General features: G+C 38.0%; 2 protein-coding genes and 1 long non-coding RNA gene across 3 annotated transcripts; 2 read left to right on the top strand and 1 right to left on the bottom strand.

Moving 5' to 3' along the window:
- Positions 1-44,681: 44,681 nt before the first annotated feature.
- On the bottom strand, positions 44,682-68,210 carry LOC149205971 (syntaxin-52-like). The gene is made up of 6 exons (XM_089395241.1): positions 67,724-68,210; positions 45,942-46,043; positions 45,562-45,665; positions 45,364-45,464; positions 45,138-45,182; positions 44,682-44,995 (listed from the first exon to the last, which is right to left on the bottom strand). The coding sequence occupies exons 1-6, from the start codon at positions 67,939-67,941 to the stop codon at positions 44,864-44,866; spliced, it is 702 nt and encodes a 233-aa protein (XP_089251367.1). The 5' UTR covers positions 67,942-68,210; the 3' UTR covers positions 44,682-44,863.
- A 10,289-nt stretch (positions 68,211-78,499) lies between these two features.
- On the top strand, positions 78,500-78,982 carry LOC149205972 (uncharacterized). The gene is made up of 2 exons (XR_016251902.1): positions 78,500-78,649; positions 78,864-78,982. It is a non-coding gene; the product is annotated as an uncharacterized LOC149205972 (long non-coding RNA).
- Positions 78,983-79,452: 470 nt separating this feature from the next.
- Positions 79,453-80,123, top strand: LOC149205973 (alcohol dehydrogenase-like). Its single transcript, XM_089397556.1, has 3 exons — positions 79,453-79,511; positions 79,658-79,819; positions 80,004-80,123. Exons 1-3 carry the CDS (start codon positions 79,482-79,484, stop codon positions 80,121-80,123), a joined length of 312 nt encoding a protein of 103 aa, XP_089253682.1. The 5' UTR covers positions 79,453-79,481.
- Positions 80,124-144,179: the final 64,056 nt, after the last annotated feature.

Raw genomic sequence — 144,179 nt, forward strand, 5'->3', positions numbered from 1 at the left:
GACGGGATGACATCAATCCGAAAACTCCCTAGTCAAAGATGATTCATTATTATCCATGAACAGAGCCTGGGACAAGTCACATACTGGGAGAAAGGGCCCAGTCACTGAGCATTGCATAGTTCCAATAGACAAGGAGACAGGTTGATCATTGAGATTGCGCAGAGCGTAGCTCAGGCATGACTAAGGAACTTTTCTGCACATTCCTCACTGAGGAGAAAAATTTTGCAGTGCCCACTGAGGGACAGAATTGTGCAGTTTAAGTAGGCAGTGACTGCTACAAGATGGAGCCTTGGGAGGTTAGACTGGGTAGAAAAGATGCCTGGAGAGAAGATTTGTGCAGTTTCTAAAGGCAGTGAGCTTTGGCTCGGGTAAGGGAACTAGAGGAAGTATCTACGCAGTTTTGGAGGCCAAGGGAGGTTGGGCTCTCTGCGCATTGCGCAGTTCCTACAGGAAAGGGAAAAGCTTGAGAGGTGAAGGTGCGAAGTGCGCAGTTCAAGGCAAACTGGGAGGCACAATTGCGCAATTATGGAGGTCAAGGGAGGTTGTTGGACTCTAGAATTGTGCAGAACAGTAGCCCTGGAGGATAGTGAATTTACATTGTGTAGTTTCAGGCAGCAAGGTCACATCCAAGAGGGATGAGGCTGCACATTGTGCAACTCAGTCAGGCCTCGATGAAGCTAAGTTTCCTAGTCGGGAAAAATTTCTGAAAATAGCTAAGTGCGGGAAGAGAGATGGACTCGTGATGAACTTGAACTGTGATCACACACTTAGCATACTTTTATGACACGAAAACATAGATCATCGGAACAAAAAAAAACAAGCATTCCCCTCTGTGTGACTGCCTCGTGACAAGATGCGACAAGTGCGAAACTTAATATATACTTTAGAATGACCATGAAGACACTTGTGCGACAGTGCTCAAGACTTTGTGTATGAGTGCGACGGATATTTACATGGTTGGGACAACTCATATACACAAAGACTGACCTTCAAAACCACCATAAAAATTCTCACAAACATTATACAACTGACAAACATGCCAAAAGATGACAGTTAATCCAACAAGTAAAAGGGGACAAAGAACTCCAATAAAGCTCATGGAATGAGCTTGAGTGTTTGCAACAATCAAGAAAAAGACCAAGGAAGGCTCTAAAATTTGAGTGTAAGCCAAAATTTTGGAGGGTGTTGCAGCAGCTACAACACTTGGCAACACATTGGTTGAACTCCAACTTCTCTGTCTTGGTTAGTTTCTTTTGTGCAGGGCCTTGGTTCCTCAGGGAGTATTGATTCATCATGCAGATCACTTTGGTCTTCCCACTTACCCCATGGGTAGACATGGTCCCCTCTATACCTTCTTAGTTGAACATCATAACATTCAGCATAGTCATAATGTTTTGAGTTGGGAAGGGTATTTTAGCTCGCATGCTTAAGATTTTCAGATTATAGTTTTTCATCTCTGGTGTTGCTCCACTACCATCAGACCTAGACAATACCTCGACGAAGTCACGCAGAAACACAAACATTGCTCTAGTGCCAATGAGCCTTGACAGTACCCCAGCAAAGTTGCTTACTCCACCTCTCTGCATAGGAAGCCTTTCTCTTCTTTCGCATTTATTTGTTTATTTAATTATAATTGTGCATAGGCACTTATTTATTTTGGGGTGGAAGAGGGATCTCGACTTATTGAGAGAAGAAGAGGTTGCTCGTTCAGAGAATCATAGAGAGACCTCTGATTTAGGTTTGCTCGTTTATATTTTACTCTTCTTCATTTCTATTGATTGGATAAGCTTGAGAACACCAACAAAAAAATTGAGTATAGGCATGAGGTTTCCGGACTAGCCATGGGCTCATGGTTGGAATAAAAAACTCCTAACGGATGTATCATATTTTCCGTCAAAACTTCATCAGCCAAAAGATGTAACCAACACAAGGAAGATGGACAAAAGGCTAGCCAATGTTGCAGTGTCATAAGACTCTTTAGACTTCAGCCACACACACACTTAGAAGTCGCAACACAATCAGGCACAACACTTATTCACATGACAAAACTAACACAAAATTCAAGAAAATAAAATAAAATCAAACAGCAAAAGACTATGTACATAGTGTGGGGCATAGCCTCTAGACCTTAATTGAAAATATTATTTTAAGTCTTAGCCATTGAAAGGGAGAGATTCAATCCTCCTATCAAATGATTGAATACGATGCATGTGTTGGCTTTTCATGTACCGTGTATGGTCCAATCCACAGGGACTGAAACTTAGAGTGTTTTCCTTTGTCCTCGTGGTATTTATCCCACTTTAAGACTAAGTCACCCACACTAAAGTTGTTTTTCCTTGCAGACTTCCTGTCAAACCACCTCTTGATACAACTCTGGTGAAGTAAAAATTTGCCTTTAGATTTCAACCTTTCTTCCTGTAGCTTGTGCAAAGTATCCATCCTATGCTAAACTAAAAGACAGGGCTTGCCTTGGGACTCTTGTGACAGTTGGAGTGCGGGCAAGTAGATGTTCAACAGGAGGATGGCTTCTTTTTCGTACATCAGGAAGTAAGGGTAGGTGTTCACAAAATGTTTAGGTGTGACTTGATCAGCCCATAAGGCATTCACCAAAGCAGAGTGCCAGTTTGGATGTTTACATAATATGGTCTTTTTCATGATGCGGATAAGGTTCTTATCTGTGGATTTAGCAAGACCATTCCCCTGCGGATAATAATTAGCTGAATATTTCAATATAATACGATTATCCAATACAAAATCATAAATTCTTAACTATGAAAAATATGTTGCATTGTCAAAAACAAGTGGCGTAGGAACACCAAACCTGGAAATGACGTTCTGCTATAGAAATTTGATGACTTCCTAATCATTCACTTGTTTTAGTGGAACAGCCTTTGTCCATCGTGTGAAATAGTCTGTAGCGGTTAGAATATAGTGGTGTTTCTTTGACGAGTGCGAGAAAATTTCCCCAATGATATGAAAGTCCCAATGTTGAAAAGGTTCTTCCACCGCAATGGGTTGTAGTGGGGTTGTTGACTTCTACCTTTTATCAACACACCTTTGACATATTAGACACTTGCAGGCATAGGCGTGAGCATCTTCGAATAATGTAGGCCAATAAAATTTGGCCCGTGTAACCTTATGTGTTGTAGTGTTTCCTGCAAAGTGTCCCCCGGATAGTCCGTTGTGGAGATCACGCAATACCTTTTCTAAATCGTGCACCTCCAAACACATGAGTAGTACTCCATTATGATGCTTTCTGAATAGCATTCCTTGCACCAACTGATATGATAATGCTTTAAGTCAGAGTGCCTTCTTCTTTCATGTGGAAAAGTGAGAGGGCATTGTGCCATGCTCGAGGTATTGGTGCACGCTTGTGTACCAAGAGTTTATGTCTGTAGTGGGGGAGGCTCTCTCAACATTATACATTTCAATATCTTGCTCCCATCCTACGAGCTCTTCTTCTTCCTCTTTCATGTTTACTGGTTTTGCTGCTAATTGGCAAAGGCCATGAGCCTTAATTATGTGAACAAGCTTGATGTCTAGATCATACTCTTGTAACTCAGTCATCTAGTTCACCCTCCTTTCACCCAGTTTTTGTTGAACAAGCAGTGACATGATTGTTGGGTGTGGAACAAAGATAACATAACAACTCTTTAACAGATAGGGTTTGAAGTGTTTTACCAACTTGTACACTTCGTAAGCATGTTTTTCCACGACTAAGTAATTGATCTCTAGCCCTTGCAGGCTTGCACTCATGAAGGAGATAGGTCGTTCATTGTTCAACACATCCTTTTGAGTAAGTACATCAGCAAGAGAGGTTTTGGAAGCAAAAGTGTAGGGAAATAAGTATTTACCGAAGTATGGGTTATACAACGTGAGTGCTTCTATTATAGCTTGTTTGATATGCGTAAATGCGTCATTTTCCCTTTTGTCCCATTTTTTAAATTGCATCCTTCTTCACCATCTACTGTATTGTTTTAACAATCTAAGCATAGTCGGAGATGAACGTAAACGAAGGAATTTGATCTTCCCCAAGAAAGAATGCATGGCTTTCTTATTCACTGGGAAGGGAATCTGCATGATAGTCCTGATCCTGTTGGGTCTACCTTGATCCCACTTTTAGCAATGATGTGCCCCAAGAGATTACCCTCGAACACTGCAAAGATACTCTTCTTGGGATTCAACGATATCCTGTAGTTGTGACATCGCTCAAAAATATTCTTCAAATTTTGCAAGTGATCTGACCTTTATTTGGAGAATATTATTACATCATTGAGGTAGACTACTACACACTAGCCAATGAGCCTACAAAAGGCGATGTCCATTGCACATTGGAATGTCACACCAGCGTTGACTAGCCCAAACGGAATTCATCGAAATGAGAACGTGCCCCACTTCGTCCTAAATGTAGTTTTTAGTCTCTCAAGCTTTGCCACCAAAACCTGGTTTTATCCTGAAAATACGTCAAGCACAGAAACCATTTCGGACCTCGATATTGTTTGTAATATTTACTCCATGGACGGCATGGGGTAGTTATCCTTGTCCAAGGCACAGTTAAGATTCCGAAATATACACACAAGTGGATCTCCCTAGACTTCTTCCTCACAGGAACCAAGTTTGATACCCACATTGACTGTTGCACCTTGTATATGATCCAAGCATCCATCAATTTTCTTAACTCCTTTTGTATGAGGGGCTCAAGCGTTGGATGTACTTTCTTCGGTTTATGTTGGAACAACTTGGCCCCTTCCTTGATGGATATTACATGTTGGATTATTCATGTGTCATATGTCTTGAGTTCATCGTACGTCCACGTGAAGACATCACAATACTGCTTGAATAAGCAGATGAAGGCTTGTCGCTCTTGTGGTGTGCAGCAAGTACCACGATTAACGTATTTTGGATCCTTTTCAGTTCCCTAATTGATTTGCTCATTCGGTAAGGTTAAACTGTGGGTCTTGGAAATGACAGGTCCTTGGAAGCAGTTCTTCATATCATACATCTTATTCAATGATACCACACCCTTGGGGATGAGATTCCCTTTACTTGCATTGGCTGCATCCTACAGTGCCTTTTCGTGCTCATCCTCGTTGATCATTGTGTCTTTGAACACGTTAGCGTTCGCCATAAAATACAATATATGTTGTTCGTCATAAAAAATGTGTAAATTAGTGATATTATCCAAGACGGAAGGTTTATATAGAATTTCAATAGAGAAGTCATCCCTTAAATGTGACATCATAGCAGCAGTGTTTTCCAAGGCATTCGTGGCTGCATTACACATTCTTAGAATGGAAATAATATTAAATATTGGAAACGTGAGACAATTCACCATACCCTTGTTTATAACTTTTAAGATGAGGTGACACACAATGTATGGTGTTACCTACCTGACGCACCACAATTTCTGAGTCACCTACCACTTTCAGAATGGCAACATTGAGGTTGATGGCCTTCTGTAAGCCCAAGATGAGTGCTTCATACTCTGTAGTGTTATTCATGAGCTTGAATTCCAAGCAGCTATAGATCAAATGTTTTCTCTGTAACGGGTCTATTATAACGCAACCATCTTCAGACCCCTCTTGCATTTTGGATCCATCGAAATACATAATCCACGTATCATGTGTACAAGGACTGCTAACTGCACTAGTACTGCTACTACTATTACTAACTATACAGATTTCATTATCACCAGTTGGATAAGGAAGGAGATCCAATTGTATGTCTAGTGGGACTAGGGATGGCTTTGTAAGATAACACCCCAACTGTGTTTCCAGAAATTAATTGCCAAATAATAGTTCTGTGAAATTCATTGGCTCGTTGTGTCTGTTCAAAGGAGTAACTGTTTGCTTCATGTATCTCTCTGATTCTACCCAGATATGATTGTTCCTGCCCCTGTACGAAATCCAGAGGTGTGACTAGTCTATGGAAAAGTACCCTTGAAGCTTGCTAGACCAGTCTCTGCTTAATAACACTCCATATGCTTCTGGAATGTCCACAATCACTATGTCAATACATTGGTGGACTCGTCTGTCATATGATAAATGGATGATGACATCCCTGAGTTCACCAATTGCCTGGACATGAGCTTTTTCTAGTTGAACAATATGTGCATCTGTCTTTTCTCATTTAGCATTGATTTTCTTGGCAACATATAGTAGCATGACATTCACTGATGCACCTGAATCAACCAAGCAATTGTGTACATTGAAATTGAATATTTCAAATGTTAACAAGAATGGCAGGAAGAGTTTGTTTGCATCCATCGTGAGTGAATTAGTACAGATGTGAGAATTTCAAGAGACTTACTAGATCCCTTATCCTAAGAGGTAGCATTGCCTGAAGAGGTTTTCCCAAATTCTCGTAGAAGGATGTCTCACTGGCTCGTGATCTTCGTGAGTTTGAACATGGATATGTTTGCACGAACCTTCTTCATATCTTCCATAATGTTATAATCTATAGTGGGAAGACTGACTGAGGTGTCCAAGGATGGAACTCGATTTGTGTTTTCTGGAGGAATGGTTCTGTCCTTACTTCTATCAGAAACACCTTTTCTTGGGACTGCTTTTTCAGACTTACGATGAGTATTTTGTGCTGAGTTATTTGGTGGATTGATTTTCCTTAACAGGTTTTCTTCGAATTTTTGCTTCAAAAACTCAATTACAGTGGTAGTTCCTTGGCTTATTAGGTTGTATCGATTGTTCTGCTTCTAAGTCGGACTGTCACTCGGAGGTTTCTTATTGGAGGTACTCTTTTGGGCTGTGAGGATGCAATGAAACATGTTCATTGCATGCCCACCACTTGGAGCTTCATCACCCGCAGTAGCTTCTTCCTTTTCTTCATCAGTCTTAGTTTGCTCCTCAGCCATAATTGAATCAACAAATTGTGCATCCATCCTTCTCATGAGTTGGTTCCACTGTGGGCACATCTTTTCTTAATGATTCTCATCAGGAAACATGCAATATGAATCTGTGCCAATTTTCTCAATATCCAGGACAACATTGGAACTCTGTGCAGATTTTGTCGGTTGGATGTTGCTACTGCTAGAAGTTGAATTCCTTCTGAACAGGTACTTGGGGGGTTTGATGCTCACAGTAGTCTCACTTTTCCTTTATTTGAGTTCTACCATTTCAGTGGTCAAGGACTTGACGAGACGAGTCAGAATTTCAATATCATTTGGTTCTTTCTCCTTTGCCTTGCTCACGAAGGCCTAGGACCTCTTCCCAATGTCTTTGGAGTTTTTTGTTGATTCTTCATCTGAGATGACTCCAATAGCACACAAGTCCTTCTCAACATCGATATCCTCTTCGTTGATTTCTGTCAATGTTTGTCTCATAGTTTGCTTTACAAACTACGCAATATTTGTTGGCAAGGCAGAAGTGTAGTAATATATAGTGATGGAGTCATGAGGTTTTGTATTGTCAGAAAATTTGTTCAAGATGCGATTGAACCTCTGATTGAAATCTTTAACTTTTTCCTTTTGCTCCATCTTAATATTACCCAACTCCTTTAATAACATGGCAGGGGTCTTATCTTCAGCAAATTTTTCAAGAAATATCTTTTTGAATCCCCTCCAATTCTAGATGGAGTTTGGAGGAAGGCTGTGATACCATACAATTGCTCTACCATCCAAGGTACATGGAAAAATTTGCATGCAACATCATCGTAATGTACCTCAAGTGTTTGCAGATGTTGGTATTTTTCCAAGTGATCTTCAGCGTTCATTGTCTTGTCAGGGACATACTTCAATAAGAGCTTCTCCGCATGCCTTGACATCTTATGCAGGACACCAAGAAGTGCCAGTGGGCTCTAAGTCATCCAATCCATATTTTGATCTACCATGTCTTCCTCTTCCTTGACCTCCTCTTCCTTTTCTGAATCTAATGGTTTTTCTTCCTCTTCTTCTTCCTCGCTGCCTATCCCACCAGGATTTGATCCCAAAAGTAAGGTGTTTCCTTCGTTACCTCCGTTAAAGAGTGGAGGCTCTTCTTCCCTTTCCATAGAGTCCATTAATTCTTCAAGAGTGGTGAGAAACACTTCTTCAACAAACGAGACTATATCCCCGTGGAGGTGGTCTTGTTCTTATTTGGAGAATATGGAAGACCGATTACTCCCGGAATCAATCCAACAGGTTTTGAAAACTAACAAGTGATGGGGTGGATGGATCGAATATGATTATATGGGATTTCAGGTTCAGGTCTGTGCTGGGAAGAGTTACCAACTTTAGAAGTACGATTAGGGGAGGTGGATTTCTCGTTGCTTCCTTGACCAGAATATGGATTAGTGGGGTTGGTGGGTCTATCAGCCATAAAATATTGGCTTCCCACCTTCTAGCGCTAGAAATGTTGATGGTGCTAGACCTACCAACATTCAGGGGATCTCTAAGTCCCAATCAAACCTCACACCATTTGGTGTAGGAGTCCCATTTGGTATAAATACCCGGTTGCCAAATCCTTAAATATTTTCCTTGGCTACAGTTGTCAGCACAAGAGAGTGATGTAATGGTCTCTTCGAAAAGCAGAGTGTGCCTGGTGAGTGTGCGGTGCAACTGTGTCGAGGTTCTTCTACTAAAAAGGGAAGAGAAAAATGAGCCTCTAAGTGAGAGGTAATAGTACCACCCAGGAAGAGAGACACATGAACTAGAAGGACCCGTCTATCATCCAATGGAATAGTCCACAGCGGATGCGACGGTTGTTTCAACCAACAAACAAGGAAAGATCCATCTAACATCCAGCGGAATAGTCCACAACGGATGCGACAATCATTACAACCAAGAAATAAGGAAATATATGTCTAGTATCCCTTGGAATTTTCCACAAGGATGAGACAACGATAACAACCATTACAGCACATTCTCAATCATATAAGAACTAAAATAACTGAAATAGTTCAATTATCTTAGTACATGTGAAAGCAAACATGAAATAAAAACATCCATTGAAAAGTTTTACAAACATTCATAGTCCATGCATGAAGAACGTGTTGGCCTTAAAATGCTTATGTTATTAAGAAAAAGTTCCAAGACACATGTTTACATTTTACATCACTAGCCCCAGTAGTGGGACATTGGAGCCACTTACTAGTTGATCTCTCTAATGCCTTGTGGGAGGAGCCAAGGTGAAAATTCCTTTTCTTGTACAATGAGGGGTATATATAACCAAGGGGTGATGCTTCCCCTTTGTGATTCTTTGACTACCCTAATGATTGTTCAACTTCCTATGACTTTTCAATTTACATGACTCTCCATATTCATGTGTGTCCTTTGGACTTCCACTTTACAATACATTTGATTACAATATACATGGTCCACAATAGTGATGTGGCATATGAAAACTCATGACACGACTTGACATGACACTGCTGACATGGATTGGCTTGATGATGTGGCAATGTCAAGTCATTATTGCTACTGAGTGCTAGATGTCTTCTTGGATATGCTTTCTCTTCTCCTCTGCATAGCTTGGTGATGCAGGGTCTTCAATGATCTTAAGTCTTGGACGGTAGTTGCAAACTTGTGTCCCTTTGCTTCCTCTTGATAGATACACTTGTAATTTCAGTTGCAAGAGAGTATTTAGGCATGCTTCCCTCCTCCTTCTCCTTCTTCATCATCTCTCCATGACTTGATAATGTACATGTTCTTGCAATTCACTCATGACGGGACGACATCAATCCAAAAACTCCCTAGTCTAAGATGATGCATTATTATCCATGAACTGAGCCCGGGACAAGTCATAGACTAGGAGAAAGGGCCTAGTGATTGTGCATTGCGCAGTTGTAGCAGACGTGGAGAGAGCTTGATCACTGAGATTGCGCAGAGTGTAGCTTAGGCTTGAATGAGGAACTTTTCTACACATTCCTCACTGAGGAGAAAAATTGTGTAGTGCCCACTAAGGGATAGAATTGTGTAGTTCAAGCAGGCAGTGCTTGCTGTGGGATGGAGCCTTGGGAGATCAGAATACATATTTTTCAATAGGAAAGGGAGACTGGGAAGTAGAGAGGCCTGGAGGTCAGATCTACGCAGTTTCTGAAAGCAGTGAGCTCCAGCTGAGGGAAGGGACTTGGAGGAAGAATTTGCATAGTTTTGGACACCAAGGGAGGTTGGACCCTCTACGCATTGCTCAGTTCCAACAGGAAAGGGAAAATATTAAGGGTTGAAGGTGTGAAGTGCGCAGTTCAAGGCAGACTAGGAGGAACAGCTACACAATTATGGAGGTTAAGGGAGGTTGCTGGACTCTGGAATTGCGCAAAATAGCAGCCCTGGAGGAAAGTGACTACGCACTACGTAGTTCTAGGAAGTAGGGTCACATCCAAGAGGGCTAAGACTACGCAGTGCGCAACTCATTCAGGGCCTGGTGAAGCTAAGTTGCCTGGTCAGGAATATTTTCTGAAAATGGCTAAGTGTGGGAAGAGAGATGGACTTGTGATGAACTTGAACTATGGTAACACACTTAGCATACTTCTATGACATGACAACATAGATCATCAGAACAAACAAACAAATAATTCCCCTTTGTGTGACTGCCTCATGACAAGATGCGATAAGTGTGACACTTAAGATAGACTTTAGGATGACCGTGATGACACTTGTGCAACAGCGCTCAAGGCTTTGTGTATGAGTGTGAAAGATGTTTACATGGTTGGGACAACTCATATACGCAAAGGTTGACCTTTGAAACCACCAAAAAATGGATCAAAAACATTATACAACCAAGAAACATGCCAAAATAAGATAGTTAATCCAATAAGCAAAAGGTGCCAAAGAACTCCAAGAAAGCTCATGGAATGAGCTTGAGCATTTGCAACAATCAAGGAAAATACCAAGGAAGGCTCTCAAATTTGAGTGTGAGCCAAAATTTTGGAGGGTGTTTCAACAGCTACAACACATGGTTAACAAAGTTGACCATGGTTGAAGAAGGTCGATCATTGTTGGAAAAGCAAACCATGGTTGACCATTATTGATAATGATTACCATGGTTGTCTAGGGATTATGAAAAAAGATTATGGTTGACCTTGGTTTACCATTGTCGACCATGGTTGACTATGATCAACCATAGTTGACGATGGTATCTTACGTAAATGTTAATAAAATGGTTACATTAATAGTTGAAGTGGGTTGATGGGGTTGGCCATGGTTGAACATGATTAACAATGATTACCATGATTGACCTCAATTAAACATAATTGGAAATGATTACCATCGTTGACCCCAGTTTACCATGATAAGTAATGATTAAAATGGTTGACCTTAATTAACCATGATTCATAATTATTACCATAGTTAACTTAGAATTAAAGGGGAATATTTTTTCAGATGGATGATTCTTTTGGTACCATAATTTAGGAGTTTAAGGAGGTACTTATTGATTATTTATTGGTTCTTTTTGTTTGAAAGTTGACTCTTTGTCTAATTTGTCTTGTTCTTTTATTCTTCCTTCTTATTCTAGTTCTTTTGTTTCTTATTCCCTTGAAGAAGAATCTCCTTACCTAGCCTTTTTTCCACAAACTTCATCAAATGTTACAATGATCCTTTAAAATATCTTGTTGAGTCTCAAATTATAGCATTTGTATGCCTTGATTTTGTGTGAGTACCCAAAAAATATGCCTTCATATATCCGAGAGTCAAATTTTCTGATATTCTTGTCTTCCCTCTTTATGTAGCATTTGATTCTGAATATTCTGAAGTGCTTGACACTTTCCAATCTCCCCTTCCAAAATTCATGTGCAGACTTGTCACTAATTCTTCTAAGCATTCCTTTTTTCTTAATGTGCACAGTTGTCTCCACTGCTTGAACCCACAAGACATCACTTAATTTGGAATCATTCAACATGTTCCTAGCCATTTATTCTATCGTTCTAATTTTTATTTCAACAACTCCATTCTATTGTGGTGTCTTAGCTGTTGATAATTGTCTTTTTATCCCTTGTTCTTCACAAAAGTGTTGGAATTATTTGGATGTAAATTCTCCTTCATTATCAGATCTTAAACACTTGATTCTCATATCAATTTCATTCTCAACCATCTCTTTATAGATTCTAAAACATTCAAATGCTTCTGACTTTTTCTTCAGAAAACTTACTATTTTCATTCTAGTGTAATTGTTGGTAAACAACATGAAGTATTGTTCACCTTCAAGTCCTTTTGTTCTCATGGGACCACATACATAGATATGTACCAAATTCCTTGGTCTTAAATTCAACTCGTGTATGTTTTCCATGCCTACAATCCTTGCAAATGGTACTTCAAGTTGGTTTTAGAATTTTTTTAATTTCTCTTACAGCTTCCTTTTTATTGACTTTGAAAAGGTTATCAAAATTTATGTCCCCCATCCTTCTTTGCCAGAGCCAACTTTCATCCTCCTTTTCCAATAAACATATTTCCTTTCCAATTCTGTCCAAGATATATATATTGTTTCGATCCCTTGTTGCAGTCGCCACTAATCTACCTGATTTTTCCCTTCTTCTTTCACATTTCTTTGAGTCAAAGAAAAGTGTGTGTCTTTGATAACACATTTGATCCACACTTAGAATTTTTTTGGTTCATATTTTCAATAATAAAAACATCTTCTTCCATGGCATTCTTGCTTCCAAGATTGATTTTACCCTTTTCTTCTGCTTGGTATTCCAAATGAGATTGTTCCATCATTTTCTTTCTGCAGAGATGCAATTTTTTTTATCCCCTATCATCTGTGTTGAACAACCATTGTCAACATACCATACACTTTTCTTGATTTGGGATTTTAGAGCAATCGCACATTGTTCATCCTTCTTTTTCCAAACTCTTGAAGGTTCTTTTGTTTATCCCTTGGAATAATATTCAACCTACAACCTTTAGCTACATGTTCAAAATTGCTGCATTTATAGCATTTTACTTCATTACTTATGGATTCAAACCTGTTAAAATTATGATTATATCTTCCCTGAGATTTTCTAGGATAATCATTCCTATAGTAACTTCCATTGTTGCTTCTATTCCTAGCATAAGATTTACAATCCAAAGCTTTGTGTCCAAAATTATTGCAAGAATGACACACACCAACGAAGATAGTGTGAGACCTGAGAGTGGGGGGATCTTTTATATGATATTGGCATAGGCCTTATATTCATCCTTTGTCATCATGGAGCTTGAAACTTTAACAAACATGGGCGTGTATCCTAATCATGTATTGTCATCACATGATCTTTGATTGTTGATAATATCATTCAATACTTTGGTGTTGTTCATAAAATTTTGTTTGATATTCATTTTCTATGCTTCCTTTCATAGAGATATTATTTCTACTTCCAAATCCTCCTTGTCTTAGTACTTTCTTCCATCTTCCCTCGAAGAGATTGTTCAAATTTTCTAGCGTATTTTAACTACACTTTAAGACTGATAATAATATTTTCTAACTATTCAAACTTCTTGTTCAGGCTTTTGGCATGTTCCTTTAGTTCACTCAACTCAGCTTCTAATTCCTTGACATTCCTTATTTCTACCTTTAGGTCCTTTAAGGCATTAATAATTTCTCTTTCAAGATCTACCTCACCTTCTTCTTCATTTTCTTCAAGAGATTCCTTTTAGTTATCCCTTGCCATGAACAACACTCTTCCTGTGTCATTTTCACTATCACTATCACTTTCTTCATCAGATGAAGAGCTATATTCTTTTGAATAGAAAATCCTTGAAGGCTTTCTTCTTACCTTATTTCTTATATTTTCTTTGATTCTTCTTTACTTTCTTAGGAGCTTCCTATTCATCATCATTGTCTGAGTTCTTTGGAGGAGCTTGCATTTTCTTAGGAGCTTCCTATTCATCATCACCACAACTGAAACACTTTAAGGGGAGCTTGCATTTGTACTTGTTTTCTCCTCATTTTTATTTCTTCATGAAGATGGTTATTTCTTCTTCTAAAATTTCTCTACAGTTGTAACTGGGGCTTGGCTTAGACTATTACTTTTTTTTCTCTGTCTTCTTAGATGCCATAAAATTTGCTTCTCTCTTAGATGTATTCTCCTACTCTATTCTCATTCGTAGGCTATAAGTATTCCAAGTACCTCATCTGTGTTGACAGTTTCTACGTCTGATCTTTCTTCTAGCACATGTCAAATCTCATCAAAAGTGATCTCAGTATTTTACGGACAATTACCTTGTTTTCCATTGGTTCTCCCAATCCTTATATGGGATGTATTGTTCATATACCTAGATAAAATAAGATGCAATATTTTCATCTTCATTCATTCTTAGCTAATCAAATTTTCCTCTGAAAATCTGAAGCTTGGCTTCCTTGAACTTTTTGTCCCCTTCATATATGTTTTGGAGCTTATCCCAAATTTCTTTTGTCTATGTGCAATGCATTACTTTAACATACGCTGACTCTTTTAGACCATCCAAAGTATCATTCTTGGCTTTAGCATTACTATCATAAAGCTTTGTATCTGCATCATCTGCTGGAGGAGTCAATGGTTCTTTGTATCCAGTTATTACATAGTGTCAAACATAATATCCTTATGCTTGCACATATGCTTTAATCCTTCCATTCCAAAGCGTATAATTTTTTCCATTAAATAATGGAGCTTCATTCTTTGTGCAATCCATGATCTCCCTTCTAGTAGTTAGACTACTTGTGAAGGAACCTACTCTAATTCCAATTGTTGGAAATACTAAGAAGGGGGTGAATCAGTGTTTCACTTATAATTAGTTAATTACTAATTTCATAGCATATCAAAACATAAATCATCAACACATCACAAGAAAAGTACACATTAAATTATAGGTGGAAACCCTTCTGAGAGAAAAACCACCGAACGTTTTTCTAATAATTTATAAGTACAAAAATTTCGGCTCCAACTGAAAGGGAAGATCCAACTCCCTAGTACTATATAAAATCATTAAATTTATCAGGAAGTTCCAACTCGTAAAAGGATTCTCCTACACATTGGTCTAACCATCTTCAACTAGAAGGACGCTCAAACACCCTACTTTTATTATCAACAACTGATAGGATGCTCCAACACCCTGCAAGCTTCAATTTTTCCTAGAACCACCCTCCCACCCTAAATTATTTTTAGGCTACAACCTGAAGGAGGCTTAACTCTCCTGTCTTGCCCCACCTTGAAAATAAAATAGGAAGATAAATTGTGGGCTCTTGTACCAGGGACAATGACCCACTTACAAAATATTCAATAAAACCTTTTATGAAAATGTGTACTTAAAATGTGCAATGAAGAACCAACCTTTAATAACCTTTAACGTTTATAGCAGCATCTTAATGGTTTAGGTACAAACTTTTGTAGAGAAAACAAATCATACCTTTGCTTTTAGTATTTGATGATGTCAACCCTTACGACATATGAGCCATTTGAGGAAATTTCAGCCTAAAAGTGCCCATGAAATTTTCATCTACATAATATGTAAACCAATCAAAATCCTTTAATTTTAAAAAGAGGTACATGTAAATATTTTGGAGGGAAAAAAAACTACTTTTTTAATTGTATATTTTGCTTATCTCTTCATAGGCTCAAATTTCAAGTGTAAACACTCGTTGGATGTGGAATTAAATACCACATTAACGAATACCCATTATGCATACTTTTGAGAAGACCCACATTGATAAAAATTTAAGATACATTAAAAAAGCATGTTCAACACGTGTTTTAATGTATCTTCATTTTTTATCAATGTGGGTATTCTTAGAAGTATTCATAATGGGTGCTCGTTGGATGTGGAATTTAATGTTGCATCCAACGAGTGTCTACACTTGAAATTTGAGTAAACCTATAAGAAGATATTATCCTGGTGGATATTGGTGGCCACCCACCTATTCCACTTGGACCCCCAACATTGTTTCCTTTCAATTTACTTAACTGTAGCACAACTTTCTAGTTTTGTTAGTTTTATAGGTCGTGAACTTCGGAAGCCGTTTTGAGACCCTAAACAACATTTTTTTGAAAAAATGCACTAAGCTTGTAGCCTGGGAAAAATTGTTTTCCTCATATAGATCTTTCTAATGAGGTATCGTGCATACCAAACAAAGATCATGTGGCCAAATTACGACTCTAGGAAGTTGGTGTTCTAACTAATCCCAACGGGACTCACAAACTTTTGTAACTTCATCTCCTAGGGTTAGGTTTTTGGATGTTTAGGATTTTTCATTGTCTCTCAATAATAAAAAGGCTTCTGAGCATCATTGTAACACAGTTTAGAAGGCATGTAATTGTCACATCTCTTCTCAAAGATAAGCTACCATCACCCGAGCTAGTTTGTTTCCATTCTGCATGTAAACAGTTTGAGTATTTATTATTAAGGAATTGAAGTTCAATTTTCACCGTAGATCTATGTTTTTATTTAAGTTTGTATTTCATTTCGTTCCTAAATCAATATAGATCAAGATAAGCCAAAAATACAATATAAAAAAAAACGTTTTGTTCATTTCCCTCCAAAAATCATAACTCTTATTTTATTATTTTCCTATTATTTTATTTTTTTCCTTAGGAGGCCACTTTTAGGCTGAAATTCTCTCTAATGCTTTGTCTTGTTGATGAAGAATGTGCCACATAAGGCCAATATTCTCTTGTTCTTCCAATTATGTTCAATACCTTCTTTAGGACTGAAGGAATACCCCAGGTTTAATATTTTTGATGTCAATTCCTTTTCTCTTTACGATAGGTCAAATATAATGCCCAAATTTAAACCTTTGTTTTATATAGTGAGGTTCAGGACTGCTTCGGTTCAATGGCTATTATATAGACTCTTATAGTATGTCACTTTCAAATCATATTTGAATATAGTGTAACATGCTTGACAAGAAGTGAAGGTGTATCACAGTGAGTAGACCATCAAAGTGTCTCAAAAAATATCCTTAGCCTTATATTAAAAAACAATGAAGACATTGATTTTCTTTTGTTCATACTAAAAATTCAATCACAAATAATGTACTAAAATGAACCAATACATGGATTGTCAATGAATACCCTCGAACCTAACCTCATAAGGATCTTAAAGTACCCCAAGACCGAGCCACAAATGATGTCCTTGACCACAAACTCCAGAATAAGTAAGTCAAACGATGTCTATGAAAATTGTCCAAGAGAGTTCGAACTTACTTCAGGAAGTATGAGACAATGACTTGAAACAAACCTCAAGAGTAGTCTGCAAAAGATCTTTTGAACACCACAAAAAGGTATATAAGAACAAAATAGGAGGATTCCTTCAAAATTTCTTTGGAAATGTCCATAGAAAGTTCGCATTGTTAAAAATAATAAGGGTACCAAGGAGGTGTTTCCTAGAGCATTACCCTTTTTTCCTAGGAAGACACTTTAATTACCTATTGCATGTGACTTTATGGGTAATATTAAAGTCATGGTGAAAAGTCAATTTATGTAGTACATGTAGGAGGTACTTTATATTAATGTCACTTTATGTCTCAAAGTGACTTTATGAGAAAAAGTACTAAAGTAGCCTTTAATATTAAAGTCACTTTCTAATTTTAAGTTGATTTTATATGGAGAAAAAGGTACAAGATACAAAACATTAAAGTGACTATGGATTTCATTAAATGAGGGGGACCACATGAGAAAGGGGGTCAAGTGAGGGAAATGATCTCCACCATTGGTCTCATGGGCTAAGATCTAATCTCAGCCCTTGATTAAAAGGGTTAGGTTTTCCTATCTTAATGAATCTAAAGAGGGAGAAAAGGGAGTATCTAACATTCATTCTTCAATGTGCATTTTGGAGAAGTGAAACTAAAGTGAAAAGAAGTAGAATAGTCCTATAGTGTTTCAAAATAATTTTCATTAAAAGTTTAAATAGCATCTAACGTGTGGGGATGTGGGCATTAAACCAAATGCAAAACCATTGAAACTGAGTTGGGGCTACATATCTCTAAATTTCTACATGGTATCGGAGCTAAGGAAACCTATAGCAGTCTATACCTTCAAATGATAATGAAAACTAGCAAACATTTCTTTTGCTAAAACTATGAACAACAAACACATAACTACCTTCAGATACCCAGAGTTTGGTTGTTGAGAGGGAGGCAAATTTGCTAATCTACAGATATCAGATTTTGTGTTGTTTGTGAGGGCCATGGCAACTGGTTTTAGGGTGGAGGGCATATTGAGTGGGGATGATAGTTTTGGCCCCTCGAAAGAGAGAATGATGCCACTTTTTGAGGAAGTTGAGGTGTGGGACATTATGGAGAATCTAGTGCAACCTACCACAGATCTGATTCAGTTGTTTGACTTCAACTAGTGAAATGTGAAGGCAAGGAGAATCATTCTCGATGTTCTTAGATACCAATTATTCCCTCATGTGACAGGTATTATATTTTCCTACAAGATGTGGGATTCCCTAGTCACACTACACCAAAGCTCCAATGAGAATAGGATGATGGTGTTGCGTCAGAAGTTAAGAAGCACTAAGATGACTAAGATTAACACGGTGACCTCATAGCTCACCAAGATAACACAGGTGAAAGATGATTTGCTTGCAGCGGGAGAGGTTATCCATGAGGACCAATTGATCAGGATTGCACTAGATGGTTTCGCCAAGCAATGGGATGGATTCGTATATGGAATTATGGCCAAAGAGCATTTTCCAAACTCAAGGAGGATGTGGGATGATTTCATCCAGTGCTAAGAGTAGCAATCAGAGTGGTGGGGTTTATGAGGAGGAGAGTGTTTCCCTTGTAACTAAGGGTAAGAAGAAGGCCAAGAAGGGGTCTTCTAGTGGATCCAAGAAGCAGAAGGGGAAGCAGAAGTCCAAGGAGAAGGGCATGAGAAAAGTGAAATGTTTTGCTTGTGGGAAGTTGGGTCACTATGTTGTTTAGTGTCCCAACAAGAAGGGCAATAAGAAGGGTGTTGTAGTTTTGTCAGAGGTGGACGAGTTTTCCTCTAGATTTGACACGAAAATTTCCTTAGTGGTGAGTCTTTCCACTAGTGTCACGTCTTTCAGCGTGTGGTTTGTAAAGAATGGAGCTTCCTGTCATATGACTAGAGTGAGAGAGCACTTCACAAGTCTCACAGAGGATGATATTGACTTGGAGGTTGTGCTTGGAGATAACTCCAAGGTCAGGGTAGTAGGAGTGGGTGTGGTATCCTTTCAGGGAGGGTCATTACCTCCTTTGAAAGTGACAAATGTTCTTTATGTTCTAGGGCTGAAGAAGAACTTGATTTCAGTCTCCAGTATTGAGGATAGGGGGTATGTAGTGGTGTTTTGAGTAGGACATGTCTTTATATATATGAAGGGGATCCAGTATAGAGTCTACTAGAGTGATTGAATTCCACAGTGGGATACTTTACAGGTTTATGTTTAAGTCTCCTAGAGCCTTAGTGGCGTAGACTAGCAGTAGTGAGTTATGCCAGATATGGCATAGGAGGATGGCCCACTTGCTCCATGGAGAATTTAGGATGTTGAGGGAGATGGTTACATCTTTACCTAAGTTCAGCACTGAGCATCATGATATGTGCATAGGGTGTGCTTTGGGAAAGTACACCGAGAAACCTTTCCCAAGCAGTGACAGTAGGGTAGCAGGTATCTTAGACTTGGTAAACTCTTATGTGTGTGGTCCTATATCTCATGTATCATTAAGAAGACACGAGTACTATGTGACTTTCATTGATGACTACTCTAGGAAGACCTGTATTTTCTTTCTGAAGACCAAGGATCATGTCTTCAAGAGGTTCCAAGAGTTTAAGGCTCTTGTGGAGAACAAAACGAGGAAGAAGATCAAGGTGTTGAGATTGGAAAATGGGGGAAAGTATACCTCCAAGGAGATGAAGGATTGTTGTATGATTATTGGCATCACGAGGAATTACATAGTGCCTTATAACCCCCAGCATAAAGAGGAATAATAGGGCCATAGTAGGTGAAGCTAGATCTATGTTGCATGATCAGAGGCTACCTTTCTTTGTATGGACCGAGACGTGTAACATTGTAGTGTATCTACAGAACAGGAGCCCACATAAAGTTTTAGGGATTAAGACTCCTAAGGAGAATTTTTCTAGGAAGAAGCCTGAGATTAGGCACATCGAGATATTTAGGTGCCTTAAATATTATCATGTCCTTGAGGAGAAGAGGACAAAGTTGGAACCCACTACAGATAAGGGTATATTTTTGGGTTACAATGAGACCAACAAGACCCACCGTATATACATTCATGCATTGCGGAAAGTTGTCTTGAGGCGGGATATGAGATTTGAGGAGGGGGCCTTGAGGAGGTCTCTGGAGGTTGATCGGGTAGAGAAGAAAACTTCTCGGTGAGGGGCCTCACCATATCGGGACATTCAGGTGGTACACCAAGATCAAGAGGATCACTGACTTCTGGGGTGACAGATACACAAAGTCCAAGATCACCGGGCACAAGATCTCAGAGTACAGGTTTACCACAGACCACAAGAGCAGCTTCCTCATCATGAGGAGAGACTCCAATGGAGGATTTTCCCATACCATTTAGGAGGATACTATAGGGAAGAGGAAGCCAAAATGGCTTTTGAGACCCTTAAGGAAGCATAGGACGTAGTGGGAAAACCCAAGTGGTCAGTGAGGGAGAGAAGACTATGAGAGAATTTGGGTGCCTATGTGGTAGATGTTTTCAATACTTAGTCAGGTAGCTACAAGGAAGTTGTTATTCAACAGATCTGGAGGGATGCCATAGTGGAGGAGTATGCCTTCATCATGAAGAATGATGTGTAGGAGATAGTGTCGAGACCAAAGGGGAATTCAGTGGTGACTTCCAGGTGGCTCTACAAGATCAAACATGTTGCGGATGGTAGCGTGGAGAAGTTAAAAGCTTGTTTTATGGTGCAGGGGTTCTCATAGTTATAGGGAGTTGATTATGAGGATATCTTTGCACTATTTTCTTGTTATACCTCTATTAGAGCAATGATATCTATAACAGTTAATATTTGTTGGAGGATTTACAGAATGGATGTGAAGACCACCTTTCTCAATGAGGTCATACAGGAGGAAGTGTACATTGAGCAGCCACAGGGATTTTGTAACACTCACCCTCATTATTATTATTTTAATATAATGTTGCATATTTCCTGCCTGTAAATACAAATAAGGGATTGTATAAATATGGTGATAGAATTTCAATTGCTCAACAAAATTCAATCTAAATCAAGAGACACAATTCTACTCTACTGCTCTGTGGAAATTAATTCACAATTTAGAACAACATTCACAAACATGCATTAATCACATACACAAGTACACAGATTTATCTAGGGGAAACTAACTAGTAAAAAACCCTTAAGTCGTCTTACATTAATCAAATGAGTAGAGAATGTATTACAATTGATTTCCCGCTCTAATCACAACCTGCAAGTGAATAACCGTTCTCTCTGCTAAATGAGAAGCTCTAACCCAAACTTCGTCAATTTATGCCTCTACTTGAGCCCCTATTTCATTGTGCAAATTATGAGGAATTTGGTCCCTTTTTTAGGAATTTTTCTCTAATTGATTGCGCAAATCCCAAGATTAATCTCTTACTACATGCAACACATGTACACTCAAGACTAGTCTACAACTGATGTTACATTTCTTTGGAATCTCCACCACAACTAAAGAACTTGAATTACTTGCATGAAGTTATTTTTGGTTGATTGATCAGTTAACTGAATGATCTCTGAGTTAGACTGTTGTCCCGCTACACAATTTATCTTCCACTAGTTCTTTAAATATTTAGAGCTAGTTTAATTGAATGCAACTAGAAATAACTGAAATGGATTGCTACAAATTAGCAATTGCACATTCATAACTAATCTCCAAGCCATCTAACTCAAATTTACTTAGCTAAATGAGTAACAAGAGCCATGTCACTTCAATTAACTACCTCCAAGTTGTCTGTTGATGTAGAAATTTTGAATTCTCTCAATTTGGCCAAGGCAAATTCAAATTGAGCCTTTCTTGCTACACTTCTCAACACTCCCTCCTAGCAAGAAAGGGATTATCAACCACCCCTATCCTGCACCTGTGGAATTTGAACTTCCTTCTTGACAAATCCTTTGTCAATATGTCATCATCTTGTTCATATATTGTAATGTATTGTAGAAGAATTATCCTCCTTTGCACACAATCCCGTAAATTTTGATACTGGATATCTATATGCTTGGATCAATCGTGAAATACCGGATTCTCAGAGAGCTTAATGCAACTCCAGTTACCACAATAGATCATAGTTGGATCCATTTCCTGACCAAATATTCCCACAAGTATCTTTCTCATCCAGATCGCCTCACATGTTGCTTGACTTGCAACCATGTATTCAACTTCTGCTGAGCTGAGTCCCACAGACCTCTACTTCCTGTTGTACCAAGAGATTGTTGCAAACCCAACACTGAAAATTCTCTGATGTACTCTTTCGGTCAGATGGACTCTCTGCCCAATTTGCATCTGTGAATCCACACAACTTCACTCCCTCTATCCGTATGTACCATAATTCATACTAGGTAGTGCCTCTAAGGTGCCGTAAAACATTCTCCACTGCCTTCCAATACAATTTGGTCCGCATAACCAAAGCTTAGCTCATTTAGTTTATTTCATAGCACATATCTAGTCATGTGTTCACAAGATACATTAGTGAACCCATGGTAGCATCAACCTCTTCACCTGAAGTAGCATTCTCCTTCCTCCAGTTGATTGCTAGAGGTGTCTCCATGGGTTTACAACTCTCCATGTGGAATCTATGAAGTATCTCGGTGGCATATTTTCCTTAAGACACAAACAATTATCCATCACCTTGCCATACTTCGAGCCCGAGGAAGTAGTGCATGAGACCCATGTCTTTCATCTCAAATTCCTTTGCAAGGTCCTCCTTGCAAGAGCTAATCAGCTGCTCATCACCTGTTAATATTAAATCATCAACATATGCAACAATGATAAGAAATTCACCTTCTACCAAAATATGATATAGGTTCGCATCCGCTTCACTTTTAGTGAAGCTCAATCCAATGAGATAACTATAGATCCGAGTGTACCACGCTCAGGGTGCCTGTTTGAGACCATGCAATGCTCGCATGAGTCTGCACACATGAAACTCCCGTTCAAATGTCTCAAAACCTTCTGGTTGATCAGTGTACACCTCCTCCTCAATAACACCATTGAGAAATACATCCATCTGGTGGATCTTCGACCCCATGTATGTATTTAGTGCAAGAATTGGTCTAATGGATGAATACCTTGCAACGGGAGAAAAGGTTTCATCATAGCCAATTCCCTCAACTTGAGAGAATCCTTTGGCCACAAATCTAACCTTATACTTCTCTATGCTTCCATCTACTACATACTTAACCTTGAAGATCCATCTTGAACCCACAACTGATTTATCTATCGGTCTTGGGACCACTTCCCAAACATTGTTCTTCATGATGGATTCATATTCTTCCACCATTGCATCAACCCAAACTAGTTTCTCAATTTCTTCCTCAAAGGAGGATGGTTCAGTCTCTATAAGCTCAGTCATTAGAGCCATGTAGCTAGTGTACCTCTCAGGTGACCTCCTTTTCCTACGCAAACTTGAAGGAGCTCCCACATTCTCCCTCACGTCCTGAACCAATCTATCAAATTCCCTGGTCCTTTTTATACCTTCTCTATATGGTTCTGCTTGAGTGGATATCTCCACTTTGTCTCCTCTATGCTCCTCTATTTGCACCTACTCCACAACTTCCTGAGGTTCCTCCTTTGGAGTTAAAACCTCCTCTTTTGGTGGGATTTGAAGCTCCCTCTCAAGGGAGCATCTCATTTCTTTCTCCTCATCAACCTTTATATCCCTTCGCACAACTGTCATTCTAATGGAAGTTAAGTACACCTGGTAATTGTGTGGAGTTTCGGTATAACCCACAAAAACTCCCAACTCTAATGTCGGCTCAAGTTTCTTCCTCGAACCTTTGGAGACATGGCATTAAACAGAGGCTCCAAAAATTCTGAAGTGATACATATCTAGCTTCCTCCCCGAGAAAGCCTCCTCTAGTGTAATCATACCAAGAATTCGATGAGGACTCTAGTTCTGCAAGTCAATTTTTGTGTTACATGACTCTGCCCATAAATCCACTAGTAGGCCTTAGTCATGTAGCATAGCTCTCGCATCTGCAACAATGCTTCGGTTCTTTCTCTCAGCTACCCCATTCTGTTGTGGGTTGTGGGGTGTTATCATCTCCCTTCAAAACCCTTCTTTCGCATAGAAATCCTTGAAGTTATTCAAAACATACTCACCTCCATTGTCGCTTTTGAGAGCCTTGACCTTCTTGTCGGTCTCTTTCTCAACTAGTGCCTTGAATTATACAAACTTCGAGAATATCTCATCCTTATTCTGCATCAAGAAGATCCAACACTTCCTTGAGAAAACATCAACAAAAATAACAACGTACTTATGTCTAGAAATGGAGGTTATCGAGAAGGGTCCACAAACATTAGAGTGGACTCTCTCCAAGGCTGCATGTGCTTTGTTGTCTTGGTCATGGAATATGGATTTTACATACTTCCCCAAGGTACAACCCTTGCAGACATCTTGTTGCTTAAGTGATCCTTTAGAGAGGTCAGTGGTTATTTGTTGCATAATTTTTACGACGCCATAATGAAAATGGCTCAATCTCATGTGCCAAAGTTCACCGACATTACGACTCTGCACTTTCTCTACCTTAATACTTAATGCAGCACAATCTTCCACATCAATTTTATACAGGTTCTTCACATGAACCTCGATTTGATTCACCTGCTCAGTAGTTGTGTGCCTCGGAAAGGTTTTCCCTTTACTAAAGATTACATCGTAACCACAGTCTTCTAAAACTGCTATAGAGATGAGGTTATTCTTCAGGCCTGGAACAAACATGACATATTTGAGGCAAAGAGGGGATCCAAACTACCTCTTAAAGTTTTTGTACCAATCCTGGTAATATTGTACCTTCCATCATCCCCAAGCTCAATATGCATCTGGATATCTTTCTCCTCCAGGTCACTGAAAAAATTCTCTACACCCTGTCATGTGGAATGAGGCACCTAAGTCCAAGTACCACACACTCCCCATCACAATGTTGGTCATGCATGCAAAAAGGGTGAATTCTGGCTCAAATTGTGAAGCCAATGGTTCTCCTCCTGAGTTCTTCTTACTAGAATTTTTGTGTGGACACTTTGTGGCATAGTGCCCAAATTCATGACAATTGAAGATTTTTATTTTAGACAAGTCTTTTTTCTTGCCCCCTTCGTTGGATTGTGGTTTTGTTTGAGACTTCTTCCCTTTGAACTTCTTTCCCTTTCCAACCAATTCAAAATTTTCTTCATCCTCTCCCTTGGATGAACTTCCATCTCTGATATTCCGCCTAATCTCCTCTTGTACCAAATTGTACCATAAGTGTTCCCAATTCAGTAATTTCTCCCTCCTGTTCACCAAGTCCTGGTAGTTATGCCAAATTTTGGGAAGGCCTATAAGAGCTAGGATCACCAAGTCATCTTCTGCAACATTCACACCAACCCCTCGACGCTCATCCCAAACTTGTGTAAACCTAGTGAGATACTATGGAATAGTATCATTCGTCTGCATCTTGATGTTTTGAAAATTTTCTTTGAGGGCCAGTTTTCTATGGTCACTGTTATTCTCAAATAGATAAGTCAATGCCTTCCACATTGTGAAAGGAGTTTCTTTCCCATGGATATTTGAGACAATATGGTCTCTCACTCCCTCCAAGATTATTCTCCTTGCCTTAGCTACATCTTTCTTCCATTGGGCTAGGTTTTGGGCATCAACTGATCCTGGTTTTGGAATGTTTGTCTTGACATATTCTAGCAATCCATTGTCATCAAGAACTACCTCCATGCGATCCTTCCAGGAAATGAAATTTGAGTTTCCTTCCAAGGCATACTCTAATCTCAGTCCATTGAAGGCAATTCTCCCAACTCTGAAGAGATCCTGCTACACTGAAGCTGAAAATTCAAACCTCCTAAGGAACAACTTTGAAATCCTTGTTCTAATGTGAATCTTGCTCTGATACCATGTATAAATATGGTGATATAATTGCAACTGCTCAAGAAATTTAATCTAAATCAACAAACACAATTATACTCTACTTCTCTGCGAAAATCAATTCACAATTTAGAACAACATTCAGAAACATGCATCAATCAGGGGAACCAACTATTAAAAACCCCTTAATCATGCTTACATTAATCATATGAATAGAGGATGTATTACAATTTCTTGCTCGCTCTGAGCACAACCTGCCAGTGGATAACCTTTATGTATGCTTAATGAGAAGCTCTGACCCAGACTTGGTCAATTTTTTCCTCTGCTTGAACCCATATTTCCTTGTGAAAATTCTAAGGAATTAGGCACCTAATTTTGAGGAATTTTCCTCCAATTGATTGTGCGATTCTCAAGGATTGACCTCTAACTGCATGCAACACATGTGCACTCAAGACTAGTCCACAAATGATGTTACACTACCTTGGATTCTTCACCACAGCTAAGGAACTTGAATTCCTTGCATGCACTATCTATTTTTGGTTGATTGATCATTTAACTAGATGATTTCTGAGTTAGATTGTTGTCCCACTGCACCACTTACCTTCCACTAGTTCTATCAATAGTTAGAACTATTTTAACTCGATACAAACATAAATAACTGAACTGATTGCTACAAATTAGCAACCGTGCATGCATAAATGAACTCCAATCCCTATAACTAGAATTCACTGAGCTAACAGAGTGAAAAGAGCCATGTCACCTTTGTTAACTACCTCCAAGTTTTCTGTTGATGTGGAAATTTCAAATTTTCTCAATTTGACCAAGGCAAAGTCAAATTGAGCCTTTCTTGCTACACTTCGCAACAATGAACAAATTTTATTCAGATACTCAGTAGTTTCCATCTACAATTTATTGACAACAACTGTCATAATAGATGTTGACCCAGTTGCAATTCATTGACGACATTATCAGAATACACCCTGACCCAGGATGCAATTCAAAGATTCCTATGATGGGGAATGCAACTATGAAGAATCCACACCAACAACATTGTCTTCATCTATTGTCAACCAATCACTTGACTCTCCATTGTCTGAATTTTTAATATGCTACTCAGTGGAGTCCTCTCCACTTCGTAATATATGGGCATTTTATTTGGTTTCATTAGTCTCTGGATGGTTTCCTCCCCCGTGAATTATAAATCATAGAACATTATCCTTCAATAGTGATAGAGTTCTCTTTTCCAACAAGAATGACTTGATTATTACCATTTGATGTGCAAGCCTCTTCCACCATTTTAATCGTATTTTCCAAATACTTTACACCCATAGAAAAGGACTTTGTTCTAGGATTTTAACGAAAATTATAGGGTGCACCAAAAAGGGATTTCTCATCAACATATCCAACATCCTCAAGAGATTTTACCGAGGATGACACATATGGAATTATATACTAAGGTTCAGTTAATCCATCAGTTTGGTTTCCAATTGGCAACAATTGATAGGGATGGTTCATTAAATGAGCAGTTTAGTGATGACCATTTCCTTGTTGTTGTAGCAAGGTATTCAATCAGTAATGCGACACATCTACATAGGTTGGTAACATTATCTTATACCTAGAATTAAGGTAACAATTTACATATGGTAACAATATCTTACACTTCCCCGAACAATCATGCCCAATGCACAATTTGTTCTACCCAATGTTTGGTTAAAACTATTGCTTGACATCGTGCCCACATATGAGTACACAGTAACAACATATCATCATAATGACCAACTATGATTACACAAGGATAGCCTATTGAATTTATCTATCATTTGTTTCGAAGATGTTGTAGTGATCCTAATGCTCTCTTATCTTTGTACTATTTATGGTCCCATTGGCTAATTTTTGGACATTGATAATTAAAGTAAAACATGCATCCTACTTCCTTCTTCATGGAATAATTCACTAATGGATAACACCATTGTTATTTACTACACCTTCCCAGATGTCATCAAATATTCAATAGACATCATAATTTGAACGTTACTTCACCTAAGACGTATTCAATTTCAGAATGACACAGAGATGTGTTGAATAGAGTTGTGGAGGTCTGTGAAGATTTTCAAATGTTAATTGTTGTTGGAAATTATTAGCACATTATGTGTTTCTATGTACTATAAGACTACATATTTTATGCCAAGAATAAGAAGAATTTAGGATGGCATGAGAAAAGGACTATATTCACAAGTTTAGAGCTTTGTTGTAAATCCTCGGTACTTATTTACATTATTAAGTTTTTGTATTCCTGCTAGAGATGTAGTATTCCAAGGAATTATGTGAAACCATCCTAAGCAACTTTACTATTGGAAAATCATATACATTTACTCACCATTTATCCTATCATGTCAAAGAAGATGACAAATTGTATTAGGATCAAATGAATGTGGTATATATATAATAGCCCAAGGATGAGGATGGTTAGGGACATCAAATCGGATAGAGGGACACCATGGTTGTGCAGATGGAAGGATTGTTGTTATAAATTTCTTAACCCTGAGAAATCGTCCAACATCCATGGTAAACATACACCTAGCAGCAATCCCCACACCATGAGCTTTGACATCGTCAAACAAAACATAGAATGCTAACATCAAGAGTGACATCAAATAGTGGTGTAGGCTAATAAGGGATGTTCTACCTTGACATTATAAGGTCTTTTGAAGTGCCAGATTGTGGTGTCTAGTGGCCCAATCTTAAGGAGATCTAAGACCCTCCCTCAAGTTTAGTACTACTTAAGAGAAATATATTCCCAGAGGTCATGTAGACCATCCAGCTTGGGGAAGCCATAGTACCTAAATGTATGGTAGTTTCCATGGTTACAACACCCTTTGATCCACCTCTCTTTCCAAAGGTCATGTAGACCATCCAGCTTGGGGAAGCCACAATACCTTAATGTATGGTAGTTTCCATGGTCTCAAGATCCTTTGATCCACCTCCTACCATGAAATTTAGGACGTACTTGTAATTATGTATCCTTGATATGTGGTAAACCACCTAAACTATTTTAGGAATCATAGTTAATAGGATACCTCAGAATGGGCATTGGGATAAGGTTCATGATTTTCCTCCCAACCATTTATAGGTTGCCAACAACGCAACTACCACGCCCTAGCTTATGCAACATGTCCCGATGTCCAAACCAGGGACTCCAGAGGTCTTGTCCCACCTCCACCCTGCGTATAGGAACCTGTCCCAATGTACTAACCAAGGGTTCCAAAGGTCTTGCTCCTCCTCCACCCTGCATACTGGAACTTGTCCCAATGTACTAACCAAGGGTTCCATAGGTATTTCCCCACCTCCACGTTGCATATTGGAAGTTGTCCTAATGTATTGATCATGGGTTCTAGAGGTCTTGTCCCACCTCCACCCTGCATATAGGAACATGTTCCAAGGTACTCATTAGGGGTTCTACCCCTCAACCATTAATGGGTTCCAGAGATGAAAATCCCCACCCTTGCTTATTTTAGGGATTCCATGGATTTTTCTCCACCTTAAGGTTGCTCGGAAACTCCACCCAATATTGGGAATCCAGAGTGTGGTAATTTTGAGCAAGAAATTAGCCTAGGGCAACTAAAATTTTTCCACCCTAAAATTATAGCTTTAGTACCTCCACCCCATGTTTGGAATCCAGAGGATACTAAATCTGATTATCTGGAAAAGGAAAAACCAATGAATGCCTTCACTTAGCCTCCACCCATTTTGTGTTAAGGGTCTCCAGAATGTAATCCCCCACCCTCAATTTAGACAAGAACCCCATAGAAGCAAGCTATGAAACCAGATTCATCCTAAACCCCTTGTCATGTCTCAAATCCCACAAATCGGACACGATTCGCTAGGACATGTGTCCTTTGAGCGTGTCCAACTTGTGGGATTCAATGGACACTCGAATCTCGTCAACGTCCCCAACGTTTCTTGATTTTGGGACACGTGTCCCCTGGAAATTCGTGTCGTGTGGCCCATAACGCCCGGTTTGGGCTCATTTCTCCCTCATTCTTTTGTGTCTCCCTTGTTGTGGGTGTGTGGGAGCGACCAACAAGGGGTTTGGGAGAATTTTGGAGGTGATTTAAGAAACAGGTAAGTGCATTTTTTCTTCTATTTTTTTCATTTTTATTATAGTTGTTTGCATGTGAATTTTGTTTACAAGTTTGTGCATTTTTTTTTATTTTTTTACAGCATTCATGGATGAATCAAGGGCAGCAGGGAAGGGGCAAAGTAAGGGGAAGAATGTCGCCATTGGTGATGCCCCTCCTATTCCAATTTCATCATGGTTTGTAAGTGTTATGTCTATTTGAAGTGGGGCTTCAACAGCAGCTTCAAATGTTGAGGGAAGAATGAATTTAGAAAGAAAGCAAGCTCAAGAAAACAAATATCCTTTATGGAAGTATCTCACAAGAGATCAAGGGCCAGGAAGCAAGTTGAAGGGAGGAGGCAATGTTGCTTGGAAATGAAACTATCACAACAATCATTTCAAGAGCACTTATTACCATGTGAAAGGTCATTTGTTGGTTTTACCAGGTTGTGGAATTGAAGCATGTACACAGGTGTCTTTAGCTAAGAGGAAAGACATGGAGAAAGAGGCCAATGTTGGTGTGGCAAGGGTGGTTGCATCATCTAAAAAAAACAAGAATGATGATCCCCTTCCATTCTTGAGGAAAATCAACAACAAATTTCCATTTGAGACTTCTGGTGGGGGTGTGGATCAAGCAGCAAAAAGAAAGGCAATGGAACTTGGTCCAATGGACAATATTTTTGAGAAAGAGAAATGGGATATGGGTTTGGATAGCATTGTTGAGTTGGCATTGGCCAACTTTGATTTTAATGATCCAATGCTAGAGCCTGTCACTTTTGATGATGGTGATATTGTTGAGGGGTCATCCTCCACACCAGCAGATGCAAAGATGACATTGGATACAAATCAGGGAAAATTTAAGGGCTAATATTTGCAGGTGGGCTAATTTTCCATGCTTTTTCCAAAAAAAACATTCGTCAATTTCCATTTTTTTCTAAAAATGATTCGCCCACATTTTATAATATAAAATTATTTTACCTTAAAAATCGCTAAACTTTTATATAGACTAATATAAAATCATTAGAAATACAAATATTTTTACAAAAATATTTCCAAACATTTTACAGTTTGCATATTAGGGACTAGTAAGATTCACCAAGGTTTATAAACTTTACTATAAACTTCCATCCTTAAAATTTTCCTTGATACAGAGGAGGAGGATGCAGCAAAGGAGAGCAGTGGTGACCATGACAGTGATGCTGATTTTGATGATGATTATTGATGATTCGTGACTTATGAGTCATGAGCTACCTACTACCTTGAGGCTTGTAGTTGTTTTGTATTTTCTATTTCTATTTTACATTAGCATAGCTACTACCTACGTAAGACATTTTGATTTTGATGACTTAATGAGAAATTTGTAGTTTCTTGTCTTTCTCCTATTGGATGTTGATGAATCTTTCACAATTGTATTTGTATGCATAATGTTACTTTGTAAAACTTACAAAATTTAAATTTACAATGTAGAATCTAGATCTATGTCTGAATTTGTATCATGAATGAGAATCTGTGTAAGAAATATCCAATTTTAAATATATATATATATATATACTACGTGTCCTGTTCCAGGGGGTCAACTTTCCCGTGTCAGTCACTCGAATTTTCATGTCCGGCGTGTCTCGTGTCCCCGTGTCAGGTGACTTAGGAACCAAGCAATGGTTATGCTTAACCGAAGGCAGAGGGTTTAAAAGTTATTTTACATTGTTATGAGACATGAAATCTATCCCAGTGATTCTCTAACAGAGGTGCCTGGCCAACAAAATGGTTGCAAGCATCCTACCCTAGGTAAATTAATGCCATCACATTGGGACATATATTAACCATTCATTAACAAAATTTAAAGGTCATTCCTCACACCGAGATTTTAAGAGTTTCATTCTCCATTGGCATTGTATAAGTAGCAAGGATAGTACGAAAAATGATAGATGTCGCAAGAACTATGCCAATAATAATGTAAGTAATAGAAATTACAGACATGGTTTCGTTTACAACCCATACACCTGTATTGTTCTTCACCTTGGGGTTTTCTTTTGATTTTAATGAACTGACAAATATCACGAAATAATTTCAATGGGTGTAACCCACCTTCGGCACTGTGACTTTCCAAGTCCCAAACGTCTATCATGTTGTCTTTCTGACCTGAGCACTGCCACTGGTACACTTATTTATGTTCCTCAATTGTCCCTAACTCCTCTGTGTTCCCACTACATTCTTTCTCCTCCCTCACTATGCTTCCCTTTCCCCCTTTGTTTTTGTGTTCGTCCTTATTTTATATTTTTGCATACAACTCCTAGATGGTACGGGCCTAGCCCCTCTGTACCAATCCTAGATGCCCCCTTGTCCCTCCTGTCCTTGTCATTGTTAATCAGTTTTCCTCAGCCAAACAATCCCCTGTCATTTGGCCCCTTCCTAGGGCTCGTTCCAAAATCGACAGGGGTGTGTGGAAAATATCTCTTCCACCATGTGTTTGCATTCCTATAATTATATGTGTGTGTCCCTCATTCACAACCTCCTTCACTCTCCATCCTCCAACTTCCCTTCAAATATTTGTGCACAGTCCTTCCCCAAAATGACCTCGTGGTAATACCTCAATTTCAAAAACAGATATTAATGTGATCCAAGGTTCAATGGTTCAAAAAATACCCACAAGGTCCATGCTTATACAAATCCTTTACTAACATCCCCTCCCACCAATAATTGAGGGATTTTTTTTATTTATAAATGCAGCCTAGTTTTAAAAGGTGGATTAGGGTTTATACCAAATTTCGTAGGCCTATCTACTATGCCTTGAAAACCTTATAAGTGGAACAACTTTAAAACGCATCATCTACATATTTTGAGCTATAAGAACACAAATGCTTTTAAATATATCAAAATTTGTTAGATCTGAATATAGAAGTAATACAATATCTAACATGTGTTCATTCATAACAAATCATAAACACTGATAAAAGAATTGTCTTATGTCACTTAGGTATTTTTATTATTTTCAACATGTATATAAGGATAACTAGGGAAATATTTACAATATCCATCCAAGTGCAAGGTGACTAAGAATACATTTACATTAGATACATGCAAGTGCCATGACCACTACCATCAGTACAATATCTACATGCTTTGAAAGGTGACTAGGGTCATTATAGATTTGAGGTGCATGAGAGAGAATCTCATGTGTGTAGGCTTAAGAAATCCTTATATGGACTGAAGCAAGCGTTGAGAGCATGGTACAAGAGAATTGATGCCTACTTGTAGTAGATGGGTTTCCAAAAGAGTCATGCAGATCGGAACCTATACTTCATCATGGTTGGTGATGATCCACTCATTCTGGATTTGTATGTGAATGAATTGTTTATTACAGGAGAGGAGAGACTCATCCAGTAGTGCAAGAGGGACCTTGCTTCAGAGTTAGACATGATTGATATGGGACTAATGCATTACTTTTTGGGGTTGGAGGTTTGGCAGAAGGATAGGCATATCTTCGTTGGCCAAGGAAGATATGCAGGAGACATACTAAGGAGACTTTGTATGGAGGATTGCATGCTTATGGCTACTTCGGTGATCACCAACTAGAAGTTGTGTGCTTCTAAACCCGAGTTGGTGAAGCCCACTTTGTACTGTCAGTGGATCAGTTCATTGATGTATCTGGTCAACACTCGACCGCGTATTTGTTTTGCAGTCAACACATTGAGTTTATGACGGAGCACGGGTTAGTGCATTTGGTGGCTGCAAAACATGTGTTGAGGTACCTACAGGGCACAGTGGACTATGGTCTAGACTATATCTGAGGAGGTGGAGTCAAGTTGATAAGTTGTATAGACTTAGATTGGGCAAGAAGTGTTGGTGACGGGAAGAGTATTTATGAATGTTGTTTCATGTTGGGTTCAACAATGGTGTTGTGGTTCAGTAGGAAGCAGAGATCAGTGGCATTGAGCTCAGCGGAAGTTGAGTATATTGTAGCCAGTTAGGCCAGTTGTGAGGTTGTTTGGCTTCGCAAGGTGATTTGTGGCTTATTTGGTTAGAGGTTGAGACCAACTACAATATATTGTGATAATCAAAGTTGTATTAAACTCATGGAGAATCCAGTATTTCATGACCAGTCAAAGCACATACAGATCAAGTACTACTTCATCAAGGATTGGGTTCAGAGAGGTGCAATGAGGCTTCCGTATATATCCATTGATGAACAGGTTGGTGATATTCTCACCAAATCATTGCCAAGGGGCAAGCATGTGCATTTCAAAGACAGGATGGAAGTGGTGAGAAACACCTTCCATGGTAAGAGGAAGTGTTATAAATGATAAGGGTACCAAGGAGGTGTTTCCTAGATCATTACCCTTTTCCCCTAAGAAGATACTCTAATTACCTTTTTGGCATGTGACTTTATGGGTAATATTAAAGTCTTGGTGAAAAGTCACTTTATGTAGTACATGTACTAGGTACTTCATAATAATATCATTTTATGCCTTAACGTGACTTTATGATAAAAAGTACTAAAGTAGCTTTTAATACTAAAGTCACTTTCCAATTTTAAGTTGACTTTATGTGGAGAAAAAGGTACAAGGTACAAAACATTATAGTGACTAGGAAGTTCATTAAATGGGGGGCCCACATGAGAAAGGGGGTCAAGTGAGGGAAATGAACTCCACCATTGATCTCGTGGGTTGAAATCTAATCTCAACCCTTGATCAAAAGGGTTATGGTTTCCTATCTTAATGAAGCTAAAGAGGAAGAAAAAGGGAGTAGCTAACATTCATTCTTCAACTTGCATTTTGGAGAAGTGAAAGGAAAGTGCAAAGAAAGAACTAGAGTAGTCTTGTAGTGTTCCAAAATAATTTGCATTAAAATCTTATTTATTAGCTAACATGTGGGGTTATGGGCATTAAGCCAAATGCAAAACCATTGAAACTGGTTTATAGATCTCTAAATTTCTAAACTAGTCCACAAAGAGACTACCATTTATTGTTGCAGGAGTCTCCAACAGAGGGCCCAAAAGACCGCCCAGAATTTGCTTCAATCCAGCCCCTTAGAATGTTGCCACAATGATCTAAAATAAGCCTTTAAACAAAGCCACAAAATGCCTTAAAAATTATAGTGATGATGTATATGCCTGCATTAGGGCTTAGATATTTGCAGTGGACATTGCCTCGAATGAAAAACTTGTTTAGCCACAAAAATCCCTTCAACAGTCCGCAAAAGACCTTAGGCACATTCTCATATTAGACTCGGAAAATTAGACTTCTTACATAAAAAATTTCACAATAAATGACTAAGAAAAACGCTCTAGTCCAAATTTGTCATCGAAGGTCAAAACAAGTCTTAACCATGTGCCAAATAAACAAAAAATATGCCATAGATTTGTGCCCTTAGAGGGTTGAAAAAACTCACACAAAAATTTTATGTTCATAAATCTTGGCCTCCCACAGAAGATTTACTTGACTCCACAAGGGCCTCAAACAACCACAAAGATATGTCAATTAAATGTGTGATCTTGTACATCAAAGTAGAGTGCAAACAAACCCTATTTATAGAGGTTGAGGGCACTTCCAGAGGGTCAAGCCGACTTAACCAAAGGAGGGAGCCAAATTGAAATTTTGAATTTCAAAATTAAGTTTTGGAGCCATAAACCTAACAATCATTAAGGCTAGACTTTAATTCAATTATTTGGTTATTTTTACCCTTGATAAAATCACCCCTTCTTAATGACTTCTGACTAGGACAAACCCATTTTAAGATAATACTAATAATGAATCAAAAAATTGCTTGTAACATTTCCTTTGGGGATTCTTGACCACAAAATGGGGTTCCAATCTTTAAAGGGGCATATCTCATCAATCGTGAGTAGTTATGAGGCGTATCACCTATTGTTGGAATCGGCATGACAAGAAGAATCAACCAAAGATGGTCTTGAACCCAAGAATCATGATATTTCTTGTCATTTTTGTCATTGAAGGCAACGCTTCTTCTAACTGTTGCTTGGGTTGACATCAATGACAACCAAATTTCAACACTCCAGACTCACACAACTTAGCAGACAAAAAAATACTAACATTATAATAACATTAGTTGGTATATATAACAATATTATTATATAATGATATTAATAGTGTATTTATGTTATACATAATGTATTACTATTAGTGTAATGGTGTTAATATTATTAATATTGTTATTACTAGTATTATTATTAATATTATAAATAAAAAAATCCTGCGAAAAAACCCATAATTTTATTCATCCAAGAGAAGAATAAAGTTACACTTTGCATATGTTGAAATGCATTCGAATTAGGCAAGAAACCATCAATCCAACCACGCAACAGCATAAACCAAAAGACTCCTACGCTGAGAAAACCCTATCGAATAACCATAGAAACCACGACAGTAACAAAGGAAAACACCAACAGCAGAACCTCAATGAGCAACCATGGCACAATCTCGAGCACAGATAAAAACCCAATAGTGAGAAACAGTCCTGGAAAGAGACACTAGAAGCCACCGAAAACGCGCAAAAAATCACCTGCAAAAGGAAAATGATACCACAACGAAGCTCGAACCAACAGAAAGGGTGCACGCAACGTGAAATAAGGGTGAAAACAGTGAGAGTAGCCACTAAGTCCCCACACCCTCAATGCATGAAGCCAACCCATAGCCAAAACAAACAATCGATAGGCCATGTTGAAGAGCACACCAAGAAAGTGTAGTTAGCACAAAACAAGGGTCAATGGCGGGGATAGAGTTAGCCACCAAGCCGCCCTCTCAATGCCCATTATTAATATTAATATTATTTCTTATTATTATTATTATTATTATTATTATTATTATTTACTTAATATTAATGTTAATGTGATTACATAAATTTTATTTAATAACAATAACATTAATCATAATATACTTTTAAAAATTTAACAAATTAAAATTCCAAAATAAGATTTTCTTTTTTATTAGTTTATTTTACAATTTTTTATTATAATTTTTTTTAATTAATTACAATAAACTTCTACTTGTTTAAAAACATAATCACCAATTATTTTTCAAATTTTTGGTGAATATCTAACTTGCCTAATAATATTATACGTATTAACAAATTAAATTTTAATTTCCTAATTCTTCATGATTACAAATATGTATATTGTGCAGGAGTTCCCCATTATATAGAAAACCTGAACTTGTTGGCACTACTTGCACAAGTTCTCCTGTAAATATTTGCAAACATATTTCATTGTTTGATTTAGCCCAGATGGTAAATTTTTCTTCCCTAGAAGTTAAATGGCCAGAGTGTCAGTATCCAGTTATTTTAAGCCAGCTTGCAGATTTGGTAATCCATGAGAATCATCATCCTAGGACTAGTGAAGCCCCACCTACAACTTCTGTCAATCCATGTCCAAATCCTAAGTGCTCAGAAATTCCATTTCTTCATAAGTCAGAGCATGTTTTGATGATGCTTGAGATTCCTATTTTGGAAAATGAAGGTCCGAGGTTAACCCCAATGTTTTCAATAATGAGACTAGCTAAACCAAGATATGGTCTTGGTTATCTTGAGCAAGCTAATGGCCTTATACCAGATTGCCGATTTGATTCTGTTCCGGATGACTGCAAAAAGCTAGCAATCATGAAGATGCACAAATTCTTCACTTTAATGGATGGATGTCTAAAAATAAAATCCCTGCCAAATGGATGAAAGCTAATGGCCTTATACCAGATTGCCAATTTGATTCTGTTCCGGATGACTGCAAAAAGCTAGCAATCATGAAAATGCACAAATTCTTCACTTTAATGGATGGATGTCTAAAAATAAAATCCCTGCCAAATGGATGAAAGCCATGTTAAATAAGAGTAAATCCATTCATCTTATAAGTTCATGAATTAACGAAAAAAGTGAAATACTTAATTTGTATACAATAATAATGTGGCAAAGATAACCTTGACCGGTATAAACGATGCCCATCATGATATATTAATATTATAACACAAGGTGTTTGTAAAACAATCCCAAGTTATAAAACAGAGCATGCATTGCACAAATAAAAACCTCAAAAGTTTAAAAGTAGGATTAAACATATTTATGCTCAGGTTTATTTTCAAGAGTTTATTTAATTTAAAATGGTTGGAATGAATTTGTTATTTCTTCATAATCAGAACAAATTCATGTAAAATGAATATAATTTAATGATAAAGATTATAAAAAAATTGAAAATTTTAATAATTAAAAATGATGGAAAAGATGAATTGATATTTAACTATTTATTTGTAGATGTGAAAAGGAAAATTACACCGATCAATTAGAATAACAATAATAATAACAAAAATGATAATAATCAATCTAGATTCATCTCAATTTTAGATTTACCAAATTTGTAAAAGGATCAAATTTTTCAAAGTTCTCAACATGTAAACTTATTTTTTAGTAGAAAGTTTGAGCACATATTGAGATTTGATCCCAAGTTAAAATGGATTTACTTTCTATTACATTTTTAATTGGGTTGACATTATGTTTCATTATTATTATTTTTTGATCAATTGCTTTATTTTAAGACCAATGATAATAATTTAAAGATAAAGAGATTGGTGAATAAATAAACTTAATTTAATTTAATTAAATTTATACTTTTCCCTATCAAACGTGCAGCCTAATTGGCCATCGTCATATTATAAAGTATTATGCTTAACTGGCAATCATCATATTATAAAGTATTATGCAAACCATAACATTCAAGGTTCAAATCCCTATAAGTCAATCTAATTATTAAAAAAAATCTATAATTTTAATAAATAAATTCTTAGTATTTATATAAACATATATATACAAAATGATTGTGGTTTTTGTTTATTTGAGGTAGCATCGGATGTGCTCTAGCCACGGAAATTGATGGAGATGCTAAAGCACATGAAATCTCCAATACCCAAAAATAGTTTGGGCAAATTCTAAATAATTTGGGAAATATTAAAATAATTAATATTTTTAATAGAATCCCTAAGTCTAAATTTAGGGAAAATAAAATATTAATGTAAATTAATATAAAACTGTGTTAGAAAGATCCAAAAGTCGTGGATCCAGCTAGAGTTAATCTTAGCAGTTGATTAGGGACTTAATCTTAACATTGAATTGTCAATGAGAAAAGTATAAGAAAAGGCTTGAGGGTCGCTTGGAGAACACACTGAGTTGATCAAGATTTCGATTTTCTGGGGCAAATTTTATTGAAGAAGTCGAAAGAGTGATCAGAATTGCAGCTGAAAGGCAGTGAATACAGAAAAAGAGAGACAGAGGTAGTACTAGGAGGATCCACACAGAATCTGGGAGAGAGGGACGCAGAGCCAGCTAGAGGTTCACGCAGAGCCAACCAAGGCTCATGCAGAGGCAGCGAGGAGCTACGCAGTGCCTCAGAGAGCCAGCGTGGGTGAAACAGAGGCTCTAAGGGCTTACATAGTGCCTCCAGAGGCTGACGCATGGCGAGCTAGGGTGACGTTGCGCAGACGAGTTGGAGCGAAGGCGCAGTGAATACAGAAGCAGAGATAGTAACAGGAGGATCAGCGCAGAAGTCGGGAGAGAGGGATGCAAAGCCAACCAGAGGTTCACGCAAAGCCAGCCAGGGCTCACGTAGAGGCAGCGATGCACAGTGCCTCAGAGAGCCAGCATGGGTGACGCAGAGGCTCTAAGGGCTGAGGCAGGGCGAGCTAGGGTGACGTTGGGCCAGAAATCGTTGACGCAGTCCCTAGAGGCTGACGCTAGGGTTTTTGTGGGGCAGATTGGAGCTGAGAGTTGTCAAAGTGTTTATCCGAGGTTTCAGCCAGAACATTTGTCTCCAACTAAAAGGTACTACTGCTAAGATTATTCTCTGTTGGGTGAGCTTATTTTGGCGCCTAGATTGTATTCTGCAACTGCTTAATAATTAAAACCCTCAGATAGTTGCACCGATTTTCCCGCATTGGATTTTTCTAAGGACATTGGTCCAAAAACAACGGTGTCACTTGTGTGTTTGTTTTGTTTCCTTCAGTTGATGATCTGTAATGTTATGAGCATGTACTTGTATTTATTTTTAGTATTTACATGGCGAATAACTTGTTAATTAATCAGAAAAGTACATGAAGAGTTTCTAATAGTTAGACTTAGAAATTTCAACATGGTATCGGAGCGTGGTTATAGATCACGGGGGAACTGAAGACATTAGCTGAGCAAAACAGCAACAGCAAAAAACAGTTGTCCCGAGTGACAGAAGTTGTTCCTAGCAGAGAAGCAGCAAGGAAGGGGTGACACAGTGCCTGCGTCATCAAGTTTGAGTCGAGAAGAGGATCAGCGTAGTGGCAGAGGGGAGCAGACTCGACCTACGCAATGCCTGATCATCTTTCTCAGTCAGGAAAGATTGACGCCCATGGCCAGGAGGTGCGGATTTTGCTAGTGTCGAGATTGCGCAGATCCTAGAAGCTCTAACTTTCAGTTTGTTGGAGCTTAGGAGGCTGTGGGTAAGTTGCAAAGTGAAGTTGGTGGGGCACTATAGTCATAGCAATACCTAACAGGGCAAGACCAAGGAAAAGGGAGTTGCTACTGAGGATTTCTAGCCAAGAAACCTAGATCAGTGGTGCAGTTGCACTAACGATCGAAGTGGGGGCATCTCGACATTGGCAGAAGGGTTTCCAGGAGGGAAATCAAGGCTCAGAGGGAGTCACACCAAGAACTTCCAAGAGGGAAGTAGAGGAGCAGCAAGATGGCAGTGAACGGGGTAAGAGACCAAGACAAAGTAGACAGAGCCTCAAACTTCGTAGTCTGGAAGGCCAGAATCTTATCCGTTCTAGACAGAGACCGTCTCAAGCAATTCGCCTTAAGGACAATAACGATCCCAGTTGACCCGACTAATAACGATAAGTACGAGGATGCAAGTGGACCATGTAGTACCACATATTGCCGAGAAAAATACGGCAAATGAGATGTGGGAGGCCCTAACAAATTTGTATCAGCATACTTCCGTGCAAAAAAAGATACTACTAGAAAATCAGTTGCGGTCATACCAGATGCAGAAGGGAGAACAGATCGACACCTTCCTCGGTCGATTGAAGGAGATCCAAGATCAGTTGACTTCCATAGGGGCCACGTCGGATCAAGAATTGATGGTGAAAACAACCCTAAACGCAGTCTCTGATGACTGGGACGTGTTTGTCTAGAGCATACTAGGCAGGGCAACCCTTTGAGATTGGGAGGAAATGCGGGTAGCTCTTCGCCAAGAAGAGGTCAGAACGCTAACCAAGGCAGGAAGCAACAGCAAGGGGGTCAAAATCAAGAAGGAGGAGGAGGTGGATGTTGCCTTAACATCTGAGGGAAAGCAGGAGAAACGGAAGAAGAAAGACCTCTCCAAAGTCAAATGCTTCCACTGTGGGGAACTGGGTCATTATGCAACCCAATGTCCAAGGAAGAAGAACAAAGGTGAGGTTTCCGAGACCAAGGCTATGCCAACAAGGGTGGAGAAGGAAGTGGAGACAGATGATGATTGTGCCATGAGTGCTCACACACCACTTGAGAGGAAGTGGAGACACATCGAGTTGTAGTCAAACGGACTACAGACGATGAGGGGCAAGATCCTCGAGGTACCCAACCTCTTAGATTATACCTTGCTATGGGAGCCCTGCAGAGGAGTAGCAGGACTGGCAGAGGTCGGTAGAGACGGATGCAGATGGAGCGACAGAGGGAGCTACAGTGCAGGAGTCCCAAGACAGCGTGAGGCAGCAGTGTGAGATGCACAAAATTATTGCAACAGCGCAGAGGTCAGAGAGGGAGCACTTGTCAGTGACAAAGGAGCTTCAACATTGGGAGTGTTTCTACCTTGACGGAGATGTGAGAATTGGGAGATCAGTTACTTACTTCTCAGTAACTGAGCTGCAGTGCAGCAGTTAGCAGTGGTAGTGCTATGGGTAGCACGATGTAGCATGATGAGAGGGGTTGCAGTGCAGATGTAGCAGTGGCAGTTGCAAGGCCATGGACAACAACACAAATGCAGAGGGAGTTGTCGTACAGATGCAGCGATGGCAGTGGCAGGGCCATAGGTAGTAGTACATGATGCAGAAATGCAAAATATGTTGGGCAACAAGCCTAGCATCAACACGAGGACCGATGTCGGATGATCAGGGTGATGCTCAGTGAAGAGTATTACTAGAGCACAATCCTCGCTAAAAAAGAGTGTTGATTTGGGGTAGCATCGGATGTGCTCTAACCACGAAAATTGGTGGAGATGCTAAAGCACATGAGATCTCTAATACCCAAAATGGTTTGGGTAGATTTTAAACAATTTGGGAGATATTAAAATAATTAATATTTTTAATGGAGTCCTTAAGTCTAAACTTAAGGAAAATAAAATATTAATGTGAAATAATATAAAATTGTGTTAGAATGGTCCAAAAGTCATGGATCAAGCTAAAGTTAATCTTAGTCGTTGATTAAGGACTTAATCTCGATCGTTGAATTGTCAATGAGAAAAATATAAGAGAAGGCTCGAGGGTCACTTGAAAAACACACCGAGTTGATCAAGATTCCGAGTTTTTGGGGCAGGGTTTGCTGAGGAAGTCAAAAGAGTGATCAGAGTTGCAATTGATGGGCAGTGAATACAGAAGCAGAGAGGTAGAGATAATACCAGGAGAGAGGGACACAGAGCCAGCGAGAGGTTTACGCAGAGCCAACCAAAGCTCACGCAAAGGCAGCTAGGAGCTGCGCAGTGCCTCAAAGAGCTAGTGTGGGTGACACAAAGGCTCTAAGCGCTCACGCAGTATCTCCATATGCTGACGCAGGGCAAGCTAGGGTGACGTTGCACAGACGCTGGGCCAGAAAGGGCTGACGCAGTTCCTAGAGGCTGGCATTGGGATTTTCATGGGGTTGGGATTTTCATGGGGCAGATTGGCGCTGGGAGTTGTCGGAGTGTTTATCCGAAGTTCCAGCCGGAACCTCTGTCTCCGACTAAGAGGTACTACTGCTGAGATTATTCTCTGTTGGGTGAACCGATTTTGGCACCCAGGTTGTATTCTAAAATTGCGTAATAATTAAAACCCTCTGCACCGGTTTTCCCGCATTGAGTTTTTCCGAAGACATTGGTCCAAAAACAACGGTGTCACTTGTGTGCTTGTTTTGTTTCCTTCAATTGATAATCTGTAATGTGTTGAGCATGTACTTGTATTTATTTTCAGTATTAACATAGTAAATAACTTGTTAATTAATCAAAACAAGTAGGCAGAAATAAATCAGAAAAGTGCATGAAGGGTTTCTAACAGTTAGACTTAGAAATTCCAACAGTTTAAAAAAAATAAAAACGAAGTACATAGTAGATAGAAGAAAAAACATTACACCTCGAAGGACTGGATATTGACTACCACTTTTATACATGAAAATCCAAATAATAGTTGCATTATTACTGGTTAAGAAAAGTGTCAATGAAAAAACTAACCTCTGTAAGCATTCTGTCCACTTTGTTAAGAAACCAAGAAGGCTTTGTGACAAAGCTTTCATCCATTAGCTTCCTAATTTCATAGAGCTTCCAAAAAAACCAATTTTGTCCACTATGTTATGAGACCAGGAAGCTTGTGTCCATTAAATTCACAGTATCTCAAGTTTCCGAAGATATCTAAAATAGATGCTATATTAATTTTACTACCTACTAAACTAATGCAAAGTCTAAAATGTAGAGGTTCTACTTCCATTATCTTAATAGCACATGTCGCCATATCAACGTATCGTCTGTGGTGCCATATCGACGGCTGTTATTTTGATATTTTGAAGAAATTCAAATCCAATATTATATTCGATGCCATCACATTTTACCTGATTAATAAGAACTAAGAATTTAGGCCCAGGAAAAAATCTGAAACTAAAATATAAGGAAGCCCGATGCTATATGAAACATGGTTTTGTAGAAATGAAGAGCCACATCATGCTTAAAATATTTCAACATCCCAACTAGTTTCACACAAGCAGTACAACCGATCGCATGTTATGCTAGAGCAGTCTCATATAAAAGTATAAAATGGTACTTGGAACGCTTATAAACTGCAAACACAAGATTCAGCTAAAACATAGAATCATTATTAATCATTTTGCCCATAACCATGCAAAATAGTAGCTGCAACATATTTCAAGTTAAATAAATCCCATTATTTGCACCTCATAATTGATCCAAGCAGCCAATAAATTGTTTCTTAAAGGATGCCAATTAACTGGTTATTAGATAGGCTGCTTAGTACACGAACAGAACAATTTATTGACCTCACTTTCATAATCTTTTTCAAACCTAATGTGATTTGCCATGAATGCAAACACAATGTTCATTTGCTTCTGATATGGAGTAGGCTCCTTTTAAAACGTAAAATAACCTTGGTGATATTCTAAGAGATTATTGGATAGCATTCTAAAACATCAAATAGAAGCTTGAGGTTCAGATTTTTCCGTTTTCCAAAGAATGGACGATTTACAATTTTCCAGACTGCAAGCTATAGTTTTCCATAGTAGAAATGGATCTTCAAGCATCACGATTGTAAATGTATCTAAATATTTTAACTCTCTGATCCATTGACGCAAGAACACTATGTAACGTTACACGTTGAACACGAACAATGAGTCAAAAGCCTTTGCAAGTATTAAAAGACAGACACTATTAGTGAGTCAAACTTCTTTGATTGACAAATAAATATTATTAAATTTTAATAGATTAGGAGTCAGAACAATAGGCCGACCATTCATAAACACACAATCAGGAGAAAGATCACACAATAAACTGTGCAGCAATTTAAAACATTACCAACTTCACCAAAATATAAGCACATCTGTAGCCATGCCCAAGTTACAAGTACTTAATAAGTGCCCAAATTACAACTGCCAAGATGACAAGCACAATAACCATCACCAGTAAGCACATGCAGGAGCAACTACTCTTTGCCTTTTTGCTCAGCACCGCCAATCTCCTTTGTGCGCGCTGCTCAGTAAATTAAAGGAATATTTGGACCAAACAATACAATGCAATATTAACACAAGTTTGAAGACCACCTGAAAAAGAAAAAAGAAAAAAAGAAAAAAAAATTGAGATGAGTCCAAAAATAGAAACAAATTAAACAAACCTGTAGCCGTGAGCCTGTTCCATCAACATCTTGGTCTAAGTTATCCTGTTAAGAATTACCAAACAACAACATCAGAAACTAAAAGCAGCAATTAACCCTTAAAAAGAATGTAGCACTTCCCAAAGAGTAAAAACGGGATGTTACATATTGAGTTAAGGCAAAAAAGAATTGACTCAAACAGCACAAAAGAAGAATTTATGAAATTAGATTGCATTCAAGATCATACAAGAAGCCGAGTCTGCAAATCCAATTCTTCATTGACAGCCAACGCAATGTGCTTGGTGCTTATTACAGTCTCCTCTAGTTTTCCAAGACCCTCATCTTGTTCTGCTCCAGATTTGCAGATCAGTGTTAGGAACATCACTAATATTAGAAAAGGTATCAAGAATGGCAAAATCATAAACATAACTTACTAATAATTAACCTTTCATAATTTGCCGCTGGAGTCCAACAAGACCATAATTATCCAAGCCAGCAGTTCTGTTTATTTCTGAAACGGGTTTGTTATCTTGACCAAGCAAGTCACCCCTGCAAAATACTAAACATAATAAGGACTATTTTTTTCACTTCTGTAATCATATCATTTTGATTGCAATTTATGTTCTATCCCTCAAAATTCAAGCCTTAATGCTCCCAAAATAGATATCTGTATATCCAAAAATAACCGTACCATCCAGTTTTCCTGATGTATGACATGGTCTAAAATTAGTCACATGTGAATGTAATTGTAATTGATTCCTAAAGAGTAATGCCATTATCTGAGATGATCTAACAAATAATTTCCATTTAAATGTTCATCGTCACCTGTTACCAAAACGTGACATGTTCAAAGCAGAAGCCATCTGGTTTGATTTTGACCGAAGATTGACAAGCATGTCTTGTCGTCGATGTAATTCCTTTTCCGTTCTGCATAAAGACAAGGCTTTGGTCAAATGTCGCATGTATACATTGTCAAAATGCTACACAAGTTCAAATAAAGCTCAAGAACATATCAGAGGAACTGTAGAACAACAATCAACTCCCCTACAGTTTTAACAGCCAACCTAAATACCTAAAATATGCAGCTATGTAAGTTCCTGATATTCTATAGCTAGTTGTACTTTAATCTCATTTTGTTTTAGTAATCAAGCAACTTCAAATCCATGCACCATGTGCTCCTAACAATAGCTTCATTTTTCTGGTATCTGAAACAAAACTTGTTTCTTACACTCAAAACATTTCTTGAATTGAACCTATTTTTTCAAGGAACTTTCAATTCTGAAAAATTTTGCTTATATCTACTTGGGCATTAATTTCCTGCTGATTCTTAACAAACTTAGCGTGTCTACATTGTTAAAATGCTATACAAGGTCAAATCAATCTTAGAACATATCAGAGGAACTTTGGAACAAACATCAAATCTCCTACGGTTAATGCCAACCTAAATACCTAGAGCAAGCAGCTATATAACTACTTGATATTCTACAGCTAATTGTAGTTCAATCACAGAGTTTAAGTAATCAAGCAACTACAAGAACAGGCACCCTGTGCTAATAATGGCTTCATTTTTCTGGTATCTGAAGCAGAACCTGTTTTTTACACTCCTCAAAACCTTTCTTGAGATGAACCTATCTTTCCAAGGGGCCTTCAATTCTCAACACGTTTGCTTTTATTTATTTGGGCATTAACTTCCTGCTGATTCTTAACAAATTTGTTGCGAGTAGTAAAGGTGCACCGTGAACCAAAACTAAAAGTGACCACAAAGCTGGGGTAAATCAAGGATGAAGAGAATTTCAAAGATGTGATTTTGCAGCCTTGTGAAAAAATTTGATATGCTAGACAGTGTTTGATCGTTTTAGCGGCTTGATCAGATTAAAGTATGACAGTGCACATGCATCTTTAGGTCACATCATTTAAAGGATTTTAATTTTATAGTGAAGAGCAAAGAGCCAGAAAATGTTCCCCTGTTTGCATCCAATATTTCAACAATATTACACACTGAAATTAGCTGGTTAGCAGGAACAGGAGATAGGGGAGAGATGTCGACTTAAAAACTGGCAAACAAACAAACATTAATAATACTGGAAGTACAAGAATAGGCCCGAAAGATACTAGAAAATACAGTATACATTTAAAACAAGGAATTATGGATTGTGTCCAAAAATGAAATACTAAGTTTGAAATTTCAATTGCTACCTATGAGGCCGAGAAATAAAAATGGAAATCTAATAAAAACATGAAATCTGATCAAAAGTTATAAGTAGCAGTATATGCCAAGAATAAGACATATTTGATTAAAGCTTCAAAGACATCTGAAGTTTACCTATTTTCACTACAAGAACTCAAGCAGACAAGCTCATGACAGATTGCATAAGCGGTGATCTAAAATTTGCAAGTGACCAGTGCAGACCTCCCAAGCCATGGTGAGAACATGAGTCAAATGAGCACAGAGTTTTGTTTGATCCCTGAGCTTCACAATCTCAAAATCAAATCAAAGAAAAAGAGAAGAGGAGGTCAAACTCAGTATTAAGTGCAATGCAAGGAATCATGCCAAACATATGCATTTATAAATGAGATTTTAAATTGGCATGCACATTTAATTTTGGAAAATTGTGCACCAGCTCTTAATTCATTTTTATTATCACTAAACGTAGCAATAAAAATATGTAACAACATATGCAAAATCCCTGGATTGGGTAATAGTAAGCACCATTATGGTTGCAGGTGAAGAGGATAGATCACCAGTGTTCTAGAGGTAAGGCGACAGGACAAGGCGAGGCCGGACTCATTTGTGCAGAGATAGTTCAGGAGGAAGCCTGTACCACTGCAATGGAAGACGGTGCACCTGGTATGCATGGAATCCTGAGAGTTACCATGGAAGAAAATGGCTTATAGCAATGGTAAAAGGAGATAGGTTTTACTTATAGCCGTGATGGAGGTGAGGGACTCTGTAGCTCTAAGGTAAGGGACTCTGTAGCTCTCCGCCTGCATTGTTGCGCAACTGAGAATCCACATTTTGTGAAAAAGAGAGATGAGGACCAGAACTCTGGTAGGGGATCCCAGAGAATTACCAGTTCAACAACTGCTGGCATGGATTATACTACACCTCTGCTAATTTCTGAGGTAACTGGTCTCAAGCAAGAATGTGAAGACACTGGGGCAGACGCTCCGAGAAGCAGAGGCAGAGGAAAACCACCAAAATGCCAAAGCCAAAAGGAAAAGGCGCTTTCCCAGCCTCACACTTGGATGGAGAAGTCTGAAGCCAAAGAATTTTAAAGGATTTTGCTGCCAGACACAAGGCCGCCACCAACCAGGTGTACAAATTGGAAAATATATTTCCTCAAAACATAAGAGACACCTGCAACCAAAAGATTGATAAGTAGCCAGAGAAGACTGTGCCAAACATGGGGATCTCTCAAAGCAGGGTCACCCATTATTTATTCACAACCACCCTATACTGACACAACAAGGAGATGATCACCTGTACTGTAGACAGCTAACCAGAACAGGATAATCCTATACTGGACCACATGTTGGACACTCTTCAACTTGTTGCAATTTGATTTCCGGATCCATCGCATTCATAAATGTTTAATCGACGTTTCAAACCCACTACTGTGGTTCATCATCAGGACGAAAAAGAGATGTGACAGACTGATCACGCAGGAGGTTTAGATAAATAGGTAAAGGATGGGGTAAACAGAGAAGAGCCAACAAGGAAACCCTAAAATGATAAAAAGGAAGGTATTAAAATTAAATTTAATATGATTTATGTATTATATTATGATGTTTAATATTATAAAATTTATTTTATATTATATAAGGTTAATTTTTAAATCAAGGTTATATGTTATATTAATATCTGTATTATTAATGTGTTGGAATTAATATGATCGAATTTATTTTATATCATATATGGTTAATTTTTTAAAATAAGGTTATATGTTGTATGATTATTAGATGACAAATACAACTCCCTTCTGGGAGCAATTTGTGGCTCAACTACATGACAAGGGAGTTCAGAACGAAGATATACTGTGGAGGGTGGAGGACTCAACAGCGGCAGAGGACTCCAAGTTTCAAGCCAGAAGCAACATAAAGTAGCCCATTTCTCTTGAGGAGGAGGTTTAATCTCAAGTTTTCCTTTGTCTCCCTATCAAGCTTTATGTTTATATCATCTGGTGTGTGTCATAGTATGTTTAGAACTGGTTATCTCCGCTTATAGTTTCATAGGGCAATTGGCCAGCCCACGCCACCTTCTCTTGGAAGATTGTTTATAGCATTTTAAGTTCAGACAAATGCAAACTGGCTACAGTTCTCAGCCTTTCTAATTTAAATCTAACAATGAAGATGCCAAGAACAATTGGACAGCTCAAGTCTTTATGTTTTTCACTAAGTTTCACATGGTTACCTCTGACCCTGAATGCAAGTTCCACCATATATATTAACAGACAGAATCACTTGTACTTTAAAAAAATGGCCAGGTAGAGATCAACCCTCTAAATGGTGTTTACAAGGGATGTGTGACGGGTAAGCACCAACAAGATTCATTTCCAAAGGACAACTCAAGGCAGGCCCTCTAGGCCCCTTGAGTTAATATATAGTGATATTTGTCATCCCATGGCCACTTCTCTTGTGGAAGCTAAATATTTCCTTACGTTTATTGATGATAATTCTCAATTTCTATGTGACTACACCATTAAACACATAAATGAGGTGTCTGGCAAATTTTAGGAATTCAAAACTCTTGTTGAAAGCACAATGTGCGCAAAAGATCAAGTGTCTATACTATGATGGGGGAGGTAATGCTTTCTGACAATTTCTCTGCTCTCATGGCATCTCTTGGTAGAAGATTGTCCCTATATTCAACAAAATGGTATGGCTGAGCACAAGAACATGGCTATCATGGAAATGGCCCACTATATGATTCATTCTCAGAACATGAAGCTTCATTTTTTGGAAATAAGTAGTTGTTTCAAGTTTCAATGACATTTACCATCAACCACACACCTACTGGTGCAATTTCTGATATGGCTTCTTATAAGGGCTTACGTGGGCAGAAGCCCTCTATTTCACATTTCATGTTTTTTGGATCCACCCACCTGATGGAAGGTTTAATATATCACCTGTCCAATATACTCCTCACCAAATTATAGTCACCTATAGTGACTCCTTTCAGCAGTATCATCTCTATGATTCCACTACACACTATGTCACAGCTATCTTTGATGATATTTTTGTTAATGGTCCACCAAGATCTCCTGTCACTTCTTTCTAGTGATGGTTCTAGTGATGATTATCGTCATGGCGTGCCTCTTCTTCTCTCATTGAGTTACTTGTTGATGTCTCACAGCTAGTAGTAGTGAGGCTTTCCATCTCTTCATCAAGTATCAGTCCACCATGGGTACTTCTCTAAAAGCTCCTCTTCCGCACTTACTACACAATCTGTGGGGACTTATAAAATGTTTACTAAAAATTACATAAAATGTTTCAAATTTGGTTATTTAATGAAAAAATAAATTTTGAAAGTCCAAGCCATTAAACAAAATATGCAAAGTCTGCTCGTGTATATAAGATATACCATGTAATGGTTGCCACAATCACACCCTGCTTCCGATTTCGGAGGAGATCATACATTTAAAACCAGTGTTCCACCAAGTTTCTGGGACATGGGGACGGGAGAGAAGGGAAACGCAAGAGCTGCCTATGCAAAATCTCCCCACCAATTTTTCGGAAATGTGGGGGGACGTTGGGGTCTTTAACAATGTTGCGAAAATCACGATTTTTTGACTCAGCCGATATTATCGCCCGATTTTTACAAAGTTTTTTTTCAAAAAAATCGCTGAAAAAATCGCAACCCTCCGGGACAGCTTGTTTTATAAGCAAATTGATGAGTTTTATTTCTCATTTTTAGCAGACAGCGGACTTGTTTGAGAACTGAGGAGGAGAGAAAGACGTCTACTAGGGTAGAGGAGGAGAAAAACGGGAGATTTTAGCATCCCAAGCAAGAAAACTTCATGTTTGGACCAAATTTCTTCGGCAAACCGTGGTTTCCAAGTATGGACACCAAATTTGGCCATTTTGTTTTGGTTTTTTCTTGTTTTTGCTTGGGTTTCTATAACCCATTGATTATCAATGATTTTTGGGTGGATTTGATGGTGTTTTTCTTTTCATTTTTGTTGTATAAAGCGGAGAGGGTTCATTTTGGTCAAAAATGCAAAAACTTGATTGTTAGATTTATTAGTTTAATTTTTTCTTGTGCTCTATTTTTTTGCATCATTTTTTATTGGGTTTGAATGTGCATTTTCTATTATTGTTGGATTGAGTTGAGGTTTTTTTGTCAAAAATTCAATGTGTTGTGTCATGTATATAATTTTATTTTTAATTTTTGTAACTTGCAATTCTTATTGTGCCATAAGTTCAACTTCAAACTTCATCTTACATTAAAACTCAAAAGTTCAACCAAGTTACAAACATGCCAAGGAAATTGGACCCTAAGAAATTTGGTGAGACTGATGGAGGATTTGATAGAATAAATTTGTCTTGCAAGTTGTGTGGGTAGCATATGTCAGGGGGGGTTTATAGATTGAAGTATCACTTTGCACAAATCCCTGGCCATGATATGGAGCCTTGCACCAATACAAATGTGGAAATCATCCGAAGAGCCATGAGATCATTGAAGAATTAGAGCAAACCAAAGTGACCAAAGCAGATTTGAAGAAGCAACTAGCAGGGAGTGTGTTAAGATGTGAATATGGAAGGGGCGCTGGTTCTACTTCAGCATCACTATCTACAACCAACCCTGTAGCTACCTCATCATTTTTTGTTCCTAGAACCACAGTTGGTTCACAACCATCTATCACTTCAATGCCTAAAAAATGAAAAAGAACAAGCTGACAAGTTGTTGGGCAAGTTTTTCCTTTGGAGTGATATTTCTTTCAGTGTTGCAAGGAATAATCCATTTTTTCAGCCTACTGTTGGTGCTATTGCAATTGTTGGCCCAAGATACAAAATCCCTTCTTATGATGACTTTAGAGGCTGCATTCTTCAAGATGAAAAAGTTGACTGCACCAAAAGATTGGAGGAGTTTAGAGCATCATGGGCACAAACAACATGCACTGTGATGTCAAATGGTTGGACTGACCAAAAGGGGAGAACCCTTATTAACTTCTTGATTAACTGTCCCAAGGGAGCAATGTTTATGAAATATGTTGATGCATCTTCAGATATCAAAGATGCAAAATTATTATATGATTAGTTGGATGTGTTTATTTTGGAGGTGGGTGCAGAACATGTTGTCCAAGTCATAACGGACAATGCTGCAAATTATGTTGTTGCTGGCAAGATGCTTATGGAGAGGCATCCTACTTTATTTTGGACACCTTGTGCTGCACATTGTATTGATTTGATGTTGGAGGACGAAGGAAAAATTTCCTTTATCAAAGATATTGTTGACTCATCAAAAAACATTACAAAATTTATATATAATCATGCATCTGTGCTTAGCTTGATGAGAAAATTCACCAACAACAAGGAGTTGGTGCACCACGCCATTACACGATTTGCCACCAGTTTCATATCTCTTCAATCCCTCTTGAATTCTATGTGGGATGTGAAGAGAATGTTTCTTTCAGATGAGTGTCATGCTTTGACATTTAGCGGCAAACCAAAGGGAGAGGCCATATGCAGATTAGTTTCATATCAGGAAAACTTCTGGGCGGGAGTGCAAGAGATGTGCAGCGTTACTGAACCTTTGGTAAAGATTCTTTGATTAGTTGATGGTGAGAAACCCGCAATGGGCTATTTGTATGAGGCCATGGACAGGGCCAAAAAATCCATTCAGGCCTACTATGATGATAAGGGAGATGAGGGGTTTCAGAAACAACTCCTCCTATGGGAAGTGATTGATGAACGATGGAACAACACACTCCATCATCCCATTCATGTTGCAGGGATCTACCTGAACCCCGCATTTTCTTACACATGTGGGTTCTTATTTCATACTGAGATCATGGATAGATTCTTAACCTGTGTTCAGAGGATAGTGCGATCTTCAGCAGAACGTGCAAAAATCTCCAAAGAAATGGAGATATACAGGATGGCAAGTGGCACATTTAGCTTTAAGATGGTTGTGGTTGATAGGAAGACTAAAATGCCAAGTTTTTTTTAGTTTGTTTCAAATTTCATTATCTCTTCAAGTTCATAACTTCATACTTTGCTTCAAATTTCAAATTTCATTTTTTTCTTATGTTTATCTTATTTGTAATTTTGTTGTAGATGCATGGTGGGCTCGCTATGGTGCCAGAGTACCCCATCTGCGAAAGTTTGCCATTCAAATCCTCAGCCAAACATGTAGCTCTTCAGGATGCGAGCGCAACTAGAGTGTATTTGAAAAAATACACAACAAGAAGCACAACAAGTTAAACTTAAAACTTAAAATATTCCAAATTTCCAATTAATTTTTTGAATTCATTAAATAATATTTTTTTATAATTATTATTGTATGATCTTTGTAGAGGTTGGAGTCCCAGCAACTTAATGACATGATCTACGTTTACTACAATCTTTGATTGTGGGTGAGGCAGCTTGAGAGGATACCTGATATGGAGAACATCTCATTGGATGGGATTGACACCACAGCAGCATGTAAGGTTGAGGCCGAGAGGCCTCTCATGGAGTCTATCAATGGTTTGTTAGAGCAGGAGATAGCGGAAGGCGAGGAGGAGGAGGAGGAGGAAGAGGAGGTGACACCACCTACCCAGGTTACCCTCACCTCCTACCCAGGTTACCCCTGCCACCAATAGAAGACATGGTCTACTTCCTGTAGCTTTTAGTTCTTCAACTTTTAGAGCACAGCAAAGCCCACTGCCAACTCCACCGACATCTACATCTAGAGGGAAGGGGAAAGTTATTGCATTATCTCGCAAGAGGGGCAGAGGAAATTAGTAGTATTAGTTATTTGGTTCATTTCATTGTATATGACATTGTGACTCATGATATGAGATACATTATTATATTTTTTGTTGATATTTTGAGGCTGAGTTGGGACTCAGGAGTCAGGACTTACCATTCAAGGCATGATTCACTATTATGTGTGATGTAGCACTAGAAATGATATTACACATCTTATATATTAGTTTTTTTATCATATTTATGTGTCAATGTATTTATTTTATGTTGTATATGCTTTAGATATTAACAAAAAAAAATTAAGATTTTTGTATTTTACGATTTTTACCAACTTTTTTCCGATTTTTCCCCCTCACCAATTTAATCCCAATCGCGATTTTTGCAACATTGGAAATAACATAAGGGACCCCGGCAAAAATAGTAAAATACTAAAAATTTACACGTATATCATTGAAATTTTATAATTTAATTGTCTTTATCATTATATAACACTTACATCATGAAGGATAAATCGATGAATCATATAATTGAAACAAATTTAAAACGAAAAGCATGATACAATTATACATGTAACTGTAACATTGTACAATGAAAATAAAAGTTTATACCATATTGAAGTTCCAACTGTGAATACTGAATATTGAAATAAGAGTAAAGTCTGATACATCAAGATTCAATTTTTTATAGAATCAAGTCTAATATATCATATATCAAAATTCAAAACAAACTAAAGTCTACAACTGAAGTCAAACAGAAAAGCAAACAACATAAGAACATATCAAATGACAAATGAGCATAACTGCTCAAGGTAATGCCCAAATATGAAATAACCAAAAAAACCCTTCCCCCCAATCGATTCATAGTATATTTATAATATTTTAAAAAAAAAATTAGGGATTTGAATTTTTTTAATGATTTGACCCTGAGTTTTTTTGGAAACGCGGGAAGCATTTCCTTTTTTGGGAGGAAACATCCCCCTTTCGAGTTTCCTCATGTTTCCGACGTCCCCAGAGTGCAAGGAAGCACGGGGACATGTCTCCCAGGTGGGGGGACGCGTCCCTGAGGAACAATGTTTAAAACAATCTTTTGATTCTATATCTTACTGCCATATTTACAGCGAAAGGAACATTGTGGCGGACATTTTGTCTAAGGCAGACACTCGACAGGATTTGAGTACTCAGAAGATTTCAGAGCATCTAGGAGGAGACTTGCAGGAATACTATCATCATCCTTTCATAGAAGGATAATTGCCTTCGATGGATATACATATGATCTTTTTTGTACTTGTATAGTGATATTTTCATGATCTGCTCTTGTATGGACTATCTTAGTGATAGCAGTCATGATATTTTGGTTTTTTCTCTGTCAGACATTCACATGACTCTAGACTATGACAGCACCTATTATTTATGTTGTGCTGCGATATTTTGTCAGGACTCGGCACTTATATGTGCATACTTTCACTTTGTGACCATATAGCCAGTTATTTATGGGTTTGTTTGGCTCTTGTCTGTTTTTTCCTGGACAGCCTTTGAGAATGCATGAAATGCATCTACAGCATGTAACTTTTTCATTTTAATGGAAAGCTACAATTCTTCCGAGGAAAAAAATATACCATGTAATGGTGATTATATCAAAATGGCACCTGATGCAATACACATCAAAAACAAAATATAGAATCCATGGGGCTCTAAACGGCCTTTAGAGCCAAAAACATGCTACAAGCTACTGGCCTACTAAAAATCACTGACCACACAATCAATCATCAAACCATCACCACTGCTAGATATGGGATCCTTAGCATAAGCCACTAAATCATTGTATGGTCACTCTAAATCACAACTCTTCAAGAATCAAAGCCGCTTCAAAACCCCAAATGCTCACAAATGCTCAATGAGAGAGGTGTGGGGCAAATAGAGGTGGGCAGGTCTCTTTATAGTGTGCCTTGTTTAGGGCTGCTAGGAATTAGGGTTTAGGTATTATATATTAAAAAAAAAAATTGACTTTCCTAAAAAAATGTGGAATGTTGGAGTCTTGGACCAAATAGGCCAAATACATGCAGAATCAGCCGAATTGGACCAGTTAAATAGTAAATACCAAACAGGTCCCTAAACCAAGCAGAAGGTCAAGTTGACTCAGTTGGGGTCAACTGGCTCAACTTGGCCAAGTTCCAGTCCAAGTTAGCTGAGTTTAAAAACTACGGAAGGAACACTGTTTTTGGGTAATGCAAAAATACAATTGGAAGATAAAAAGAAGATAGTGGGAATAATGAAGATGATGTCAAAAACTTATTGTTGTCCACTTCTCTGCAAAAACCCCAGTCCTCAGGAACTTCACTCTTTGAAAAATTCATAAACTCTCATTTAGAGGCCCCTCATAACCTATAGAGAAATAATTGGCACGAAGGAGGAAAAAGGGCAAACTTTGCAGGTACATACTCTTTAGAGCTGGGCTGGATTGAAAGTTGAAACCTATTTGTTGAAAGTGCTTGATTAACTGTTTCATGGCTTCCACTATCAGAAAATGTGGAAAGTAGAAATCAAGCTCGAGAAAGTTTTATCAAACAAGCAATCCTAGAGGTTTATCTCATCAAGTATGAAGAAGAATAAAAACAAAATAAAGGTAGGAGGAGCATCCATAAACAGGACAGGTAAGAGTAGCAATGTATATGGAGGATAAAGCAAATTCAAACTGTAGTGATGGTTAAGGAAAGCTTCAGATGCATGATTGAGATAGATGCCCTCAATCAAGATCTAGGAATCAGTTTGAAACTTTGAATAGTGGATTCCCTGATTTCCAGATCCAACAGAACTCCGTTCTGATTAGAATTTAAACAATGATAAACCAAAGAATATTCACTCTCAGACTAATTACCTGCAGCTGGCAGCCTCCCAATGTTGAACTTTGGTATCAAACATTCATAAAAGAGATGAAAGATGTAGAGATATTACACTTTATTTCATATTGCTAAGACTTTGGATTCCTAATATTTTATCTCGTGTCACTTATTCTAATACCCCCTTTTAACACAAAATACTAAAGAATTTATTTCCCCTTGAATACAAAATTCATAACTGAAGAATGATTACAAAACTTTAAAGGTTTTCCAACAGTGCAATGTTGCTCGAGTTCTAACTTCTAAGACTTCTGTAAGTACTCAATCTGATTCACATCTCCCTCTCTTTGAAGGTAGATATCTAATTAATAGCCCTAGACAGATTGCCATCACCCTCCTTTTGCAACAAAGGTAAGCTACAATTGAACTCTATGTCAAAAGGTTCAGCAAACTTCAACCTTGAGGTTCAAAATATTCACAATCTAAATCATCACCTAAATCTAAACCCATAGCCATCTTACAAGCTTCCTTCTTTTCTTCCTTGTGTTTAATTACATTTGCACATGTTTAATCTCCTTTACACTACTATTGACTCAGCCCATGTTATCTTGATTTGTTCTAAAGGGGAAATCTTCTCCTTAGCTAGTTTATGTTTCTTCTCCAGGAGCTTTAGCTTTCCATCATACTCCATAATTGTAAGAAGAATATGGTTATCAAGCCAATATTAAGCTTCTTGCTACATCTTTAAAAAGTGTTCCAGCTTTGACCTAGTAAATGTGTTCAACAAGAGATTGTCCTTCACTTGTAGTTACTACCTTCTTTGGTAGATGTTCATGGCGAGAAGGCCATCTTTGGCAAATTTACCCAGAGTGGAAGTCATATCTGATAGTTAAGTCACAGGGTTCGGCGAACCTGAAGCTTCAGGTTCGAAATTCGGCGAACCTGTAAAAAAATTTGAAGTTCGTTCAGGTTCGGCGAACCTGAAAGCCGAACCTCAAGCCGAATTCGAACCTAAACGAACTCTTCGAACCTCAACGAACTTAATCGAACTTGAACGAACCGAATCGTGGACTTAAACGAATTTTTGAGGTTCCATGGTTTTCTGGACGGTTTTCTGGGTTCGGCGAACCTGAAGCTTCAGGTTCGAAATTCGGCAAACCTGTAAAAAAATTTGAAGTTCGTTCAGGTTCGGCGAACCTGAAAGCTAAACCTCAAGCCAAATTCGAACCTAAACGAACTCCTCGAACCTCAACGAACTTAATCGAACTTGAACAAACCGAATCGCAGACTTAAACGAATTTTTGAGGTTCGATGGTTTTCTTGACAGTTTTCTTGACGGTTTTAGAGGAAAAAACAAGGGCCGCATACCGCTTTTTAGCACTTCTTCCTGCCAAATAATTCTTTATAAACAATCGTTGGCTACTGTTTTAGCATACACTGTCGGGTTGATTGAGGCTGAGTGTTTGTTTGTAGTGAGTTTGCAGACGTTTGGGCACGCAATGTGAGCTCAGCCCAGGCTTGCAGTTGCTGCTTGAGGCTTTGAGAAGTGGCACGACACTGCACGCAGACCACCGACGCACCGCGGCACCAGTGTGCAGTGTGCACACAGCACCCGAAGTATTCATTAGATTTTGTATGCTCTCGCTCAATGCATTTTCTGGTCACCAGTACCACATTACAAGTTACAACATTAGGGTTGTCATGCTGGAATATAGCTTAGAATTTTAGTAGTATTTCTTGTTACTGTATATTTCTTTTTTTTTTTCTCATCAGACATTTGCTTGCAGAGATATCAAGTTTCACGTCCAATTTCACTCTCGTGCAAGTTGCAACTAGTGTTGGCATTTCTTCTACATTGGGGTAATTATTCACAAAAATTCCCTTCCCCAAGACTTGTTATTCATGCTTATAATACTTCGAAGTTTATGCCAGGCTTTAGAGTTAAGCCCCTAAAACTTCAAGGCTAATTATCTTTTATTTTTTTCTCATCTTGCCACTGCAATTTATTTTCAGTTTATAAAATGTTTATCCATGGGTTTTTATTGCCTATTATAGTATCAGCCTATCAGGGAATGCTCTTCGGAAACTTGTATTACGTTAATGGGATTGTCCCATTAACTTCTCTTTTGCTTAGTTTTTCATTCATATATTCCTCCATTAAATTTAACACACTCAGGGTTATAGTCTTTAACCTTAATGGTTGGACTACTTTTTATCATCCCTATCACAATATCTAAGCCATTATTATTTTATGATTATGTTCTTCCCAGTATTTTATGATAACCCTGGTTAGAGCTTAAGGGAAGGAAGGAGATTTCATAGTCTCAGAAACTATTCCAGGACACCATAAGATAGGTGTATCACACTGTTATTATTAATATTATTAATTTACATTCACATGCACACAGCATATAGAGGGAGGGGAAAGCTGAGACAGCATACATATTTTGTTAGTATAGAGGCCACTATCTCCATGGACTCCCCAGTGGTCTTTCAAATTCTTCCAGGAATACTTTTTTGCAGCGTTTTAGCATTGCAAAAAAGTTGAGATTGTTAGCTTCAAGAATTTGATGTTCATCTTTGTGTCTGCATTGTCAAATTCAAGGCTAAGATAGATAGATGTATCCCATAGTTATTATACATGTTATTATTTACACATACATGCACATAGAGCCCTGGAGGGGAAGGCTGAGCCTTGAATACTTCCTGAGGCAGTGAGGCCTATCAAATTCCTTGAAGCAGCAATTTTTATGCTCCTTATCAACTTCTTCCGAAGACATATTTTTGCCGTTTTACCTTCAAGAATTTGATACCCATATGATATATCTGTGTCTTCGTTAACAGATTCAAGGTTAAGAATTAAGATAGATAAGCCTATTCATGTTATTATTTGCACTCACATGTATATAGAGGCCTGGAACTTAGGGAGGGCTGGAACATGGTTTCTTGCTTATCAAAGATGCCAAGCTGTTAGAGCCTAATGCATACTCTGTCTTCATTTTTGTTTTAGTAGCCTCGAGGAAGAGGATATAACTTATTATGTTCTTTAATTCTATTATCAGATTCATTCACCATGGTCTCCTTGAAGTTTTTATACTATACAGTGTACACATGCATCCAGCTTTTCTTTTAAATTTGTTTTTAATCATCTCAGAAAACAACCTAAAGTTATTTTCATGACGATACAAAGGTCTAAGACTCTTTTAGCTCCTCCTATCATATTTTCATCGAAGTGCAATCCGAAAGATATGCCTTTTACCATCCGAGAGCTTCATTATAAATTTCCACGCTTTCTGCCTGAGCCTGTTTTCATTTCTCAATCCGGTTTGAACAATTTTCATTCATTTAGTTTTTCAGTTTTTATTGAAGTGTTTAAAAGCGTGTTCTTCTTTATTGTTGGATTTTTTTTATAATGCATGAATAGGAGCAGCTCTATGCTTCATTGGCTATGTTTCTGATTTGTTTGTTGACAATAGAGATCAGACTAGTGGTTTTATAGTGCTGCAGCCTGCATTATTCAATCAGATGGTTTGACTTACAACTGTTGGGTGTGCACACAACGTAGCTTACCATAGTAGAAGTAAATAAAAGTAATAAAAGTGATTCAAAACCCAAAATGATATATCAGCTGCAAGGCTACAATATAGCAGAAACTAGAAGCACAACTAAATGTCATATATATTAAGTAACAAACACTGAATCGAATTTAACCTAACTTAGTTAGTAACTTAGTATAAAGAACGCTCATCTGAGATTCTGAGAAGAGGTGTTAATTTGAAAGCCAGATTTCCATGCTTATAGTTATCATTTCTTTTTTCTGTTTATTGACTGTTTGTAGTCATTGCTGAAAGTTTGAAACTAGGCACACATAAATGCCATATAAATAAGTAAAAAGCATTGGATCAATTTTAACTTATTTTAATTTAGTATAAAGGATAAGCATCTGAGAAGAGGCGTTAATTTGAAATCCAGAGGATTTCCATGTTTCTCATTTCCTTATTATGCTTATTGGCTGTTGGTAATCATTGCTGAAACTTGAAAGCAATGCCTTTAAATTTCCTATTTCCACATAACAGTAAAAAACAATAATACATTTTAAAGTTTATATAAAACTGTTGATAATCAAGTGCATGCATGATGCATTTGCAACCTGCTTAAATGTCTTCAATCCATCCACCATTGTACTCAAAAGTCAAAACTAGTGTTTTGTTCTCTTTAGACAGTGACATCCCAGATCAGTTTCAGTTTTGATAACTTCCATATGCATGTAATAAGATTTAAAAGTGATCCATATTAAAAGATAAGTCAAACACCCTATCAGGGTTCTAGGACCTAGTATGATTCAATAGATTTTTTTACTTTTTACTTTTTAATCAAAATATCTAAGTTTTATTTGTATTTGAAAATTGAATTTCACTATTTTATCATTTATTTAAATTCGAATTTTAATATGCCATTGCCAACAAAAATGCAGACATATTTGTCATGGCACCTCCAAAGTCAACGGCAGAAGGATGGAAATATGTGGAGAAATTGGACGGGCCTCATGGGAGGCATTTGAAATGCAAGTTATGTAATAATGAATTTTTTGGATCTTTAACTAGAGTCATGGACCACTTACTTTCTGTCACTAATGGCAAAAGAGGTGGCGTTGAAGGTTGCAAGAATGTGTCTGCACTGTGCAGAGCTCAAGGAGACACTTCAGAAAGATTATGACAATATACAAAAGGCTAAGAAAGTGAATGAAAACAAAAGAGAACATGTTCAAACAGAAATTGCAATGAATTACAATTCATTATCTGCACTTTCTTCAAGCACGGTTGGTGTTGGGAGTTCATCTCAGTCAAAGATCAGTAAATCAAGTGGGACAGCTACATTAAATACTCTTTGGAAGCCCATGCAGAAACAAGAAGTTGATGATGTTGTAGGTGATATGTTTTTTGAATGTGCAATTCCATTTAATGTGGCAAAAAGCCCTTACTTCATCAACGCATGTAAGATGATGGCAGGTTTTGGTAAAGGATATCTCCCTCCTAGTTCTGAGACCTTAAGGACCACTATTTTGAAGAGGTCAAAAGAAAGAGTTACAAACAATTTGCAGAAGATCAAAGACTCTTGGAAGGAAACAGGGTGGACAATTTTATCAGATGGCTGGTCAGATATGAATCATAGACCTCTTATTAATGTGTTGGTTTATTGCCCTAAAGGGGTACTTTTTTTGAAAGTAGTTGATGCATCAGGGAATAAGAAGACCTCTGAATTTATTTTCAAGATTTTAGAGGAAGCTATTCTTGAGGTTGGAGAAGAAAATGTGGTCCAGTTTATAACTGATAGTGCTTCAAATTGTGTTGGAGCAGGAAAAATGGTCATGGATAAATACAGAAAAATATATTGGACACCTTGTGCTGCCCATTGTCTTGACTTATTGTTACATGACTTGGCAAAGTTTCCATGGATTAACGAGACAGTTCGAAGGGGGAAACAAATTTCTCACTTCATATTTAACCATCAACTCACATTGAGCTTGTACAGGAATAATGCATCTAGAGAGTTGCTCAAGCATTGTGACACCAGGTTTGCCACATATTATATTACTATCAAAAGGCTAGTTGAAGAAAAAGGGAGTATAAGAGGTGTTTTTAGCAACAATGAGTGGGAAAAGTCTCATCTTTCAAAGGAAGCTAAAGGAAAGGAGTTGGAACAGGGGATTTTAGGGAATGCTTTTAGGGACAATGCTCAAAAGGCCTTAAAAGTATGTGAACCAATTGTTGATATGCTTCGCATGGTTGATAGTGATACCCCTTCCATGGGATTTGTTTATGAGGGCATGGATCATGCTAAAGAAGCCATTGCAAAATCTTTTAATAATGAGGAAAATGAGTACATTGCAATATGGGAGATGATTGATGAAAGATGGAAGATGTTGCATAGTCCTTTACATGCAGCAGCTTGTTATTTGGATCCTAGACTCTTTGGGATAGAAAGAACAAATGATGCAGAAGTCATGAATGGCCTTTATGATGCAGTTGAACGGTTGGTCCCTAATATAGAAGAATGCAGGAGAATTAGAGAGCAGCTCCAAGCATACAGGTTGGAAGAGGGAATATTTGCAAGGTCTAGTGCAGTACAAGATAGGCCCAATATTCCTCCAGGGAGATGGTGGCAGTTTTATGGATCAGAGACTCCTGAATTGCAACGTTTTGCAATTCGTATTTTGAGCTAGGGATCAAGTGCCTCTGCTTGTGAAAGGAACTGGAGTAGCTTTAATCATATCCAGTCCAAGAAAAAAAACAAATTATTGTCTACAAGGTTGGAAGACCTTGTTTATGTTCGCAGTAATTTGAAGTTGGCCTTGAGTAGTGTGGCCAAAGATGCATCTAGTTCCTCCGAGCCATGGTTTGATGATGATTTAGAGCCAGAAGAAGATGATATTAGCACTGATGGTGACTCACTAGATGATCCAAATGTTGGAATTCCATCTATTGATGACTTTGATGATCAGCATTCTAGTGCCTTTACTATGCCATATGCACATGATGATTGAGAGCTTTTTGATCATACTAGAGTCTAGTAGGCCATAATTTTATGGATTATAACTATTTGGCAATGGTCTTTATGACTTCCATATTATATTAGCATTGATGATGACTCACCAGATGAGCCAAATGATGGAATTCCATGTATTGATGACTTTGATGATATTTAAAATTTTGAAATTTGAAGATGTCCTACAATGATGTGTATGTTTAAATTTTGATCATGTTTTGATTATGTGATTTTTTAAAAGATTACTAGTATTTGACATTCATTTAAATTTTGAAGACTGAAAATTATGTCATTTCTTTTTGCAAACTACTATTGTGTATGTTTACATTTAACTAGATGTTAGAATGATTACATTATTCATGTATGTTTACTAATAAGAATTTGTGTTCATGTGTTTATGGATTGATTTTAAATTTTCTATTATTTTGTCATATATAGATATATATATATATATATATATATTGAAAAATATGTATAGTCGAACCTAATGTCGAACCTCATTCGAACCTGATCGGAAAATTCGAATTCGAATCGAACTTAATCGTTGTCGAACTCGAATTCGAACTCGAACCGTGTGACATAGTCTGATAGATGTGCCCAGCACAAGTTATTAGTATGCAAGCAACTGAGAAGGAACAGGCTCCACTTGGCTGATGAATGTGCTCAGCATGGAATTTCATTGACACGGGACAGAGGTTATCCAGACAACTTGTTATCATATCAGTGTATTCTTACACAAGGTGATTAGTGACTCTCTCCATGTAGCATATGGTGGGGTTATAGCTTATAAGATGTTCCTCAACAATCTGGCACAAAATAAGTGTTTGAGCAAGAGGCCTTTTTTATGGTCTTAATTGATTTTATGAAAATCTCCATTTGAATGTTCAGTTTTTATCATGTAACACCTAACTAAATGTGGTGAATTTGATAGATTAGAAGCAGATAGTACGAATTAAAATTTCTGTTTCCATTTTGAATTAGTTACTGGAGATTGCTTGATCATCCAAATAGTACGCAATGTCATGCCAATTATGGTTTGATAGATTAGAAGCAAACAGTACGCATTTAAATTTGTATTTCCATTTTGGATAATTAATTGGAGACGGATCATTTCTCGCAGAGCATCACATCAAGTAACACCAATGAGTTGGGAGTCCTAACAAGTGCAATCGGAGAAGATTTTGCCTTGGTTTCAGCATGTTCCAAAGGGCAGGCCCGGGATATTACACATTTAAAAATAGAGCAGAGTTTGGTTAATTGTTTGATAGCTATCCCCGTCATGAGAGGCAGCTCCAAGAGTTGTGTTATTACTGGCTAGAATAAGTTTAAACTGCATTCAAATTAAAACTATAACCATATACATGACAGGGACAGGTGCTTTTCTAATGCTTAGTTGTTTTCATTGATTCTGGGAACAAAGAAAAGGACAAGATCCAAAATGTGGACAAATTAAATGTTTTTCTGACATTCAACTGGACCTTGTGACTATTCCTAAAAAAGGATCAAGTATGCATTGCACTCGAAAAGAAGAGAGCCAAATATACTTGTGTTAAAATTGGCAACTAGGGCCAAACTCCATGTGGGTCATCTTATTTATGGCAATTGATATTTTTATTGGATCCCTCTCATCGAGAGGTGTAGGATTGATCAAAAGATCATCCGATTCCGATAAGTATTCATGGAGTTATGAATTTATTTGTGTTATAAGACAAATTGTCAAGTCGGCCAGCAACTTGTGTAGGCTGAGAAGCCCAATAGTCATGTCTATTCATCATCTACGTTCTAGTATAAATAGAAGAGGACTTGAAGTCATTTGTGACACACATATACTCTTCATGTGATCTCCTCCTCTCCACGTCTTTGGGTTTTGGTGAAGGAGAGACACTAAGAGTGTACGCTGGCCTAGTATGATGCCCTAGCTGCAGTATGATTATCCTAGCAGAAAAGATAGAAGCCCTTATACACAGTCAAACATGGAGGCCCTAATACACTTATACACAGTCAAAGATGGAGGCCCTAATACACTTATACGCAGTCAAAGATGGAGGCTCTATTATGCTGTCCAAGTGGCCCTTATACATTGTCAAGGAGGAGCCTTAATACACTGCCTATAGAACCCTAAACACAGTCCTATCACGCAGTCAATAGAGACTTGTTCATGCAGCAAAGGAGACGTGTTCACGAAGTCAAAGGAGACCTGTTCATGCAGGCAGACCAGATCTCGTATGGCATGATAAAGCCCACACATCTCTGTAGTCTCAGCATAACACTTGATAAATGAGGACACAGCATATAGATGCAAGGATCTCGGATAGAGGTATATTCTCGACATACCTGTAGGTGCTAGATCTCGGTTGATATAGCAGAGAGGATCTTGGATGAGGTGGCATGAAGTCTGGACAATCTCGGCATAACAAGGAGCAGTCTTGACATCAAGATCTCGATGGCACTCCTGTAGCAGACTAGTCATTGGACAACAATGATAGATCTACTCTCTCAGCTCGATGAAGATAATGTTATACACTGTCTCTTCCATATATATATTACAGTCTTGCCATGACCTGATAATGAAACAAGGGTCCGATGAAGAGATCCTCGGCATACATATAGAAGGAGACTATATCATCACCGCATGAGGCAGTGTAAGAGTGATAATGATCATAGTCTTGATCATGACTGTAATTATAAATCATGATCATACATAGATGTGATCTCATAGTCTCAGAGGAACTCAGTGCAGCAAGTGATCCTAGTGATACTACGGTAAAGGCCTCTATGTTGCAGCAGTGATGAAGATCTATGTTGCAGCAGTGATGAAGATCATGGTGTTGCCGCAGTGATGAAGATCATGGTATTGCAGCAGCGATAAAGATGCAGCATGATGGGCATGTTAGTAAAGACGCAGCATGATGGGCATGTTAGTAAGGAGCAGCATGATGATGGGGGCAGCAAAGTGACACTGTATGATGGGAACAACATAGTGATGGGAGCAACTCAGTGACCAGGTGTAGCACAATGATGGGTGCAACATGAGTACGAGCTGCAACACTATGAAAGGTGAAGCAGTCACCTTGAAGAATCAGTTGAAGCAATATGTCTTCCACTGATCTCATGCAGATATCAAAAGTCAAAGTGTTGACTTCTATTGTAAATGTAGTATCTCCCTCTCTTTCTCTGCTGAATTTTAAAGAACATAAAAGAAGATTCATCAAGGGTTTCCCCACATTGGGGTTTGTCCCTGGCTAGGGCCACATCTTGTGTCCTCTTGTCTTGGCTTGTCTTCTGCGATTTATGTTTATGTTCTATCTACAGTTTACTTTAATACTTTAATGCTGATGTGATTGCTAATCTGAAAAAGATATTGTGCTAACTGAGAAAATTGAAATAAATTGCTCTAGCATGTAACATACCTAAAATTAACAACTTGACTGTCCACATTTGGACACAAAGCAGTAAATGACCGACAAAAAGAAAATGAGCAGCTGATGTGAAAAAATTGAATTGAAAAACGATTCTCTTTAGGCCACTCAAATTTAATATAAAATAGCATCTGACCAAAATGATCTTCATCAAATGGGCCAGGGATTCTTCTTTGAATTCCCATGGAGTCATAACAGGACCTTGGTATAATGCATGGGTTTCACTAGCTGATAACTCTATGTTGAAGCCAACATCAGCTCTGACTTCTAACCTATGAAATCCATGGCAATTAAGAGCCATTGCAAATCAGAGATGACAGGGCACTAATTTGGGTAACCATAGTTAAAGACTAGACCAAATTTGAATTTTAAGCATATGGAGCGAGTCGGCGAAGGAGCACGGGGGCGTGGTCTAAAGGACAATTGGGCAATCTCTTCTTGGATTGAAAAACTGAATAATCAGCTAACCCTATCATCCTGTGGAGACGCTATCACGCTCATCTGGAATCCAATCAAAATAGGACATCGTCAATGGATCAATGTACATTTCATCTAACACTAGTCGGGTTGAGCCATCGTGGATCATCTTGATAACCTGAGAATATCACCTGAAAACCCATGAATCAAAGTCCAAAAGACCTACGGGTGATGCATTAGAAAATCAACATTATGCCCCTACAGGTGAGTTGAATCCCCGTCCCCAAAATAACTCCAGATGGCGGTACAAGATCATTATAACTGAACCAATTGTTACCCCCTCCAAACAAAATACCCAAAAACAAAATTCAGGTTGTGGGCAGATGGGATCACCACAGATCCTGAATTTTCAATCTCACGGGGCACAAAATCATGAAGAAAAAAGGTTGAAAAATGACAAATTCCCAAAAATTACTTACATGGGTTGTCTGGAAGGAAGCTTGGGGAGAAGATTCTCTAAGCTGTCGAGCCTGGTGCCGAGGATGGTAATCTTACGCCTGATCGCCGACAGATGACGCTGCGTTTCAGGTCCTGATGGGGGCAATGAACTGCGCTCCCCTAATCTCGCATTTATGTCATCTGCGAGTTTCGACGCCTCGTTGAATTCCTTCATCCATGAGTCCGATGAAGACGCCATTCCCTCCTCACTATTGAATACTCTTCAATTCTCTTCAATGCAAAAGAAATTTCCTCTCCTTCCTCCTCTTGATATCCTCTTGATATCTGTCGCAGGGATAGCTATCCCCTGTAGCTTTTCTGCACCTTGCAAGCACGTTTTATCGACCCTTGTCCCTCCAGATCGTCACAGCTAACCAACACTTAACTTTTAGGTTTCCCCCTTTCAATTTTTTCCCGGAATAATTCTTTGATTTGATCAAGATGTATCAAGAAAGAAGGAGGATGTATACCCATTTAATGTGGGAGAGCTACAAGTGGGACCAGCCATTGTTTAGCTTTCCCTCTAATTTCTTGCAGCCAAATTATTGCCATCCTCGTGGACTGCGCTCACTCTGCATCCATCCAGGGCATTTTCTTAAATGGTTTTATGCTTCTGAATTAAGGTTATCTGTTATTGTAGTCCACATTTTTATAAACGTAAGTTTGGTTGGGTTTCCCTTCGTACAATCATTTCCAATTAAACCTAGTCTTGTCCTAATGGACGCCATAACCAAACCTTGACCTTGGCTTATAATGTAAGTGTGGAAATTCTAAAGTCACGGTGGCTTATGGAAAGCCAAAGCCATGTCTTGAAATGACCCTTGCATTGAATGAAAAACAGAATGTTCTCATGTGGTTAAATCTAAAGTTTCATTTGCTTTTAGATTAATGTATAAAAAAAAAAAATATGATGTTCCATTTTGGCTAAATAATTAAAATATTCATGTTAGGTTTTTCATGTTTATTTAAAATATTCTCCTTAGGTTTAGTAAATATATTAGTATGTATTTTTCTTTTAACCAAGGTTATTTAGTAGTTATTTCTTGCCATTTAGTTTAAATGTAATTAAATCAAAGTAAAAATATTAAATTTGAGTTAGTATTAAGGTTTAGAATTGGGTCAAATTAAATTTGAGTATTTGGTTATTTGTAATTCAACATTTTTCATCTTGTTTGATCAAGTACTAGGTAGTTAGCCTATTATCAAATGCCTAATACCTGCATTGTTTTGTCATACGATCATAGGCTTAAAAGTCAAATCTGAAATATTTTCTAGAATGTGATTATGCAATTTACAAAAATAATGTACATTTTTCTAATGAAAGTTTATTTGCAATAGGGCTATAAACTTTAAAATCATATTAGAAATGTTTTCTAAAATATAATCATGCAATTTTGTTTTATATTATGTTGTATGACCTTTTCTCATTTGGAAAAAGTGGTGTTCCATTTTATTTTATTTTATTTAATGATATAAATTTTAATTTAATAAAATTTTAATATAATAAATAATAAATTAATTTATATAATTCAAAAATTAATAAATAATATAAAATATTTTTTATTAATAAAATTTAAATTAATTAAATAATCTAGAATAATATTGTTAATAAAATTAATCAATTAAAATAATCTTAATTACCATCTAAAACATTGGATGGATCAGAAATATTACACAGTTTTATTCTAGAAATATCCAACAACAATATGAATAATTGTGGAAGTGTCCAACCACTTATAATATAATGAAAGTTTATTGAAAAATTGAAAATATATGGAAGTTGATTTCCAATATGATGAGGACTTTAAAGGTAAATTGGAAATATTTTCTAGAATTTAACCATAAAATCTTACTCTTATAAGAAATATAAATTGTATTAGTATAAAAAAAAAATTAATATAATATATATTAAATTAATTTATATAATTTTAAAAAATAATAATTTAATAATTGAACCATATAAAATAATTTTTGTTAATGAATGTTAATTCAACTTAATCTTGTATTTATTGAAACGAATATTAAAAATATATATATTTAAATGTTTTGAAAAAATTATTAAATAGCAAAATCTATATTTAGTTTTTTTTAAATGATATCAAAATAAAATAATAATTAGTCAATCGTAAATAACTAACCAACACAGTTTACAAGGAAAAAATAATACAAATCAAAATTATTTTTAGAGTTGTCTTGATTGATTCTAATTATGAGATCGATAATTTTGGAGTTGCTTTTAGTGCGACTTTTTGGACTCTCTGGAGACGGAATCCGATCGAAAAATTTGAGGTGAAATCTTGATTTGTGTTATTTAAACTGGTTTTTTGATTGTATATATGGATTCAACACCCTCAAAAACCCCTAGGGCACTTAGATTGTGTAGGGATTACCCATCAATCTTGTTATTTCAATAAATTCCTGCCAGATTTTAGAGAAATTAGACCAGAAAAACCCGCCAGAAAAACTTCCAAAAAGTCACACTAAAGATAACTCGAATAATTTTTCATAACATTAAAAATTAAAAGGACTTATCTTGTTATTATAATTAAAATAGTTTACCGGCATATATTCTTTGGCGTAATGCACACCTTGCTCGTTTGAGAATGGCATTGTTTTAATGAAATCCTAACTTTCCTACCATTGTTTTTAATGAAATGAGATTTTGCAAATCGCATGAGTTTGTGCAGCGATCCATCAAAGAGAGAAAAAGTTGAGATGATTTGACGTGTATTAAATGTCAATTGTTATTATCATATCACAAATTACAAGGCGTGCTCCAATAAAATGTTTAAAATTACAACTAATAGTATTATAGATAAATGTTATTAATTTTTTGTAATAAATAAAAAATTAATCTCTAAAGTTTTACTTTGTAAAATTGAAAATTATTTACTCTATTTGACCAAAATAATAGATGGTCAACATATTACCAAATGCATAATACTTGGCAGGCATAATAATAAGTGTTATGTGGAGAAATGACGTGCCTTCGTATGCCCTTTTTTATAATAAGTGTTTTATGGGATGTGACATGTTTTGTTTCTTTTGATTGGTATTTTTTTAAGAAGTAATGAAATAAAATGTATATATAAATTGGAATGTTTATAGAGGTGGTGGTCATTTTACCATTATGATGAGCAATTGGTTACGAGGTGTTTATACTTGTTTCTTTAATTTTCTTCTTCTTATATGTATCTTGTATTAACATTTCTCTTCTTCTTAGATGTATCTTGTATGGATGCATATGTAAATGATAAAAAATAGAAATAAAAATAATAAATAATCAAATATGTCAATCATGTGGCATATTCACTTTGTTGCTACAATTATAAAATATGGTTTCATGTAAACCCCCTTGTATGTTGCAAATCCATATGAAACTACAAACCTATCTGTTTGAGTTGTAATCAAAATGCAACTACAAACACACATGTTTAGGTTACAAATTGTATAAAAATTTTGAAATTATTCACAATATTAGTTTGTGATGATGCCTTTATAAGATATGCATCACATAAAATTGTAGCTCACAAGAGTGAGAATATTGATATGTTGCCACAACCATGGGGTGGTGTTGTATCTTGTCATGCCCAGTGTTAAAAATTTGACAACAGGGAAAATTTTAATGTGTTGTTTGTCATGAAGCACAATTTAACCTCAAAAACATATTTTAACAATTTGAAAATCTAAAATATCATTAACAACATAAGGTCACTTTTCTCTCTCTTTCCTAGATTCATTTCTCATTCAATTACTTAAATATTTCAACTAAGTGGCCATTTATCGTTTATTATTGTCAATGATTGTATTTTGTGTTCTTATCCAGATGCTCTATGTTCTTCTCCATCACTAAACATTTCTTATAGTTTGTGTTGTAACATGTTATTATGTGCAAAAGCTATATTTGTGCATTTAACATGCATAAATTTATCTCTATCATTTTTTTATTGTTTTTATTTCTTTCATTTACTTACATGCATACACAACCCATAGCAACAAATATCCCTATATTGGTATGCTATAGATAGGTGGCATTGATGGTGATGCAAATGATTCTAAAACTTCGGTGGATTAAGTGATTGTTTTTGTGTTTATAACTTGAATCACTATTTTTTCTCTGGGATTGACTTCCACTATAATGAGAAAAAAGATAATTGAGTTCGATATCTTGAGATGTAAAAGAAAGTGTAATACCCTCACCCCATATTTACCCACTTTAACCTGCTCACTAGGGTAAACATGAAGATGAGAATTACTATGTGAGACCTGATTGCCAAGATGCACTTAAGGAAAATTGGGTCCATATGTCCAGAACTGGATGCAACCACCCAGTGACACATGAGAACACTTTTATCAGCCCAACCTAGCCCAACACTTTCTTTTCAGGTTCGTCTCCTTAAATTTAACAAAATTTTCTATTTTTGGCATTTTTCTCGGGTTCTAAACTTCTGAGGTCATTTTGAGAGCCTAAATGACATTTTCAAGGAAAATGGAGAGGTCGAAGAAGTGAGGCCAATTTATTTATTTAATTTGGCCTCCTCGTGGAAATCTCTGAAACGAGGTATTATGATAGTCAAACGGAGATTGTATGCCAAAGTTATGATCCCAAGAAGTTGGAGGTCTGAATTACTCATTTATACAAACACTCTGTGTACATAGTACTGGTAGGTTATAATTACATATATATTCATTGATTCAGTAAGCTCACTAGAGAATCATAATTGATACAATGGCAAAGCTAGACATTCAATCTTAACCGAGAACTTGGCCTAGTCTGACTAGAACATACTAGGCATTTCGTCAAACACATTGTGAACATGTAATCTACAAGTTATAAATGCATATTTGAACATAGGGGTTTGATACTTATCTGAGAATCATCAAGAAGGTCTAATGCCCTCTCACAATGGTTGCAATAACATCTATTAGGTCATGCATTCAATAACCATTCATTTACTAATTAAAACATGTTAAGAGTCATAACTAGAATCTATCATGAAACCATGCTTATAACCAACATATAACCAGATTAATAATAATGATAGAACAATCATCAAAGCCACATAATAATAAGTATAAATACTCATGAAATACAAGAGGAAAGGAGGTGTTATTAACATATGCAAAAGCCAGCCAAGTCAAGGACTTCCACGTACCACCTGACCATAGGTTGGGCTGAACCAAATCTCTCTTTTAGTCAATCACCTCCATGTCATATTCCAAGCATGAATGTGGGATATCATAGAATAAACTAAGCAAAACCAAACCAAGGCTTCCCGCGCACAAACCACCTCAACCCTTAACCAATGATTCCACCTCACGGTCGAACATCACTAACCATTACTAGATCAGTCGCTACCCAAGTTGTCCAGATCTTGAGAGCCTTTGTTCCAACCCGGCTCCAAGACTAGTAACTCAACCTGTAGCTATTGCAAGGCTTCGGAGCGTTTGTCCAGCCAAGGCTCCAGGACTAGTAACCCAACCCACCAAGGGTTCCAAAGCGTTTGTCCAACTAAGGCTCCCAGGACTAGTAACTCAACCCAAGTTGTTCCAAGGCTTCTAAAGTGTTTGACCAAGGCTAGCTCAACCCACAACCATAAGGAACATGAGCACCAATCAGAAAACAAATGGGAAAATCCACAACATCATGGTTATCCAAGAAATGGCAAGGCTAGGCAAAACCAATGACAATCTAGGCAATCCGCCATGCCAATGGCAGATCATAACCAAATAACCACATGCATAAACCATGCATGCCAAAGCTAGCAAGGAAATCATACATGCAACTTTGTACCTGCAAAGCAAACTTCTTGTAGTTATTGATCCTGCAATCCCCTTGCGCTTTCCTGCTTTTCCTTTGCCTTCTTTTTCCAAATCCAAAAGTATGCCAAAATCCTCCAAGAGTGCTCCAATAAAACTCTAAGTGTGTGCAAGTGTATGAGAGAGAAAATATAATAGAGCTCCAAGCTAAAACTAACAAAAGGTTGTGAAGGTCCTCAAAAGACTTTTTATCGTTAAGGCCTCTATTTTCTTCATTTTCCTCTATTTTTCCTTCAATTTTCCTCACATGCAATTATGTGACCTCTCACCTTCCTTTTCTCCTATTTTCCATTATTTCATAAATAAAATGTCAATTAATGCCTCTTTGTCTTCGCAAATTTCCATAGCCATTTATTAATCACAAGAGATCCCCATCACTATGTTTTTGCCCAACATTCAGCTTGGAATACATGTCCCATGGCCTTGGTCTTATTTTTCCTTTATTAACTTCATTACATGGATTTTTAACCAGGGTTATTATAAAAAACATGATATATTTTGTGTCAATGGATGAGATGATAACTTGACTTATAATAAAAATTTATATGTTTTGAAGCATTGTTAGGTAGCTTCAAAGACACCCATTTGCCATTATCTTAGGAAACAATTCCCTTTTGAGCATGATATAAGTAGGAATGATATAATGTTGAAACGAGGTAGAAAATCATAAAATACAATGAGTTCATCATAGAATTGTCTTTCCTTAATGGTGCTAATTAGAAGATAATATCGAGAAAAGGCGATTCCAAGATTTGGAAGTTTGAGGCCTATTAGAGAGACACCAACTCCTCTTATGGAAGGGCATGAGCTAAAGGACTTTGAGTGTAGATTTTTACTTGTAGATTCAACAACTTATGTGATATGCTAAAACATAAGACAAGAATCTACCATATTCACTAGTGGAAACAAAAATTGATCGATGAAAACACTAAGCAGAAAAGGAAGAATTTCAATCGCACATAACACAATATTTTTTGGGGAAAGCAACTGCTCAAAACCCCGATTATCTATATTGCATTAACCAAAATATTTGAGAAGAAAATACAATACTTGTTCAACCTGAACAATTGCTACACAAGTACAACCTATCTCTTTGCTTCACAAACTAGCTCAAGGCAACACATAACCAAATTTGCTTCTTGCCAAGCCCCTACTTCCTTGCGCAATTCCTAAGAGAATTAGCCCATATTTAATTGGGAAATGCAATCCATCCATATACCCTCAACTGATTGCATGCGCCATCTATACAACTCAGAAAATTATACAATTAATAGTATGTTGTGCTTGAACTCTAATCTCCACTAGGTCTTCCTCTAAACTGACATGCATGAGTTATTTATGAGTGAATCTTCAGTTAATTGGTGGAGCAGTGAAGTTGCACTGGTGCTTGTCCCCACTACTAGACCTCCTACTAGTTCCTCCAACTGTTTTAACTAGTTTAACTTACTTTAACTCAGTTAGACTGAGGTAATTAATTACAACTCAAAAGAACTCAACGTAGGCCCCTAAAATTTAGGGATCACTCTACATGACTCTAGATAGACTTCCAACTAGAATTCACTGAGCCAACTAATTCAAATTAACTTAGTTAACTATTACAAGTTGCTATGAGAATAGAATTTTGATTTAATTCAAGGGAAAATTAAATTAGAATTTCTAGATGTTATTTTCAACATTTCTTGTTGTTATTTTCAACACTCCTTCTCAATAAGAAACGAATTCAACTCTATCTCGATCTAGTACCTTTGGAATGTTCTGCATGCAACACTTCTCTCCAGTGTTGTTGCTACTACAACTTCTGGAACTGAAAAGCATCCAAACTGAATCAATATGATGTATATGTCACCAGAGTCTCTGACTGCTACTAGCTACTGCACTGTCTACCGAAAACTATGCATTGTTGCTGACTCTGCATTGTGCCATCTGCATTGCTATCAACTTTGCTCTACGCTTCCTAGTTGTTGATTGCTTCTAGTCTCTACCTTTGTCACTCTGACATCTGACTGCATCAACCACCACCAGTCCATCCTACTACTATGTATTGTGGTATCTCGTAGCAAGGTAATGATCCACGAGACATAAAATCTCAATGGACCCTGCCCAATTTATGCACTCTTGGGACTATTACTTCACATCACCCCACCTCTCTCCTAGAGGTATGGCTGCATGTGCTCCCTCTCCCCACTTGGCTCAAAATTTCCTCCTATTAGAGGTCTCTGCTTAAATGGATGTCTCCTCTCGACTTCTCCAATTGTGGTTGCTCCACAACTTTCTGAGGTTGCTTCTAAGGTTGCATGTTGAGAGGTAATTCATGCTCCCACTCAACCACCAAATCTCTAACCTTTGGCTTACTCGTCAAATCTTTGCATGCATCTTCGACCTCGAGAGCATACAAGTTCTTGACTCGTAAATTGATATGTTTCACTTGTCCCGTGGCGATGTGTCTAAGGAAAACCTTCCTTTTTATAAAATTCACATTGTGGTCACGATCTTCCAATACCGCGACGGAAACAAGATTCTTCTTTAGTCCTGGAACATACATCACATCTGTGATTTTGAGAGGGGAGCTACAATCCCTTTGAAAGGTAATTGTATCGTTGTTGGTCGCGCTATACCTCCCTTCATCTCCAAACTCTATGCCTTGCTTGAGGTCTTTCTCCTCAAAAGTCACTGAAGAGATCTCTATTCCCCGTCATATGGAACGAGGCACTATTATCGAGATACCACATGCTTCCCATTACAGTGTTGGCCATGCATGCAATGAGAGTGAAATCAAGTTTGAATTGTGAAGCTAATTGTGAATTTGTTGCTACTGCAGGCTCCTTCTTGCTTGCTTTCTTCTATGGGTAATTCTTGGCATAATGCCCGTACTTGTGTCAATGAAAACACTTGATGTTCGACATGTCCTTCTTCTTTCTGCCCTCCTTGCCTTGGGACTTCTTTCCCTTGGCTTTCTTTTCTTTATTGACTAATACAAAGTCATCTTCCACTTCTTTCGAAGAGGTCCCATCTTTGGTGTTTCGCCGAAACTCTTCTTGTACCAAGTCGAACCACATTCGCTCCCACTCTGGTAGCTTCTCCCTCCCATTAATTGAGTCCTGGTAATTGTTCCAGCTCTTGGAAAGTCCTAGAACTACAAGGCTCACCAGATCGTCTTCGGCAACAGTAATGCTGACACTTCCAAGCTCATCCCGACATTGGGTGAACTTGGTCAAGTACTTTGGAATAGATTCGCCCTTCTCCATCTTGATCTTTATGAGTTTTTCCTTCAGTGCCAATTTATATAATTCAAAAATTAATAAATAATATAAAATATTTTTTATTAATAAAATTTAAATTAATTAAATAATCTAGAATAATATTGTTAATAAAATTAATCAATTAAAATAATCTTAATTACTATCTAAAACATTGGATGGATCAGAAATATTACACAGTTTTATTCTAGAAATATCCAACAACAATATGAATAATTGTGGAAGTGTCCAACCACTTATAATATAGTGAAAGTTTATTGAAAATTTGAAAATATATTGAAATTGATTTCCAATATGATGAGGACTTTAAATGTAAATTGGAAATATTTTCTAGAATTTAACCATAAAATCTTACTCTTATAAGAAATATAAATTTTATTAGTATAAAAACAAATTAATATAATATATATTAAATTAATTTATATAATTTTAAAAAATAATAATTTAATAATTGAACCATATAAAATAATTTTTGTTAATTAATGTTAATTCAACTTAATCTTGTATTTATTGAAACGAAAATTAAAAATATATATATTTAAATGTTTTAAAAAAAATTATTAAATAGCAAAATCTATATTTAGTTTTTTTTTAAATGATATCAAAATAAAATAATAATTAGTCAATCGTAAATAACTGACCAACACAATTTACAAGGAAAAAATAATACAAATCAAAATTATTTTTAGAGTTGTCTTGATTGATTCTAATTATGAGATCAATCATTTTGGAGTTGCTTTTAGTGCGACTTTTTGGACTCTCTGGAGACGGAATCCGATCGAAAAATTTGAGGTGAAATCTTGATTTGTGTTATTTAAACTGGTTTTTTGATTGTATATATGGATTCAACACCCTCAAAAACCCTTAGGGCACTTAGATTGTGTAGGGATTACCAATCAATCTTGTTATTTCAATAAATTCCTGCCAGATTTTAGAGAAATTAGACCAGAAAAACACGCCGGAAAAACTTCCAAAAAGTCACACTAAAGATAACTCGAATAATTTTTCATAACATTAAAAAGTAGAAGGACTTATCTTATTATTATAATTAAAATAGTTTACCGGCATATATTTTTTGGCGTAATGCACGGCTTGCTCGTTCGAGAATGGCATTGTTTTAATGAAATCCTAACTTTCCTACCATTGTTTTTAATGAAATGAGATTTCGCAAATCGCATGAGTTTGTGCAGCGATCCATCAAAGAGAGAAAAAGTTGAGATGATTTGACGTGTATTAAATGTCAATTGTTAGGCCGATAGGCCTTCCCTTTGAAAGAGACTTTCGTCGTCCCTTTCATTCTGAGGATGACACCTAGCGTCGACATCTGGCGGGCATACAACAGGCAAATTGTTAATGTTGAGGCAATTTCTGTTTATTGTCAGTGATTGAAAACTTCCGGCAAACCGAATCTTCACCCACTACATGAACAGGCAGAAATATCCGCAAATTTGTTACAGCTCCCTGTAATCCGTGAATAAAACGCAAATTTGTTACAGCTCCCTGTAATCCGTGAATAAAACGTTACAAATCACTGAGAAGGCAGTGTAGAGTTAACAGCGATGGGGTTCCTTCTTTTATTTCGCAGGCAGAAATATCCGCAAATTTGTTACAGCTCCCTGTAATCCGTGAATAAAACGTTACAAATTACTGAGAAGGCAGTGTAGAGTTAGCCGCGATGGGGTTCCTTCTTTTAATTCTCACAATATGACAGAGTAGGTGAAATGCCTGGACTGGAGTGATTTTTGTTTAATACTTGGACGAGGAACAGGCACTTGGTATCATGGAAAGGCCAGAGGGGGGCAGCGTTGAGGAACTAACATCCGCTAATTTGTTCGTATTCTGCGCAGCTAGGGCTTTATCCTCCGACTTCCAGCGGTCTTTGACGCGGTTTTATATTTATTACTTAATATTTTTAATTTCTGGTTATGCAGTCAATAGGATTTGTTCGTATTCTGCGCAGCTAGGGCTTTATCCTCCGACTTCCAGCGGTCTTTGACGCGGTTTTATATTTATTACTTAATATTTTTAATTTCTGGTTATGCAGTCAATAGTCGAAGTCAGGGTTTGATTCATCCGCGTGATCCTTTTAACGGAGGCCAGGGATCTTCATAAATACCGCGCTTTTGAAAGAGAAAATGAGATTTGGTGCTGTTGTTTTCTTCATCGGTATCCTTGAAGGACAAGGAAGAAGCTTGCGGTGACGGGAGCGACCGTGGATAAGAATTGGGGGAGCAGGTGCTCGGCTTTCCTTGCACATATATGCTGCCTCGAATGTTGATATGTTGATATGTTGACTTGTAGAATTGCCTTTTTAACCCTTTCTTGTAATCTTTCCTTTCTCAGCAAAACAATTTGGAGTAACGGAATTTATAAACCCTAAAGAGTACGAAAAACCTATTCAACAGGTACGTTAAGCTGCCCAAAATGATCATCAAACTCTCTCCCAGATCAGAGTATTGGTTGCTTTTGACTAGTGTGGTACTTTAGTACTTAGGTGGGGGAGATTTTAAGTTTTCGCATGGAGTGCACTCATTCACCATCCATTCAAAGCAGTGTAGACTCTTAATTTCCAAACACTTATAAAAAATGTTTAAAGGTAATTGCGGAAAAAACTAATGGAGGGGTGGACTGCAGCGTCGAATGCACAGGGAGTATTGAGGCCATGGTTCAAGCTTTCGAATGCTGCCATGATGTACTAGCTCTTGGTTTCCTTTGATTTAAGATACATCAATCATTTCAATTCTAAGTTGTAGCTTTAAAGTTTAAACTGATTGCTTCGATTTAATTAAGAAAATGCAGGCAATGCATATGTTTGATATCAGAGTTCTGTTTTTGCAGGGTTGGGGTGTAGCCGTTTTAACAGGGGTCCCTCGTTCAGACGCAGTCTTTAAAACGAATCCTGTAAACTTTCTGAGCGAGAAAACGTTGAAAGGAACCTTCTTTGGAAATTATAAGCCTCGTACTGATTTGCCAGACCTTGTAGAGATGTATTTGAATGGGGTAAGACTTCATAACATAGTTGTAACAGCTTATTCAAACCATAATTGTAGATAATACTGTGTGGTCATATTTTCCAGTTGTTTTTTTTGTCCGTACCATGACGGGAGCAATCTATGCTTATCATATCTAATTAGAGTTATAATTACGGTTTTAATCTTTCCTTCCTTGATTGTTAAATTTGCAGGAGCTTGAACTGGATAATTTTGTTACAGACAAGGTTCCTTTTGCTGACATCAACAAGGCATTTGATCACATGCTTAAAGGAGAGGGTCTGAGAACTGTAATTAAAGTCATCCAGGATTAGTGACAAATATGAACATAGTTGGAATATCTCCAATGTTATGAAGGCATGCTGAACTATTTCAAACTATTATGTGATTAATGTCGTGGCTTTTATGTGTAACTATGGTATGCAATTAAAGTCCTGGAAAGCATGTAAACAGTTATAATAATTTTAGGGTAAGTATGATGTTTAAGTTTTGACACTGCTTCCAAAACAGCCATCCAAAAGGTCATTACTATAATAGCTTGATTAGAAATAGATTGAATGAGAAGGTCCAGATGGGGTATTCAATCATCTCCATCCATCTGTTCTGCATCCTCAGTGCTTACTTGAACAATATATCAGCCTTCATATTTATCCCTTGCAGACATGCTGAAAAGATAATGACATGGAATTTTTCCTTGCTTCTCTGATTCCGTCCAATGATGGGCCAGCTGCAAATTTTCCTGATTGAAATTTCCATTTGACCTCTCTGCAATGTGTTTGGAATCTCTTATCACCTGTAGACAATTTAAACCTTTCTCTATTGCTATTTTCAGAATCTACCAAAAAGCATAAAGTTCTGCTCTGTTGTTTGATCCATCTCCTACAGCTCTGCTTTGAAACTGATCTCGTAATTGTCTCTTAAAGTAATGCCTCATGATCCACAATAGCTGGACAGGGTTTCGTATCCAGATTTCATAGTAAGCGTTGCAAGGTTCGTGTTAATATATGGACCGCGAAGGATAATTTTCAAAACCCTATGTGCCAGTTTACAAGCAATATGGAACGCCATTAGTGCATTTGAATGCCAAATGACATGTATGCATCTTTCTAAAGGAGTCTAGATTTTACTGCAATGCCCAGGGTTTGTAAACAAATATCAAATGCCCAATTATTGTGACCTTTGCAGTGATATCTACAGAGATCGTCCCACAAATGTTCTCTCATATGAGATGGTTCTACATCAGGAAGAAATTGTGTCAGAAACGCACTCGATGTCATTTGAGTTAAGGGGCATTTATGACAGATGAAGAGATGAAGGAAAACGCCTAGTTTGCAAGTGTTCTTCCTACTTTGGTCACAAACTTCAGAATGCTTTTGAAGCGAAAAGCCCATGTGAAACCCCCTGTTGACATATGTTGTGTTTGCTATTGAGGATTGTTTGTTCCAAACCAGGAATATAGAGCTCTCTGAGGAGTTTAAATGCAGACATCATACAAGCATGCTCACAGGATGATATAATAGCCAAATAAAGTTGATTGGTGGGCGCATTGCACTTTTACTTTTACTAACAAGTTTTGAAGACAATTCATGGTGGTATTACAAATTCCTAGAGGTCTGGTTTGAATAACTATGGGGTCATAATCGCCATAAAGTTATAACATTCGAGGCAATGGTTCAATCCTTCCTCCAGTTTGTAGCAGAATCGAGTGTTGCAGTGAGACAATTATGCAAGTTTCTTGTTATCTTGTTATAAAAACAATGTGATAATAAAGGAATGGAGAAGTTCAAACTCGCTTTTGCAACCCTGTGAAGTTGACATTACTTAAAGGATTTCAAGAATTGGAATGTATCAATTGGAAGCTATTTTGAATCCGGCTTTCTATGAGGACTTTGAGAATTGTAGCTTCAAGAGGAAGGGTTTTGAATGCTTCTCGATCCTTTTGAGACTTGTTTTGTGAACTTTTCATTCTTCACTTCACTCAGATATAGGGTGAGATAAAGTTCCTAGCAAAGGAACCAATTTCTTTAGTGTTAGCTTCAATAGATTTTGTGACCAAAAGATAAGCCCAATCATGTGCATGTTGAATTAGACCAATATATGACCATAGTTTTGCAAGATTGACTTAGTGGAGTACAAAAATTTGCAATCGAATGTTAATCCAACAGGGAGGATATGGACAACAAAAATGGGGTCATTATATGCAACCAGTTTGTTCTGTTGCACACTTTGCAGTATGTATGTCTATGATTGAGGAGATTGTGACAGTAATTTTGTTGAAGATATCAGTTCCTCCAAATTTTTATGCTAATTCTTATTCCTTCGAACTAATATTGACTTTGGTAATTAGCTGGAAATAAGCAGAGGATTATTCTCTTGTTATATTTCGTTTTTAACTTTAAAGGGACTGTTTTGGCATGCACAATCGAGAGCACATTAAAATGGATAAAGATTGTCAGCAACAAATGGCAGGCTCAGGTGGCAGTACATCTAAAAAGAGATTATTTGAGCATTTCCAGGCATAAAATCAGACTTAAATTGTTTCTAGATTTTGAGGAACATAAAATAAGAACTTGCTGCAGATTCTAGGCCACAAAATGAGCATTCAAATCCATCGAAGACAAAGCATTCCAGGAGAAATTAGCAGGTCAAAATTTACTCCAAATTTTGTGGACTGATGATTGATTGGCACCAAATCAGCAATTCCAGATTTGCAGGACATAGTTGGCAGTCAAAACACAAGTGGCAATAAAAGTTCCAAATCTTCAGGCATAGGATAAATCCATCAGCAGCTACAGCAATTCGAATCCATTGCAACAACTTTTATTTTTAGCTTATTTGTTATGATTTTAATTGATTTTATTTCCAGTAAACCAGTAACATATGGTTATTATTTTGTTTATTGAAGGGATGATTTGTAATAGTCAGGGGTTGGGTCCTGAGGAATTTCATGGGCCAATTTTTGTAACAGTGTTTCTGAACTTTAATCAAATTCTCTGGATCAGAAGTACCAGAGCTTTGGCCATAGAGATTCATGTGAAAAGTGCTTTCTAGTCTGTGTTCTTTCATGTGATTGTTTTCCATTCATATTATCTTTCTTCAGTATCTGATTAAGGGAAAATATTTCAGATTTCGTCCAAGTTAGATGCTCTGAAATATAGTAATCAATACGTGCAAGCTTTTCCTTCTAAAGCTACTTCATTGGAATTCGCCCTCTGTTAGGTGCTCCTTTGTAGTGGATTGTGTTTCTCTTTTCATCTGTCAACTGATCTTAAATTTTATGTCTAAGAAAACATTTTTCTACCTTGCCTCTGTCAAGCCTTTGCTCATTCGACCAAACATCCAGCAAACCTTTGGTTATCTTCCAGAGCCTGTGACTCCATCGCCCAATGGATACCCTCTCCTGCCCAACCAAATTTCTTTTGAATATCTCACTTACCAAAGATCTGGCCATTGCTTAATTACATGAGCAGCTGCCTAAGTGACATTGGGTAGTTGATTCAGAGAGGGAGCCCCTCGGTTGGAAAGGTCAGTTTCCAACCCAAAGATTGGTTGAAAAGGTTATCTCAGAGATCTCCTTCCACAACCAGGACAATTTCTGAGCGATAACAACAGCATTAATATTCGTCATTGGACTTGTATTTTTCCGGAGGTATGTTCGTCACCAAGCAGATAGGCTGGAGAAAACAGAAAACTCAACATTGAAAATCACAAATTTTCATAACTTGAGCTTCAATGCAGAAGAGCTTTCTAGGGTTTTATTATTGAAAGACAAAGCAAATGTAATTGGAAGTGGGGCATCCAGCAAGGTTTATCGCGCTGACATACACAACAATGAAACAGTGGCAGTGAAGCACCTCTGGACGACCTCCAAAATGGATATAGATGATTTCAGTACGGACAAACATAAGAAGAAGAATAACGAAGTGGGAAGCATTTACTGTGAGAGTATGACCATCGATTGTCCAAGGAAGAAGTTGAAACATTGGGAACCATTCGCCACAGAAACATAGTGAAGCTCTATTGTTATATGTCCAACAGGCAGTCTAATGTGTTGGTCTATGAATACATGCCTAATGGGAACCTGTTTCAAGCTTTGCATAGCAATAATAATTCGGATTGGCCAACATGACATAAGATTGCATTAAGGACGGCTCATGGATTATCTTATCTTCACCATGATTGCTCCCCTGCAATTATTCATAGAGATGTCAAGTCTACCAATATCTTGGTGGATCAATTTTATGAGGCCAAGATTGCTGATTTTGGTGTTGCAAAAGTTCTTCAAGCTTGTAACAGAGGAGGGGATTCAACAATTTTTGTAGGCACTCACGGTTACATTGCTCCTAGTAAATTTACCATCCCTTTTGCCTAGCCTATGTGTTCCATTTTTTTCCTTGATGTTTCCCACACAAGGTTCTGCAAATGGATGAACCCTGAATTGCACCTTGTTTATCTATTTTTCTGGTAGAACATGCATACTCCTTGAAGGTCGCAAGAAAAAAACGATGTTTACGGTTTTGTTGTGGTTTTGCTGGAGCTCATAACTGGCAAATGAGCCATTGAACAAGAGTTTGGGAGAACAAGGATATTCTTTATTGGACTTCATAAAAAATATATGAGAAGGAAGATGCACTTGTGGTTCTTGACTCGAAGATTTCCAATTCATTTAAGGAAGAAATGCTTCAGACTTTGAGAATTGCAATATCCTGTACACACAAACTGCCAGCGTTGCGGCCTTCTATGAAAGAAGTTGTGCAATTGTTGCAAGATGCAGATCTACTACTCCCTGAATGAAAACCCTAATTGTAAACTACTACTACTTCCTGAACGAGAGTTTTTCCTGGCCCCTGGATGATGAATGAGGCTTGTATGATAATTCCTAAATGTTCAATTCTTAGGATAAGAAGGCCACAAATGGATTACATAATGTATCATAGAATCCATTATTGGTAATGAATGGATATGTTCAGTTGGTCCATAAAGGTCTGAAAGCAAGAACTGTATTCCACATCATGAGTTATTTCGATGGGCTGAAAAAATATCTCCACACTATTGTTATATATATATATATTCAATCAATTAGTTTTGAGTATTTGCTTTCTAGATTGTTACCGTGACAAATCTAGGGTAATCCCTGACAAATTATGCTTGGGGCTATAATTGTGGAGCCATTGAGTGCAGAATTGATGCGTAGATCCTGTAGCAAGAGAGATCTGAACTGTGCAGGGCGATTGAAGTAGGCAAAGTGTCCAGGTTACAGATGTAGCGGCGAAGAGTGGCCAACAATGGGGTGGCACTAAAACTACTTATGTGATAGATACGGAAGAAGAAACTCATCACAATTTCGAAAGTATTCATATTTTCCATTTAAAATGTAAATTCTTCTGATTCCTTTTTCAAGAAAACAGTGGGAATTTATAGATTGTATTTCTTTGTTTACATTAATGATAAAAGATCCAGACGAAATTCCCTGAAGGCTTGTTCTTTTTCAGGGTTTGAGTGAAAAATGTCGCTGCGTATGTATCTTACTTATGGAAAAGGGTATAAACAGTTTTGGGGCAGCAAAGATTGCTCCAGAGAAAATTCCAAGAAACTGAAATCATTTTAATTGAATTTGAAATTGTAGAAACCTTGAACCCCTTTCTTGGTTTGAAATCAAAGTTGAAGATGATTGGTCTGAGTAGAAGGAAAACGAGTGTATGGGAGTATGGGATTGTAGAAGGAAAAATATTTGGAGACACAGATTATGTGAGGAAGCAAAACACAAAGATGGTCTAAAACTATTGTTAGAATTGGATATCAAAGAAACCTGTTAACCTATTGCGAATGAGTGATGCATAAGCAGTGTTAAGTGGGGGCAATTGGTGTGTGACCAATGTTCTGTGTGAACTGGCGATCATTGGAGTTGTTATCTGGAGACACAGATTAAAGTATAACTGAAAATTTTGGTTGAGACTATTTCCATTTTTCGAAAGCCAAATTGTAAAATGCCCTTTAAAGGAAGGATGTGTAGGGATTGCAGAAATTTCCAGAATCAAATTCTTGATGTAAATTTTTAAAAATTCACCTTATATTAAAGGTTTCTAATTTTTTTGAGAGCGCTCTTTCTTCTTTTTAAACCCCTTAAAGGTGGGGTGGGGATGTAAGATATATATTTTATTTGTAGAAATTTAGACAAGTAAATAGAACATTTAAAATATTTGCACTGTTTTGCCTCTTAAAATGCTTGAAAATGAAAGTTTGAATTGTATCTTGGACAGAGCATAGATTAATAAGTGCTAAAAGCTTGCTTTGAGGGCCAGAGAAATACATATTGTTTTCAATGGTGGGTTTGCCAAAATGGAATCTAAAACCACTATATTTGAGGACTTAAGTATGTAAAACAAAATACTTTGAAAAATACAATACATGAATTTAAAATCGGTTTCAAAATTTTAATAATGTTAATGTTTTAGTTCTACTGTCAACCAGTAATGTAAGTGATTTGTTTTAACATTTGCAAATCACAAATTTCTCCACTTTTCATTTACCATGTACAACGTTGTAATTTACTTTTCATTTAGAAAAAAACCGTGCTGCCAATAATCTATTGAACCTATTGAGCTTTAAGTATGAACGCGTTCTACACTTACTATATTAATATGAATGGTTTGGTTTTGGTTTTGTTCTTCTAATATCAAAATGTACTGGTACAGGATGGTCAACGTGGTTATTGCCTTCGTCACTACTTACCTTTATATATGCTTGACTATCTATAGAACTTTCTTCCTTTCAGTAATCCTATCGGCCTCTCTTTGTACCTTTTGGGACAATTGCTAGTTATTATCATATCACAAATTACAAGGCGTGCTCCAATAAGATGTTTAAAATTACAACCAATAGTATTATAGATAAATGTTATTAATTTTTTTGTAATAAATAAAAAATTAATCTCTAAAGTTTTACTTTGTAAAATTTAAAATTATTTACTCTATTTGACCAAAATAATAGATGGTCAACATATTACCAAATGCATAATACTTGGCAGGCATAATAATAAGTGTTATGTGGAGAAATGACGTGCCTTCGTATGCCCTTTTTTATAATAAGTGTTTTATGGGATGTGACATGTTTTTGTTTCTTTTGATTGGTATTTTTTTAAGAAGTAATGAAATAAAATGTATATATAAATTGGAATGTTTATAGAGGTGGTGGTCATTTTACCATTATGATGGGCAATTGGTTACGAGGTGTTTATACTTGTTTCTTTAACTTTCTTCTTCTTATATGTATCTTGTATTAACATTTCTCTTCTTCTTAGATGTATCTTGTATGCATGCATATGTAAATGATAAAAAATAGAAATAGAAATAATAAATAATCAAATATGTCAATCATGTGGCATATTCACTTTGTTGCTACAATTATAAAATATGATTTCATGTAAACCCCCTTGTATGTTGCAAATCCATATGAAACTACAAACCTATCTGTTTGAGTTGTAATCAAAATGCAACTACAAACACACATGTTTAGGTTACAAATTGTATAAATTTTTTGAAATTATTCACAATATTAGTTTGTGATGATGCCTTTATAAGATATGCATCACATAAAATTGTAGCTCACAAGAGTGAGAATATTGATATGTTGCCACAACCATGGGGTGGTGTTGTATCTTGTCATGCCCAGTGTTAAAAATTTGACAACAGGGAAAATTTTAATGTGTTGTTTGTCATGAAGCACAATTTAACCTCAAAACATATTTTAACAATTTGAAAATCTAAAATATCATTAACAACATAAGGTTACTTTTCTCTCTCTTTCCTAGATTCATTTCTCATTCAATTACTTAAATATTTCAACTAAGTGGCCATTTATCCTTTATTATTGTCAATGATTGTATTTTGTGTTCTTATCAAGATGCCCTATGTTCTTCTCCATCACTAAACATTTCTTATAGTTTGTGTTGTAACATGTTATTATGTGCAAAAGCTATATTTGTGCATTTAACATGCATAAATTTATCTCTATCATTTTTTTATTGTTTTTATTTCTTTCATTTACTTACATGCATACACAACCCATAGCAACAAATATCCCTATATTGGTATGCTATAGATAGGTGGCATTGATGGTGATGCAAATGATTCTAAAACTTCGGTGGATTAAGTGATTGTTTTTGTGTTTATAACTTGAATCACTATTTTTTCTCTGGGATTGACTTCCACTATAATGAGAAAAAAGAAAATTGAGTTCGATATCTTGAGATGTAAAAGAAAGTGTAATACCCTCACCCCATATTTACCCACTTTAACCTGCTCACTAGGGTAAACATGAAGATGAGAGTTACTATGTGAGACCTGATTGCCAAGATGCACTTATGGAAAATTGGGTCCATATGTCCAGAACTGACTGCAACCACCCAGTGACACATGATAACACTGTTATCAGCCCAACCTGACCCAACACTTTCTTTTCAGGTTCGTCTCCTTAAATTTAACAAAATTTTCTATTTTTGGCATTTTTCTCGGGTTCTAAACTTCTGAGGTCGTTTTGAGAGCCTAAATGACATTTTCAAGGAAAATGGAGAGGCCAAAGAAGTGAGGCCAATTTATCTATTTAATTTGGCCTCCTCGTGGAAATCTCTGAAACGAGGTATTATGATAGTCAAACGGAGATTGTATACCAAAGTTATGATCCCAAGAAGTTGGAGGTCTGAATTACTCATTTATACAAACACTCTGTGTACATAGTACTGGTAGGTTATAATTACATATATATTCATTAATTCAGTAAGCTCACTAGAGAATCATAATTGATACAATGGCAAAGCTAGACATTCAATCTTAACTGAGAACTTGGCCTAGTCTGACTAGAACATACTAGGCATTTCGTCAAACACATTGTTATCATGTAATCTACAAGTTACAAATGCATATTTGAACATAGGGGTTTGATACTTATCTGAGAATCATCAAAAAGGTCTAATGCCCTCTCACAGTGGTTGCAATAACATCTATTAGGTCATGCATTCAATAACCATTCATTTACTAATTAAAACATGTTTAGAGTCATAACTAGAATCTATCATGAAACCATGCTTACAACCAACATATAACCAGATTAATAATAATGATAGAACATTCATCAAAGCCACATAATAATAAGTATAAATATTCATGAAATACAAGAGGAAAGGAGGTGTTATTAACATATGCAAAAGCCAACCAAGTCAAGGACTTCCACGTACCACTTGACCATAGGTTGGGCTGAACCAAATCTCTCTTTTAGTCAATCACCTCCATGTCATATTCCAAGCATGAATGTGGGATATCATAGAATAAACTAAGCAAAACCAAACCAAGGCTTCCCGTGCACAAACCACCTCAACCCTTAACCAATGATTCCACCTCACGGTCGAACATCACTAACCATTACTAGATCAGTCGCTACCCAAGTTGTCCAGATCTTGAGAGCCTTTGTTCCAACCTGACTCCAAGACTAGTAACTCAACCTGTAGCTATTGCAAGGCTTCAGAGCGTTTGTCTAGCCAAGGCTCCAGGACTAGTAACCCAACCCACCAAGGGTTCCAAAGCGTTTGTCCAACTAAGGCTCCCAGGACTAGTAACTCAACCCAAGTTGTTCCAAGGCTTCCAAAGTGTTTGACCAAGGCTAGCTCAACCCACAACCATAAGGAACATGAGCACCAATCAGAAAACAAATGGGAAAATCCACAACATCATGGTTATCCAGGAAATGGCAAGGCTAGGCAAAACCAATGACAATCTAGGCAATCCGCCATGCCAATGGCAGATCATAACCAAATAACCACATGCATATACCATGCATGCCAAAGCTAGCAAGGAAATCATACATGCAACTTTGTACCTGCAAAGCAAACTTCTTGTAGTTATTGATCCTGCAATCCCCTTGCGCTTTCCTGCTTTTCCTTTGCCTTCTTTTTCCAAATCCAAAAGTATGCCAAAATCCTCCAAGAGTGCTCCAATAAAACTCTAAGTGTGTGCAAGTGTATGAGAGAGAAAATATAATAGAGCTCCAAGCTAAAACTAACAAAAGGTTGTGAAGGTCCTCAAAAGACTTTTTATCGTTAAGGCCTCTATTTTCTTCATTTTCCTCTATTTTTCCTTCAATTTTCCTCACATGCAACTATGTGACCTCTCACCTTCCTTTTCTCCTATTTTCCATTATTTCATAAATAAAATGTCAATTAATGCCTCTTTTTCTTTGCAAATTTCCATAGCCATTTATTAATCACAAGAGATCCCCATCACTATGTTTTTGCCCAACATTCAGCTTGGAATACATTTCCCATGGCCTTGGTCTTATTTTTCCTTTATTAACTTCATTACATGGATTTTTAACCAGGGTTATTACAAAAAACATGATATATTTTGTGTCAATGGATGAGATGATAACTTTGTGGAGTACTAAAAAGGTATGTTTTTAATGATCATTTCAATGGCTTTTCAGTGGGATTTGTGAATCTTTTACATCATGAATGTGGAAAACAATAGAGAATTGTGATAAAATATGTGGAAATTAGTATGCAAGACTTAACCGCTGATAGTTGTCATTCTCCTGTGCAGGAAAGGGTAAAAACGAGGAGTTGTTGTTCCAAAGAAAAATACAAGAACAGGGTAACTGTTGTCCTTTTGACGAAGGATCGAGTGCAAACGAGGCAAAGCAGGTTGAAGCAAACCGGTCTGGAAAAGGAGGAGAAGGCACCAGCTCGGCGGAGGAGAAAAGAAGTGATTAAGGATTAACAGTTTGGCGAATCCCTCAGGATCTTCGATCTTGAGGGATCGCTGCTTTATTTATCTTATCGCTTAGACATCTCCGCCGTTACCCTTATATAAAGGGATGGCACTGTTAGTCTGGGGGACGATGCTTTTATGTAACTTCTTGTTAAAGATTGAACTTTGATCATCGAGTCTCGTTGAACTTGGCTCATTGTACTTTCTGTTTTATGCATTAATATAAACTTGGTGATTATCTTATCTCTGCGTCTGGATTAACTTAAAGCGGTGTACCCTTGAGGCTAAGGGCCCGGCCCCGGAGGACACTTGCTTCTGTATCACTACGATTTGATTTCTGCGTGGTTTGCTTATCGTCATTAGTTGGTAATCTGATATGCTTTATAAGTTACATCACATGCTCTGTTAAGATTCGTTCATTAAGGTTCTTTATATTGACTCTGCATTATATCATCAATACTTTCAGAGTGGATTCAATATTATTAGACTTAATTGAACATTGTTATCATTGTGTTACAGAGCTTTTATGCTGTGTATGTGTGTTAAGGAAATTATCTGAAAGGTGTGTTCTTTATGATTCAGGATTCATGCTGTTCCATTTTGAAACACAGTTGTAATTCCTGTTGATGATTGGTGTTAAATCAGATTACTTCTTCGGAGTGTTGTGTGTGTATGATTTCCACATGTTGTTCCATAATTAGTAATTAATGTTGTTCCATTAGTTGGTTGCGTGATTTGCTTGGAGAATGAAAGATTGGAGTTTTGATTACAATGAGTGTGTTTGAGTTGATAGGATAAAGTTTGATTATTGCTCGCGAGGTTTAGTTATAGTGATTGCTGTTCCATTTCAGAATTGTTGTTCCATTTTAAGCATTGCTGTTCCATTCTAGATTTGCTGTTCAATTTCCTATTTGTCGTTCCATTTTTATCTGCTGTTTCATTTACTCGCATTTGGTGTGAGAGACGATCTGCCGCTGTAGTGAGCCTCGGCATTTACTGCCTCGCTCCCAGACCCGTGGTCCATGCTCTAATTTCCTTTCCATCAGTTTCCAAAGGGATGGGCTACTGCTGTCGAACCCTTGACTGATAAAGTTGCCTAGCTTTAAGAGTGTGTGCTTTAGTCATTGGAAGTAACTTAGCCATAGACAAGCATCAGTTTACTCTTGTATTTTTGTAGGACACTGTACTACTAGCATTACTCTGACAAATAGCCTCAGATTGAGTCACTCTTTGAAATAACCAAACGCTCCCGGATTGACATATTAATGTGAGATAATTAGAGGTGAAAGAGACCCTTTTTATAGCTCTACATTTTGGTGCCATTGCCGGGGAAAGAGTGTAGCCATTTGTCTTTTTCAGAGTAGTGTACGAACCTGCTAGGGAAGAGTTGGATCTTAAAAACGAAAGGTAAGAACTTGCGTGCGGAGCATGTAAAAGCCCTGCTCCACTGTCCGCTTTCCTAACAGATTTGCTCTTGCTTTGTTTGAATATAATTTAGCAGTTCATTTGAGTGCATGACTAAGCAGAAAAAACCAGAAAATAATATCAAGCTTCCATCCAAACCCGAAAAAGCTAAGGGGCCGGTGACCCTTGGCCGAACAACTTTCATAGACGAAATCTATAAGAAAACAGAATCTCAGCCATCAGTAGGTCCCAGGAAAATCATTTCTAAACAGCCTACTAGTTCCCTTCAGGCCACAGGATCACCATCTGTAGCCTTTGCTGAGGTGCATAGTCAAACTGAAGAGCAGGACTTTCAGGAAATTGAAAATTCTACTCCAGAACTATTGCAGGAAGGGAATTTCAGCAACTTTTGTGAAGGAGAAGGAGAAACAGGGGAAACTGAGGAACCAAAATCTCCCATTGGAACAGATCAGCCATTAAACAGCCCAGATAAGGGGAGCGCTGCGAAAATCATTGTTGAGGGAATTCAATCTCCTCAGACATCAGGTATTCCTCTTATCCCAGATAAAGGAAGTGCCATTAAAACTATCCCTGCTAAAATCGTTCCCTCTCAACCTAGGAATACCCTCCTAGATATCCCAGAAGGTTATTGGCATATATTCGACCCTATGGCTCAGAACCAGCCAAATACTCAAACCTCTACATTACAATATCTTATAGTGGATTTTGCAGCAAATGCGCCCATGAAAGCTATCCTGCTTCAACATATCCCTACATTTCACGGTCTCACATCAGAAGATCCGGATGCATTTTTATTCGAATTTGATGTGTTGTATAGGGGATATGATTACACCACCGATCCCTAGAAATTGAAATTATTTCCCTCGACATTAAAGGAGGCTGCTCTAAGATGGTTTATGGGACTAGGTGGTGGGGTCATCAACAATTGGGATCAAATGAAGGAATCCTTCTTAAAAAAATATCAGGATTATTGTAGGTCTAGACAATTGAAAGACGAAATATTTCAAATGACAACCAAACCAAACGAAACATTAGAAGAATATGTGGAACGTTTTCAATACAATTTACAAAGATCTCCTTATGCATCACTACCTTTACCTGATAATGTGTTAAAAACTGCATTGATAAGGGGCATGAAGGAACAGTGGATCGAAACATTAAACATCATGGAAAAAGGGGATATTTATCAAGAGAATTTTGCTGACATTATTGATTTATGCATCAGGAGTTCGAGAGGCAGCACAAGAATAAAACCGGCAGAATATGATCAGTTTGCAAGAGACAATAAAATATCAACAGAAGGAGTAACGCGTGTGGAGATTGGAAATTTATTAGAAAATTTTAAAACTGATATTCTAGGGACACTAACTACACAACTTGATATTATGCAGGCCAAACAGAAGCAGATGGAGGCAGAACAGAATTTGGCAATATTCTGCCCCCGATGCAGAAAAAAACATAGTCACAAGGAGTGTCCACTGGATACAGTCCAAACATGTGCCATCTGTACAAACGATCATCTTACGGAAAGCTGCCCCTCACTTCCTGGATTAAAAGCAGTATACAAGGAAGCAGAGGAAGAACCAGAATCGGTGTACTTGATCAACCAACGCCGCCAGTGGCAGCAAAGACAATCTGGTATGTTTTCAGACCCAACCTCTTCTTTTCAGCCTCCACAATATAATGCTCAACAATATAATATGTGGCAAAATCAGCCCCCACCCCCATTCTCAAACTGGTCACCACCACCGTTTCCTTCTTCAAACCCATGGCTGAATCAGCCAAACCAATCTGGTTGGCCGAATTTCCCTTATACTTCACCATATTGGCAAAATAGCCCATATCCTCCGCAATGGACTCCCCCTACTTCACAAGGTTCACCCTGGTAGACAAACTGGCAAAGATCGATGCAACAGCCAGTAGGAACTATTCCGCTCCCTCAACCTACTCTGCCAGCTCTACAACAAAATCCCCAGTCTAATTTGAGACCGCAACTCCCAGCCCAACCCAACCCCAATCCAAATAACAGACCGGTCCAATCTCTTCAAATCATAGAATCACCAGAAATAGGACCCGACCTGCGGGAGTGTAATGATCTTCAATTACGATCTGGACGTATCATTGAAAATGAGGGAGATAAAACAGTTCATATTGAAGATCAGTTAGTAAGAGAACATCAGTTGCAACAAGAGGATGCAAATAAGCAGCAGTCTCATAATCAAGCAACCACATCCTCTCCCCCGTTCCCAGAACGATTAGTCATACCTCGACCTTTACAGTATCCTGACTTTGACATTCTGGGGGAATTACAAAATTTGTATATAAAAATCCCGTTCCTCCAAGCCATTCAAGATATTCCTATATATGCAAAAACTATTAAAGAATTGTGCATAAAGAAACCAAGGAGGAATATAACAACTAATCCAAGAGTCCAAGTAGTCGGTACTTTATCTGATCTCTTATCTGGGAAAGAAACACCCATTAAATATGAAGACCCAGGAAATCCAATTGTAACTGTTCAAATTTACGGTCAGACCTTGTCTAATGCCTTAGTTGATCTAGGAGCTGCAATCAATATTTTAACAACCACCACCTGTCAAAAACTCAGCATTACATCTGTAGAACCTACCTCTACTTTGTTAGAATTGGCCGACCGATCTGTGATTAGACCAGAAGGTACTCTACACGATGTCATGGTCTCTGTAGATTCCTGGGAATATCCGACCGATTTCCTGATAATTAATCCAAAAACCCGACTTGATGGACACCCGCTAATCCTAGGTAGGCCTTGGCTTGCCACCGCCGATGCTTACATTGGTTGCCGGCAAGGAAATATGACCATAACTAAAGGACCTGATATTAAGAATTTGGTTCTATACCCTCCAGCGCAGCCAAGTCTCACAATAATTAAAACTAACAAGTATCTTGTATCATACCTTACTGATAACATTAGATCTCCATTGACTATACAAGAGGCACTTGATTTTAAAGACCAAACAGAAGATGATGCCATTAACAATTTCATTAGTCAAACTGAAGCTGAATCCTACACACAATGTCACATGATAGAAGCAGCATTTGATAATGAATTAGAAGAAGATCCTCTGAAAGACACACATGATCAAACAATACCTGTTACTTCTGTCACAAATAGTAAAATTGTGGAAATTGAATCGGGAAAAACTTTAAATATCAACGCCAACCTCACATCTGAACAAGAAACTAAGCTCATCCATCTGTTAAGAAAATATCAACATGCATTTGCATGGGATTACCCTGATATGAAAGGAATCGACCCACATTTGTGTACACACCACATTTATATAGAAAAAGATGCTAGACCTGTCCGTCAACCGCAGAGAAGACTTAATCCTCATCTAAAGGATGTGGTGAAAGCGGAACTTCAGAAACTGTTAGATGTCAATTTTATTTATCCTATTTCTGACAGTAAATGGGTCTCTCCGCTTGTGGTAGTACCAAAAAAGAATGGGAAATGGAGAATTTGTGTGGATTACAGGGAACTCAACAAAGCAACACAAAAAGACCACTTTCCTCTCCCATTCATAGACCAAGTGCTAGATACTTTGGCAGGAAAAAAATTCTTTTCCTTCCTGGATGGCTTCAGTGGATACAATCAGATTCAGATTGCCCCTGAAGACCAGGACAAAACAACTTTCACTTGTCCTTGGGGGACATTTGCCTACCGAGTTCTACCTTTTGGCCTATGTAATGCTCCCGCCACATTCCAAAGGGCTATCCTTAGCATTTTTGCAGATTTAATAAATGATGGACTTGAAGTATATATGGATGACTTTACACCCTATGGAGATGATTTTGATCCAGCACTAAATACCCTAGAAAAAGTCCTACAACGTTGTATAGCTACCAGGCTTTGCTTAAGTCACGAAAAATGTTACATGATGATGACTGAAGGACTTATTCTAGGACATTATGTTTCAGCAGCCGGCATTTAGGTAGACCCGGCCAAAATCCAAATACTTTTGCTTATTCCTACTCCTACCACTCAAACAGAGGTACGCAGCTTTCTTGGATTTTCTGGATATTATAGACGATTTGTAGAACATTATTCACACATTGTTGCACCTTTATATGCACTAACTGGTAACGTTGATTTTCTTTGGACAGAAAAATGTGAACGTGCTTTCAAGGATTTAAAGAAGCTTGTATCCACAGCCCCAGTCCTGCAAGGACCAAACTGGGATCTGCCATTTCAGATATCAGCTGATGCCTCAGATACAGCCATTGGCGCAGTCCTTGGGCAGGAAGAGGATAAAAAACCATATGCTATCTATTACATCAGCAAAAATTTATCCCCTGCTGAATTAAATTACACTATTACTGAAAAACAATTCCTAGCTGTAATACATGTTGTCAACAAATTTAGACATTATATTACAGGCTATCCTGTTATTTTGTATACGGATCATTCCGCCATAAAATACTTAGCAAATAAGCCTGTCACAAATGCCAGAATAACTAGATGGTTGATTTTATTGCAGGAATTCGATATCACAATCAAGGACCGGCCTGGCAAAGAGAATCCTGTAGCCGATTTTCTCTCGAGAATGCCAAAGCCAATTGATGCAGCAGCAGTTGAAGATCAATTTCCGGACGAACATTTGTTTGTTGTTGCCATTCGAACACCCTGGTATGCCGATGTTGCCAATTACCTTGCAGTAGGTAAACTACCAAAACACTTAACCCCTAATGAGTGAAAACAGATTGTTCAGAAGAGTACTCGATTCTCCTGGATTGGGGGCTATTTGTTTCATACAGGGGCAGACATGCATATCAGGAGATGTGTTCGAGAAGATGAAATCTTTGACATCCTAAAAGCCTGTCACGACGGACCATGTGGGGGACACTTCGTTGAGCGTAGAACTGGACACAAAGTATTACAGACAGGATATTACTGGCCCACGATTTTCAGAGATGCAAAGAAATTTGTCCAAGCCTGTGACAGCTGCCAGCGAGCAGGACGTCCTGGTCAAGCTGACGAGATGCCTCTCAAACCACAGTTAGTCATCGAACCATTCGAGCGATGGGCTCTTGATTTCGTTGGACCCATCAACCCCTCATCAAATCAGAGAACATATATCTTGGTGGCAACATAATATGTCACCAAGTGGGTTGAAGCAGAAGCATTGCCAAGAGCCACAGAGGACTCTGTCATACAGTTCCTGTTCCATCTATTTGTACGTTATGGCCTTCCAAGGGAAATAATTACAGACGGAGGACCACAATTTGCTGGCAATAGATTAGCGGCAACACTTAATAATTATCATGTCCAGCACAAAATCACTACTCCATATCATCCACAGGCGAACGGACAAGTAGAAAGCAGCAATAAGGTAATAGAATCAATCCTAACGAAAACCATTGCGTCACATAGGCGTGATTGGGCTGCCTGACTACCTGAAGCACTCTGGGCCTATAGAACAACATGGAGAAGCACCACTGGTTACTCACCTTATCAATTAGTGTTTGGAAAACAACCCATTTTTCCTATAGAATTTGAAATCCAAACATTACGAACAACACAGGAAGTTGGCTTAGATCTAACTGAGGCACAGATTAATCGACTACAACAGATCAATGAATTGGACGAAATTAGGCTCTCTGCACTACAAAATACAACATTGATTCAACAGCAGCGAGCTAAATGGCATGATGCCCTCATCAAAAACAAAGTCTTCCACGAGGGAGACTGGGCCCTATTATATGACTCTCGGTTTCAGGACTTCCCTGGGAAACTCCAGACTCGTTGGTTGGGACCATACGAAATCCAGAAGGTACATGACAATGGCACCATCACTTTAATCACCATTGATGGTTCTGGATATACCTTCAAAGTGAATGGCCACCGAGTTCGTCTCTATCGTAAACCACTCACTCGGGAATCCTTCTGCCAACAGCTACGTAGAGACGCTGATATGGAGATTTTAGGAGAGGAAGAGAAGTCTTCCTCACCTGTAATTCATTAAGGAATTCATTTCTTTTCACAATTTGTACATAATTTCTTTTCTTCAAACTCGTTTGTGTACATATAGATTTCAATTTTTTGTCGTTCCTGAAACGAATGGCATTTGCGTGTTTCTGCTGTTCCTTTTCAAAAGGAACAACACTTTTGATTTTTTTCTGTTGTTCCTTTTCAAAAGGAACAACACTTTTATTTTTCTGCTGTTCTTTTTCAAAAGGAACAACACTTTTGATTTTTCTGCTGTTCCTTTTCAAAAGGAACAACACTTTTGATTTTTCTGCTGTTCCTTTTCAAAAGGAACAACACTTTTGATTTTTCTACTGTTCCTTTTCAAAAGGAACAACACTTTTGATTTTTCTGCTGTTCCTTTTCAAAAGGAACAACACTTTTGATTTTTCTGTTGTTCCTTTTCAAAAGGAACAACACTCTTGATTTTTGCTGTTCCTTTTTCAAAGGAACGACGTTCGCTTGTCTTGCTGTTCCTTTTCTAAAAGGAACAACATTTTGATTTTTGCTGTTCCTTTTTCAAAAGGAACGCCATTGGTGTGTTCTGTTGTTCCTTTTTCAAAAGGAATGGCATTGTTGTGTTCTGCTGTTCCTTTTTCAAAAGGAACGGCATTTGCACTTTTGAAACCTATGCTCCTTTATTGTTCTAGCATACTTTTTCTCTCTTTGTGAAACAGCTTATCCCTCTTGCTGGTCCAAGTTTGAGGATGCTTCTTGCCCCTATTCTTTCAAAGTCTTTTAGAGACAGCTATGCACTTATGCAATGAATACAAAATCACAACATACTGAAATCAGACAATTATAAATCGCTATCTTTATAAGGCTATGTATTGGTAAGAGGACAGAAGGAAGGACATACTTATCTTTTGTTGTCATTGTCTTACTAATTTTGCCCTGATTGGTTATCTTTATCATGCCATTCTTTTTTTTAATTCCCTTTGATTTTTGTTCAGGAATAAGAGCAAAGGATTTATATGCTCCTATTGAGATGATAAGACTTCTTCCACCATTCCTACTCTTAAGGAGTGTTGAACCACCCTTTGTGGATATATAAGGAAAAGTGCTTTATGAAAAAAAGAGAAAGAAAAAGCAAATGAATTATAAATTTTCAAATGCAGGATAGGGGGTCTCATCAAGAGCCTGCCTACCATGATCATGAGGATGGAAGCGAAGTGGCATTCCCACTATGGCCACCACACCAGGGATATGGTCCAAAAGGTATAGCAAATAAACAAACCTTGGAACAGGAGGTCTCATCACGAGCCGGCCTGCCCACTCTTCGCCCCCTCCTCGTGAATGGAATTATGGCTAACTGGTTACCAAGCCAGCATAATGGCCTACACTTTGACATCACATTCCTTAATATGCACATAAAGGATCATGGTTCCAGGGGTGAAATAAACAACTCTTCCAAGGTTATGGACACCTGTCGGCAGCAGAGCACTGTTAATGGTATCGAAGTCACATTAATTACACCAATAGGTAGGATACTAATACTCTTTTGTTTCTTATATCCTAGGCACTAATCATACATTATTTCCCGACTTATATATCGCATGAACATTTATTACACCAATCATGGCAAAGGAGGTGACAATGACCACTTGAGATTTGGCAAGTACGACAGACGTCCTATCCCCCGGCCTTGCATCATATCACAGCAGCCTCTTACGTAATACGCGATCCAACTTTACACCTCGATTTCGGCAATCCGTTGTTTTTCTAAACATGGCATATTTTCATACGCTGTTCCTTTATGACTTGGTTACAGATCGGGTGCCGCTCCTTTCTTTGACGGCTGGGGCAGCCTATCGCATTGTGGGGGGGAGGTTAACCTCATTATTCCTCGGGTTATGTGTCAGCTCACTATTCGGGAAAGATAGTGTACCAGGAAATGGCACGGTTTAACGGCATGACATTTCTATTTTTTTCTACACAAGTTGCTGTTCATAAGTCATTTCTGTTGCATACTCTGTGTTTTTTCTAAATCCGACGATTACTACCCTCTCTGTGTTTCAAACAACACAAGCAGTTGCTGTTCCATTGAGAATCCACAGTGAAACCATGGGAGGTAGGGCAATTCGAAGCGAACCACAGGAGTTGATAGTCTCCGCTGCTGCTCGAGAGATCCTGGAAAGAGCAGGATGGCTGACTTATCTCAGTCGCCTGCAGGAGTCCAATGAAACAGTGGCGATGGAATTTCTGCAGAACCTGCAGGAGGATCACTCCATGGTGCGGGGGAAGCGGATAGCGGTCACCGACGATATAATCGCAGAAGTCTCGGGACTACCAGCCACCGGACCTGTATGGACATTAAAGAAGGAAAGACTCCATAAGATCATGGAAATTTTCCAGGACGAAGGCTAGAGCTTAACGATTAAAGGGAAGGGAGTTCTGTCGGCAACGCTAGGAGAACCCTGGGCAGAATTAGCAAGAACAGTGCAAAGCTACATCACCTACGAGGGGAGAAAAGACGTGGTAAGGCCACGACATCTTAAACTCTTAGCTGTTTTAAAGCAGAAATGCTCTGTAAATCTTCCTGCACTTTTGAATTCTTTACTTCATGACATCGCACGAAGCCTGAAAAAGGCACAGCATGTAGAGTCAGTTGTCAGCCACCATGGATTAATCCGACTAATAGTTAGTCATAGCCTCACCCAGCAGCAAAGCAGCTGGGAAGAATTAATTGCAATAATTGAGGGGAGAGCGACAACACCTTCCCCAAAACGTAAACATACTACAAGCACACCAGAACGTCCGGAAAAACGCAGAGAATTAAGAAAACAAAAACATGTTGCGAGCACATCCGAACGACCAGAAACACGCCAGGAATCAGCAAAGCGTAAGCATGACACTGATACACCGGAACAACCAGAGAAACGCAGAAAATCAGTCTGGTTAGCCCGGATAAGAGGAAGGCTGGAAAAACTCCAGGAAAGCACCAGCCAGCCAGTGGTAATTGAGGACGAGCAACCCTCACGACCAGAAGTAGAAGAAGAACAAGTCGAAGGAGAAAAGGAAGGAGAGGCCGAGGAGGCTGAGCAATCCGAAGAGGAAAATGATGAAGTAGCTGAGCATTCGGAAACAGAAGCTGAGCCTCCTGAGACAGAAGCTGAGCATCCTGAAATGGAAGCTGAGCATCCTGAGGCAGAAGATGGACAATCCAGGCAGGAGGAGGAAATGGGACAGTAGGTAGGTAGCCCACCACAGGACCCAGTGGGAGAAGAGGAATTGGCCGCAATCTTGGCCAATATGGGTGAGTATGGCCAACCTTCCACTCCATCATACCTCCGCGACAAACCCCAGGAAGAAGATGCACCCGAAAAACCACATGCAGAAGAGGCAGAAGAAGGAAATCTGCCTGTTCATGATGAAAAGGAGATAGGAGACACTGAACGGGAACAATCTGTTCCCACGGCACCAGAGGAAATTCCAGAGGAAGTAAGGATAGAAAGCGAAGCCACAGAACCAGTTAGGGTTCTTACCCCAGAACAGCCAGCACAAAACAGTGAAGAAGCACCCCAGGAGAAAGATCCAGGGACTAGTCACGGCCCAGAACGCAGCAAAAAGCCTGTTGTTCCTTCTAATAAAACATTGGAAATTAGAGAATTACGAAAGGAACAGCGGAGGTTATTGAGCATAATAGCCCAGCTCCACCAGCAGATTAGGATCCTGAAAGCGAGGCAGAGGACAAGGAAGACCGCTGGGAAGAAAAAGATGACCACTGCAGTAAGAATCTGCAGGATAAAACGGCGGAGGACTAAAAATCACTCTGTTGATCAAAACCCTGCTGAAAATCCAACTGCTGTTTCGAATGAAGCTGAAGGTCCAACTGCTGTTTCGAATGAAGCTGAAGGTCCAACTGCTGTTCCAAATGAAGCTGAAGATCCAGTGGTTGTTCCAAAGGAAGCTGAAGGTCCAGCTGTTGTTCCAAATGATGCTGAGGGACAGACTGCTGTTCCATTCGAAAAGGAACAGCTGCAAGCTGGTATTCGTGTTAAAAAAGAAAAGGACAACAAGGAGATTCAAACAGAGGCACCACCCTCAAGGGTGATAAGGGTTCTGAACTCGAAACAACGCAATAAGAAAGTTCAGGTAAAACTCCCGGCCTCCACTGATGCATGGAAAAGAGATCCAAAGACGAGGACCTTGCACAAGGGATTGAAACAGGCTCAACAAGAAATGGAGAGGCTTAGAGAGCAAACAGTCCCTCGTGAGAAGTATGAAGAACTCCAACAGCAACTAAGGAACGTCAACCAATCCGAAAGCCAGGCCTTTGAAGGGTGGCAAAAGGAACAGGAGAAAGTTGCAAAGGTAACCCGTAGGCTAGATACTGTTATCAAACAGATGGATACCTTGTGTTCTTTATACAATGACGTTTTAGCATGTAGGGCCCCTGCCAAAAACTATGCTCTGTTTTTATTGGAATGATACTTACAATTAAAAATAAAGGCTGTTAAAGCAGGCACCCCGATACAAATTAACACTGTCAATGATTTTATAGATTGTTGTAAACATTATGGGGTGAAGGTCCAGAGATTGCTATGTGAATTTTATTTGCATAACCTCGTGCTAGATCAGGAGACTGAGTTGAACCCTGGCCCTTTTGTTGGGGACATTCAATTGCAAGCATTCATCTCATTCGGGGTTAATCAGATTAAATGGCTCAAAGCCTATAACACTTTCCAGAGACAGGAAAATGGCCTAGACTTGTGGGTAAGGGCTGAGCCTAGGGACCCAGTACGGTTATGGAAAGCACATAGAAGCCTTATGAGAACTCCGTGTGTCACCGAAACGTTAGGACCCATGCACGAGGCACTCATTCAACAAAGTTTAGAATATTTTCTTTCTATCAAAGACCTCACCATTGATGCAGCCAAATTCTAGTACCGAATCTCTAATCCAAACATCCAGCTCAGGGAGCCATTTAAGTATGAGAATTTTCAATTAGCTGCCAATCGTTTGAACCTCTATGGCGAAAGCATTTTGAGGGCAGGGCCATCCTGGTTAGGATATAGATTCCACATCCCAATTATCCGGCACCCTACACCCGGATATCAAGCCCTATATGAGATGCTTGAGGGTCAAACAGGCCAGTTCTTTGACTACCTAGTCACTCACCATGGCTGTAGGCCTCCGCATGAGATTCCTTCTCCAGCCTATTCTCTCACTGCTTTGCATGTCAACTACAACGTTTTCATGAGGGCATGAAACAAGGTAAGCAGGGGGGTGTGTGGAGTACTAAAAAGGTATGTTTTTAATGATCATTTCAATGGCTTTTCAGTGGGACTTGTGAATCTTTTACATCATGAATGTGGAAAACAATAGAGAATTGTGATAAAATATGTGGAATTAGTATGCAAGACTTAACCGCTGATAGTTGTCATTCTCCTGTGCAGGAAAGGGTAAAAACGAGGAGCTGCTGTTCCAAAGAAAAAGACAAGAACAGGGTAACTGTTGTCCCTTTGACGAAGGACCGAGTGCAAACGAGGCAAAGCAGGTTGAAGCAAACCGGTTCGGAAAAGGAGGAGAAGGCACCAGCTCGGTGGAGGAGAAAAGAAGTGATTAAGGATTAACAGTTTGGCGAATCCCTCAGGATCTTCTATCCCGAGGGGTCGCTGCTTTATTTATCTTATCGCTTAGACATCTCCGTTGTTACCCTTATATAAAGGGACGACACTGTTAGTCTGGGGGACGATGCTTTTATGTAACTTCTTGTTAAAGATTGAACTTTGATCATCGAGTCTCGTTGAACTTGGCTCATTGTACTTTCTGTTTTATGCATTAATATAAACTTGGTGATTATCTTATCTTTGCGTCTGGATTAACTTAAAGCGGTGTACCCTTGAGGCTAAGGGCCCGGCCCCGGAGGACACTTGCTTCTGTATCATTACGATTTGATTTCTGCGTGGTTTGCTTATCGTCATTATTTGGTAATCTGATATGCTTTATAAGTTACATCACATGCTCTGTTAAGATTCGTTCATTAAGGTTCTTTATATTGACTCTGCATTATATCATCAATACTTTCAGAGTGGATTCAATATTATTAGATTTAATTGAACATTGTTATCATTATGTTACGAAGCTTTTATGCTGTGTATGTGTGTTAAGGAAATTATCTGAAAGGTGTGTTCTTTATGATTCAGGATTCATGCTGTTCCATTTTGAAACACAGTTGTAATTCCTGTTGATTATTGGTGTTAAATCAGATTACTTCTTCGGAGTGTTGTGTGTGTATGATTTTCACATGTTGTTCCATAATTAGTAATTAACGCTGTTCCATTAGTTGGTTGTGTGATTTGCTTGGAGAATGAAAGATTGGAGTTTTGATTACAATGAGTGCGTTTGAGTTGATAGGATAAAGTTTGATTATTGCTCGCAAGGTTTAGTTATAGCGATTGCTGTTCCATTTCAGAATTGTTGTTCCATTTTAAGCATTGCTGTTCCATTCTAGATTTGCTGTTCAATTTCCTATTTGTCGTTCCATTTTTATCTGCTGTTTCATTTACTCGCATTTGGTGTGAGAGACGATCTGTGGCTGTAGTGAGCCTCGGCATTTACTGCCTCGCTCCCAGACCCGTGGTCCATGCTCTAATTTCCTTTCCATCAGTTTCCAAAGGGATGGGCTATTGCTGTCGAACCCTTGACTGATAAAGTTGCCTAGCTTTAAGAGTGTGTGCTTTAGTCATTTGAAGTAACTTAGCCATAGACAAGCATCCATTTACTCTTGTATTTTTGTAGGACGCTGTACTACTAGCATTACTCTGACAAATAGCCTCAGATTGAGTCACTCTTTGAAATAACCAAACGCTCCCGGATTGACATATTAATGTGAGGTAATTAGAGGTGAAAGAGACCCTTTTTATAGCTCTACAAACTTGACTTGTAATAAAAATTTATATGTTTTGAAGCATTGTTAGGTAGCTTCAAAGACACGCATTTGCCTTTATCTTAGGAAACAATTCCCTTTTGAGCATGATATAAGTAGGAATGATATAATGTTGAAACGAGGTAGAAAATCATAAAATACAATGAGTTCATCATAGAATTGTCTTTCCTTAATGGTGCTAATTAGAAGATAATATCAAGAAAAGGCGATTCCAAGATTTGGAAGTTTGAGGCCTATTAGAGAGACACCAACTCCTCTTATGGAAGGGCATGAGCTAAAGGACTTTGAGTGTAGATTTTTACTTGTAGATTCAACAACTTATGTGATATGCTAAAACATAAGACAAGAATCTACCATATTCACTAGTGGAAACAAAAATTGATCGATGAAAACACTAAGCAGAAAAGGAAGAATTTCAATCGCACATAACACAATATTTTTTGGGGAAAGCAACTGCTCAAAACCTCGACTATCTATATTGCATTAACCAAAATATTTGAGAAGAAAATACAATGCTTGTTCAACCTGAACAATTGCTACACAAGTACAACCTATCTCTTTGCTTCACAAACTAGCTCAAGGCAACACTTAGCTAAATTTGCTTCCTGCCAAGCCTCTACTTCCTTGCGCAATTCCTAAGATAATTAGCCCATATTTAATTGTGAAATGCAATCCATCCATATACCCTCAACTGATTGCATGCGCCATCTATACAACTCAGAAAATTATACAATTAATAGTATGTTGTGCTTGAACTCTAATCTCCACTAGGTCTTCCTCTAAACTGACATGCATGAGTTATTTATGAGTGAATCTTCAGTTAATTGGTGGAGCAGTGAAGTTGCACTGGTGCTTGTCCCCACTACTAGACCTCCTACTAGTTCCTCCAACTGTTTTAACTAGTTTAACTTACTTTAACTCAGTTAGACTGAGGTAATTAATTACAACTCAAAAGAACTCAACGTAGGCCCCTAAAATTTAGGGATCACTCTACATGACTCTAGATAGACTTCCAACTGGAATTCACTGAACCAACTAATTCAAATTAACTTAGTTAACTATTACAAGTTGCTATGAGAATAGAATTTTGATTTAATTCCTAATTTAATTCAAGGGAAAATTAAATTAGAATTTCTAGATGTTATTTTCAACATTTCTTGTTGTTATTTTCAACACTCCCTCTCAATAAGAAACGAATTCAACTCTATCTCGATCTGGTACCTTTGGAATGTTCTGCATGCAACACTTCTCTCCAGTGTTGTTGCTACTACAACTTCTGGAACTGAAAAGCATCCAAACTGATTCAATATGATGTATATGTCACCAGAGTCTCTGACTGCTACTAGCTACTGCATTGTCTACCGAAAACTATGCATTGTTGCTGACTCTGCATTGTGCCATCTGCATTGCTATCAACTCTGCTCTGCGATTCCTAGTTGTTGATTGCTTCTAGTCTCTACCTTTGTCACTCTGACATCTGACTGCACAACCACCACTAGTCCATCCTACTACTATGTATTGTGGTATCTCGTAGCAAGGTAATGATCCATGAGACATAAAATCTCAATGGACCCTGCCCAATTTATGCACTCTTGGGACTATTACTTCACATCGCCCCACCTCTCTCCTAGAGGTATGGCTGCATGTGCTCCCTCTCCCCACTTGGCTCAAAATTTCCTCCTATTAGAGCTCTCTGCTTAAGTGGATGTCTCCTCTCGGCTTCTCCATTTGTGGTTGCTCCAAAACTTTCTGAGGTTGCTTCTAAGGCTGCATGTTGAGAGGTAATTCATTCTCCCACTCAACCACCAAATCTCTAACCTTCGGCTTACTCGTCAAATCTTTGCATGCATCTTCGACCTCGAGAGCATACAAGTTCTCGACTCATAAATTGATATGTTTCACTTGGCCCGTGGCGATGTGTCTAAGGAAAACCTTCCCTTTTATAAAATTCACATTGTGGTCACGATCTTCCAATACTGTGACGGAAACAAGATTCTTCTTTAGTCCTGGAACATACATCACATCCGTGATTTTGAGAGGGGAGCTACAATCCCTTTGAAAGGTAACTGTATCGATGTTGGTCGCGCTATACCTCCCTTCATCTCCAAACTCTATGCCTTGCTTGAGGTCTTTCTCCTCAAAAGTCACTGAAGAGATCTCTATTCCCCGTCATATGGAACGAGGCACTGCTATCGAGATACCACATGCTTCCCATTACAGTGTTGGCCATGCATGCAATGAGAGTGAAATCAAGTTTGAATTGTGAAGCTAATTGTGAATTTGTTGCTACTGCAGGCTCCTTCTTGCTTGCTTTCTTCTATGGGTAATTCGTGGCATAATGCCCATACTTGTGTCAATGAAAACACTTGATGTTCGACAAGTCCTTCTTCTTTCTGCCCTCCTTGCCTTGGGACTTCTTTCCCTTGGCTTTCTTTTCTTTATTGACTAATACAAAGTCATCTTCCACTTCTTTCGAAGAGGTCCCATCTCTGGTGTTTCGCCGAAACTCTTCTTGTACCAAGTCAAACCACATTCGCTCCCACTCTGGTAGCTTCTCCCTCCCATTAATTGAGTCCTGGTAATTGTTCTAGCTCTTGGAAAGTCCTAGAACTACAAGGCTCACCAGATTGTCTTCGGCAACAGTAATGCTGACACTTCCAAGCTCATCCTGACATTGGGTGAACTTGGTCAAGTACTTTGGAATAGATTCGCCCTTCTCCATCTTGATCTTTATGAGTTTTTCCTGCAGTGCCAATTTCATGTGGTTGCTGCTATTTTGAAACGGGTCCGTCAATGCCTTCCACATTGCAAATGGAGTTTCCTTTCCATGGAGATTCAAGACAATATGATCTCAATCTCCTTCTAGGACAATCCTTCTCGCTTTTTCCACACACTTTCTCCATTCAACCATATCTTTAGCATTAGATGTTGGAGGCTTCAGAATATCATGATCTATGAATTCCTTCAGCCCATTGTCTTCCAACATTGCCTCCATCATGTCCTTCCAAGCTATGTAATTCAAGCTTCCCTCCAAGGCATACTCAAGTCTCAACCCGTACAATGACATACTGCTGACTCTGAAGTATGAACCTGTGAATTCAATTTCACTTGCACAACAAACTCGAATTATCCTCTTCTATAACATCTTTAGCTCTGATACCATGTAGATTTTTACTTATAAATTCAACAACTTATGTGATATGCTAAAACATAAGATAAGAATCTACTCTACTCATCAACAGAAACAAAAATTGACCAAGGAAAACACTAAGCAGAAAAAGAAGAATTTCAATCGCACATAACACAATATTTTTCTGGGGAAAGAAACTACTCAAAAGCCCGGATATCTATATTGCATTAACGAGAAGATCTGAGAAGAAAATACAATGCTTGTTCAACTTGAACAATTCCTGCACAAGTACAATCTATCTCTATGCTTCACAAACTGGCTCAAGCCAACACTTAGCCAAATCTGCTTCCTGCCAAGCCCTACTTCCTTGTGCAATTCCTGAGAGAATTATACCATATTTAATTTGGAAATTATCTCTCCATAACTGCACAATCCATCCATAGGCCCTCAATTGATTGCATGCACCATTTGTACAACTCGGAAAATTATACAACTGATAGTACATTGTCCTTGAACTCTAATCTCAATTGGGTCTTCCTCTGAACTAACATGCATGAGTTATTTATGAGTGAATCTTCAGTTAACTAGTAGAGCAGTGAAGTTGCACTGGTGCTTGTCCCCACTACTAGACCTCCTACTAGTTTCTCTAATTGTTTGAACTAGTTTAATTGACTTTAACTCAGTTAGACTGAGTTAATTAATTAAAACTCAAAAGAACTCAACCTGAGCCCCTAAAATTTAGGGATAACTCTACATGACTCTAGATAGACTTCCAACTCGAATTTACTGAGTCAACTAAGCCAAATTAACTTGGTTAACTATTACAAGTTGCTATGAGAATACAATTTCGATTTAATTCCTAATTTAATTCAAGAACAAATTAAATTAGATTTTCTAGATGTTATTTTTAACATTTCTTCTTGTTATTTTCAACACTCCCTCTCAACAAGAAAGGAATTCAACTCTATCCCGATCTTGTACATTTGGGATGTTCTACATGCAACACTTCTCTCTAGTGTTGTTGCTACTGCAACTTCTAAAACTGAAAAAGCATCCACACTGAATTAATATGATGCATCTGTCACCAGAGTCTCTGACTGCTACCAACTACTACACTATCTACTGAAAAATCTGCAATGTTGCTGACTCTGCACTGTTGTCAACTCTGCTCTGTGCTCCCCAGTATCTGATTGCTGCTAGTCTTTGCCTCTGTCACTCTAACATCTGACTGCATTAATCGCCACTGATCCATCCTACTACTATGTATTGTGGGCTCTCGTAGCAAGGTAATGATCCATGAGACAAAACATCTCAATGGACCTTGCCCAATTTTTGCACTCTTGGGGCTATTACTTCACATTGCCCCACCTCTCTCCTATAGGTATGGCTACATGTGCTCTCTCTGCCCACTTGGCTCAAAATTTCCTCTGATTGGAGGTATATGCTTGAGTGGATGCCTCCACTCAATCTCCTCTCTCTCTGCTTCTCCAATTGTGGTTGCTCCACAAATTTCTGAGGTTGCTTCTGAGGCTGCATGTTGAGAGGTAATTCATGATCCCTCTCAACCACCAAGTCTCTAACCTTTGCCTTGCTCCTCAAAGTTTTGCATGCATCTTCAACCTCGAGAGCATACAGGTTCTTGACTCGCACACCAATCTGTTTCACTTGTCCCGTGGCAATGTGTCTAAGGAAAACCTTCCCTTTGCTAAAATTCACATTGTAGCCACAGTCTTCCAATACCGCGACGAAAACAAGATTCTTCTTTAGTCCTGGAACATACATCACATATGTGATTCTGAGAGGGGAGCCAGAATCCCTCTGAAAGGTAACTATACCGATGTTGGTTGCGCTATACCTCCCATCATCTCCAAACTCTATGCTCTGCTTGAGGTATTTCTCCTCAAAATCACTAAATAGATCTCTATTCTGTGTCATATGGAACGAGGCACCATTGTCAAGATACCACATGCTTCCCATTACAGTGTTTCCCATGCATGAAATGAGAGTGAAATCAAGTTTGAATTATGAAGCTAATTTTCTTATGTGGGTAACTCGTGGCATAGTGCTCGTACTCATGACAGTGAAAACACTTGATATTCGACAAGTCCTTCTTCTTGCCGCCCTCCTTGCCTCAGGACTTATTTCCCTTGGTTTTCTCTTCTTTGTTTACTAATGTAAAGTCCTCTTCCAATTCTTTGGAAGAGATCCCATCTTTGGTGTTCCACTGAAACTCTTCTTGTACTAAGTCGAACCACAATCGCTCCCACTCTGGTACTTCTCCCTCCCATTAACTGAGTCCTGGTAATTGTGCCAGCTCTTGAAAAGCCCTAGAAGTGCAAGGCTCACTAGATCATCTTCGACAATAGTAATCCTGACACTTCCAAGCTCATCCCAACATTGGGTGAACTTGGACAAGTACTTCGGAATAAAGTCACCCATCTCCACCTTGATCTTTCTAAGTTTTTCCTTCAGTCCCAACTTCCAACAATCCATCCATATGCCCTTAACTGATTGCATGCACCATCTATACAACTCAGAAAATTATACAATTGATAGTACATTGTCCCTGAACTCTAATCTCAACTGGGTCTTCCTCTAAACTGACATGCATGAGTTATTTATGAGTGAATCTTCAGTTAACTGGTGGAGCAGTGAAGTTGCACTGGTGCTTATCCCCACTATTAGACCTCCTACTAGTTCCTCCAATTGTTTGAACTAGTTTAACTGAATTTAACTCAGTTAGACTGAGTTAATTAATTACAACTCAAAAGAACTCAACCTGGGCCCCTAAAATTTAGGGATCACTCTACATGACTCTAGATAGACTTCCAACTCGAATCTACTGAGCCAACTAAGTCAAAATAACTTAGTTAACTATTACAAGTTGCTATGAGAATAGAATTCCGATTTAATTCATAATTTAATTCAAGGAAAAATTAAATTAGAATTCTGAGATGTTATTTTTAACATTTCTTGTTGCAATTTTCAACATTGAGAATTCAAATAAAAAGGAAGAGTGATGTGGTTTGCATCATTAAATGAATTAATGAAAGAGAAGATTGCAAAGGCTCTTTTAGTATCAACCTGCAAGAATTATGATCTTTATCTTTTATTGGGAATCTTGGGCACTTCCCTTGCACTTCTTATAGCTACAAAAGATCTTTTTCCATGTCTTAGCAATAGGGGCATTGAATCCTCCTCTTAACACCCATTCACTTCCATATATATTTTTCATTATTTTTCAATCATTGTATTTCTTGCATGCAAGTTAATGAAATGGATGTATATTATTGATTCCAGTAATTGGATGTATTTTTTTTAGCCATTTGTAGCTATAAAGTGGTTCTACATGAATGCAAACCATATTAGTTTAGTTTACCTTTTAAATTTTTAAGTCAATTATTAGGTCTAGATTGTCAATTCTTAAGTGGGTCTCGTATGTGGATGCAATTTATAGTTCTTGTGGGCCTTTAAGGTCTTCTCCATTCATGTGTAAACAAGGTTGGAGGGTTTTAAACCTTTGGTTAATTACAAGGAGAGATATCATGTACATATGTATTTGTTAATTAGTAGGAATCAAATTGAGTTTGCAATATTAATGGGGTTATCTTGGATACTTAAAGCGATACATTGTCATCCTCCCCTCCACAAGGAATCATATCATGTGGAACAAAATCGTGAAGAAATATGTTGAAAAGGGAGAAATTCCCAAGAATTACTTACATGGGTTGTCTCGAAGGAAGCTTGGGGAGGAGATTCTCTAAGTTGTCGAGCCTGGCGCCGAGGATGGTAATCTTACGCTTGATCACTGACAGATGACGTTGTGTTTTAGGCCCTGATTGGGGCAATGAACGATGCTCCCCTAATCTTGCATTTATGTCATCTGCGAGTTTCGAAGCCTCGTTGAATTCCTTCATCCATGAGTCCGACGAAGACGCCATTCCCTCCTCACAATTGAATACTCTTCAATTCACTTCAATGCAAAATTTATTTCCTCTCCTTCCTACTCTTGATATCTGTCGCAGGGATAGCTATCTCATGTAGCTTTTTTGCGCCTTGCAATCACGGTTTATCGACTACGGTTTCCCTCCATATCGTCACAGTTAACCAACACTTAACTTTTAGGTTTCCCCTTTTCAATTTTTTTCGGAAATAATTCTCTGATTTGATCAAGAGATCAAACTAGGGTAGAGATATCAAGAAAGAAGAAAAAGGATGCATACCCATTTAATGTGGGAGAGTTACAAGTGGGACCAACCATTATCTAGCTTTCTCTCTAATTTCTTGCAGTGAAATTATTGCCATCCTCGTGGACTGTACTCACTCTACATCCATCGAGGCCATTTTCTTAAATAGTTTTATGCTTCTGAATTAAGGTTATTTGTTATTGTAGTCCACATTTTTATAAGCGTAAGTTTGGTTCAGTTTCCCTTGGTACAATCATTTCCAATTAAACCTAGTCTTGTCCTAATGGACGCAATAACCTAATCTTGAGCTTGGCTTATAATTTAAGTGTGGAAATTCTAAAGTCACGGTGGCTTGTGGAAAGCCAAAGCCATGTCTTGAAATGACCCTTGCATTGAATGAAAAACATAATGTTTTCATGTGATTAAATCTAAAGTTTCATTCGCTGAAGTTTCATTGAATGAAAAACAAATTACTATTTTTAACGATAAAAAAATGTGATGTTCCCTTTTGGGTAAATCTATAAGGTAAGTCAAAGTTTATGTGGCTTTTAAAATAATGTACTTAATGCCCATATCCTCACCGACCTTTTTAATTAAAACATTTTTGTTAGGTTTTTATGTGGGTTTAAATTCATTTTTAGCAAATACATTAGCATATATCTTTTCTTTAATAATAAGTGTTATGTGGAGAAATGATGTTTTTGTGTATGTCTTTTTTTAATAATAAGTGTTATCTCGAAAAATGATGTGTCTTTGTATGTCTTTTTTCTTTTTCTTGGTTCTTCTTCTTCTTTTTGTTTTTTAATAATAAGTGTTTTATGGGATGTGGCGTATTCTTGTTTCTTTTGGTTAGTGTTTTTTTAAGAAATAATGAAATAATAGGTATATATAGCCCAGGCGAGGCATCCCAGTTGGTGTTACTCGAGTTAGTGAGGACGTTGATCCCCCGAGGTCTTGAGTTCAAGTCTTCCCTTGGTGGAAAAATGTACTCCAAAGTGAACAAAAGGTGAACAAATGTAATAAAAAAGTGAACAATGGAAATATACAAAAAGAAGAAGAAGATAAAATGTATATATAAATTGGAATGTTTATTAAGGTGGTGGCCATTTTACCAATATGATGGTTAATTAGTTATGAGTTGTTTATATTTGCTTGTTTAACCTTCCTCGTGTTCTTATATGTATCTTGTATTAACCTCCTTGTTCTTCTTATGTGTATCTTGTATGAATGCATATGTAAATGATAAAAAGTAGAAATAAAAATAAATAAATAATCGGATATGTCAATCTCGTGGCATCTTCGCCTTGTTGTTACAATTATAAAATATGATTTCATGTAAACCCCCTTGTATGTTGCAAATCCATATGAAACTACAAACCTATTTGCTTGAGTTGTAAATCAACATGCAACAACAAACACACATGTTTAGGTTACAAATTGTATAAATTTTTCGGAATTATACACAATATTAGTTTGTGATGGTGCCTTTATAAGACATGCATCACGTAACATTGTATCTCACAGGAGTGAGAATATTGATATGTTGCCACAACCATGGGGTGGTGCAGTCTGTTGCCATGCCCAATGTTAAAAATTTGACAATAGGGAAAAATATTAATGTGTTGCTTGTCATGAAGCACAATTTAACCTCAAAAACATATTTTAACAATGTGAAAATCTAAAACATCATTACCGACATAAGATTATCTTTCTCTCTCTTTCCTAAATTCATTTCTCATCCAATTACTTAAAGATTTCAATTAATTGGACATTTATTCTTTAGTATTGTAAATGATGGTATCTTGTGTTCCTATCGAGATGTCTTATGTTCTTCTCAATCACAAAACATTTCTTATAGTTTGTGCCATAACATGTTGTTATATGCAAAAGCTATACATGTGCATTTAACATGTATAAATTTCTCTCTATCATTTTTTTATTGTCTTTACTTCTTTCATTTACTTACATGCATACACTACCCATAGCAACAAATATCCCTATCTTGGTGTGTTATAGATAGATGGCATTGATGGTGATGCAAGTGATTCTAAAACTTCAGTGGATTAAGTGATTGTTTTTGTGTTTATAGCTTGAATCACTATTTTTTCTCTAGGATTGACTTCCACTACAATGAGAAAAAACATAATTGAGTTTGATATCTTGAGATGTAGAAGAAAGCATGGTATATTTTGTGTCAATGGATGAGATGATAGCTTGACTTGTAATAAAAAATTATATGTTTCGAAGCATTGTTGGGTAGCTTCAATGACACACATTTGTCTATATCCTAAGAAACAATTCCCTTTCGAGCATGATATAATTATGAATGGTATAATGTTGAAACAAGGTAGAAAATCATAAAATACAATGAGTTCATCATAGAATTGTCTTTCCTTGATGGTGCTAATTAGAACATAATATCGAGAAAAGGTGATTCCAAGATCTGGAAGTTTGAGGCCTATTAGATAGACACCAACTACTCTTATGGAAGGGTGTGAGCTAAAGGACTTTGAAGGAAGAGTGGTGTGGTTTGCATCATTGGATGAATTGATGAAAGGGAAGATTGCAAAGGCTCTTTTAGTATCAAGCTATGAACATTATGATATTTATCTTTTGTTGGGAACCTTGGGCACTTCCCTTGCACTTATTACCACTGCCAAAGATTTTTTTCCTCAGCTTAGCATTAGGGACATTGAATCCTCCTCTTAACATCCATTCACTTCCATATATATATTTTCATTGTTTTTCAACCATTGTATTTCTTGCATGCAAGTTAACGAAATGGATGTATATTATTGATTCTACTAATTGGATGCATTTGTTTTATCCATTTGTAGCTATAAAGTGGTTCTACATGAACACAAACCATATTAATTTAGTTTACCTCTTATATTCATAAGTTAATTATTAGGTTTAGATTGTGAATTCTTAACTGGATCTCATATGTGGATGCATTTTTTAGTTATTGTGGGTCTTCAAGGGCTTCTCCATACATGCAAACAAGGTTGGAGGGTTTTAAACCTTTGGTTAATTACAAGGAAGGATGTCATGTACATATGTATTTATTAAATAGTATGAATCAAATTGAGTTTGCAATATTAATTGGGTTATCTTGGCTACTTAAAGTGAGACATTTTCATCCTCCCCTCTAAGGTTTCACTCATGCTTTTGATATGATTTCTCCTCATGGGAAGAATATAATAGCCTCCATACGGAATCATATCATGTGGATGGATCTAGATGAGATCCTTTATAAGGAGTCATACCTACAAGAAAATCTAATCTATTAAATTCACTTAGGTACCATACATGGTCTATTTTTTATTCTCTCTCTTTTGATATGCTTACCTCTCATGTGAAGATTTACCTCAACTAGGAACCATATTATGTGGATAGGGAGAGATGCAATCCTTGAATTTAATGGATTAGATTCACCCACCCATGGCTAGTTAGATAGGATTCCACAAGTCTACAGGCAAAATTCTTTCTAGTGGCAAAAAACATTCAAAAAAATGTTGACTATGCATGTTTTTACCCCATATATATTAAGATCACTTGTTTTATGGCTTCATGATATATATATATATCTTACTATGAGAAATTTCCTTATATTTCATATGAGGAATATACATGTTTTGGCCCTCGAGAGTGTAACAACCCTGGTTAAAAATTGATCCAGGTGGATGTTGGTGGCCACCGACCTATCCCACTTGGACCCCCACAACTGTCTCTTTCAGTTTTTCAGTTTCCATATTTGTAGCACAATTTACTATTTTTAGCAGTTTTTCGGGTCCTGAACTTCCGGAGCCATTTTGAGGCCCTAAACGACGTTTTTTTGGGAAATCTAGGAGCAACATGGGTCCATGGACCGATGTTTTTCTTGCCAAAGCTATAGTTCTTGGATAGATCTTTCTAATGAGCTATTGTACGCGTCAAACGGAGATCGAGTGCCAAAGTTACGACCCCGGGAAGTTGAAGTACCAATTTACCCAAAACGGGGCCCACAATTTGGTGTTTCATCTTCTAGGGTTAGGTTTTTGGATGTTTAGGGTTTTCCATTGTTTCTCAACAATAAATAGGCCTTCGAGCCTCATTGTAACACAGTTCAGAGGCATGTAGCCACCACATCTCTTCTCAGAGATAAGCTACCATCGCCCTAGCTAGTTTATTTCCATTTTTGTTTGTAAGCATATTTCAGTATTTTATAGTAATGAAATGAAGTATTATTTCCGCTGCATATCTGTGTTTATGGTTATCTCTGTAATTTGTTGCGTTCCTGTTTAAATCAGGATTAGTGGTATCAGAGCGGTTTGCTTTTTCTCTGTTTTTCTTTGCATGTCCCCAACGAGGTCAGGATATAAGGAGTTAGGGCTTGAACTGGTCAAACCTTTGCAAGACTAGCCTCGCAAATCCCGATGGCCTCCCATGGCGGATGAAAAGAAAGATGAGGGATTAAGAGATCTTCTCAAAATCTTGCTCGAAGAAGTCCTCAAGCGACAAAGGAACGTGATGATGGACAACTTTGCCCAGATCCTTCAGCGACTACCCAGAGGCGACACATCGGCTTCCAACAACTACTCTGGAAACCCCATACCCTTTAAGGTACAAGTTAATTTTGAAATCCCCATATTCGAGGGTCAGATAGACATAGATGCCATAGATAAATGGTTAATTCTGCTAGATGGGTATTTTTCTGTTCATGATTTTTCCAGTGGGGAAAATATTATTTTCGCTCTTCTCAAAGCAACCCCCCACGTCAAGGATTGGTGGGAAACCTACTGCAAGTAGAAGGATGAAAGTACGGGCTCACTATTTTTAGCCGCACCCACTTGGAATTCATTCTGGGATGCCATCAATGAGCAGTACTACCCTGTAAAAAGCTATGAGGACAAATACATAAAGTGGACCACGGTGCGGCAGGGAAGGGACCAAGATGTGTCGGAGTTCACAAACATTTTTCATACCCTTCGCACACAGTTGGGTATCAAGGACTCTGAGCTGCATTTGGTACTCAAATATCGCGACTGCCTATATAGGTACATCCAGGAAGAGATGGAGTTCCTGAACATCTCCTCACTTGGCACGGCGTACCAATACGTTGTCAAAATCGAGCAGAAGCTTAAACAGAAGAAGCAAGACTTTGGATTTGAGAATCCGAAGACCAAAGGACAAAGCCAAGGCGGGGTGACCCAAGACAACCCGTCGAAGCCATAAGAAAAGAACAACACCATGAAGTCGAAAAAGGACACAGGAAAGTGGTGTGAGTTCCATAAGAGCCAGACTCACAACACAAGTGAGTGTCAGACCAAGCATTTACTAGTGGCCGAGTTAAAGGCTTCAAAATCAGATGCATGTTCCGAGCCTGAGTCAGAACTCGACAAGGGGAATGGCAAAGGGAAGCAGATCATTGATGCGGAGCTTAGCACCACTGTTGCCATCGCCAAGATCTAGAAGAATGAGCCAGAAGACCCAGAGGAGGGGGAGCGTCTTTTCCACTCACAAATGTGGGTGAAGGGTTCGCCGCTACAATTCATTGTCGACAGTGGCAGCCAAAAGAACCTCATTTCAACAGAGGTAGTGAAGCAGTTGGGCCTACCGACTACACCACACCCACAGCCCTATAGTATCGGGTGGCTTCACCAAGGACGAGATCTTCAAGTTCGCTAGCAGTGCCGCCTTCCCTACAACATCAAACCCTTCATAGACAAGGTATTGTGTGATGTTACACCTCTGGATGTTTGTGATGTATTATTAGGCCAACCATACTTGTGGAGGTGACATGCTGTGTATGAGTCAAAGCCTCGCGCTGTTATTATTTCTTTGAGTAATTCATTATACAGGATACTAGAGATAGCCCCACCTACTGCCACCTCTTTGATCACTACTAAGAAAGGCAACAAGCTCATCTCACAAACTAGGAAATTTATTTTCTGTCTGGTTCGTTCCGAAAGTAAGGGGAAGATCATTGCCACATCCATGACCCTCGCGAAGGGTTCCTCGATGCAGCAGCAACACCAAAGGGATACGGTCATGACAGAACACAGGAATAACTTCTCCTCACCCACAGGGGCACCACGCAAGTTTCAGGTGGGCAACAAAGTCTAGTTGCATCGGCAGAAATAACGCCTTACCAGAACCCATCAGAAGCTCAGACCAATCTAACATGGTCCTTACACCATTACTAAGGTTGTAGGAAATAATGCTTTGGAGCAAAACATTCCCTCATTCCTTCGCTTGCACCAAGTGTTCAATGTGTATTGCCCTCGACCATGCTTCCCACCATTACTGGACACATCTGAGATTGCAGAACAGCTCACCGGGACCAAGTTCAGCAGATGGAGGAACTCAACGCAATGGGGAACATTGCTTCCTAAGGGGGGAGGAATGATCTAGTGGACATTGGTGACCACCCACCTATCCCACTTGGACCCCCACAACTGTCTCTTTAAGTTTTTCAGTTTCCGTATTTGTAGCAGAATTTACTATTTTTAGCAGTTTTTCGGGTCCTGAACTTTAGGAGCTGTTTTGAGGCCCTAAATGATGTTTTTTGGGGAAATCTAGGAGCAACATGGGTCCATGGACCGATGTTGCTCTTCCCAAAGTTATATTTCTTGGATAGATCTTTCTAACGAGCTATTGTACGCGTCAAATAGAGATCGGGTGCCAAAGTTACGACCCTCGGAAGTTGATGTACCAATTTACCCAAAATGGGGCCCACAGTTTGGTGTTTCATCTTCTAGGGTTAGGTTTTGGACGTTTAGGGTTTTCCATTGTTTCTCAACAATAAATAGGCCTTCGAGCCTCATTGTAACACAATTTAGAGGCATGTAGCCACCACATCTCTTCTCAGAGATAAGCTACCATCGCCCTAGCTGGTTTATTTCCATTTCTGTTTGTAAGCATATTTCAGTATTTTACAGTAATGAAATGAAGTATTACTTCCGCTGCATATCCGTGTTTATGGTTAACTCTGTAATTTGTTGTGTTCCTATTTAAATCCAGATCAAAAATACATGTAAAAATATAAGACCAAGGTCATGGGACACGTATTACAAGCTAAATGGTGGGCAAAATATCTAGTGGTTGTTCATTTTGGTTTATTATGGCTAAGGAAATTGGAAAAGGCATTAGTAAAGGCAAAGTGGCATTAATCAGAATTTTATTTATGAAAATAATGGAAAATAGGAGAAAAGCAAGGTGAAAGGTCTCAGGTTGCATGTGAAGAGGAAAATGAAAGAAAAATAATGGAAAATGAAGAAAATAGAGGCCTCAATGAAAATGGTTTCTGAGGATCAGTTCATGGTTTTTTGTTAGTGTTAGCTTTTGTCAGTTCATTTTTGGAGCTCTCTATTTTACTGTCTCTCTCTCTCATACTCTTAGACAAATAGAGTTTCTTTGAGCACTGTTTGAAGAGCATGGCATACATGGAGTTTTGGAGAAATAAGGCAAAGGAAGAGCAGGAAAGTGAAAGAGGACACTGGGATAAACAACTACAACGGGTTTTGGTTGTAGGTAACGAGTGGCATTATGTTTTCCTTGCTAGTTTTGGCATGCATGACACATGCATGTGGTTTCTTGTTCGTGATATGTCATTGGCATGGAGGCCTAGATTGACGGTGGATTTGCCTAGCCTTACCATTTCTAGGATAGTCATGGTGTTGTAGGTGTATTTCCTTTTGTTTTCTGGTTGGTTCTCATGTTCCTTTGGTTGTGGGTTGAGTTACTAGTTCCTGGAAGCCTTGGTTGGACAAACGCTCTAGAAGCCCTGTAACAGCTTGGGTTGAGTTACTAGTCCTAGAAGAATTGGTTGGACAAATGCTCTGGAAGCCTTGGTGGGTTGAGTCACTAGCCCTCGAAGTTATGGTTGGACAAACGCTTCGTAAGCCCAACAACAACTATGGGTTGATTTACTGGTCCTAGAAGCCCTGTTTGTTCGGTTGGAACAAACACTCTGGATCCCTGGACAGCTTAGGTAGATACTTGATCCGGATTTAAACAGGAACGCAATAAATTACAGAGATAACCATACAGACAGATATGCAGCGGAAATAATACTTCATTTCATTAATGTAAAATACTGAAATATGCTTACAAACAGAAATGGAAATAAACTAGCTAGGGCGATGGTAGCTTATCTCTTGTTATAGACATATTTGGGCACTGCAACCCCAATCACATATGTCTGTAAACCAAGGGCTTCTAAACCCCTAAAAGTGTTGTTTCAAACCCTAAAGGATCAAGGACAACTGATTACATCATTTCCCAGAAGTTCTCCCTGAAAAACTACTCAGAACTAGTCAAAACTGGACCATATAGACTGCTCCATGTTGAGGGTGCGATGCATCTCACCTGCTACACACAAAGGGTGCGATGCATACTGAAAAGCCCTTCTGTAGGGTGCGATGAGCGAGAGCAGACAAATGGTAGAGGTAGTTTGCTAGGTGGAAACCCAAAGAATCTTCTAGAAACTGCTCATTTGACACTTGCCTCTTTGAATTCGCCCAGGGATGAGTAAGAGATCATGAAATCTCCAAGTGGAACCAAGAACTATCAGTGAAATGACACTAATCAAAATCCTAGAAGCTGACTCACCCACCTGCAAATATCTATATATGGATCCCTCATCCTAGAGATCCAGAGGCTGGAATTTTGTAATTTGTAAGGAAGTGTTGTTGGTTTCTCTTTGAGACATTGTATTGTTGGGTGATCTAGCTTTTCATGAGGTGAAGAGGGATTTCATGCTGGGAGGATGGCGCTGGATCAGACAGCTGGGTTGTAATCCTCTCTTCTACTACTTCTATCAATAAAGCTATTTGAGTTTTCCTCCATATACTTGTATATTTTTGAATCTTGTATTTGTGTATGCATTTGTATGGTTAATGTACATCTGATTCTACATTGTTTATGGTTATAGATCTCTATGCTTTGATGGTATTTTGCTGCTTTGACTCTACATGTGTTCTTTGAAGTGGGACAAGTGAGAAAGGAGTGGTGGAAGCTCTATCAAGGGAGAGAGGAAACAAGCAAGGAGCCAAGCGAAAGACTAAGGTTGGTGCTCTCTGCTTCTCTCTCATCTATCTCTCATAAAGGAAAACACAAGTAACTTTGAATTGTTTGTTTCTAAGATAGCTACCCATCTTAGTGGGACTAGCAGATCTGAGTAGACACTAGTTTTCCTCATAACATCTTTGAGAAGAGATGTGGCAGCTACATGCCTCTGAACTGTGTTACAATGAGGCTCGAAGGCCTATTTATTGTTGAGAAACAATGGAAAACCCTTAACATCCCAAAACCTAACCCTAGAAGATGAAGCACCAAATTGTGGGCCTCGTTTAGAGAAATTGGTACATCAATTTCCCAGGGTCGTAACATTGGCACCCGATCTCCGTTTGACGCGTACAATAGCTCGTTAGAAAGATCTATTTGAGAACTATAACTTTGGGAAGAGCAACATCGGTCCATGGACCCATGTTGCTCCCAGATTTCCCAAAAAATGTCATTTAGGGCCTCAAAACGGCTTCGGAAGTTCAGGACTCAAAAAACTGCTGAAAATAGTAAATTGTGCTACAATTACGGAAACTGAAAAACTGAAAGAGACAATCGTGGGGGTCCAAATGGGATAGGTGGGTGGCCACCAACATCCACCTGGATCATTCCTCCCCCCTTAGGAAGCAATGGTCCCCATTGCGTTGAGTTCCTCCATCTGCTGAACTTGGTCCCTGGTGAGCTGTTCTGCAATCTCGGATGTGTCTAGTAATGGTGGGAAGCATGGTTGAGGGCGGTACACATTGAACACTTGGTGCAGGTGAAGGAATGGAGGAATGTTGTGCTCTAAAGCATTATTTCCCACAACCTTAGTAATGGTGTAAGGACCATGTCGGCGTGGTCGGAGCTTTTGATGGGCTCTTGTAAGGCGTTCTTTCTGCAGATGCAACCAGACTTTGTTGCCCACCTGAAGCTTGTGTGGTACCCCTGTGGGTGAGGAGAAGTTGTTCCTGTGTTCTGTCATGACCGTATTCCTTTGCTGCTGCTGTTGCGTGGAGGAACCCTTCACGGGGGTCATGGATGTGGTGATGATATTCCCCTTACTTTGGGAGCAAATCAGATAGAAAATGAATTTCCTAGTTTGGGAGATGAGCTTGCTGCCTTTCTTAGTAGAGATCAAAGAGGTAGCAGTAGGTGGGACTACCTCTGGTATCCTGTATAATGAATTATCCAAAGAAATAATGACAGCGCGAGGCCTTGACTCATACACAGCATGTTGCCTCCACAAGTATGGCTGGCCTAATAATCCATCACAAACATCCAGAGGTGTAACATCACACAATACCTCATCTATGAAGGACTTGATGCTGTAGGGAAGGCGACATTGTTGGCGAACTTTGAGATCTTGTCCTTCATGAAGCTACCCGATACTGACGACTATGGGTATGGTGTAGTAGGTAGGCCCAACCGCTTCGCTACCTCTGTCGAAATGAGGTTCTTTTGGCTGCCACTGTCAAAAATGAATTGCAGCGGTGAACCATTCACCCACATCTGTGAGTGGAAAAGACGTTCCCTCCTCCTCTAGATCTTCAGGCTCATTCTTCTAGATCTTGGCGATGGTAATAGTGACGTTGGGCTCCGCATCAAAGATTTGCTTCCCTTTGCCATTCCCCTTGTCGGGTTCTGAATCAGGGTCAGAACATGCATCTGATTCTGAAGCCTTCAACTCGGCCACCAGCGACTGCTTGGTCCGACACTCACTTGTGTTATGAGTGGGACTCTTGTGGAAATCACACCACTTTCCTGTGTCCTTCTTCGACTTCGTGGTGTTGTTCTTTTCTTATGGCTTCGACGGATTGTCTTGGGTCACCCTGCCTTGGCTTTGTCCTTTGGTCTTTGGATTTGTAGATCCAAAGTCTCATTTCTTCTGTTTGAACTTTTGCTTGATTTTGACAGCGTATCGGTATGCCGTGCTGAGCAAGGAGATGTTCAGGAACTCCATCTCTTCCTGGATGTACCTGTGTAGGCAACCGCGGTATTTGAGTACCAAATGCAGCTCAGAGTCCTTGATACCCAACTATGTGCGAAGGGAATGAAAAATGTTTGTGAACTTCGACACATCTTGGTCCCTTCCCTGCCGCAGTCTAGTCCATTTGATGTATTTGTCCTCATAGCTTTTGACAGGGTAGTATTGCTCCTTGACGGCATCCCAGAATGAATCCCAAGTGGGTGCGGCTGAAAATAGTGAGCCCGTACTTTCATTCTTCTGCTCGCAGTAGGTTTCCCACCAGTCCTTGATGCGGGGAGCTGCTTTGAGAAGAGCGAAAACAATATTTTCTCGACTTGAAAATTCATGAAAAAAAAATCCCATCTAGCAGATTTAACCATTTATCTACGTCATCTGCGTCTATTTGACCCTCGAAGATGGGGATTTCAAAATTAACTCGTACCTTAAACGGTGTGGCGTTTCCAAAGTAGCTGTTGGAAGCCGATGCGTCGCCTCTGGGTAGTCGCTGAAGGATTTATGCAAAGTTATCCATCATCGCGTTCCTTTGCCGCTCGAGGACTTCTTCAAGCAAGATTTTGATAAGATCTCCTGCCCCCTCGTCTTTCTTTTCATTCGCCATGGGAGGCCATCGGGATTTGCGAGGCTGGTCTTGCAAAGGTTCAAACAGTTCAAGCCCTAACTCCTTATATCCCGACCTCATTGGGGACATGCAAAGAAAAACAGAGAAAAAGCAGACCGCTCTGATACCACTGATCCGTATTTAAATGAGAACGCAATAAATTACAGAGGTAAACATAAAGATAGATATGCAGCGGAAATAATACTTCATTTCTTTAATGTAAAATACTGAAATATGCTTACAAACAGAAATGGAAATAAACCAGCTAGGGCGATGGTAGCTTATCTCTGAGAAGAGATGTGGCAGCTACATGATTATGAACTATGTTACAATGAGGCTCGAAGGCCTATTTATTGTTGAGAAACAATGGAAAACCCTTAACATCTCAAAACTTAACCATAGAAGATGAAGCACCAAATTGTGGGCCCCATTTGGGTAAATTGGTACATCAATTTCCCGGGGTCGTAACTTTGGCAACCGATCTCCGTTTGACGCGTACAATAGCTCGTTAGAAAAATATATCCAAAAACTATAACTTTGGGAAGAGCAACATTATACCCATGTTGCTCCCAGATTTCCCAAAAAATGTCGTTTAGGGCCTCAAAACTGCTCCAGAAGTTCAGGACCTGAACAACTGCTAAAAATAGTAAATTGTGCTACAATTGCGGAAACTGAAAAACTAAAAGAGACAGTCGTGGGGGTCCAAATGGGATAGATGGGTGGCCACCAACATCCACCTGGATCATTCCCCCCCCCCCAAGGAAGCAATGGTCCCCATTGCTTTCAGCTCCTCCATCTGCTGAACTTGGTCCATTGTGAGTTGTTATGCAATCTCGGATGTGTCCAGTAATGGTGGGAAGCATGGTCGAGGGCGGTACATATTGAACACTTGGTGCAGGTGAAGGAATGGAGGAATGTTGTGCTCCAAAGCATTATTTCCCACAGCCTTAGTAATGGTGTAAGGACCATGTCGGCATGGTTGGAGCTTCTAATGGGCTCTTGTAAGGTGTTCTTTCTGCAGATGCAACCAGACTTTGTTGCCCACCTGAAGCTTGTGTGGTACCCCTATGGGTGAGGAGAAGTCGTTCTTGTGTTCTGTCATGACTGTATTCCTTTGCTGCTGCGTGGAGGAACTCTTCGCGAGGGTCATGGATGTGGTGATGATCTTCCCCTTACTTTGGGAGCGAATTAGACAGAAAATGAATTTTCTAGTTTAGGAGATGAGCTTGCTGCCTTTCTTAGTAGAGATCGAAGAGGTGGTGGTAGGTGGGGCCACCTCCGGTATCCTATATAATGAATTATCCAAAGAAATAATGATAGTGAGAGGCCTTGAATCATACACAACATGTCGCCTCCACAAGTATGGTTGGCCTAATAATACATCACAAACATTCAGAGGTGTAACATCACACAATACCTTGTCTGTGAAGGGCTTGATGCTGTAGGGAAGGTGACACTGCTGGCGAACTTTGAGATCTCATCCTTCATGAAGCCACCCGATACTATACGGCTATGAGTGTGGTGTAGTCGGTAGGACCAACCGCTTCATGACCTCTGCTGAAATGAGGTTCTTTTGGCTGCCGCTGTCGACAATGAATTGCAGCGGCAAACCCTTCACCCACATCTGTGAGTGGAAAATACATTCCCCCTCCTCTGGATCTTCGGGGCTCATTCTTCTGGATCTTGGCAGTGGTAACAGTGACGCTAGGCTCCGCATCAATGATCTGCTTCCCTTTGCCATTCCCCTTGTCGGGTTCTGAGTCAGGGTTGGAACATGCATCTGATTCTGAAGCCTTCAACTCGGACACCAACGATTGCTTGGTCCGACACTCACTTGTGCTATGAGTGGGATTCTTGTGGATCTCACACCACTTTCTTGTGTCCTTCTTCGACTTCGTGGTGTTGTTATTTTCTTGCGGCTTTGACGGGTTGTCTTGGGTCACCCCGCCTTGGCTTTGTCCTTTGGTCTTCGGATTTGTAGATCCAAAGTCTCGCTTCTTCTGTTTGAACTTTTACTCGATTGTGATAGCATAGCGGTATGCCGCGCCAACCGAGGAGATGTTCAGGAACTCCATCTCTTCCTGGATGTATCTGTGTAGGCAGCCACGGTATTTGAGTACCAAATGCAGCTCAGAGTCCTTGATACCCAACTATGTGCGAAGGGAATGAAAAATGTTTGTGAACTCCGACACATCCTGGTCCCTTCCCTACCGTAGTGTGGTCCATTTGATGTAATTGTCCTCATAGCTTTTGACAGGGTAGTATTTCTCCTTGACGACATCCTGGAATGAATCCCAAGTGGGTGCGGCTGAAAATAGTGAGCCCGTACCTTTATTCTTCTGCTCGTAGTAGGTTTCCCACCAATCCTTGACGTTGGGGGCTGCTTTGACAAGAGTGAAAACAATCTTTTCCCGACTCGAAAATTCATGAATAGAAAAAAACCCATCTAGCAGATTTAACCATTTATCTACGACATCTGCGTCTATTTGACCCTCGAATACGGGGATTTCAAAATTAACTTATACCTTAAACGATGTGGCGTTTCCAGAGTAGTTGTTGGAAGCCGATGCGTCGCTTCTGAGTAGCCGTTGAAGGATCTGCGCAAAGCTATCCATCATTGCGTTCCTTTGCCACTCAAGGGCTTCTTCGAGCAAGATTTTGATAGGATATCCTGCCCCCTCCTCTTTCTTTTCATCCGCCATGGGAGGCCTTCGGGATTTGCGAGGCTGGTCTTGCAAAGGTTCAACTAGTTCAAGCCGTAACTCCTTATATCCCGACCTCAATGGGGACATGCAAAGAAAAACAGAGAAAAAACAAACCGCTCTAATACCACTGGTCTGGATTAAACAGGAACGCAATAAATTACAAAGATAACCATAAAGACAGATATGCAGTGGAAATAATACTTCATTTCATTAATGTAAAACACTGAAATATGCTTACAAACAGAAATGGAAGTAAACTAGCTAGGGCGATGGTAGCTTATCTCTGAGAAGAGATGTGGCGGCTACATGCCTCTGAACTGTGTTACAATGAGGCTCGAAGGCCTATTTATTGTTGAGAAACAATGGAAAACCCTTAACATCCCAAAACCTAACCGTAGAAGATGAAGCGCCAAACTGTGGGTCCATATTGGGTAAATTGGTACATCAATTTCCCAGGGTCGTAACTTTGACACCCGACCTCCGTTTGACGCTTACAATAGCTCGTTAGAAAGATCTATCCGAGAACTATAACTTTGGGAAGAGCGAAATTGGTCCATGGACCCATGTTGCTCCTAAATTTCCCAAAAAACGTCGTTTAGGGCCTCAAAATGGCTCCAGAAGTTCACGACCCGAAAAATTGCTAAAAATAGTAAATTGTGCTACAATTATGGAAACTGAAAAATTGAAAGAGACAGTCGTGGGGGTCTGAATGAGATAGGTGGGTGGCCACCAACATCCACCTGGATCATTCCTCCCCCCTTAGGAAGCAATCGTCCCCATTGCGTTGAGTTCCTCCATCTGCTGAACTTGGTCCCTAGTGAGTTGTTCTGCAATCTCGGATGTGTCCAGTAATGGTGGGAAACATGGTCGAGGGTGGTACATATTGAACACTTGGTGCAGGTGAAGGAATGGAGGAATGTTGTGCTCCAAAGAATTATTTCCCACAACCTTAGTAATGGTGTAAGGACCATGTCAGCATGGTCGGAGCTTCTAATGGGCTCTTGTAAGGCGTTCTTTCTGCAGATGCAACCGGACTTTGTTGCCTACCTGAAGCTTGTGTGGTACCCCTGTGGGTGAGGAGAAGTTGTTCTTGTGTTTTTTCATGACCGTATTCCTTTACTGCTGCTGCTGCATGGAGGAACCCTTCGCGGGGGTCATGGATGTGGTGACGATCTTCCCCTTATTTTGGGAGAAAATCGGACAGAAAATGAATTTCCTAGTCTAGGAGATGAGCTTGCTGCCTTTCTTAGTAGAGATCAAAGAGGTGGCAGTAGGTGGGCCTGTCTCCGATATCTTGTATAATGAATTATCCAAAGAAATAATGATAACACGAGGCCTTGACTCATACACAGCATGTCTCCTCCACAAGTATGGCTTGCCTAATAATACATCACAAACATTGAGAGGTGTAACATCACACAATACCTCGTCTGTGAAGGGCTTGATGTTGTAGGGAAGGCGACACTGCTGGAAAACTTTGAGATCTCGTCCTTCATGAAGCCATTCGATACTGTATAGCTGTGGGTATGGTGTAGTTGGTAGGCCCAACCTCTTCATGACCTCTACTGAAATGAGGTTCTTTTGGCTGCCACTGTTGACAATGAATTGCAGCGGTGAACCCTTCACCCACATCTATGAGTGGAAAAGACGTTTCCCCTCCTCTGGATCTTCGGGCTCATTCTTTTGGATCTTGGCAGTGGCAACAGTGACGCTGGGCTCCGCATCAATGATCTGCTTCCCTTTGCCATTCCCCTTGTCGGGTTCTGACTCAGGGTCGGAACATGCATCTGATTCCGAAGCCTTCAACTCGGCCACCAACGACTGCTTGGTTCGACACTCACTTGTGTTATGAGTGGGACTCTTGTGGATCTCACACCAGTTTCCTGTGTCCTTCTTCGACTTCGTGGTATTGTTCTTTTCTTGCGGCTTTGACGGGTTATCTTGGGTCACCCCGCCTTGGCTTTGTCCTTTGGTCTCCAGATTTATAGATCCAAAGTCTCGCTTCTTCTGTTTGAACTTTTGCTCGATTTTGACAGTGTATCGGTATGCCGTGCCGAGCGAGGAGTTGTTCAGGGAGCTCGATCTCTTCCTGGATGTATCTATGCAGGTAGCCGCAGTATTTGAGTAACAAATGCAGCTCAGAGTCCTTGATACCCAATTGTGTGCGAAGGGAATGAAAAATGTTTGTGAACTCCAACACATTTTGGTCCCTTCCCTGTCGCAGTGTGGTCCATTTGATGTATTTGTCCTCATAGCTTTTGACAGGGTAGTATTGCACCTTGACGGCATCCTGGAATGAATCCCAAGTGGGTGCGGCTAAAAATAGTGAGCCCGTACTTTCATTCTTCTGCTCACAGTAGGTTTCCCACTAGTCCTTGACGTGGGGGGCTACTTTGAGAAGAGCGAAAACAATCTTTTCCCGACTCGAAAATTCATGAATAGAAAAATACCCATCCAACAGATTTAACCATTTATCTACGACATATACGTCTATTTGACCCTCGAAGATGGGGATTTCAAAATTAATTCATACCTTAAACGGTGTGGCGTTTCCAGAGTAGCTGTTGGAAGCCGATGCGTCGCCTCTGGGTAGCCATTGAAGGATCTGCACAAAGCTATCCATCATTGTGTTCCTTTGCTCGAGGGATTCTTTGAGCAATATTTTGATAGGATCTCCTGCCCCCTCGTCTTTCTTTTCATCCTCCATGGAAGGCCGTCAGGATTTGCGAGGCTGGTCTTGCAAAGGTTCGACTAGTTCAAGCCCTAACTCTTTATATCCCGACCTCGTTGGGGACATGCAAAGAAAAACATAGAAAAAGCAGACCGCTCTGATACCACTGATCCGGTTTAAACAAGAACGCAATAAATTACAGAGATAACCATAAAGACAGATATGCAGCGGAAATAATACTTCATTTCATTAATGTAAAATACTGAAATATGCTTACAAATAGAAATGGAAATAAACCAGCTAGGGCGATGGTAGCTTATCTCTGAGAAGAGATGTGGCGGCTACATGCCTCTGAACTGTGTTCCAATGAGGCTCAAAGGCCTATTTATTGTTGAGAAACAATGGAAAACCCTTAACATCCCAAAACCTAACCCTAGAAGATGAAGCGCCAAATTGTGGGCCCCGTTTGGGGAAATTGGTACATCAATTTCCCAGGGTCGTAAATTTGGCACCCGATCTCCGTTTGACGTGTACAATAGCTCGTTAGAAAGATCTATCCGAGAACTATAACTTTAGCAAGAGCAACATCGGTCCATGGATCCATGTTGCTCCACGATTTCCCAAAAAATGTCGTTCAGGGCCTCAAAACAACCCTGAAAGTTTAGGACCCGAAAAACTGCTAAAAATAGTAAATTGTGCTACAATTACGGAATCTGAAAAACTGAAAGAGACAGTCATGGGGGTCCAAATGGGATAGGTGGGTGGCCACCAACATCTACTTGGATCATTCCTTCGCCCTTAGGAAGCAATGATCCCCATTGCATTGAGTTCCCCCATTCGCTGAACTTGGTCCCTGGTGAGTTGTTCTGCAATCTCGGATGTGTCCAGTAATGGTGGGAAGAATGGTCGAGGGTGGTACATATTGAACACTTGGTGCACGTGAAGGAATGGAGAAATGATGTGCTCCAAAGCATTATTTCCCATAGCCTTAGTAATGGTGTAAGGACCATGTTGGCGTGGTCGGAGCTTTTGATGGGCTCTTGTAAGGCGTTCTTTCTGCAGATGCAACCAGACTTTGTTGCCCACCTGAAGCTTGTGTTGTACCCCTGTGGGTGAGGAGAAGTTGTTCCTGTGTTCTGTCATGACCGTATTCCTTTGCTGTTGCTGCTGCATGGAGGAACCCTTCGCGGGGGTCATGGATGTGGTGACGATCTTCCCCTTACTTTGGGAGCAAATCATACAGAAAATGAATTTCCTAGTCTGGGAGATGAGTTTGCTGCCTTTCTTAGTAGATATCAAAGAGGTGGCGATAGGTGGGGCTACCTTCGGTATCTTGTATAATGAATTATTCAAAGAAATAATGACAGCGCGAGGCCTTGACTCATATACAACATGTCACCTCCACAAGTATGGCTAGCCTAATAATACATCACAAACATCTAGAGATGTAACATCACACAATACGTCGTCTATGAAGGGCTTGATGTTGTAGGGAAAGCAACACTGTTGGCGAACTTTGAGATCTCGTCCTTCATGAAGCCACCCCATACTGTACAGCGATGGGTGTGGTGTAGTCGGTGGGCCCAAACACTTCACGACCTCTATTGAAATGAGGTTCTTTTGGCTGTCACCGTCGACAATGAATTGCAACGGCGAACCCTTCACCCACATCTGTGAGTGGAAAAGACGTTCCCCCTCCTTTGGATCTTTAGGTTCATTCTTCTGGATCTTGGCGGTGGCAATAGTGACTCTGTGCTCTATATCTATGATCTGCTTCCCTTTGCCATTCCCCTTGTCGGGTTCTGACTCAGGGTCGGAACATGCATCTGATTCTGAAGCCTTCAACTCGGCCACCAGCGACTGCTTGGTTCGACACTCACTTGTGTTATGAGTGGGACTCTTATGGAACTCACACCACTTTCATTTGTTCTTCTTCAACTTCGCTGTGTTGTTCTTTCTTGCGGCTTCGACGGGTTGTCTTGGGTCACCCCTCCTTGGCTTTGTCCTTTGGTCTTCAGATTTGCAGATCTAAAGTCTCGCTTCTTCTATTTGAACTTTTGCTCGATTTTGATAGTGTATCAGTATGTCGTGCCGAGCGAGGATATGTTCAGGAACTCCATCTCTTCCTGGATGTATCTGTGTAGGCAGTCGCGGTATTTGAGTACCAAATGCATCTTAGAGTCCTTGATACCCAATTGTGTGCGAAGGGAATGAAAAATGTTTGTGAATTCCGACACATCTTGGTCCCTTCCCTGCCGCAATGTGGTCCATTTGATGTATTTGTCCTAATAGCTTTTGACAAGGGTAGTACTGCTCCTTGACGGAATCTTGGAATGAATCCCAAGTGGGTGCGGCTGAAAATAGTGAACCTGTACTTTCATTCTTTTGCCCGCAGTAGGTTTCCCACCAGTCCTTGACATTGGGGGTTGCTTTGAGAAGAGCGAAAACAATCTTTTCCTGACTCGAAAATTCATGAACAGAAAAATACCTATCTAGCATATTTAACCATTTATCTACGAAATCTGCGTCTATTTGACCCTCGAAGATGGGGATTTCAAAATTAACTCGTACCTTAAATAGTGTGGCTTTTTCAGAGTAGCTGTTGGAAGCCGACGCATCGCCTCTGGGTAGCCGCTGAAGGATCTGCGCAAAGCTATCCATCATCACGTTCCTTTGCCGCTCGAGGGATTCTTCGAGCAAGATTTTGATAGGATATCCTTCCCCCTCATCTTTCTTTTCATCCGCCATGGGAGGCCATTGGGATTTGCGAGGCTGGTCTTGCAAAGGTTCAACCAGTTCAAGCCCTAACTCCTTATATCTCGACCTCGTTGGGGACATGCAAAGAAAAACAGAGAAAAAGCAGACCACTCTAATACCACTAATTAGGATTTAAACAGGAACGCAATAAATTATAGAGATAACCATAAAGACAGATATGCAACGGAAATAATATTTCATTTCATTAATGTAAAATACTGAAATATGCTTACAAACATAAATGGAAATAAAGCAGCTAGGGCGATGGTAGCTTATCTCTGAGAAGAGATGTGGTGGCTACATGCCTCTGAACTGTGTTACAATGAGGTTCGAAGTCCTATGTATTGTTGAGAAACAATGGAAAACCCTTAACATCCCAAAACCTAACCCTAGAAGATGAAGCGCCAAATTGTGGGCTCCGTTTGGGTAAATTGGTACATCAATTTCCGAGGGTCGTAACTTTGGCACCCGATCTTCGTTTGATGCGTACAATAGCTCGTTAGAAAGATCTATCCAAGAACTATAACTTTGGGAAGAACAACATCAAACCATAGACCCATGTTGCTTCCAAATTTCCCAAGAAACGTCGTTTAGGGCCTCAAAATGGCTCTGGAAGTTCAAGACCCGAAAAATTGCTAAAAATAGTAAATTGTGCTACAATTACGGAAATTGAAAAACTGAAAGGGACAGTCGTGGGGGTCCAAATGGGATAGGTGGGTGGCCACCAACATCCACCTGGATAAATACCAATTTGGTGATGGTTAGTGATGTACAACCATGAGGTAGAATCATTAGTTGAGGTTTGAGGTGGTTTGGCCTCTAGAAGCCCTAGTTTGGTTTTGTTGGATGTGTTCCATGAGATCCCACATTCATGCTTGTAATATGGCACAAGGGTGATTGGTTGAAAGAAATATTTGGTTCAGCGGATCTATGGTCAGGTGGTACGTGGAAGTCCAAGACCTGGTTTCATTTTCCATATGTTAATAAGAGATTCTTTCCTCTTATATTTGATCTGTAAATATAGTTGTTTATATGTGGTTTTTATGGTTGTTATATCCTTGTTATTTCTATTGGTTATATGTTGATTATAAGCATGTTTTATGACATACTTGATGTATGGCTCCCGTCATGTTTTGATTTGAAAATGAATGAACAATGAATATATGACCTAATAGATGATAATGCAGCTAATGTGATAAGACATCAATGCTTCTTAGCGATTCTCAGATAAGTATGAGACCCCTATGCTCATATCTGTTGATATGACCTGTAGATTGTATATTTGTGACATGTTTGACGAAATGCTTGTCATGGCTAGTAGGGGTAAGATTAAGTCTTTGTTCAAGTATTTATATTAGTATCATTGTTTTGATGTTATTTTTCATTTATGGAAGTTTCATGAAGTTTTGGGCAGTGGCTTGAGACCTAGCCTTGAAAAAGTGCCACAAAATCTGGGGTCCCTGGCTTAGAACTAGCTGAAAAAGTCCTTGTTCGTTGGCATTCCCTTACTATGGGAGTGACTAGAGGGTACTAGTTGCATGCATGCCCATGTAATGGGAGCGACTGAGGCTCTAGGTCAGTAAAATGTCAAATTACCTCAAGGGTTGGTCACCTGGAAGGGTTCGGATCCTGAAGGTTATGTAACATGTGTAGAAGTTTAGATTATCGGTTCCACCTCCTTAACTGTACACGTGGAGTTGAATCAGATCATAGTAGCCTCTTGTCACATGTTTATCCCAACAGACTGGTTAACTTGGGTAAATGTGGGAGGAGGTCGTTACAGAGTGGTATCAGAGCATGGTTCACCCCTTGGAATTGATGGGTTGTGTGTTGGTCATGCATTCATGCCAGTTGCATATATGTGTTATTTATGCTTATGGTCCATGTACTTGTTGTGTATTCATGACGTGGTCATGGTTGCAGTGGTGTCGTCATGTGAAATTTGGTGTTGTTGTTGTTGGATGTGATCATCATGAGTGCATGTCGGTTATGCATGTCAATGTCTATATGTTGTTATGCATGCATTGTCATGGTTATAATTATGTATGTATAAAAGGTCAAACATGGATCGTGAGGTCATTGTATGCATTTTAGGTCATCATGATGTTGTTGGCATGTTATGATATTGATGTGTTGGTTGAGATAAAGCAGGATTGTAGACCATCAGAGCGAGGTTGCGGCACTAAATTTCAAGCTAAGAGCAGATCGTCATACAAGTTTATATGGTGGGCGAGTAGGTATGTTGGTTAATGGTTTTTATAAGAATTAGGGTTATGTACATGTCTATCATTCTATGGTTGTTGTGGCTACATGTATGATATATGTTAGTTATTAAGTGTGATCATATGTACATGCATTGGTTACTTATAAAGGATAGTAACTTGTTGTTAGATGCATTGTGGTCATATGCATGATGGTTATGGCCATTGTACTTAGGATCTTATTGTTATATGTATCACGCTAATTTAGATTATCCTATGTGGATCGTTAGGGTTATGAAATTCAGGTATGATTCGACCTATTTGTGATAGTGTGTTGTACTAATCTAGACTGACTATGTATATGTGATTGTTATACAAGAATGACAATGGTTTATGAGTTCATGATGTGAACATGTTAGCTAGTTATTATTATGGATATCATGACATAATTTATGATATGCTATGAAGTTATATCATGCTAATATAGATTGATTGTGCAGACAAGATAACCTCCCCTGAGATACATTAAGGTATGAGTTTGCTTATATCGTCTATTTGGTGTTTGGATGTTTGATTATGTCGTTTATTTGGTGTTTGAGTGTTTGGTGTCTATTGTGTCATTTATCTATTGTCTGAATGTTTGATTACTTGCATAATATGAGCATGTGTCTATAAGTTTGCATGAAGGAATGATCTTGTTTTAAGATGGTTGTACTAACACATACGTGCTGAGACAATTAATATGTACTTGAGTGCAAGTGGGTGATAGTTGTAGCACTATGTAATATGATTAATGAATGTGAGTTGATTGTTGATTATGACATGGTTGTTAGACTTGGTAAAGGATGATTTCAATTAATAGACATAATGTTTTGATCCTTGAAACATGTCACTGAGGTGTGTAAACAGTTGCAAAGTTACATGCTTGGTATTAGCATGACAAGGTAATAGTTGATTTGTTTATATAACTAACAGTTGGGTGATGTGATAACACATAATAAGACTCAATTACAACAATTACTGGAAAGGTAAAATATAGGAATTGGGTGAGAATTTCTTTGGCTATGTTTGGAAACCACAATTCCAAACAGATGAATGCTTTGAATACAAGAAGTCTTCTTAACCTAGATTTTGTCTGACATTATGTGGATATATGCTATATTCTTGAACATTTATTTGACAGGGATAACAACTGGTTTCCAGTTATAGCTGGATCCGTCAAGGAATTGGAGCCTCGAGAGATGGCATGGGTGTGTTCAGTTACAAAGCAATGTGCTTGTCATGAAAAGGTAAGGTAACTGGTATATTGTATATTTATTTATGCATTGGAAGTTATTTCCCCTAATAATAATAAAAATAATAAATAATATAATAAAAATATAAGAAAATAAATGATAAACAATAAAGAAAATATAATAATAGTAAATAAATAATAAATAATGAAGAAAATATAATAATAAATAAATAAATAAAATAGTAAATAACAATACTAGAGTTCTAAAGAAATAAAAATAAAAATAAACTATAAAAATAGTAAAAATAAGTAAAGTTAACAAAAAGTATAATAAAATAAAAAAGAGTTAAATTAAGAGAACTATAAAAGTAGTAAAAATAAGTAAAGTTATCAAAAAGTAAAAAGGAATAAAATAAGAAAGAATTATATTAAGAGAATTACTAAATTAAGTTAAACTTAAAATAAAGAAATAAAAGTTGCATGTTGAAATATGGAATGTGTGCATACGGTTCCTTTTCCAATGTTTGCTCTATTTAATAGACGGTGAGGAAGATGAGAGATCATTCCATTATTCCATCATCTATTCTCTTGGGAGAAAAGTGTTGTGAGATAAAGGATTCTCTGGAAGTAGTACATTGATTGAGAGCTCGGGTTGTAGCAAGATTTTGTGCAATTGAGCTTACGGTTGGGCAGAGAGTCGTCCCCAGAACTTTATTGTGGTTAGCAAGATTCAAATAACGTCAACTCCGAAATCACAAGTATGGAATATCCTCGCCATAGGTAAGTTGTCTCTGCTCATATTCCCAAAATTCAATGTTAAATTGTTGATAAATTGTTTGTTGATTATAAATCACATAATTAATCTAATTAGTTGTATGTTTTAATCTCGGGGTTGTTACATATGGTATCAGAGCAGGTTTCGATTCTATGTAACCTCTAGGTAAAAGATTGAGAAAAATACTTAATTAAATTTATCAATATTTTTCTTGTGATAATAGGGAAAAATTTAGTCAAGCAAAATTGAAAAAAAATGAAAAAATAAATAAATTATTACAATTTGTACATTCAAAATAATATATATTTTTCAGAGTGAAAATCTTCATATTATATATTAAGGAAATATAAAGGAGATACAAATTCAAAATAATATATATATATATTCTAAAATTAAATATTTTTAAATAAAATATTATGAAATAAATTAATAAATAAATTGTATTTCTAAAATAGATAAACTTTTTTTATTGTTGAATATAAAATTAGGGGCTGCTTATTTGCATGTCATTATATACATGTCTATTTTTGAATCTACGATTATAAGTTTAATTTAAAAGAATTTTATTAAAAAATAAATTTATTTAAAACTAAAAATAAATAAACAAATATAATTAGACATCAAACCTTGCATGAATAACGTACGGGCGAAATAAGGTGAGAAAGGCTGTACGCGAGTGGCAAGAATTGAGGAGATATTTACGTTAAAAGCGTCTGGTAACTTTCAAGAATGAAGTTAGAGTGGTCAAGAATTTGTGTATTATCTCTTCGGTTATTTTGTTGTTTTGCTTCAAGTATTGAGCAACAAATTTAATCTTATTGACTTGATTATCTCCCTTGTTATTAACATAATATTGAGGATTCAATATGCATCACCAGGGCATAGTCGCGTTAGCTATAACATTATAGCAGTGCACGTCATTATAAAAACAACTCACCGTGAAGTAGTAATATTGTTTTTTTCAGAAGAAAAAGCTTTATATTATATTGAGGGAATATATACAAAAAAGACATGATAGATCTGAAAAGAGTGGTGGATGATCATCTGAAAAAGAGACAGACATAGAAGATCTGATGGATTTGTAGCATGGATCGCTTGAGAGAGAGCTGATAATCAGAATGTATAGCATCTGAGGATGAAGAGAGGGGAACCAAAAGGGGCTGCAAGTATAGGCAGCCATGATATGGACAAAAATCCCACAACGAAACAGCATCAGCGGGCAGGAGAAAAGAGAGCGGAGAAGAGAGACAGGACAAAAATGGAGGAAAGGGATGAGTCTTCAAAATTTTTTTTGTTCCTCCATTTCCAGAGGCTCCATAGAGCGATGGGAAGGATAGGACGAAGGGAGGCAGTCTGTCTTCCCCACCATGCAAAAGCTGCCTCAACAGAGATGAAACAAAGGTGCGGGAAAGAGAAGAGCTGAGCAAGTTCTGACCAGATTTGTTGAGAAACAGGACATTTGAAGAACAAGTGAAAATTGGTTTCCTCGTCCATCTTGCAGAGGGCGCATCTACTAGGCCCATGCCAAGAGCGCTTTCGCAAGGACTCCCAAGTCAGATTTTTGTTTGAAAACACCAGCCACGTGAATAAGGTCACTTTGAGAGGGCAGCCTAAATTCCACCAGAGTGCTGGAAAGCGCTTGCTGATCACTCTGTTTGAGAGAGCAGTAAGATCCATGTAAATATCCTTGACAATAGCATGAGAGGAGGAAGGAGATAATGACCAGACCAAATGGTCATCATCTGCTGAACGCATAAAGCCGCCCTGGAGAAGAGAGGGTTCTTACTGCAATGTTTTTGTGTTATAAAAAATATGGTTCTAAATTTAGATTCATGATAATCTCAATTCAATCTCAAAATATTGTTATTTATACAAAATAATGAAAGTCTATAATCTCATCTCAATTATAATAGCTAACTATTCTGAAACTTAATACAATTTAAGAGAAATAAATAAATTAGAAAATGAAATTTGCATTTAGCATTCTGAAATGAAAATGGAAAAACATTAAGAATATGGTATAAAGGTTTTTATTAAAAAGTTTGAAGTATAATTGAATTATATTCCGTTAAAATTTTAAATATTTTTGGTATATTTTAGAAGGTATATAGATTATATAATGCATGTATATGTTTTATCAAATTTGAATGTGATATTATTATATATATAAAAATAAAATAAAATAAACAAATAAATTATGGCCATTTTTAATAATGAATTGAATTTTTTTATTATTATTATTATGACAGTTAATTTATTGGTAATAAATATTATTATATTCAAATAGAGTATAGAATATAAATTACAAAAATTATTACTAGTAATATTAAGTAATGATGGTTTTTATGTATTAAACTTTTAATTGATTAAATAGTATGGATTTACTCTGAGGACATTGCTTTTCAAATAGAGAGAATGGTTGTTTTACATCAGAAGTTTGAAGACTTATGAAATAGAGATAAATGATCATATTTTCCTTTCATGTAGGGGAAGGTATTTTGGGTACAACATAAAATCCATAGAAAATTAGGTTTGTTTGTTTGTTTATTTATTTGTTTGTTTGTTTGTTTGTTTGTTTTTTTGTTTTTTTTGTTTCCCTGAAAGATATTTAGTTCCTCTAGAGATTTGGAAATCTCTCATGAATAGATATGCATGCCATATATGTTAGTGGGCATAGGTAAATATCTCACTTCTTTTTTTATTATTTTTATTTTATTAATAATTATATATTTTAAAATCAATTACATTTTGAAAATATCCATTTATTTTTTATAGTGATTTACAATGAAAGTGACATTAGTTATTATTGTATTTTCTTAAATTCCACATATTTCAGTGTTGAAATTAAAATATTCAATATAGTTACAAATAATCAATATTATAAAGTCAAAATAAACTTTATATGGAGATAGACTTTACATGGATATTGTCAAAATCAATTTAAACATGAAGGATGATTATGGATTAGGAAAAATGAAATTGGTGAAATGTCAATTTAAACATGAAGGATGATTATGGATTAGGAAAAATGAAATTGGTGAAATGTTATAGTTGTATGTTTAGTATTTGTATCTAAATTGATTAATCTATTAAAGTAATAGAAGTTATTAATGAATTTATATAAGCAACATTTCAATATATTAAAAGGGAATTTAGATATGAAAATGGAAAATTATGGAACATGAAATAGTAATGGGTAATAACCTGTCTACTCTTTTCCTCTTTTATTTTGGTGATTAATTGTGATTTGAAAAAAAAGGGTAAGAAAATATTCATGGTATAATTATTTTGAAATATTGACCATGTTTTAATTTTATTTCTATTAGAATGTTTTTCCCCTTTTTTCCTTGTAGTCATGTTTTAACATAGAATTATGTTGGCTATTAGGTGGCCTTTGAAATTAATGTGAATCTTCACTTAGTGAAGATTATTTTTCTTGTCCAATTTTGTGTATGTTTATAGTTATGGTTGCATCTCCTTTTCCATGCATTGATCAAAAGTGGAATCAATTCTTTTGATATCTTTTTATATTTCATAAACTATAGCCTGAAGGAAATTTTGTGGTTAGGTAAAGAAGATATAACAAGTAATTCATAGCATTAAGAAATCTCATATGTTAAGGAAAAAAAACAACTTATAATTAGTCTAAAATGGGAGGATGACACCTCTTTATATGCTCCTTGCAACACATCGATTTTCACAAAGATGATAATAAAATTATGGTAGTATTGATGAGTCCACAAAGAAATCAATATGCATCTTATGTGCTTGATAATGTAAAATTAAAAGCTTGGAATGAACTTGTAAAAGAGGCCATTAAATATGAAGTGGCATACATGCAAAACTAGTTTAGTTAATATGTAAATTAAAGAGACAATAGCTATTTGGCGAAGGTGTGAGAAAATAGTGGTGCAATTTCAGGGAACTAATAAATATAAACCTAAGATAACAAGAGACTAGCCTTGGGAGAACAACAAACCTATTACTATAATAAGGATGGAAAAATATATAAATAGACAACAACCTTAAGAAATGGAAGAAACATTAACGATCAACTAACAAAGTTGAATAATAAAGAAGGTCATTGTCAAGGGCTTTGAAGGGTATGATAACATTGAATTAAAGAAGTGAATCCATAATAAAATTGATCAATCTGAGGAAGATAAGTTATGTGATTGGAGGAATAGTAACAATATTTCCGAGTGTAACAATTTTATACATTTAAGAGAGAGGAGGAAATAAACTAGTATGACTCAAGGTGAGAAAACAAGACCAATTTAATAATATTTCTATCTTTGAAGCTAGTAGACACGGAATATTAGGAAATTGAGACTATTGAAGAAAACAAAAGTTTATCTATAAATATTCAGTATGAGGAAGTGAAGGGGTGATTCTATCGAGAAGAAAGTTGTCTTAAAGATATGATGAGTGGATTGGTCAACATGATTGGTAAGGGTCAAAGTGATGGCCTATAAATTTAGAAGTGTCATTGTAGGAAGTTCTAAGCACTTGTAATCGGTGAGAAATGACAAGTGATAAACTAGGAAAATGTTCCAAGGATAATAATTGTTTAACTTTTTGAAAAAGAAATACACGATGTAGACTAATGAGAAAACATTGAGCATGAAGTGTAGGAAGAAATATTGTTGGAAATTCTATAATGAGACTTTGAGAAGGATTACATATAAATTGGCAAAAGAAGTGAGAATCAACTAATAAAGGGTGCAATTGAATAAATTTCACTCACGAGTGGATTGATGATATATTGTTACCTCATACAAAACAACTTACTAGTGCGTGTCATTAGTATTGAAAGAAGTTATTGCCAAATACATTGGGCATACCAAATCATTCATGGATGATAATGATGGTAGTGGTTCCAATCATTTCAAAGTCTAAATTGAATATTTAATGAGTGAAAATTAAAGTGGAAGAATCCCTATTCCAACTTGAACATGGGTGAATCTACGATAAAAGAGATCAAGTGGAAACTTGATGAGATAAGCAAATCTTTTTAGGATGAACAATGAAAATTATGCAACTGATGAATAAATCACCAGGGGGAAACAAGCCCTCATGCAGGTAGATTAAGCATAACATAAGACTTAAATAAGGATGACCTCTTGTATGTGTGCCATTTGGATAAGAAAAATATGTATAGTGATCATGGAATTTTAACTTGATATTGATGATTTAAATGATTATACAAACGGTAATATCTTAGCAATGAATTTCACTAAAATTTCATTAGGGAAGGAAGAATAAGTGACGAGAGATTAAGACTCAAGATGGTGAGGCTCATTTGAAATTTAACGATGTACTTAGATGAGTATACCTACGGTGTAAATAGTCAACTCCTAATATAAATAACATGAAAGGATTATCTAAAAGTAATTGGTATCTTGATGGAAACATGACACTAATAACACTGATGAGATAACATAGATCCTAGATGGATGTTGAATAATCTTAGTTCATAGTTGGTATTCAATGTTTGTATAAGTAAATGAAATTGATTTTTCTGATGAATCATGATAAGAATGCTTATAGAGTATTATTCTATATTTGATAAGTATTGAGATGTTTCTCATATTAACGATGTTTCATGATATGATGGTATGAGGGTGATCATGCACATGTGGTTCATATTTATATAGTTGTTACAATAGTGATGATGTATACTTATGATGATTATGATATGCATAGGCATTATGATATTATGTTGAGGTATATTGACATGTGGTTCATTTATTACGTGATGATACATATTTATTGTTGAATGTTGATGTTATAACCTAGGAGGATATTATGATGTGAAGCATGTGTTAATTGCAAGCAGATTTTATAGCATGAGAATGTGGTGATTAACAATGATGTTATGTTATCATGATGACATGCAAGAGTTGGCATGTAGATTATTTTCTATGATATTATGATTATAACTAATGCATTGGATGCATGTTGAGATGTGGTGACTAACATGAAATCCACAAATGGGCCGAGAGGGCCGGTTTATTTAATGATCTTGCGGGAGCCCATACCTGTGAGGGAGAATATGTAACACCATATGGGCTGGGGACATACTCAGTTAACACTACATATGCCAATGGTTCCTTTATCTTGTATAGCTCTTGATGGATAGCTCTTGAGGGGTTATGGGACTGTCTTGAGGAGGCCAAGTGCCTGATATTGTAGGCTAGGTGCCTATTATTGGATTGGGATGCCGAAGTCTAGTGGGGGTGTAAGGAATTCGATGTGTGTGGTTGTGCGCTTTAGTAGTTGTGGAGGGAGTGGGTCAACCTTGCGAGATGCCCAGAGTCATTGAATACCATACCGGATGCCTGCCTTGGGGTAGATGAGGTCTAAGTCAGGTGCGAGCCTTGGGGCCAGCCTTGTACTAGGATATAGACCGGGGAGGCTTATGCCTAGTTCTGAAAGTGGGAAAAAGGACAGAGATTCCTTGAGATTTCCTGGGTGTTGTGAAAACTTTCGATGCCTGTTGGTTATACTAGTTTAGCAGAGGGTGTAGGGCAAACATGAAGTAATAAATAACTAAATAAATAAAATGTTAAATAATTAAACTTAATTTAGGGACGAAGTTCCTTAAAGAGGGGGAGTATGTAATGTCCCCTAATAATAATAAAAATAATAAATAATATAAAATAATATTAAAATATAAGAAAATAAATGATGAACAATAAAGAAAATATAATAATAGTAAATAAATAATAAATAATGAAGAAAATATAATAATAAATAAATAAATAAAATAGTAAATAACAATACTAGAGTTCTAAATAAATATAAATAAAAATAAACTATAAAAATAGTAAAAATAAGTAAAGTTAACAAAAAGTAAAATAAAACAAGAAATAGTTAAATTAAGAGAACTATAAAATTAATAAAATAAAGTAAAGTTATCAAAAAATAAAAAGGAACAAAATAAGAAAGAATTAGATTAAGAGAATCACTAAATTAAGTTCAACTTAAAATAAAGAAATAAAAGCTGCATGTTGACACATGGAATGTGTGCATGCGGTTCTCCTTCCAATGTTTGCTCTATTTAATAGGCGGTGAAGAAGATGAGAGATCATTCCATGATTCCATCATCCATTCTCTTGGGAGAAAAGTGTTGTGAGATAAAGGATTCATTGGAGGTAGTACATTGATTGAGGACTTAGGGGTGGCCAGTTGTAGCAAGATTTTGTGCAACTGAGCCTACGATTGGGTGAAGAGTCGTCCCCAAAATTTTGTTGCGGTTAGTAACATTCAAATAGCGTCAACTCCGAAATCACAAGTAAGGAATATCATTGCCAGAGGTAAGTTGTCTCTGCTCATATTCCCAAAATTCGATGTTAAATCGTTGATAAATTGTGTGTTGATTATAAACCGCATAATTAATCTAATTAGTTGCATGTTTTAATCTCGGGTTGTTACACCCCTTTTAAGATGGCATGGATGTGTTCAGTTATAAGGCAATGTGCTTGTCATGAAAAGGTAAGGTAACTTGTATATTGTATATTTATTTATGTGTTGGAAGTTATGTGTTTATGGCAGTATGATGCAAGATATTGCATGGAAAAGAGACTGCCATGAAATCTTGAAGAAGGCTCGGGTTGAGCTTTGCCTTTAATGTTTTTAGGGTCTTGGGATTTGGTTTTGAAAGAGGAAAGTTAATGAATTTCAGGGAGAGCTGAATGAAACCCGATAGGTAATGTAAGACTTGGATGGAGCTCGGTGCATGAATAAAGGGAAATTGAATACAAGAGTATGACAATCGGTTGGATTGCTTGGGTCCATTGGGATAAATGGACAATGTCAAGACAATCATGAGAAAGGTAGTAGGAAAGGTAAAGTAAATGGATTGAGGTGTCAAATGCCTTAGCTATGTTGGGAACTATTGTTCTCAATGTTGTGCATGTTGTGCACGAATAAAGGGAGTTCTATTAACCCAAAACTTATGATATCTGGTAATTATGTTGTGATCATGATTATGCTAATGTTTATGTGTATACAT

Source organism: Pinus tabuliformis, chromosome 1_2, assembly GCF_031772625.1.
Source record: "Pinus tabuliformis cultivar Carrire ecotype Pingquan chromosome 1_2, CPIR1, whole genome shotgun sequence".
Taxonomy (NCBI): Eukaryota; Viridiplantae; Streptophyta; class Pinopsida; order Pinales; family Pinaceae; genus Pinus; species Pinus tabuliformis.

Excerpts from the sequence above, each read along its gene's own strand:
- LOC149205973 (XM_089397556.1), top strand. The coding sequence starts at position 79,482 with ATGGTTCAAGCTTTCGAATGCTGCCATGAT. Across the intron at positions 79,512-79,657 it reads CTTTCGAATGCTGCCATGAT|GGTTGGGGTGTAGCCGTTTT; the intron begins GTACTAGCTCTT and ends CTGTTTTTGCAG. Across the intron at positions 79,820-80,003 it reads TAGAGATGTATTTGAATGGG|GAGCTTGAACTGGATAATTT; the intron begins GTAAGACTTCAT and ends TTAAATTTGCAG.
- LOC149205971 (XM_089395241.1), bottom strand. The coding sequence starts at position 67,941 with ATGGCGTCTTCATCGGACTCATGGATGAAGGAATTCAACGAGGCGTCG. Across the intron at positions 46,044-67,723 it reads CTTCCTTCCAGACAACCCAT|AACGGAAAAGGAATTACATC; the intron begins GTAAGTAATTTT and ends GTCTTTATGCAG. Across the intron at positions 45,183-45,363 it reads ATTTGCAGACTCGGCTTCTT|GATAACTTAGACCAAGATGT; the intron begins GTATGATCTTGA and ends AATTCTTAACAG.